General features: G+C 39.7%; 10 protein-coding genes, 1 non-coding gene and 1 pseudogene across 16 annotated transcripts in view; 4 read left to right on the top strand and 8 right to left on the bottom strand.

Moving 5' to 3' along the window:
- Window positions 1–5788: 5788 nt before the first annotated feature.
- On the bottom strand, window positions 5789–7665 carry LOC146487378 (ribonucleoside-diphosphate reductase subunit M2 pseudogene; annotated as a pseudogene).
- Window positions 7666–7746: 81 nt separating this feature from the next.
- Window positions 7747–41595, top strand: LOC146487377 (peroxisomal ATPase PEX6-like). Of its 2 annotated transcripts, none has more exons than XM_085087449.1 (11): window positions 7747–9341; window positions 10494–10660; window positions 10984–11168; window positions 11295–11990; window positions 14076–14160; window positions 15245–15415; window positions 16113–16307; window positions 17007–17146; window positions 18751–18922; window positions 29125–29152; window positions 41484–41595. In XM_085087449.1, exons 1-9 carry the CDS (start codon window positions 7752–7754, stop codon window positions 18915–18917), a joined length of 3396 nt encoding a protein of 1131 aa, XP_084943575.1. In that variant the 5' UTR covers window positions 7747–7751; the 3' UTR covers window positions 18918–18922; window positions 29125–29152; window positions 41484–41595. The 2 variants fall into 2 exon arrangements, with proteins under 2 accessions (XP_084943575.1, XP_084943582.1); XM_085087456.1 differs by lacking the exon at window positions 41484–41595 and adding an exon at window positions 37125–37206.
- Window positions 41596–46302: 4707 nt separating this feature from the next.
- On the top strand, window positions 46303–77496 carry LOC146487375 (uncharacterized). Of its 3 annotated transcripts, XM_085087429.1 has the most exons (21): window positions 46303–46676; window positions 48803–48892; window positions 49431–49507; window positions 55593–55722; window positions 56796–56912; window positions 57985–58202; window positions 58935–58960; window positions 60350–61102; window positions 63005–63168; window positions 64082–64145; window positions 68075–68203; window positions 70093–70175; window positions 70691–71411; window positions 71863–72350; window positions 72473–72558; window positions 72960–73071; window positions 73678–73729; window positions 74204–74259; window positions 75585–75630; window positions 76031–76850; window positions 76911–77496. In XM_085087429.1, exons 1-20 carry the CDS (start codon window positions 46557–46559, stop codon window positions 76153–76155), a joined length of 3657 nt encoding a protein of 1218 aa, XP_084943555.1. In that variant the 5' UTR covers window positions 46303–46556; the 3' UTR covers window positions 76156–76850; window positions 76911–77496. The 3 variants fall into 3 exon arrangements, with proteins under 3 accessions (XP_084943555.1, XP_084943566.1, XP_084943559.1); XM_085087440.1 differs by lacking the exons at window positions 46303–46676; window positions 48803–48892; window positions 49431–49507; window positions 55593–55722; window positions 76911–77496 and adding an exon at window positions 49527–50854 and having other exon boundaries at window positions 76031–76590; XM_085087433.1 differs by lacking the exons at window positions 46303–46676; window positions 48803–48892; window positions 49431–49507; window positions 55593–55722; window positions 76911–77496 and adding an exon at window positions 51663–53223 and having other exon boundaries at window positions 76031–76590.
- Window positions 54166–54238, top strand: Trnas-gga (transfer RNA serine (anticodon GGA)). The gene has a single exon. It is a non-coding gene; the product is annotated as a tRNA-Ser (tRNA).
- Window positions 77497–78625: 1129 nt separating the features above from the next.
- Window positions 78626–101077, bottom strand: LOC146487374 (kelch-like protein 7). 2 transcript variants are annotated; one of them, XM_085087468.1, is made up of 3 exons: window positions 100908–101077; window positions 87862–87984; window positions 78626–82555 (listed from the first exon to the last, which is right to left on the bottom strand). In XM_085087468.1, exon 3 carries the CDS (start codon window positions 82519–82521, stop codon window positions 80821–80823), a length of 1701 nt encoding a protein of 566 aa, XP_084943594.1. In that variant the 5' UTR covers window positions 82522–82555; window positions 87862–87984; window positions 100908–101077; the 3' UTR covers window positions 78626–80820. The 2 variants fall into 2 exon arrangements, with proteins under 2 accessions (XP_084943594.1, XP_084943601.1); XM_085087475.1 differs by having other exon boundaries at window positions 87862–87903.
- A 1400-nt stretch (window positions 101078–102477) lies between these two features.
- Window positions 102478–104723, bottom strand: LOC146487373 (uncharacterized). Its single transcript, XM_085085818.1, has 3 exons — window positions 104569–104723; window positions 104281–104346; window positions 102478–103311 (listed from the first exon to the last, which is right to left on the bottom strand). The coding sequence occupies exons 1-3, from the start codon at window positions 104599–104601 to the stop codon at window positions 102628–102630; spliced, it is 783 nt and encodes a 260-aa protein (XP_084941944.1). The 5' UTR covers window positions 104602–104723; the 3' UTR covers window positions 102478–102627.
- Window positions 104724–108582: 3859 nt separating this feature from the next.
- Window positions 108583–109445, bottom strand: LOC146487372 (uncharacterized). Its single transcript, XM_085085810.1, has one exon. It carries the CDS (start codon window positions 109428–109430, stop codon window positions 108726–108728), a length of 705 nt encoding a protein of 234 aa, XP_084941936.1. The 5' UTR covers window positions 109431–109445; the 3' UTR covers window positions 108583–108725.
- Window positions 109446–118784: 9339 nt separating this feature from the next.
- LOC146487370 (uncharacterized) lies at window positions 118785–126893 on the bottom strand. 2 transcript variants are annotated; one of them, XM_085085807.1, is made up of 3 exons: window positions 126834–126893; window positions 120450–120515; window positions 118785–119525 (listed from the first exon to the last, which is right to left on the bottom strand). In XM_085085807.1, exons 1-3 carry the CDS (start codon window positions 126876–126878, stop codon window positions 118836–118838), a joined length of 801 nt encoding a protein of 266 aa, XP_084941933.1. In that variant the 5' UTR covers window positions 126879–126893; the 3' UTR covers window positions 118785–118835. The 2 variants fall into 2 exon arrangements, with proteins under 2 accessions (XP_084941933.1, XP_084941926.1); XM_085085800.1 differs by lacking the exon at window positions 126834–126893 and adding an exon at window positions 120739–120919.
- On the bottom strand, window positions 124692–125577 carry LOC146487371 (uncharacterized). Its single transcript, XM_085085793.1, has one exon. It carries the CDS (start codon window positions 125539–125541, stop codon window positions 124837–124839), a length of 705 nt encoding a protein of 234 aa, XP_084941919.1. The 5' UTR covers window positions 125542–125577; the 3' UTR covers window positions 124692–124836.
- Window positions 126894–131108: 4215 nt separating the features above from the next.
- On the bottom strand, window positions 131109–133742 carry LOC146487369 (uncharacterized). Its single transcript, XM_085087383.1, has 3 exons — window positions 132934–133742; window positions 132403–132468; window positions 131109–131940 (listed from the first exon to the last, which is right to left on the bottom strand). Exons 1-3 carry the CDS (start codon window positions 132976–132978, stop codon window positions 131254–131256), a joined length of 798 nt encoding a protein of 265 aa, XP_084943509.1. The 5' UTR covers window positions 132979–133742; the 3' UTR covers window positions 131109–131253.
- Window positions 133743–134722: 980 nt separating this feature from the next.
- On the bottom strand, window positions 134723–136484 carry LOC146487368 (uncharacterized). The gene is made up of 2 exons (XM_085087404.1): window positions 136289–136484; window positions 134723–135261 (listed from the first exon to the last, which is right to left on the bottom strand). The coding sequence occupies exons 1-2, from the start codon at window positions 136451–136453 to the stop codon at window positions 135163–135165; spliced, it is 264 nt and encodes an 87-aa protein (XP_084943530.1). The 5' UTR covers window positions 136454–136484; the 3' UTR covers window positions 134723–135162.
- Window positions 136485–136534: 50 nt separating this feature from the next.
- The window catches only part of LOC146487367 (abscission/NoCut checkpoint regulator-like), a 12551-nt gene continuing 7266 nt past the window's right edge, over window positions 136535–141819 (top strand). Inside the window, exons 1-3 of the mRNA XM_085087418.1 lie at window positions 136535–136612; window positions 139078–139199; window positions 141037–141136. Coding sequence (XP_084943544.1) covers window positions 136556–136612; window positions 139078–139199; window positions 141037–141136 — 279 coding nt within the window. The 5' untranslated portion in view covers window positions 136535–136555. The remainder of the gene's footprint in view (window positions 136613–139077; window positions 139200–141036; window positions 141137–141819) is intronic.

Raw genomic sequence — 141819 nt, 5'->3', positions numbered from 1 at the left:
AAGCCTGGCGTGTTGGCGTGAATGCACGAAAAATCAAAGAATTTTCTCACATATTATATATTCAAATTACCCAGTATTCGGGTTTGAAAAGTTATTCATTCCCACTGACGGTTGAGTTCAGACCTTGGTTTGATAGAGAACCGGACTGCTGTTCGATTCGCAACGAAGCTAAAAGGTATATCAGTGAATCCATCGCGTTCCGTATCACCCTTCATGTGGCTCGATATACCAGAGTACGATAAGTATTTTTTATTTTCCAGTTTTGAAGGTTCAACCAGTGAGTACTTTACTATCTACATTGCAGACTAATGGTCTTCGTTTTCCCGCTTGGACTTCGCCGTGGCGACATTTACAAGCGTCTTTATTCTAGACCAGGCAGTCGGACAACGGTAGACGTAAATGACACTTTTCATCGATCTAAACAGCGTACCACTTACAACTGAGGTGTTAACAAAACAACTCTAAACCGACGAGCGGAGAAGCTGTGGCATTTGCTGACCGTCAATCAAGACAGAACATGACCGGTGGCTTCTCTTGGACTTCAGAGAAAAGAAGGACGGTTTTCTTAATAAAATACGGTGGAAGCGTCAGGTCTCTTTATTTGTCTACAGGAATCGCCGGCAGATCTCATGTGACAGACTGGAGCGTAACTGCACACCAGCAAGTTTTGCTCTAAGATTTTCTTTTAGAAAAGTGTTTATTCTTGCGTCCAAAGATGAACGAGGTCTCGTCGAAGGTTTTAATTTGACTTTTTCTGATCGTGTCAACAGTTGCTAAGATTTCCTTGGGCATATAAAACAATAGCAGAAACATTACAAAATTAAACATCAGAGCCGAATCCATCACTTAACTTGCAAAGTGATTTAATTCGCGCGAAAATGTTTATTTAAATGAGCTTTCCGCGCACAAGAATACCGCTTGTTGATATTAATTTTATTCACTTTGAACTCTATTGCTGATCTTCACAACTTCAATTGACTTTATTCTGTATAAGTAATGTTAGCTAAACATGCGGGTGTGCATTAGTTGAAAAGAACCAATATAGTAGATAGAATGGCAAGTTTCTATCAACGGAGAAATCAGCGCGAACAACTTAACTTAACAAGTAAAAGAATTGAGAATGAAGCCTGCGAAAGGCTCTTCTAGACGGGAGTACTCGAAAACTATTTATTAGTGACGGAGAAACGCGAAGACCTTTTGGGATTTCAAATTAGCGATTGGAGCCTTTTCGTAATAATGCTTTCTAGGATTTTATGCGGAGAAGTCTAAACATTTTGTGGTTAGGCAACCTACATCGGCTAATATTGGCCCATAGTGTTATGGGACATTGTGAACCAATATTGGTCCATGGTCACCTATATTTGCCAATATTGGTCCATGATCACCTATATTGGCCAATGCTGGTCCATGGTCACCTATATTGGCTAATGCTGGTCCTTGGTCACCAATATTGGCCAATATTGTTCCTTGGTCACCCATATTGACCAATATTGGTCCATGGTCACACATATTGGCCAATATTGGTCCTTCGTCACCCTTATTGGCCTATATTGATCAATGGTGACCCGTATTGGCCAATATTGGTCCATGGTGACCCATGTTGGCAAATATTGGTCTATGGTCACCCATATTGGCCAATGTTGGTCCATGGTCACCTATATTGGCCAATATTGGTCCATGGTCACCCATATTGGCCAATACTGGTCCATGGTCGCCCATATTGGCCAATATTGGTCCATGGTCACCCATATTGGCCAAGGTTGGTGTATGGTCACCTATATTGGCCAATATTGGTCCATGATCACCCATATTGGCCAATACTGGTCCATGGTCGCCCATATTGGCCAATAATAGTCCATGGTCACCCACATTGGCCAAGGTTGGTGTATGGTCACCTATATTGGCCAATAATGGTCCATGGTCATCCATATTGGCCAATATTGGTCTATGGTCACCAATATTGGCCAGTATTGGTCCGTGGTGACTCATTTTGACTCATTTTGTGACTAATATTGGTTCATTGGACTCCTGTTGGCCAATATTGGTCCATAACGTCCCTTAACATAGATAGATCCCCGTAAAGTCCTTAATTGCTAATTTTAAACCCCAAAAGGTCTTCGCGCTAATATTTTTCGAGTAGTCTTTCGAGGAGCCTCTTCACAGTCTGCATTCTCAACTCTTTTTCTTGTTAAGTTTTTCGCGCTGATTTCTCTGTGCATACAAATTAAAAAAAACTTGACATTCTATCTACTATGCTCTGTTTTTTCTTTTTTTTTTTTTTTCAACTTAATGCACACCAGCATGTTTAGCTGTTTTATGTAATAGCTAACATTATTATTAAGAAATAAAGTCGATTGAAGTTGTGAAGGTCAGCAATAGAGTTCAAAATGAATAAAATTACTATCAACAAGCGGCATTCATGTGCGCGGAAAGCTCAGACCCTTTCGCCCGAATTGAATCACTTTGCACGTTAAGTGACTGATTCGGTTCTGATTTTTAATTTATGTGATGTTGCCACTAGGAAATCTTAGAAACTGTCGACACGAGCTAAAAACGTCAAATTCAAAACCTTGGACGGGAACTCGTTCATCTTTGGATGCAAGAACAAACGTTAACATTAATTTTCTAAAAGAAAATCTTAAAGCAAAACTTGCTGGTGTGCATTATGCTCCAGTCCGGTCTCATGAGATCTGCCGGCGATTCCTGTAGACAAATAGAGAGAACTGACGTTTCCACCATGTTTTATTAAGAAAACCGTCCTTCTTTTCTCCGAAGTCCAAGGGAAGCCACCGGTCATGTTCTGTCTTGATTAACGGTCAGCAAATGCCACAGCTTCTCCGCTCCAGGGTTTACAGTTGTTTTGTTAACACTTTAGTTGTCAGTGGTGCGCTGTTTAGATCGATGAAAAGTGTTATTTACGTCTACCTTTGTCCGACTGCCTGGTCTAGAATAAAGGCGCTTGTAAATACGTTGTAAATGTCGCCACAGCGAAGTCCAAGCGGGAAAACGAAGACCGTTAGTCTGCAATGTAGATAGTAACGTACTCACGGATTGAACCTTTCAAACTGGCAAATAATGAATACTTAAGACTTATCACACTCTGGTATATCGAGCCACATGAAGGATGATACGGAACGCGATGGATTTACTGGTACCTTTTAGCTTCGTTGCGAATCGAACAGCAGTCACTCTCTAGCAAACCAAGGTCTGAACTTTTCCAACCTGAATACTGGGTAATTTGAATATATAATATGCTATAAACTTCATTTTTCGTGCATTCCAACCTTGTCCGGCTTTAATTTATGTAACTGCCACAAAGCACGATTCATCAGTGATGTGAACAAACTGATTATTCAACTGACTCAGATTTAAAATTCGCCGGGAACCTTTGTGCAAAGAAGCTTGTGGAATGGCATGTCATGATTCAGCGGTGAATGGAAAGAATAAAGACAAAAGGCGACAGGTGAGGACTGAAGGAACAATTCACTTGTATACAAAAAGTATGGATTAAGCGGTTTATGATCATGCTAATGCGTTGCTTTTCTCGTTGAAACATTTTTTTTTTCTGGTGCTCTACAAGATCATAACCCGGAACCTTTTTTAGGAGAATTCGGACGACAGCGCAGAAATATGCAAACTAATAGGCCATTTTACAGTTGTGTGCTAAGTGACCTGGCATTGGATTGGAAGCGAGGCTGGGGGTGACCTTGTTTTGATACAAACCTCATTGCTTTTCATATGTAGATCATGCTGTTCTTATGCTAACTAGTTGCATTTACATATGAAAAGCAGTGAGGTCTGTATCAAAACAAGGTCAACCCCAGCCTCGCATCCAATCCAAGGCCAAGTCACTAAGCACACAATTATAAAATGGCCTATTCTACAGATTTTGAGGGATAAGATAAGGAGGACTATACTGATTTGCCCACTTTTCTCATATCTGTAAACTCTTCATGCAGCTAATACCATCCTTGTTGCCGAATGGGCTACCCTGCAGGCCCGCCTGCAGGGTTCGTACTCTTTTGAGCTTTTGAAATTCCATGACTTTCCATGACCTTTTCCATGACTTCTCCAAGTTTTCAATGACCTAAATTTGACCATTTTCTTGGAAATCATCTTTCATTTTGGCTACGTTTTCACTATTTTCTTCGCAAACAAACCCAATTTATTTTGCATTTTTTTTATAAACATCATTTTCCATGACTTTCCATGACCCACACCTAAATTTTATGACTTTCCAGGCCTGGATAATGAATATCTAAAATTCCATGACTTTCCAGGTTTTCCATGACCCGTGCGAACCCTGCCCTGCTCAAATGACCTAAATGCCTAAATAATAAAAAAAGAAAAAGAAAAAAAGACAAACCAAGTCCACTTTCAAATAAAGATCCCTTAAAAGACAGCTGGGAAAGAAATCCCTCCGTTTATTGAAAAGTAGATCATTTTTAACAGGTTTTGTGCACTGTTCATCTGCATACACTTTTTTGCCTGTACAAAAGAGATACCCACGCTCGACTGATTTATTTTGTACAGAGCGTTTTCATTTACATGACTGCCGGCCATATTGGTTTACTGAAACAAAAGAAAGTATTTGCATAAAAATAGAGTTCAATTCCCAGAGGTTTAGTTTGGGACACCAACATGGCCGCCATTTCTTTGTTTTGGGACACCAACATGGCCGCCGTGACGTCATGTGAAAACACTCTATACCGTTAAATCCCAGTTATAAGCCCCCTTGGTTATAAGCACATCTGTTTGTAAACAAATATTTTATTCCGGTATAAAGCCCTCCCCCCAACCCCACCTCCCTCTCCTCATAGGCTCACCTATTCCCAATTACAAGATGCTGTCAGCTGAGCAAGCCCCCTTTGAAGAAGATGTGGAGTTTCATCTTGAGACGGATAACTTAGACGATGAAAAAGACGAGTTTGAAGTGAAAAGCCTTAATTAACCTTGTGGAGTAGAACTGAGATCAACGGATCTTGTTTTGTTACTTTCCGGTAACAGTCAAAGTTCCGATATTGGTCTTGTAGTGAAATAAAGTATGCTTTTTAAAAACTGATTTGTAACCAGGTGGTTGCATAATAAATATAAAAATGTTACACTGGTTGAAAGGTATTAAAAAGATCTTAATGTCCCAACGTTTCGGCTACTTGCATAAGCCTTCTTCAGGGGTAATAAAATACAAGCGAAGTGACAAATTTATTTTAGATCGCGTAGTTGCTAGTAAAAACGGAATATATTAGAGAGTTAGTTTTTGTCCAATACAGTCAAAGCCCTGTACTCTTGGGGCAGGTACATGCCGTCATCGCGTTTTATTCCGTTTTTACTAGCAACTATGCGATCTTAAATAAACTTGTCACTTTGCTTGTATTGTGTTACCCCTGAAGAAAGGCTTATGCAAGTGGGAAACGTTGGGACATTAAGATCTTTTTCATACCTTTCAACCAGTGTAACATTTTTATATTTATTAAAGTATGCTTTGTTATCAGCTTAACTCGTTTCAAAACACTTTTTTTCTTCCGCTTATAAGCTCCCCCCCCCCCCCCCCCCATCCACCCAAAGGGGTTGGAAATATTGAGAATAGGGAAACAAAGATATCAAGTGCTAGATTTTGGATACAATGATGTACAATATCATTAACAGGATACAGAATGTTTAGGGCAAATATCAATGGGGCATGGACTATGCAGAATCTCCCTAGTGAGGTCTCATTTTTTTCCCTCACAGTATTTAGATACTGGCCAAGTTAGCCCTATATACCTGTTTAGTTATATTTATATGCAGCTAAAGATAGCCCATTTTTTATTAATTATAAATTATAAAAATATTAAATTATAATATTTATATTATAAATATATTTTATTATAAAATACTTCTTCAAGGTGGTGCCAGTATTAACTCAAGGATATTTTGGGGATATGGTTTTGACTACGGGAACATTTTAAATTAAGGTGGGAAATTATGATTCCATAAATTTTGCAGCTTCTTGTAGCTTAACCTGTCTATAGTATAGTGGCGACGTTATCTTGCAAGCAGACCCCCTGGTTGTGAGATTTCTCCAGTAACATAATCGACAGATGTAGACATTAATGGCAGCTCAAACAGTGTATGCTTAATCAACTGTCAAGAGACTTTCGCAAGAGCCAAACCAAGTGGGTCTGCTCACAGACCACAGTTAGGAAATCAGGCCAGGACATCACTGAATACAGCCTTGCCTGCTGTTATCATTGACACACAATTCAACATGATGTCACACATTGCATTCATCAGGAAGAGAAGTGTTCAGTTCCAAGCTTCAAACGCAAACCTCAGGTTGCTGAGAATTAAGATTTGGAGGACATGACTGGTTCCTCGGAAAGGTTCACATACATTGGACAACTAATGAAGACAATGCACAAGCCTTAGCTGAAAATATACACCCTGTATTAATTAAAATTCAGCATCGAGTCTAAACACAAAATTTTCCCAGCTCTCATTCATCACACCATTTCTTTGATATTCTGAAACTCTCCGCTCATAGAAGTTAGCTTTGCTTTCCAAAGAAATATTCTCCATGAATGGAAAGGGATTTTCAGCTTGGTAATGCTTTTCAAACCCCAAAGCAACCAAAAGGCGGTCGGCAACAAACTCAATGTACTTTCCCATAACATTGCAGTTAATGCCTAGCAAATGACATGGTAAAGCACTTATCCAGAATTCTTTCTCTATGACAACTGCATCACACACGATCTCACAAACACGTTCCCTACTTGGCTTTTGCATTAAATGTGAAAAAACTAAGCATGCAAAGTCACAATGTAAACCTTCATCTCTGGAGATAAGCTCATTAGAAAATGTGAGACCTGGCATCAAACCTCTTTTCTTAATCCAAAAAATGGATGCAAAAGCACCAGAGAAGAAAATCCCCTCAACTGCTGCAAAAGCAACAATTCTTTCCCCAAAAGAAGCAGTCCCGTGCTTATCCATCCATTTAAAAGCCCACTGCGCTTTTTTCTTGACGCAGGGGAATGTTTCAATAGCATTGAAAAGTTTCTGTTTTTCTTCTGTATCTCGAATGTAAGTGTCAATCAATAGACAGTACATTTCAGAGTGAATGTTTTCCATTGCAATCTGAAAACCGTAAAAACACCTGGCTTCTGGGATCTGTATTTCTTGGTAAAATCTCTCCACCAAGTTCTCTCCTACGATCCCATCACTGGCGGCAAAGAACGCCAAAACATGTGAAATAAACTGTTTTTCCTCAGGTTTAAGTTTCTCCCAGTCCACTAGGTCATTCCCCAAGTCCACCTCCTCTACAGTCCAAAACGAAGCAACTGACTTCTTGTAAAACTTCCAGATGTCGGGAAATTTCAAGGGAAACAGAACGAATCTGTTGGGATTGTTCTGCAGCAGGGGCTCTGTGATTTCTTCAACTTCTTCTTCTTGCAAATGTTTTTCTGACATCTCAAACACGTGTATAATTCGGCGATTATGTAATTAAGTTAAAAATTGTACACCAGCTTTATCAGTTCTTGGGACAACACTGAGTGAAAAAAACATTCCAGTACTATCTTCAAACCATTATACCATCAGTACATTGTAGATATACCCACGTTTGATTCCAAAACGTGTACCGTAAAAAGCGATGTTTTCCTGCAGAAATTTTCATCACCCACTATAGATGTAACCTGGCCTTCCAAAAAGTACGTAGCCAAGCCTGGCCTTTACGCAAAGTAGAGGCCAGGCTACATAGTACAGGGAAAAGCAAGATGGCGGATTGTGCGTACCGTAAGTGTGTCATTTGCAACACTTCAATGCATGGTTTAACAACGTTGCACGCATCTGATCTTCCTTTCACTGAGGGTATCATTGCTGCATCTGACAATGACTTTATATCAGTTGAAGAAACAGGAAAAAGGTTTACATTAGCGCTGAGAACTGCTCTGAAATATTTGAATCCAAGTAGAGACTTGTTACTGAACGTTCGCTCCTGCAAAGAATCAGATGGTAAAATTCAACAATCTGGTGCAAACTTGAAGATCTTTCTCTCAGAAAAACTTCTTAATAAGCATGAATTACGTGTTGGTGAAGTTGTCTGGGTCAAGAGAGCGAATCCTTTTCCTCTGGAAAAAGTTGTCGTCGGGTTTTCGTCAGAGGAAAAATACCTATGGGGTCAGAAATCCTTGGCGACATTTCTCCTTAACAGCCTCGCATCAGGAACCTTAATTGTCCGAGAAAATGAAGCTTTCTACCTCCCAGATGATCATCAAAAGAGTTTGCTGTGCGACAAGGAAGAGGAACTTTCTGAGGTGTTGATACTGCAATGTGAACCAGTGTTACAGGGATGTATCACATCACAGACGTCTTTAGTTATCACTAAGCTCACCGTGCCAGAGGTTTTGTCATTCTCTGAAGTCAGTGACACAAACTCTTTAGTTTTGCCTCCTGATTCATGCGAAAAATTTTTTGTCTCTGATTTTGCACGTGACCTTCTTGGAAGTCAGCCTCATGATCTTCACAGTAATGACTGCATGAATAGGAGGACCCATCAGTTACGAGTGAATGTTCTTGACAACAAAATGAAGAGTGATGAGGATTTGACTTGTGATGTAAATAGCAGGGTTTTTGTGTCACTGGCAACTCTGATTGATCTGCAATTGTTTAATGGAAGTTGGGTCAAAATTAGTGCACAAAGTCCACCTGCTTTTTCTGATAGCAAACTAGTTAACGATTCTGTAGAAGCAGGCTCTTCTAGCCAAGGAAATGGTCTTTATGGGAGGAATTGTGCCATAAGTGAGTGCCATATTGTTCAACTTCTAGCAGCCGCTTCCAAGAATGAACATGACAACAATTTCATAGGTGAGGACATTACCTGCGTCTATCCAACAGCAAACAGAGATGAACTAGAAGATGGAATTGCATATGTTTCACCTTTGCTCTACTTTAATTTGCTCAATAAAACCAATGACCATGATCCAGTTCCTGTTATTTTCATTTCTCCAATCTGTGATACAACACCAGCTCAGGACAAACCAAGCACTGCAAGCAAGATTTTTAAACCTTCATTTGCCACAGAAGCGCACATTGCCCTGGTACACTCACCACAGTATAAAGCTGGAGATTCTTTTGATGGGGCACTTGCATCATATTTCAAAGTACCAAGGATGCTGACAGTCGGTGACGTATTCTGTGTGCATTACGATTGGCATCAAGGAAGCAACATGGAGAAGGTAACCAGTTTAGGTGACAAACAAGGATGGAGAAATCTTGTAGTTTACTTTCAAGTGACAAGACTTGTTTGTGAGGAACGTGATGCCAAGTCTTGTTTAGTTGACATGGAACATTCTTCTTTGTATCAAGTAAGTATTTGCTGAATGGGTTTCACTGTTACCATAAACATGCCACTACATCATGCAGTAACCATGGTGATAGGCACAGCTTAAAAACTAGAAAACTAAAATGATTTTTCTCTGGATCCCATGGTACGGGCAGGACATGAGTCTTATATTTGTCTGGATCTGGAGAATCATGATCCCCCCCCCCCCCCCACCCCACCTTAAAGAAAAAAAAGGGATCCTTTCAATAAGTGCCCCTTTCAACCATTTACACATAAGTCCCAGTGTCAAGACATCTATTCTCATCACTATTCACCACCTATTTCTTCTGGTGCTAGTCTGGAGAAGTTTTTGATATCAAGATGTTTTACCATTGGCAATCATTTCCTTTACTCTCATAACCTACATGTATACTGGTTTGAACTGTAACTAGAGTTCCTGTGAGGAGAAATTAGACACTGCTCGCTATTGGGGTTTGACATTAGAGGTTTGTTTTAATTAATTTAAGGAGGGTGCCTACTGTTGTCACTGCACAGACGTTCTGCGCATCTCATGATACTCGGGTTTCCTATGCATGGTGCCTTCTAATACAGGGATATTTTTGCGTGGTTTGAAACTATTCAGAACTAAGCAGAACTTTGCAAGTGCTTTTGGTATCCAAAAAGAAAATTGGGGGTAACCATGCATTTTTCAGAGATAATCAAGCGACAATTATTTTAAAAAGCAGTAAAATACAAAGCAATGTATTGCATTTTTTATTTTACTGCTTTTTAGAATAATTGTGGCTTAATTATCTCTAAAAAATGCGTGGTTACCCCAATTTTCTTTTTGGATTTCCATAGCCCTTGCTAAGATCTTCTTTCTCCGCATAGTCATAAACCGCACAACAATGCTTCTGTATTTAGTATTCCTACCAACAAAATTAAAGTAATTAATTTATAATATTTAATATTATAAATGGCTAGATAAATAAAATAAAGGCCGATAAACACATCTCAGACATTAAAACTAAGAAACTTGTGGTCCTTTTTTACATGTAATCTTTAACCATCATCTTTGATCAAGCTTTAAAATAATATTATTTATAAATTCTCCATTTATCAGCAGCTACATGCTAAGCCAGCAGATGTTGTGGTGGACTTTTAATAGGATATGATTTGATTTGATTTTTTACAGAGAGGTTCAGTCCACAGTTATGTTCCAGCTGCCTTGGAGCACTTGATCTGTCACGGGATGGAGAGCCATGATTCAAGACCAAGTTACTGGGGGAAGACAAGTCCAGCAGGATTAACCTCTTATGTTGACATCCTAGAGAACATTGTGAAACCATACTTGAATTCCAGGTGGATTTCTTGCCTTAATGTTGTTATTATAAGTATTTTATTATAGTGGTAAGGTAAAGCAACACAAGAACAAAATGTTAAAAATAAATGTTGACTGAACCTCATTTTTCAACCTACTTCTTGGTGTTTGGAAATCGGATAAAACATGAGTTCTTCCTCATGATGACTTAAGTGTTCTGTGCACACCCAGACAAACTGACTCATGGTGTGGTGTGTGTATATACATGTATTACTTGAACAATAATGTTAATGCAACCCCATTGCCAGGAGAAAGAAGAGACACACCACCTTGATGTTAATATTGTATGTTTATTTTGCTTTAGGGGAGACCAATCTCTTCCTTCTTGTGGGATCCTTCTGTCTGGTCCCCCTGGATCTGGTAAGAGAACAGTTGCTGTGGCAACAAGCAAATGCTTAAACCTGCACATTTTTGAGGTGAATTGTTATGATCTGATTGGAGAGTCCATAGCAGCCACAGAAGCAAGACTGAAGAATGTGTTTCAGAAAGGTCTGTTTATTGATTTGTGCTTTTGTGGAGAACAAATTTATAATGTTGCTTGGTGAGTGGTTTGTGATTTAATCTGAAAGACATCATTAATTTGAATTCATTTCTATTCTTCTTCTTCTTTTCCAGCCATCTTCTGCTCCCCATGTATACTGCTATTACAGAGCATTCACACCCTCGGCAAAGACCGGGAAGGTAATGAAGATGAACCACGGATAGCAGCGACAATGTTAGACTGTATCAGCAGTCTCAAGGAAGCCTCTGATTGGCCAGTGGTAGTCATAGCATCATCATCTTCACCCAATGAAATCACTTCTGACATGTTTTCATGCTTTCTTCATGAAGTGAAACTTGAGGCACCCAGTGAGAGTGAACGGTATGATATGCTCTGTGGCTTGGCTGTAATGGCATCTGTTGGAAATGATGTGACGTTTCAACAGCTGGCCAAAAGAACAGCCGGATTGGTGCTGGCAGATTTTGTGGCTCTGTTTTCTTATGCTACGAGTACTGCTGCAAGGCATTTGTTGGGTGATAGGGAGATTGCAAAATCGGCACTTGCAGCAGAAACAAGCAGCCAATCATGGTTCCCATGGCAACTTGAACAAGAGCTCAGTGCAATGGGCGTCAAACTTTGCATGCAGGACTTTGAGGATGGCTTGGAAATTCTCCAGTCTTCACTGTCAGATGCGATTGGAGCTCCTAAGATTCCAAGTGTAAGATGGGAGGATGTTGGAGGTTTGGCTGAGGTCAAGGCTGAAATTTTAGACACAGTTCAGTTGCCCCTTCAACATCCTGAGCTGTTCGCTGCTGGGCTTAGGAGATCAGGTAAGTCAAAATAATGATGATGATGATGATGATGATGATAAAAAGATTAAAAGGTACAACAAAGAAAAAATTCTGAGTCCTCCATGGGCGAGAAACATGTACAATGTAAATTAAAATTAATGTTCCCCATGTCACAAATGTGAGACAAAGAAAAAATCTTGAGTTCCCAGTGGAAATCTAACCCATGATCTTCTGTACCCCAGGCAGTATTTGTTGCTTTAAACACTGAGCTACTAGAGGACATGTGGCAAGCGCTAGAGGCAGTTCACTAGGGTCGTACATGTGTTGTAGGTTAAAATGAATCCAGGTTAGGTTGATTTGTTGTTAAGGTTGGGTAATTTACATCTGAAACAAAAGAAAATACAAGTCAACCTAGGTTGACTTTTAACCTGGGATTCATTTTAACCTACAACACATGTACATGTGCATGACATGTCTCCTGCATACTGCTGAGATCAGCAATTGTCAAAAGGTTCCAGTGTGGTGATAAAGTTGTCTCACCCGCAACAAGGCTGTCAAACCTGGTCTTTTACATCCTCGGAGACCCAGGGGCAGTTAGTCGGGTAGAAGGGATTTTCGTGGGCGAAAGTTTATTGTAAGAACAAGAGAGCCAAAAATAAAAAAAGAACGGGAGAGCCCCTGGGCAATTACTCTTACCAAACCAGTTCCAGAAGCATTTGGATTCCCCACTTTTGATTGGCCAGAAAAGATTTTGCCCACGAAAATCTCTCCTACCCAACTAACTGCCCTTGAGTCTTGACACCTTTTGGGAACAAAATTTCCCTTGTGTATAACAAAGTGAAAACTGTCACGTATGTGTTCAGGTAGATGCACGTACTGTTAACTTGCATGTAAACTGAAGAAGGCCCCAATTAATGTAGAGGAATTTGAGTTGGCAATATAAAAATGCATTCAAGTTCAAGTTTCAAGTTTCTTTATTTCCACTCACTAATTTACAGCATTAATGCAAGGAACAGGGATTAGAAAATGTGGAGGTGTGTAAACAAAAACCCATGGGGTTAAAAAGAGTTTTCGCACCTGATCTCATACACTGTACTTAACAAAAGATATCGTACATTTAAATTAATCTTAGCTAGCAAACATACATAGAAATAAGGAAACAAAGGTTATATTAGTAAAGGTAAATGAATAAACAAATAAATAAATAAATAAATAAATAAGTAAGTTGTCAGTTTCCATTGTGGAAGGAATGCTGAAAACTTTATATTAATATTATTGAGTGACAGTTTAAGTACAGTCTACCCTGCGATAAGAGGCCCTTCGATCTTCCTAGATAACCTGACTTATCTAGGAAGATCAAAGGGCCTCTGTTCGCAGGGTAAGCACAGTCTTGATACAGTCACCTTCACCTTCACCTATCCACTTCGTGCCATGTGGCACATAAGGCCTCAACACAACTCGGCCAATCAGCTCTGTCAGCCTCTGCGATTTGTACCTCACTCCAATTCTTCCATCCAGCCTTTTCCCTTTCCCTCTCCACCGTCCTCCTCCTTATTTCCATAATTTGGATCTTCATCTGATTCATCACTCTCGCAATTTGTGCAGATTTTCCTGTAATATACATCGTTCTCACATTCCAGTTCCCTATTCTTATCTGAGCCCTTGGTGTCATTAGTGGTTTGTTCAGCTCCTGAGCTTCCTCTCAGCTTTGGCTCAAGGGCATCATGTTTTGCTTACTTAAGCAAGGTACCACATTGGCCCCAAGAGAAGATTGCCTTCGAGTGTTTAAGGTTTCTGTAATCTGCTTTGTTTAAGGGGTAGGTGATTGGCCCACCGCCCAACCCCCAACCTGGAGGACCTTGATACAGTCAGAAACTAAATATTTTAAAGTCACGTAGGATGAAAGTCAAACTGCATGAAGAGCAGGCCAATATTTTGATGCAGTGTTTAAATATGTTCGAAGCTCAGAAATGGAAGTGCTTTAATACTATTTTGTCGCATTTTTTGTTTGAAAGTTTTGTAACATCCACTGGTACAAGACATTTACAATACAGTCATGTAAATGTTCATAATGTTGAATGTTGATAATGTAGATAATGTTGATGATATTTTGTCTTAATACAGGTGTGTTGTTGTATGGCCCTCCAGGCACTGGTAAAACTTTACTGGCCAAAGCAGTGGCTACGGAATGTTCTTTGAACTTTCTCAGGTATCGTACGTTAAAGGGGAAGTATCACGAGAATTATATGTCATTTGAAAACCCAAAACGTTTGTCAACAGAAACAAGTAAATAATTGTCTAGTTTTGTTATAAATTATCACCCCAGTGAAACAAAACTGTCGATAAGTGCCTCTAGTCAGAGACAGAGGAGGTCGGAATGGATTGAAACTTGAAAAATATTAGGCTGATTTTTTTCAAGTTCTTTTATTTTATATTTCCAAAATGCACTAGAACAGATCAAGAGATGTTCCTTTCAAGAATTGAGCTGCTTTCTTCCCTCTTGTTGTTCTAGAATTATTTTGTAGTAAAGTTAAGGTCTTATTTCACCATTTTTAGGAAAAGAGGTCGAAACACCATGACACTTCCCCTTTAAGGTTTCGTTCGATTGACTGTATTCCGGAATAAGAATAAGTGGAATAGCTGTTAGATTTCTCTTTTAAAATTTGGGAAGACCTTTCTGCAAATGTTCGCTGACTCATGATAATTTAAGAGCCATTTTGTATTCCAGCAATTCCCTCTCGTGAGTATTTCTAGTAATCATTGTATATATTCCTATTCCACAATAGGGTCAATCAAACGCACCTTAAAGTAAAAGTTCAAAACCTTGCAAAAAGGGTGCAAAGTGGCCCCCTCTGGGGTTGAGGCCTTCCAAAACCTGTCATACACCATGATTAGACTGAGGTAGAAAAATTTCAGCAACAACATAGAGGCTTTCATTTTTATTGAATGCAAAGGCACCTAGGTCGTTTTGACATGGTGGAGAGAATTCTTGCAGAAAACATTACTGAGTTTAATGAATTCTGGTACTTTCGTTTCCTTTTCTTTTTTGTGAGATTGTAACAAAATTTACTTGCAAGAATCGCAAAATTAAACCAGCAGACAATTCAAGCCAAAAGGCCTCCTGAAATAGGAGTAGTGTACAGTACTTTCCTTTCCTTCCCGTTTGGGGAGATTGTAGCAAAATTTATTTGCAAAAATCGCAAAAAATAAACCAGCAAAAAATTCAAGCCATAAGGCATCCTGAACTAGGAGTAGTGTACATGCTGTTCTGAGTGTTTCTCATTACACTGCAGTGTCAAGGGACCAGAGCTCATTAACATGTACGTGGGTCAAAGTGAACAGAATGTTCGAGAAGTGTTTACTCGCGCCCAGAGTGCTCGGCCGTGTGTGATCTTTTTTGATGAACTGGACTCACTGGCACCCAACAGGGGGAGGAGTGGAGACTCTGGCGGTGTCATGGATAGGTAGGTGTCGCTAGTTTTCTAGTTTTTGAGGGTCTGCATGGGGTGCTGGATTCCCACCTATCGGGTAAAATTTAAGTCATTTTTCAGCTATCAGCCATTAAAATTTTGGCCATTTGTCAGCTATCAGTTAAATATGCCGAATCTCAGTTAACTTTTAACTGCTCACGTGTTTTTGCGGTTTTGTATCGTATCATGAATGGTATCCCTCTCATTAGCCGAACAGTGTCGAGTATCATCCGAACATTTCAAAAGAACTTTCGAGTGATACGAATCTCTTTGGAAGTTTTAACAAACGGACACCTGGGATAGGTTGCATTAAACGTGTGTCCGTCAGCATAACCACCAAGACTTTTGGTGATTGGACGAAATCCCAGCGTGTTGTCTATGGCCCAGAACGTTTACATGGTGCTTTTCGTTAATCGATATTTTTCGAGATCCATTTTGGATTTTTCTATCCAACTTTCTTACCTAGTTTTGGGGCTCTCTGTCTTTCATCTCGGTTAATTCACTTTGGGTCACGTTGTCCGAGCGAAAAAGCGACCGTTCGTTCGTCTTGGATATGTCACCGAAACGAATTGACCGTGAGAGCCTGGGAGAAAACCGTACAGGAACTAGGCAATCCACTTTCGACGTTGGTTGTCTTTTTAAATTTGTGTTTCATTTTATTGACCTGATACTCTTCCTTTCTGTTCGCCAGGGTTGTGTCTCAGTTGTTAGCCGAGCTGGATGGGCTTCACAAAGCTTGCGACGTTTTCGTCATCGGGGCCACAAACCGTCCCGACCTCCTAGACCCTGCGCTTTTGAGACCTGGTCGATTTGATAAACTGCTTTATCTTGGAGTGAGCGAAGACCGTGAATCACAGCTCAACATTCTCAGGGCCCTGACTAGGAAGTAAGTGCGTTGTTATTGGTTCAAGCGTAATGATATTTACTACATGGAGCGGTTTTCAATCGCGTGTCGAAAGCAATTTACGTTTGCTTAGCTTTGGTTTTGCTTTTCTGTAGAGTGCCTTTCAGTCGTCGTAAAACCAAAACCAAAGTAATTTCTCTGGCCACTCACAACAGACGCAAACAGCACAATGAGCCAATCAGAACTTGAAGCAAACTACATGTAACCATTCATGTAACCGGCGCCAAGCGTGGGAAAACGCGTGCGAGCAACGCACGATTGCTTTTGGTTTGCTTCTCATTGGCCGAGAAAGTGGCGCAAGTTTTGTCAGCCAATCAAAGAGCGCAGCAAAGCAAAACCCAAGCAAATGCGTAACTACGTTCGACACTCAAATGAAAACCACTCTACTTGCTGTTTGGTAACAAAAAAAAAAAACATACGCCAGTGAGATCGGTTTTAAATTGAATGTCCAAATTGATATCCTGTTTGCATTGGTTTTGCTTTACTTTTTGCTTTACGCTGCATGCCCGGCGAAAAATAACCTTTGTCAACCAATCAACAAAAGTTGAAGCAAAACCAATAGTGTTTCGCTCACGCAGTTTTCGCGCGCATGGAGCCGTTTTCATGTACTTAGGTTGCGAATACTGATTGAACTCTAGTTTTACTGGGGATTGATATTCGTTTTCACTTTTCTCCTCCCAGGTTTAGTTTACATCCTGATCTACGGTTAGAAAACATCGCAGCGCTTTGTCCCGCTAACCTGACTGGTGCCGACTTTTACGCGCTCTGTTCAGACGCCATGTTGCAGTCTGTCAAGAGGAAGATTGAGCTTCTCGAGAAAGGTTTGTACATAATCTTTTAAGCCGTTTAAAATTTTAGGTGATGCAAATTAAGCTTAGTTGAGTAGGTAAGTTGATGAAATTGTAGTTTTACTCTAGCTTTTATTCTTTTTTATTCTATTTGTTTGCTCCCTTTCATAGCGTTTTTACTGTATTTTTTTAACGCTCTGAATAAACATAAGTATGTAATTGTGGCCAGTTCATAGTGTAAACTTGGTCCCGTTCGTGCCAAAAATTGAGTGGGAGTTCACTGTAATTTTGATGTGACTGATGACTACTTATCAGTGGACGTACGCGTCAGGAAGAGTGAGGGAAGAGGTCGCCTTCCTTCCTTCGAATGGACGCATTTGGTGGCCTGTCCGGGTCGTATCGTGTTACATCAGTGGGGTGGCAAAATGACCTTGTTTGAGCAGCGTGGCAACTAACTGCCTGCGTGTTCGACATAGTTCGATCTTTGCTAAAATTTGCTTAAATTTCTACCAGTCGTTCACGATTTTAAAATAGCTACAGGTACGACTGGCAGCAAGAGACAATCCGAGCACGTATATGAATGTGTCACTCAATTCCTACCCCCCCCCCCCCCTCCCCCTTTCCCCGGACGCACCCGCGGTATTTGCTTTTTGTCGTTAGTGTGTTTTTCGGGACAGATAGAAAGAGACAATTCGCCACTCTCGGGACTCTACAAGTGGACCAAAAAATGCTTCATTTCCCGGCAAGAAGATTAAAAATATTAATTTCTGTATTTTAGGGCTGGTCTTCAATATGATCGTACGAAAAATTCTTCGGACGTCTTGAAAATACCCTCTTTCTTTTACACAAAAGAATTCGCAAATTGGATCTGCGATTGCGAATCGACATTTTTTGTTGTCTCCTTCGATTTTGCCGTTCGCGTGGGCCTCGTTTTAAAAACCCATATTTTCCCAATAAACGAAACAATCTAGTTCAATAAAGGTTCTATTATCATAGTTCTTTTTCAAGTCTGGTGAGAGCATACCTTTCCTGGTAGCAGAGTCGCTTCGATCTTTCCTAGCTGAGTCTGAAAAGAGGAAGGCGACTTACGCAAGTCTGCTAGCAGGCTAGAGTAGGGCAGAGTATACCTCATCTGTGAAATCAAACCCGTTTGCCCCTCTGAAAAAAACTAGGGCATCTCAGGGAAGGATTCAGAACTCTCTTCGTCATCATGGAGTAGTTTAGTCGGCGTATAGAGCGATTCCTAATTGAGGGTCGTAAAACCAATTTAACCAAAGCAATTACTCTGGCCAGTCGCAACAAACGTAAACAACACAACGAGCCAATCAGAATTCGAAGAAAATACATGTAACTGGCGCCAAGCGCGGGAAAACGCGTGCGGCCAAAACACAATTGGTTCATGGTTTGGATTCCCATTGGTTGAGAAAGTGGCGCGAATTTGTTAACCAATCACACAGGGTAGTAATGCAAAACCAAAGCAAACGCAAAATTACTTTCGACACTCAATTGAAAACTGCTCAATGAAAGAATGCAATCAATATAGACACGAATCGTTTACAGATCGCAAAATTCTTCTCCCGCCCTCCGGATACAATAAATCATTTTCTCTTTATAAAGGTTCTTTCTTGTAATTGCAGGCCAAACAGATCCCAGCACTGACTGTAATGACATTCAAGTGACAGAAGAAGATTTTCAGAAGGCACTAGAGGCTCTCGTTCCTTCTGTTTCACTTCAGGAGCTCAAGAAATACAAAGATCTACAGTATCAGTTTACACAGGCCAACAACTCGAATTCCCAGAAATAACACAAGTGAGTTTGCTTATCATGGATCAGAGAATAACTCTGCATGAGTGTATGCCAAAGTGCTCAAGTGAAGTTTTCCACTGAGCGTTAGCCCTCGATAGGAAATGGGAGATCGCACGGGGCAAAGAGAATAATCTCGGCGGGAATCGGACCCACGACCTCCGAATTTGATCATCCGTTGCTCTACCGACTGAGGTAGAGGTTAGACGGGATCAAGTCTAGTCGTGGGTGACAATGGTGGTAATTGAGTGAATGAGAAGGGTACAAATGAATGTTGTGTCGTTAGCACTAAGAACACAAAGGCAAGTCAATGGAAAAGAAATCGGACAGCGTATTCTAAACCAATCACCGCTAACTTTGTGAAGGCCGTGCATAGCTAAAACTAACTAAAATTACTCAAAAGTACAAGTCAACTCCCCTTATTGCGGACACCCTCGGGACTGCGAGCAAGTGTCCTTAATAGCGAGAGTCCGTAATAGCGGGAATTTATTTCAGTCAAACGTCTGCAATTTATTTTTGACGGGAATTTAGCTGCTGTCCGTATTATCGGGGTGTCCGTAATAGCGAGGTGTCCGCAAGACGAGAGTTGACTTTACTTATAATAACTTAAAGTTAAAGTACTTAATATACTAAATTATAGAGCTGCAGACTTTGAAACACCTCTGCTAAGCAATAGAAGCTGCAGGTGTATACAAAGTTACTCCCAATCTCCATGGTAATTTGGAGACAAATTGTGTCTGGAAAAAACGTCACAGGCCGGTTCTTATCAAAAAGAAGGGGCTTAGGGAAGAACGTTTTCTCGGCGACTTGGACTTCAGTATTTGATAGTGAGTGTCACTGATATTTTTGCCATTACGCTGTTGTGGATGAATCACCTAGCGCCTCTCTTTACCCACTTCAACCATTCCTGCCTGTCATTAAAGCATTTCTTTTTGTCATTAAGTTAGTTTATGTACATGGATGGAACCACTTCAACTGCGTTTGCTTTATATTAGTTCGCCGGTGCTTGGTGAAGTGTCGCTTACACTGCATGTAGCCGATCACTCAGCCACTGAAGCAAAACGTTTCTAGAATGTGTAAGTCCTAATTTTCAATCGGAGAGAGCATTGAGTGAGTCGGAGCGAACGTAAGCAAATTGTTCTTAGCTGTATTTTTTGCCTGTTTTAACTTTTCGCTGGTGAACTATGAAGTAAAAGAGTGACTACTGCAGTCGAAAACAAGAAAACAGGGCTTAATTTAAGGTGCAGCGTTGCGGGAGTCTCACAAGTATATTGGCGCATAACATTCACACAAGCGGGTCAAAAATAGCTGCCCCAGAATTTTTTCCTTTGCAGAGAGGTCCGAAATTTCAGCAATTTCTTGGAAAGGAGTATTTGCCGACCGTTTTTTGTTGATTTACGGCAAACTAAAAGTAATTCCACTGCAAATAATCAACCTCTGGAGTAATTTTCCGTTCAATCTAAAGTTATGGATGTGAATTACAAACATGTCAAATATCTTGTGCAGGGAGTGGGGGTGGTCATTAACACCTGCAGGGGGGCCAGCTGGGCCATCGTTAGCCAGTTTCTAGAATAAACCCCGCAGAGAAAAACCTATGTGGATTTTTAGAATTGATGAGCCAGAACGTTTATTCCGCCAAACAGTTCTTTAAGCATGTGCTCGATATCAGATGTTCTGTCCGGTTGGACCAGCTGACAGGAGTTCGTGAACGTCGCCTCGGGCGACCCAGAGTTCAAAATATCGCCCTGGTTTGATGTCACTCTCCTGTACTCTACTGAGTCGACCTAAGTACCCTCTCAAATGTTTTTAATCTGTTTGAATTTTTTTTTTCAAATGAATGCGAGATCACTTAAATTGTCGCTCTCGAACTACCTGACACGACGTACAAGGAAAGACTAAAAGGGTACTTTCACGGCGATTTTGATGTATTTTGGTCGAAACTGCTCAAATATTTGACAAAGAACGTTTTTGTGATCATGAAATTGCTCTTACAACATTGGGAAGAAAATATTAAGGTTTAACTCATAGGAAGAGCAGACCATAATCAATTTTTAGCGACTTCTCTAAAATAAACTGGAAGAACTTGAAAAAAATTGGCCAAGTTTTCAAGTTGTAATCCATTTCCATCCTCGCCATCCGCAGTCAAACATAATTAATAGTAGTTTCTGTGCACTAGTGAGGTTATTGTTAGCAAAACTCAACCATTGTTTTAACGATTCTATTGAAACAGATACGTTTTTTGGCCATTCATTGTGATACTAAAAATAGGTGACACTGCCCCTTTAAAGATGGCAGATAATGAATCGTGGTAATCCATATTCTAATTTCACGAATCACAAAAACATGACATAGCACTCAGGAGGTCTTGAGCAGTAAATACTCGTATTATTTATTTGTTGGAAGTTGTTTATTCTTGTGCTCAACAGATTTAATGAATGAGTGTCCTTAACTTTGCCTACTCAACTGCAAAGAGTTTACCTTCAACTTGCTTAGTAGATTGCTTTTCACATAAAAGTGCTGGTTTCCTTATCAGTGCATGGTCATGCATAATAATTCAGTTTTATGTATCAAGGCAGGCATGCACGTCATTCACAGCTTCTTACTTCTACGATCACAAATTACAGAAAATTAAGATGCTTGGTCACGTTTGGCGCAGCCCCCCATTTGCGTTTTCCTCGACTTTCTCTGTTCTTAGAGCTTCAAGTGTAATCGAAGTTTTACTAGAATCCGCCAGACTTCAAATTCTCCCTGTCGTTTGATCCTTATATCTCCCAGGCTGTCCCAAGGTGTATTCCACGTGAGGCATTGCAGCATAACCGCAAATATATTGGTATATTGGCGCGTAATTTCGCTAAGGAAGCCGGTCATGGTTCTAGTACAAGAGGTTTGATATTTGAGTAGCTTTTGCAAACTTTGTCATAGCTGATTGAAATCGCTCTGCAATTACTCACCTGAAAACACAATACTTCAAATTTAACCTGGCATCAAAGCAACAACGTCTAGTTCCATATCTCAAAATATCAATTTGAAAACATCAGTTTATCGTTCCTTATTAAATTCTGTATGAGAAGTTGAAATATCCTGGATCCCCGGCATTCGTCGAAAAGTGCCGTTTAAAATCTCAGAAGGTGGCTTACTGGGCCCCCGAACGCTAATTTCTAGAAAACGCTCTGCTATTCCCGACTGTCGGCGTACGTTGACAAACAATTTAATTTCCTGTCTTGTCTTGTTCAGTTTTCGTTCTCTTTTCAACCAATATAGACGAACTGCATACGGTCTGAAAAAACAGCCTCTCGATCCGTACGGTTTCACAGAGCGTAAAGACAATTTTCGGTCCGTGTACTGTCGGAAAATTACATCTTATTATGTGTGCTTGGAATATTTTCATGTCTTGTTTGAGCGAGGGGATGAGGCGTTGTGCAATCTATATTGAACGAGCCTCATGAAGCTGAGTGGTTAAAATCTTGAAGTATTAAAAGCTTCGAAATGTTCAAAAACAGGTCCTTTATCCAGTGGAAAGTTTTTGTATTTCACGCTTGGCAGGTGTACGCATACTGCCTAAAGTTATTGTGACTTCTCACGAGTTAAAAATATCGCCGATGAGAAAACTAGCACGCCCCCTGTCGACAACCTGTTTAACATCGTCTGCTTACAGTAAATTTCCGCTCTCTGGAAAACTCCTTCAAACTTACTGTTCAATATGCATGGTTTATTCTAAGAGTGCTTACCGCAAATATAAATCACATTGGCGCATGTATAAGTTTATTTTCCTATTAGAAAGCGGTTTGCAAAAGAATTGAATGCGTTCTTGCGCACACGTTAAAATGTTTATACGAAATTATTCTGCACTATGTACCTAAAAAATGGTCTGCAGCAAATGTAATCTATCATCAAAGAATTCAATATAAGGTACCACATCTCAAAATATTGGTTTAACGCTACCAGTTTATCGTTAGTTCCTTTCGTTTATATGAGAAGTTGACATATCATGGGCCCTCTTTCGTGACAAAAAGGCCCCCTTTTGTTATAAAAAGGTCCTGTTTTGTGATATAAAGGTCCTCTTTTGTGATAAAAAGGCGCTCTTTGTGATAAAAAGGTCCTCTTTAGTTTGTGATAAAAAGATAAACCCTGAATATGTAGAGCGACTCTTCTTTGTATTTTTGACTTCTGTTATGTGTAAGCAATACTGGTGTCTAGCTATTTTTGAAGCGAGCCTTTTGTAGAAATAACAAATGTTTGGTGGTATCAACGAAGTTCATAACGTAATTTGATCCGCGCCGTAAAGTCATTCGTTAGCCCTTCTTCTGACCAAGAAACGTTTTGTGTCGATACGGCTTCATTTTGTGCTTCTCTGTCAAGCAATTTATCTTTAATTGCTGCCCAGTTATGCTTCATATATTCTATATACTAGTAACAATCAAAGATTAGGGAGTGCGTTCGATGATCTTGATTCCAGGTTCTCTCTCCTTTGCCAAGTAAGCTTAAATTTATTTGTGGGCAATCAAGCCTGACTAGTTTGGTCGATGTTATTATACTGTGATTAGACTAGAACAGTAAGACCCCAAAATGTGACATTCTTTCTTTGTTTTGTTTTGTTTATTTATTTATTTTATTTTTTTCGTCCAAAAAAAGTTGGGCGATAGATTCCACCGTCCGATTTTGTACCATGTGACGTGTTTCGTCCAATGAAAGCGCGCAAAAATAAATCGGAAATTGATCGGTTATACTTCTTGCTAGGTCTGGTGGGGACAGAAATTACATAGACCAAGCAGAACTTAGAAAAACGTTATTGCGTTCGACGTTGAAAGAGGACACTCCTAATGGCGTTTGGAGTCGAGATTGCATGGGACAATCAATAAACGAATGAATGGATCTTGGAACGTGTATTTGGCATCCCCCGCAGATTTTGCAGGGGCGGATGACAACATCACCATGAAAATCACTGGCTTTCCTCCGGAAAAAGGCGCATGCATTTCAGAAATAAAATTTAATGCGGATTAGAGACGGCATAATTTTGCAACCGTGTTCTGCAACACAATTCAACATGTGCCCAAGGTAACTCCAGCTGATCTTATTCCTCACTAAGTCAAGGGATTATACATTGATTTGAAACAAACTTTACTGGCAGTCTGTTCGAGACACTTACAAAGAACAGTCCTCATTACTTCAAATCCTAAGGAGGCCAAGCCGCTTGAATAGAAAGAAGCTTTTTGTGGTCTTTCAGCCGGATGAAGTGTTGAATTGGTTTTGCATCGAGTTTTCTTCTGGAAACATCCTCGAGCTTGGGACAAAATACAGCTGAACTGGTGCGATTTGCAAATTTTACTCACTCTCCAGTTGAATTTGTACCTAAAAGATGACATAAATTTAAATGCACGTGAGATAATTGCTGCTAGCTTTATTTTATCTTTAGTTTAACTTATCGCTGGTGAGCAAAGAGCCGGTAAAAGAGCGACTTTTGCAGTCTGAAACAAGAAAACAGGGTTATTTTATAGTTCGACAGTTCGGGACTCTCACAAATATATTGGGATTTGGAAGCCAAAATCCTAATGATCTTATTTCTCGCAAAATCAACAGTTTAAACAGTGCTTTAAATTAATACTGGCTAGGGTTAACGTTGTTACTGGCAGTCTATTCGAGACGGCTTCAAAGTCAACAAATTTCCGACACTTGAACCGTGACATTCTCGCATCCCAAAACACGATGAACTTTGCTATGCCAGGTGGGTCTAATTTCTGAATCTGTGAGCTGTGACCACGCAATTGAAAACTGTTGAACAGTTTAGTAACTTTTCTAGAAAGATGTTCGGTCCTCATTTTTTAATTAATTACTTAAAATAAATTTTAACCCGGTCACCTCAACTAACGAAATTTTGGGCGTATTCACAAGGGTGGATAATACAGACAGGGTTGCGCGATTTGCGTATTATGTTGCCAAAATATCACTGACCTATTCTAAAAAATATTTTTTCAATTGCGGGACTGAACCTAAACGTAAAAAATAATAAAACAGACACCTTAGCGAAATTCCGCTCAAAAACTTTCGTTTGTATGTTTATGCGACTTCTTCGGCTCAGAAAAATTTGAACCACAAAGGTTTCACGAAAGACGAGGTGTAGAAGGGTTCCGGGTCACGTTTTACAAGATTTTAAAACAGTCATTTTGCGAAAAAATAAATTCCAGCTCATCGTCTTTTGAGATGTTTTGCTTAATAGTTGCAAATTCACATTTCACGACAAACTAAAATCTCAATTTCGTTTTTTGGGTAATGGGAAATCATGACTCACTGCTTCTTGGTAAAAAGTTTGAAGAGCAACGAAACAGTAATTTGACGTTCCACGCCTAGAACAATATGGTAAATAACGGCTTACCGAAATACCCTGTACGACTCACTCTCATAAAGCAACCCGTATATTACATGTACTTGTAATCCTGAGGAGGCAAAGCCGGTTTACTAGAAAGAAGCTCTTTGTGGTCTTTCAGCCGGATGAAATTTCACAACAGGTTTTTCACCGAGTCTTTTCTGGAAATTGTCTTGAACATGACATAAAACTTAAATGCACGCAAGAGAATTGCTGTAGCTGTGTTTTGTCGCCTGTGTAACTTCTCGCTGATGAGCTAAAAGATAAAAGAGCGGCTTTTGCAGCCTAAAATAAGAAAATAGGGTTTATTTTAGTTCGACTTTGCGGGACTCCCGCAATTGAAAGTATATTGGCACAAGTGGAAAATAGGATTAGTAGCCAAAATCCAAATGATATTATTTCTCAATAACTGAATCAACAGCTTAAACAGTACTTTCTCGCATCCCAATACACGACGAAATTTGCTATGCAAGGTGGTTCTAATTTCTGAATCTGTGAGCTGTGACCACGCAATTAAAAACTCTTGAACAGTTTAGTAACTTTTCTAGAATGATGTTTGGTTCTATTTTTTTTAATACTTAAAATAAATTTTTGTCCGGTCATCTCAACTTACGAACTCTTGGGAGTATTCACTGAGTGGTGGATAATAAACAGGGTTACGCGATTTGCAGATTAAATGATCGTTTTGTGATTTGCCAGAATATTAATTGGACAAATTTTTGTTCAATTGCGGGACTGAACAGAAAATTAAAAAAAAAACAAAACTAGGGCACCTGAGGCAAATACCGCTCAAAAGCTTTCTCGGTTATCCACATGATTATTCCTTACGATTTCGTCTCTGAAAGGTGTAAAGGCTGGTTTCCATATGATCGCAGATCGCAATAAGGTCTGCAATCGTCTGCGATCGTCTGCGATCATATGGAAACTACTTCTGCGATCGTCTGCGATCCTGCGATCGCGATCGCAGACGATCGCAGAAGATAGAACCATGTTCTATCTAAAAAGGCTGGTTTCCATATGATCGCAGACGATCGCAGACATTATTGCGATCTGCGATCCGCGATCATATGGAAACCAGCCTTAAGCCACACGGCTACACAGGTCAACTGTCTTTTATTTGTTTTTTCGTTATCAACGAAATCATGCTTTTGCTTCGAGAACGCTCTTTTATTCAGAATGTAGACAAACTTGCTAAGTTTTTTGTGTGTGTCATTGTTTTGGTGCTAATTCATCTGCGGAGAGCCGGTAAAATCAGTCTACAAATCGCACCTGTCTATTGTTCCACGTTCAAGGATGTTTCCAGAACAAAACCAATTGTAAAATTTCATCCGGCTAAATGACCGCAGAGAGCTTCTTCAAAACAGGCTTTGCCACCTAAAGATTTCATGTTACAGGCTGTTTTCCGTGAGCCGTAATCTGCCACATATTTTTCTACGCATGAAACGTGAAATTACTCTTTTCTTTCTCGTTAAACGGTTTGCTGGGTAGCAGCGAGTCATGATTTCTAATTACCTGTAAACCGAGAATTGAGACTTTACTTCGTCTTGAAATGTCAATTTGCAACCACCAAGCAAAATGTCGCCAACAAAGATAAACCGTGATTTACACGAAATGGCGTATTTAAATTTTGCGAAGCGTGACCTGCATGCACCCTTCAGTGTACATACCCTTGTCGTTGAACGTGGAACAGTGAACAGCTGAACTCAGTGGTGCGATTTACAGATTTTACCGGCTCTCACAGATAAATCAGCTCCAAAACAATGACCTAAACTCAGCAAGTTTGTCTACATTGTAAATAAAAAAGAGCGTTCTCGAAGCCAAGCATGAGTGATAATAAATAAGCAAATAATGGACCAGGGGCCTCTTAATTTGTAATGTTTCTTTCCGTGTAGAAGGCCAAGTTTACCGAAAGGTTGAAGTGGGGGAGGGGGGAGCGGGGGTGCTCCGTGGAATTTGAGACCAAAATACGACATCTTCCAAACCAGCTTTCAGACTTGAAATTTCCGTATCAAATTCGTACTTTTACTTTTAAAGTTAAAGAGATAACTTTAATTTATGAGCTCTCGTAGTTATTAACAAATCAAAGCCTAATTTCATACCGGAAGCATTAAACCTGTACCTAACCCACTCCTCCCTCCTCCCCCTTTCCCGTCAAGATCGTTCTAGCAAATGCAAATGAAACTCAATGCTCTTGAAATAATATTAAACCTTTTTTTGTGTGTGAATGATAATTAGTCCACAATCAACGGGCCACATGTGGTTTCCAGAACGTTCTTCATTTTAGTGGTATTTGTATTTCTTTTGGCTTGCGATAAATTCATTTATATCCACTTGAAAGACCTTAAAAGCGACTCGTCCTTTGTGGTCTTGTCATGTCGCGCTGAGTTCTGATCGTGCAAAGACGTGTATCCGTTTACTTCCTCAAGACACATTGCTAGCATGGCTGAAAGTGAAGCAGACAAGCCTAAATCAGGAGTACCTAGAAAACTGTCAGGTCGGCGCAAGATAATTTTGTTGTTCTTTTTTGTGAATTTTTAAGTCAAACTTTGCAATATTAACCTCTTTGTTCCTCGCTAAAGCTTTAACAGCATAATTGTTAGTGATAATTTAGGAAGTTTCTTTTGTACGCCTACTCTGCCACTGACATATTTGTGGCCACCTATGTAGTTTAATCCTTGTCCTTCCGCGCGATAATTCTGGCATGTGGGAATATTTCTTTTTTCAAGTGAATTTTACTATAGTGAGTTTTAGTAGAGTAGAGGATTACACCGTTAGTGAAGTCTTCGAGAACAAAGCAAACCAATCGTCAAAATGCTGTATGAACGAAGGTGGCCCGGTTCTTACATATGAATTTGTTTTGCTTAGTCTATTAACCACGAACAAAAATTGTTTTGTAAATAAGCTGCAGATTCGGATGAGCAGTCACCGCATGTCGGCTCGATGTAGTTCAGATGAGCTGCTAGTTTAATAATATAAAGGATTTTTTTTTCGCGATCTTTCCTCAGCTGTCTCGTGCGCATCACAAAGTGAAATCAGTGACAATCGTGTTAAGGAAAGAATACCTTTTTCACCATTCGCACCAAATTTCTTGATGCTACTTGCAAAATTTTGGTAAAGAAACAACGCCAACGTGAAGCATTGCTCAGCAGTCCACAAATAATCGGTCGCTTAAGATTTTATTCACAGACTCAAAAATTAATATCACGCTGTACAGCATATTATTATTAGCAGTATCTATAACAGCACACTTGAATGAGTTAAAAGGTTCAATGAGTAATTAGCAAGGACTCGAGCAAAACCCACCCCCCCTCAGGCGACCTACTATCCAGTCGTATTAAGAACTCAATCATTTCTGCGCTTACAAGTTTACAATGAACTTATTCAGGCGAAACCGCTACGGGGCAAAGAAGTCTTCTAGCCGGCGTTCGTTATTTGCGTCCACCACTGCCCTTCTTAGAGTTACTTACTAAACAATTTCTCGTCTTTGCTGATAAACTTGTCACTGGAACGAAGCCCGAATTGTTTGAGCTCTGATTCTCGGCAAGAGGTCGTCAAATGCCCCGAGGAACACTAATGCCAAACCTCCGGAATGAGGGACAATGTAGAAAAATATCTCGCTAGTATTCTTGAGGAATGGGCACTGCTAGAATTGGTGCAATGCAATACAATTTATCCAAATGGTAACGTTCTGTGGAATGGCTCTCCTTTCATTTCAGTAAAATGCGAATAAAACCCATAGTTTTGCTAAAATTCAGTGCAATTTCTCTAAACTTAAATTTTAGTTCTAAAAATGTTATTTATTTATTTATTTATTTATTTATTTATTTATTTATTTATTTGTTTATAGATTTCATGAAGAGTGGTAATCAAGTAAGGTAAGCTATTAACATTCCATTTTAGGTATAGCGGGCTTTGTTTCACTAACATATGCTCTCCTTTTCTGTCAAAGAGAACTTTCTAAGCCCCCAAACACGTGATAAGGCGTCACAGACTGCGCGTCCTGGGTGCAAAATAGTTACTCCAGTCTATATATTAATGGGCTCTCTTCAGCAGTGAGGCACAACAAACAGAGAGAGAGAGAGAGACAATGCAAATACGATAACTTCGCCTCCTATGCAAGCGCTTATGTAAATGAGTCATTTCGCGCCTTTTATCCCAGCTTTTATAGAAGCGCCTTATTTTCTGTCATAAATGGCGTTAATGTATTAACGCTTGAATAGTATTGTGAGTTTTTGTAATTGCACCGGTAAAATGGGCCGATAAAACCTCCATCATGTCTCATTTTATGCTAAACAAACAAAGGATTGCGACGTTGCTTCGATTTTTGAATGTTATTGTTAATCTTTGGCTAGTCCATTAAACTGAATTTTACCTTGGCGCTAATGTTTCATCTATTCAAATTCATAAATGAATGTAAATATATGAAACATATATTTTGAACTGAAAGGCTAAAAAAAAATTTCAGGCTTTCTTTTTGCAACTGCTTAAGTTGCGTACTAACTGCGAGGATCTTTCTTTTATTTGATCAAATTCATAAGACGGTAATTTAGTCAGGACATCGCTGAACGGAATTTGATCACAGCCGCGTTTGCTCTCATTTCAAAACGCTTGAGTGGTTTCTCTAATGAAATTCATTTATTTATTTATTTACTTATTTCTTTTTATTGATAAGCAAAAAAGAAAAAAAAAACGCGAACGTTAAAAGAGTATTTTTTTTTTCTTTGTCTGATATGACAATTTTTCCAATCTATTTAATATTGGCTCGAAAGTATTGTCCGGTAAGTGTTCCAGAATCTTCCCTTGGTCCTAACTGGTTGTCTAAAAAAGAAATCATTAGTTTGTGGCGGTATATATTGTTCCTACGGGGCACATAAAAGATAAACGCAAACTTAGTAATTTTTTTTTATGGAAATTTATCAAATAACCCTGTTAGATTATTTGTTATGTATTTTTTTATAATAATTCATTTTATAAATCTCTCCGAGGTTGGGTATTGCAACGCACTGTTCGATAGTTTCTTGTGAGTGTTGTGAACGATGAAGGGTCTGTTATTTTCTGCGGTATATTTTCGACAGAATCTTCTGCTCGGTATTTTGAAGAAGTATATTGCTAGAAGCTTCTAACTTGAATAAAAAAAAATGTAGGATTAATATCTATAGATGTTAATTCGAATGGATCATAGTTCCCTTGAAAGTATTTCATAAAATTCACAAGTGATTTCAAAACGCCTCACATGTGGATTAATTCTACAAAAAAGCAAAAAATATATATTTTGCTTCAAGCACTTTTCTCTTGTTTATTGTTGGTGGTATTGAGAAGGAAACATTTTTCAAATGGTAGAACATTCTCGAATAAGTTTATTTTAAATTAAGGGCTTTTAGCGTGTCATCTGCTCCATCATAAAGATAAGCATTATATTGGTGGTCTTCACTCGCGATCTCTTAAGCCAGCGTTAAGCGGTTTGTGTTAGTGAAAGGTGGACATTTTTGCGGCGAATTAGGGAGGAAATTACACTTAAGATTCGCTTGACCCCGATCTGATCTAATGATTTTCAAATACCTCCAACTTTCAAATATACAATTAGAGACTCGAGTTTAGTTTTTCAGAGTTTTTTTACGACACTAGGGAAACATTATCACGACCCACAGGTGGAAACATCTTAAACTTGCGATGAGGTCCGTTTATGAAATTTTTTTATTTAATTACTAATTTCCGAAACTATACCACTGATCCCTATTATTGATGTGAATTTGCTCAAAATCCTTGTAAGTAAAGGTTTAGATATACATACGAAACGTTGTTCGGTGTTATCGAATATTTTCACTTACCTATGAATTTGCTCAAGCCACCAAAAAAAAAGTTTTTCCTGTTATTCCAGAAAGATCTATTTATCGATACCGGCCGCAAATTGACCGCAAGATTTAAGTGCTTTCTTTTGTCTCGTATTTATGGTTATAAATTAGTATTCCGGCTGTGCCGACCATTGTACTTCCTATTTCAGCTGAGCTTAAAACACGTTTGTTTATTTTGAAGTCCTTGACGGTAAGCTTTCAACGCTTTTTAAGATTAATCTCGAATTATTTCCCTCGAAGCACTTCGTCGTCATGTGTGAAAGTCGGTTTTGGATGGATAAATTTCGACGCAGGTTTGTCAATATATTCTTTTTTTCGTTCCTTTTCTCTGGGATTTTTCAGATTTTTTTTTCAGTTTTGTCTGTTTGTGTCTATATATTGCAGTTTTGTGTAGAAAACATTTTTTCTCCCTTGATATCATGTTGCCGGTATCATCCAAAAGGCGTAGAATGATAGATGAATACAATTTTTCATCAAGATTAAGCCAAACACTTTTACTTAACATTTTGCCCGACAAACACATGATTATTATAACTCGTTTAGCCGACGTTTCTTACCAACAAATCCTGGCATAGTCCGGCGACTAAATTGATCGATTCGGTTTTTACCCAGGTTAGCCGGTTCGGCGCACTTTATTTTGGTTTAAAGTGTTCTGGATCGCTTAGCAGGGTCACTAAACACAATTTTGCGTAATTATTTGATCTAATAGCTGGTTTGCCTCCATTGCTTCTTTGTTAGCCAGATCTATGGGAAAACACTGGACTCTTTCTCCGCTCGAAATGTGGGTCACATTATTCTTTACCCCGGGTCAGGCTACTTTTTATCATACTGCTGGAATTATGAAATAACTGAAAAATATACTCTCTTCAAAGATCTAGAAACAAAACCCAAAATTCTGTTCCTCTTTAATCGTATCGACCCCGTTATTTGTAGATCAATTGCTGCTTATATTTACGGATGCATGGTCTATAGACAAAATATGTTGTTCCAAAAATGATGTTGTAAGCTTTAATAATTTTAGATAGGTCGCTAATGCCATGTATAGATATAGGAATACCTTAATAAATTGCTCTTGTTGTTTTTGTAATTCCTTTAGCCTAAGAAAAAAATCGCAGGTGAATCAGCCCAAAAACCACACAGAAAACACGTATTGTGCTTAACTTGGAGAACTAAATGACATAAAATTCGTACCTAGCTAGGGGCACCCGATGGTTCGTTTCGGAGGAATCACTCAATTTCTTTAGGCATTACACGCGTCAAAAAATTTGAATTATTGGTATTGTGAAGAAACCAGTGTCACCGCAAACTTTTTTAACACTTAAAAACTTATTCCTTCTGATTTCGGAAGGTCACATGTGTCGTTTAAAGTGTAAAAATGTATAAATAAATAAAATATATAAACCGACAGCCAGCTAGCATTTTCGGAAAGCCACCAACAGCTCGTAAATTTATTCGGGAATTAAAGATTCCATTCCCTACAATTTTCTCCAATTTTTGAAATTGTCAGCTGATAAGTGAATGCGAATAGATCAAACTGTCAGCTTACACTGGTGTGCCTTCAAAAGGCCATAACATTATCTGAAAAGACACAACATCTTAAGTGTTTTGCTTATTAGATGTCCCCTATGGATTTCCCTCACATAGCGCACATTCGATTCTTCTCTAAATTGAATTTTATTCCGTGTCACGCGACAAAACACACAACTTATGAATTGACCATCGGATCGAAACCTTGCAAATGGCCAGCAAAATGTTGAAGTGAAATATATGGAATTCATATATTTGAACTGCGAATGAAAGATTGAATAAATGAGAGACCATCGCAGTTGAAAAGAAAGCCTGAATCTTACAGAACTTATTACTCTATCGCAAGGAAGCGCAAATAAACGCAATCGAACTTCCCTGACTACTAATACCAAAGCTAACTTAAGTATTATTTCTAGACCGCATTAAACTTCTTCTCAGAAGCTGTGGTTTTTTTGCCCTGACCGCCGACTCATTCACTCCAGCATTCTTACGAAAACCTAAATATATCGTCACCTTTCTAAAACGGCCACAAAATTCTTTTTCTGATAGAGGTTGAATTGTGTTAATGCTATTAAGTTTTGAACTGCGATATCGTAACTGAATTACCTAGACTACATGAGAAACCAGTTAGATAGCCCCATTTTTGAAACAGGCCTGCTGAAATTGAAGGAAAATGCGTTTGATCTCCCATTTCCGTACTATAGGGCGAACGCTCAGTGGGAAATTCATGGCTTCACTTTAGCACTTTTAACATTCACCGCTAAGTTAATTCTCTAATCCATTATCGGTTGTCCTTAGCGCTAGCAGCACAACATTCATTTGTATACCTATGGGCTATTAGAAAAGCACACACTTTAACCGCCATGAAGCTAACTTACATCACTGACGATTGAATTATCAAGGTCAAGATTCGCTGATACCCCTCACTCCTAGAGAAAAATATTAGGGAGTTTTAAGCGGATACGACGACGGCAACGAGAGCGTCATCAAAAAATAGGATTTATAATGAGCAAAACAAAGGCACTGCACGTGTGTTATAAATTTTGGTACATTTGTTCGTCGTCCTCGGCAAAACAACAACGTGAAATGACTAAATTTAAGGTTTTGTGGAGAACGTGAGCGTATGACGGCAAATTTTTCGTTCTCTGTCAGCTCAACTTGAACGCCGTTCCTACCAGTTCTGTTCCAGGATAGTTCGACCACATTGTACAAGTTGAACGAAGTGGAATAATCGTAAAGTAGTGCAAGCAACGCGAACTTATATTTTCAAGTGAGGTTTTCGTTGCTGTTGCAGTCGTGGTTGCTTAAAGTTGGTTCAAGAAAGCGGAAGGTCGAGATTGCCAGCAGTAACAACACTATCCAAGGAAAACGAGCTTAGCAAGAGTCTAATTCTACATCATAGATGGAGGGTTTTCACCAACCATGTTGGAGTTACAGAGCAATGGAAAATGTTTTACGTAGAAAAATTATTTTATTTTTCAAAGGAAAATCATTTTATTGTCTTGTACCTGCAATATCGCCGCCGTGAAAACCCTCTGTAGGTTTGGATAACTTCTTCCGGCAAAATTTCGAGCGTAATTCATCTCTAGAGCTATTGAGCATTATGTCGGCAGAATGCTGCATATTTGAGCGAAACAGTTTGAGCAGAATACGATATCGTCTGTAACACAAAAGACATACAGCAGTTTAAAAGAATTAAGAAAGGAAAAATATATCCAAAACAAATGTAAATTACCTATAGCATTATTAAAAAGCGCATCCATTTAGCCACCCAAAGCCGCGCGGTATTACAAAAAGATAATTCCATGCATGAAGGCGATCTTTATTAAAAAGTACACCTTAGGTGAGTACGCAATTATTCACGAACATTGTCGGCAGGGAGAAAACGCTTATTTCCTAGTTATATGAACAGAATTGATTCAAGCCTTCTTCGGCAGGCGCTGCCTCGCACCAAACGCGTTCAAGAGGTTTTTTAATGGAAGAAAGGCTTGGGTACAAATATGCGAAGCGCACAAAAAGCTGGTCAGTAAGAGCCTTCTCTGTTCACCTTCTGATAGCCCTCTGCGTTAACCTAAAACCTTCCCAAATTTCCTTGTGTGTGCTACTTGTATTTCTTTTCTTATTTCTTCTGCGGATTTTTCAGCTGCGTGGGTGCCGTGGGAAGGCGGGCTGTTATGACCGCGTGCAACACTACCCTTTACGGTGTTTTTGTGTTTGTGTTATGGGAAGACATTTATACTCACAGCGTCACACTGTTTGAAAAAAATCAACTTCAACCTCTTCATCTCTGGAAAAGTTTTGTCAGTTTTGCCATTATCGCGAAAGACTGACTTTCTCGGAAACAAAAATTCGTTAAAGGTAGCGGGGATTCGAGATAGGCAGTAGTAATTACTGTAAACAGCGTCCAAAAGAAATGATGAGTGTAGCGGGCGTCTACTCCTTCCCTCTTCCAGAATCGCACAAGTATTAAACTGTTTCGAAAGTGTGCTTTGTAAATTAGCCGTCTCAGGTACGTCAGACCAAATTGTTTCGGAAGTCACCCATGTAATTGGGAGGAGACATTTGGCAGAAAACGACTCGTGGGTCACGAAGGTTAAGTTTGTTATGTTTACTAATTTCATTTTTACCCCCGAGGCATTAATATGTGATACACTGTTTTGTTTTTCTTTCTTTTTTAAAACCCCGCGTTTTTAAAATTAGTTGCTTTTTTTTTTTCGCAGCAAAACTGCACGTCTTTTGCGCCGTTCGTGAAACTTCACGATACGATAATGGTTTGTTGATGGGCTTGTTTTCCCACTTACCTCGCCAAAACTTATTTTTGTCTCATAAGCAGTGATTTAGAATCATTTAGTTCGGATAATACTTTGCTAGTTTTGAGAATATTCATCCAAAAATAGGTCCAATGAGTAACAATGTTTTACTCATCATTTCCAATTTCAATTGTGTTTACTCATACGGCTAAAACCGGCTCAACCTTCACATCATCTTTGGCGTCTCACACGGCCATGTTTCGATTACTATCTGATTGCAGCACATGTCGGCAGAGCGACCTTGTTTAGCGTTTCTACCACAAGCTCAAACTTATAGCTTTCACACAAACTCTTCACGGTAGCAGTTAGAATATTTTTGGTAATTGCCGAATTGAGTAACATTTAATTCTCAGAGCACTTGAGGAGCTATATCTATGGGATTTATTTAAGCTATTATTTGCATAATTATTCTTGTGCTTGAAAAGTAATTGGTGTGATGAAGTACTGAAAAAATAATCCGGTGATTTACAGGGAACAAGACACGGTATCTCGGATTATAAAAGATTTATAAGATACTGGTACAGATATACAGTTGCTTTGAAACAAATACTGACCGCAGAATTCGCGGAAGAGCTAAGGCAGTTAACGAGAGCAAACGTTTCGATCGACAATGTTTTCATTTTCCGAAGAAGCGTGGGTGTTATAATTAAAATAAAGTATTCATTATCACTCATTATTCTTGTATCTCGCCTTTCTCTTATATGCTTAAACAGGGTATTGAAAAGCACCCATGCTAATCTGACACCATGCTTGGGGCAGTATTGGCATTCAAGACCGCCTACTCGATATAGTGCGATATGAGCCAATTGTGACATTTCAAGAAAGTTGGATCTTTTTTTTTTTTTTTTTCTATGCTGTTTAGCTCAGCGAGGTTGAAAAAAGAAACAAAAATTTTCCGTGAAATTAAACACCATTGTAAGAAATTGTGAAGAACAAAGTTCGCATCTGTTTATGTTTTTGCGTTTGACATGATGATTAATGTTCCAAATCGCCGGTACCGTACGATGAACAGGTTTCTTTCGCGGCGCGCTTCAGTTTTTTGCCCTTTGCTTGCTTCGAGAACACGCGCTCTCGAATTGTGACATGTTTGCTGAAATACAAAACGCGTTTTATTTCTAATGCAAACAACCTTCAAGCGACATGTCGAAAACGAGATAACATATTCAATGAACTCTAATTTCGTGGCCCTTTGTTTTGGCTGGCGAACTTTCTAGAAGGACGGCTTAAGCATGCCAAAGCGAAACCTTGTAAACATCGTGGATTTCGTTTCACCCTGACGAATTTAGCGACAGTTTCCGTTCAAAGAAAGCCCAACCTTTCCTACGGAGGAGAGAAAGCTCGCTTCGTTGGTAAGTGCATACTCAATCGGCGAATTTCATTGTTCATGTTGTTACGGGATGGGAAAAAACCTTTAACCCCCCAGAGTCGCTTTTCGGGTAAATCAAATTATTGATCGTATATTGCGGTTGCATTTTGAAAGAAAAAGCAGTTATTTTCTTCTATCTGTGAACACTATAGAGCAAAAAAACTAGCGCAGCACAGCACTAATAGCCGTTTTCTCCATCCCAGAACGATTTTCAACTCTTTATGTATGCATGAATGAAGTATAGCGGTGAAAATGTTTGAGTCCTTTTGTTAACACGACCGTGTAATGCCAGGTCCCGGCTAAACAGTCAATATCATGTGGCTTGCCAGCGGATAATTCGGAGCAGTTTGCTGCAGAAAACGGACGAATATGGAGCAAAAAATGACGAATCACTTCGAGGACCTAAAGAACAGGTTTGCATTCATTTTTTAGCTCTAATGTCGTAACGTGCAAATAGCGTTTATCGCCTTTCTTTGCATCATGAAAGTGATTCATTAAGGGGGGCTTAGTTCTTAATCCCTGTATCTTTGTCCGAAAAGCTAACAAGAACAGATTACTCGAGCTCAATTTGTGGTTACATTTGAAACATTTCGTTACGTAATGCACCTAATCCGTAGGTAAACATACGATTTTTGCGAAAATATCAAGTGCACTTCGGCACTTGATGGTGGTATACAGGCGTACGCGGGAGTGACGAAACTAATACAATCGTTAAATGTCTTCTCCTACTTTGTAAGGAATCAACGAAACTTTAATCGCTGACCGATTGAACTCCGCCGATATTTTAAAAACAAAAAAGAATATACCGGCCGGAAACATAATTTCCAAGTACAAAGGTCTGAACTTGACGAAAAAACATATTCATGTACAAAAAAAAAATCACCACCCACTTGAAGAAGAAAACCGTTTACAAGTCTACCCCGTCGAGGATAAACGGAAACCAGGAAAGTTATTTTATTTTATTTTATTATTTTTTCAAGTTTTTTTTTGGAACACAATGGTAATTAAAACAGCGATGAAAAGGATGTTTATTTGTAGCCCAAACGCAACAGTATGTATTGTTTCTTTGTAAAGAAGAAATATGTTAATAGATTTCAACCAAACGTGCCGCATAATTTATCTGCTAAAACTGGTATTAACCGCTAAAACTTTGTATGTATGACCTGCTCGACCTCTCTCGTTATATTGGATCGGATTTTTCTAGCAAAGCAACTATTCAGTGACTAAATTGTTGGAATTTCTCAAGATTTGATAAGGCTTGCATGCCTGACGCGGACGATTGAAAACTCGCTATAACTGCGTCGCGTTTGCTTAAAGTTTGTAGGCTTTTTACACTGGCTTCTATGGGTAGCTCAGGGTAGATTATCTTGTTGTTTCGTCATAGGAACTAGGAGCTAGACGCTCTAGATCGAAGTGCCTACGTGAATCGACCTAATCCAACACATATGTTTGCTGACCCAACTTTCCGTATCTCATTTCTTGAAGTTTCGATTATCTGTTTTTGCCAAAGCTAGTTCACGCCGGCTACGGCAAAAGCAAATATGGTTTACAACGGTGACACAACGGCGCGGCGCCAACGAGCTCAACCACAAGAACTTCCTTGTGCTTACGTTGTAACACTGCTTGCACTTTTGCGTGTGTCGTAGAGGTGCCTGTTTCGCACTCAAGCGTGTATTGTATGTATTAGGCCCACCAGAATTAAGTGAAGCTCTGAACAGAGTCATTTATTTTGACAGCTATGATCAATTCATCTACCATCAACACATGTTCTCATGTGACCGACATCATCTAGGCTCTCCGGCATCGTCAGCTACGCTACTTCCTCGTGTCACTAAAATGAGCCTAAAATATTACAAATTGTAGAGTTCGAGAAATTTCTGTAAAATTTGAATTCTGAAAAATTGCAAATTCTACTGCTGCATCTGTACCAGAAAGCGTCCATTCGCGTGTCTTTTTCCCTGTAAATTTTTACTAGAGCTACACGTTCGCCTACTCTACCGCTGCATGATCTATTTGCTTTTGAGAGTTTTGGTTATCGTTTTGGTTATCAAACCTCAGTTGTCTTGTGTTTTAAATATACTGTATCACGCAAACGCAAGAATAGAAACAATAGATGCAAGGAGGTTGAGGATGAATTTTGTACACCACAGTCTCCACACAATTTTTAAAAATATATATATATATGGCAGAAAGATATTTATAAGCTTGCCTCCCGTTTTTTACAATTACCTCCTTTTCCAAGCCCGACAGACTTGCGCCAATGCGGAGCAAAGTTTGACTCGTTAATTTTATGGTAATGAGCGATGATATCTAAGTAAAATTTAAGTTCACGTGCAATTTAGAACAACATAAGCTTCTAGATGTTTCCATTTTCTCTGAATATTGATCGTAGTCACGTCCACTTTCGAAACTACTACTTGCCGGGTCACTTAGCTCATTGTTATGGTCTCGAATTTTTGCAATCCTTCATGTGTTTTGTGGTATTTTGCGGCCTAAATGCAAAACAGTTGCCTTTTTCTATCAAACTCGCGACTTCCCTTGCGCAAAGAGATCCAAGGGCTGAAGCGTGATTCTCGCGCACGAGCCTCGCACGCGCAAATATTCTGGTTCTAAGATCGCGCGTTTTCGTGCGAAGGATCGAAACACTAAAATACAGCCCGTTTTGCAGCCTGTCTCTTTCATGGGGTCATTGTTCTAAGGCAAAATGCACTGGCTTTGAAGTGAGAGGCTTGCAACTGATCAACTGGCTGAAAGTTTTTCCAGCTGCAAGACACGTGTTTGGCTTGTCAGTTAACTTCGAAGACAAGATGCGTTTTGGCAGTAAGCACTCTGACCCGGTCAAAAAGAAGTTTGACTATCCAATGTATGCATTTGTTATTATCGACATATTTCGGTATTTTAGGAAGACTATCGACTTAACTCCAAGCACTGAGTCCCTTTCTCACCGTGATGGTCGAGAACAAAGAAGCGGACGTTTGTTTGGGGCTACTAAAACAAGCGTGGAAAAGAGACTCGTTCGCTTCAATTCGTTTTAGTCCCTGTTTCAATTTGCCTATGCGCAAAACAGTCGCTTTATTCCTCTTAAACTCGCGCCCTCGCTCGCGGAGACAGGTGCAACACAAGCAAGGCACGAAGGGTTGAAACGTGCATTCTCGCGCGTGGACCTCGCACGCACAAACATTTTGCTCTAAGACACTTTGCTCGAAGTTGATTGACATTAAAAAACATTGAATTGCAGCTGCAAAAACTTTCACGCAGTCTCATTAGTTGTAAGCCTCTCAGTTCACTCTAATAAAAGAATGGTTCCAGGACAGAGCCAGACTGCAAAACAGTCTGTATTTTAGAGTCAGTCAGTCCATTCAATTCCCTTGCCCGCTGGAACATTTAGAAAAGGGCTGCTGGCAGGCAAACTATCAACCATTACGTTAAATCTATTGTTTCGTATGTCAGTTCTCATTTTCAAAATAAATGACAACCTCGTTTCCAGGAGAAAAGCCATGGGATCGAGGTTGAAACCATTGAACGCACGCGAATGGTTGGACCTCGTTTTCTTGGGTCTTTCTTATGTAGAGGTTACAATCTTGATAGCTCAAAATTAATCGTCTGTCTCACGATTGTGTAGAATAGGTGTTGATCACGACGTTTCGACCGCTTGACAGCGGTTATAATCTTGCTAAAAAATACCTATATATATTCCAAACTTTGGATGCAGGGGACCACACGACGCTAAATAAACTGTTACTGTTACTGTTGTTGTTCTGTTAAACTGTTACTGTTGGACCGTTATATAGGCTATATTTATATAAATATGTACTCTAGTCTACCGTTCACCATTTTTGTTTACGTTCAATTTTTTTATAGCCGTTATTTTTTAACCTATATGTATCTTATGAACTGTTATATACGCTACGTGATGTACACTAGTTAACTATCAACCGTTTATCTTTGCGTTCATATTTAAGCTTTTAAGAGCCGTTAGTTTTTCTCATTGTAACTCTGACCCTGAAGAAGACTAGTTTTACTAGTTGAAATATACACTGAAATAAATAAGCCCCTTGCCGTAGCGTCAGCCCTACAATCAGTTTGGTTTATATATACCAACGCATCCCCCCTCCCCCCCCTCCTCCACAATGTCTCTGTGAAAACTAAATTGGGTTACGAAAAAGAAACATTTTACAAGTAAAATTTTGCAAACGAGAACTGTATGTGTGTGACTGTTTTCAGTATTGTTTTGAGTTCCCTCAAACTTCTACGAATATTTTTGTGAATCCTATATAGAAACCGGACAAAACGCGATCTCCGTGAAAAAAATTACCATTTACCGTGTTTCTGTAGATCAATAGAAACATGGCTTCAAACCTATTAGAACGCGAATAGTCTTATTGCAGAGAGATGTTCGCTCCGTGGCTGGTTAGCAAAACTCGTTCTACTTTCTTAACCAATGAGAAGCAAAACCAAAACCAATCGTGGCTTACTTGCACGGGTTTTCCCGCGCTTGGCGCCGGTCACATGTATTTGCTACGAATTCTGATTGGTTCATTGCGCCGCTGCCTGCGAGTCTCATGAATGGCCAGAGCAATTACTTTGGCTTGGGTTTTACTACACTCAATTGACAACCGCTCATTGTTTTGGTTTATTCTTTATGTTGCAGTCTCTCCTCTGATGGTGAGCGAATTTTAACCGATCTCCTCAGTTCGCCTGGATTTTCCACGGATTTCTTTGAGGTGGGAGGGGAAAAGACAAGCGTCACGGAGGAAAAGGTTGGGGAGACTGTTCGTATTGCTTGCCTAGACATCGGTTCTTATCGACCTGAAGACATGAAATGGTGCGTTGAAGGGGAACATGTTTTACTCCAAGGAAAGCGAACGTCCAAACTTGACAAGGGCCTGGAAGGAGCGAAATTCTCAAGAGCTATCCCCATTCCGAAAGGCGTAGACCCCAAACAAATAACTACAAGATTCAGTTCACTAGATGGACAATATATCATTGAAGGAGTGAAGATTAAAACTGAAAGGCCTGGACGAAGGGCAAGTACCGCGTTCTATGACGAGACGAAAATGACGTTAACAGTCGATCTAGGAAGTGCTAGGGCGCAGGAACTCGTCTTTCAGAATGAAGGCTCGGCTGCCAACTGTTTGTCCAGGAACGGTGGCGTTTTTGTCGGTAAAGCGGATAAAATTGAAATTTAGAGTGGAACTGATATAATTTGCCTTCCTGGGCGAGGAAATTGAAAAGTTTGAGCTGACGTAGCGCTACGACACGCGTTTTAACGTCTCATGTGATGACTCGTGAGCGAAAAGAAAATTGATTCTGACACTGAAGATGTGATGTAGACTGGAGATTTTTAGATGGCTCTCCTACGTGGCTAAGAGAATGAAATATTTTGAGCTTAAAAGGGCGATACTCGAGAACAAATTTGTCGCCGGTTGATTTAGTTGTCAGTTTGAGAGGTCTTCAGCTGAATGTTTGTAGTTAAACGCTCAAAGTGCGTTTACCTTTGATTTGGGCTTATTTAGCTGTTGTTTTTTTAAAGACGAAAAACTCGTGCAGCATAGCAAACATGTCTAGATCCTTCCTTTACAACTTGAATTCAGGAACAAAACACCAGGAGGGAACTCGGTTAAGCAACGACGACGCCATCGCCAACTAAAACGTCACTAGAAAATATAACCTTGTTTTATTTGTGCTACTTCGAGATGATTTCAACTCGTTCAACCCGTACAAAAACGGCGAACTCCCCAGGAACCAAATTCGTAAGAGTGGCGCTCAAGTAAAGAAAGAACATGTAAAAGTCGCCGTCGTGTGTTTACGTTCCCCACAAAACCTTGAATTTGGTCATTTCACGTTGTTGTTTTGCAGAAGACGGAAAAGAAGTGTAACAAATTCTAAAACGCACGTGCAGAGCGATTGTTTTCGCTCATTAAACCTATTGTTTTGCGGCGTTGTCGTTGCCGTCGCCGTCGTCGTTGCTTAAGTTCCCTGATATATAGATAGGGCTGTCCACATTTTGCTTTACGTTTCACGCTATTATACTTATGTTTTATGCTCAATGAATACCCTGACTGTCACGCTCAAATAGATCACTGTTATGCTCCATTATGATTTAAATAAAAACAAGTGACAAAACGACAATAGCAGACATGCTTAACACTGAAGAAGAAATATACGCCTTTCCGTAAGCTCGCAGACAGAACTGAAAGCCATGTTTTTGTAACCAAGCCTTGTCATCAAATGTGGTGACCTGTGGTTCAGTTTGCAAAGTCCTTTTCTCTTACAACCTTCCATTTTGAATTCGTTTACCAAGAACACACCAAGACACTTCGCACTATTGTTCCCGTATAATGCGCAATTCTTTTGCTTCACCCAAACCCATACCAGCATAATGTGGACAACCTTATATACAGAATCACTGGGACGGCGCAGTGCGCGTGGTGAAAGCACTTGCCTCCCACAAATTTGTCCCAGGCTTGAATCTCGGAGTTGATGTTGAGTTTATTGTTTGTTCTCATGCTTGCGTTCAGTCTCTGGCCAGTCCGGTTTTTCGTCCTTCACGAAACTTAACCTGAACATTTCCAATTTTCAGTTTGATGTGGTAACAGTTATAGAAAAAAAGGTAATGTTTTCGCGCGCTTTTCCGCTTTGGCAGGTATTGCTTTGAATTTTGATTGGTTCGTTGTGTAATTTACGTTTTTTGATTGGTCGGCATTATTTCTTAGGTCCCAAGGGAGCCGCTCTATGACGCAGTATTTTTCTTTTTTTCTTTGACGGTACAAGGGAAATTCAGTTACCCAAGACACGTAACTTTATAGAAATTAATGGCCTTGTGTGGAAATGAGATCAATAAAAAAAAACTTTGAACTTGATTTTCCATCCTGTTGTTTTAAATATAGTAGAACGTTCCTCTGTGATCACCTGTGATTAAGCCAGTACTTTTCCAAAGTTTTCCCAGTCATTGGCCGTTTTTATACTAGAAAAGCATTATCTGTCAGGACGAACCTTGGCAAACATTTGTTGTTCGTCTGGCTATGCGTATCTAGTGTAAAGACGGGCACATGATGTATTGTGCGTCTGGACGAACTATTTTCAGTTGACGCGCCGCACATACACGCGTTCGTTTTTGATCGTTTTTATTCGAAAACGGGGATCTTTTTCCTCTCTTTAGGCCTTCCGTACACACGAATACTGGAGACAACGCTCCGAAAACAGGGGTTCTCGAAAACACTGCCTAAAGTGAACCGATATATTTGAAAACGGAGATTTGTCGTTTTCGGAAACACGTAACAACATCGACCGAAGTTTACAGAAAGAACAACAACAACGGCGAAAATCTTTATTTATCAAATAGAAGAAAGATTCTCGCTGTTAATACGCAACTTAAGCAGATGCGCTGAAAAGAAAACCTGAAAAAAATTCAGGCTTAAGCGGGACTCGAACCCATGGCCTCTGCGATGCCAGTGCAGTGCAGTGCTCAACTGAGCTATCGAATCCCTTTCAAGCCGGAAGTTTTTTTCAGGCTTTCTTTTCGCAACTTCTTAAGTTGCGTACTAACTGCGAGAATCTTTCTTCTATTTGATCTTTCATCCGCAATTCAAAGTATATGTTCATATATTTACATTCATTTAATCTTTATTTACTCTTGCAATACACAACCAAATGCGATCCACAGTCGAATCGTTTACTAACTAGAGGGCGAGAGGAACGAAAACGATAAGGGACTGGGGAGGGCGTCCCTCGTTTTTGTTGCTCGCGGCCGCTCCGCTTTCAGGCGGTTCATGTGTGCCTAATTAAAGCAAATACTTGTGGGCAAAATGCCTGCGTTTTAAAAATACCCTTCGTTTTTAAATCAAACGGTCGAAAACCCCACGCTTGGACGGTACTTTATTCAATCAATGGCTGTTTAGAGCGTTTTCACGCGGAAGGCTCAAAACCCTTCTGACTTCTGACAAATTATTCTTCCCAGTGTGAGATAGGAGCTTCAAATAACACGGATAATCCGTCTCTCACAGATTGAATCCCACAAATGATTTTGATTTTCATTTCCAACCGAATGAAAGCCGGACCAATAGAGTCTGAGGAAAACCAAAAAGCTCTTTATGAGTTCTAATCCTACTTGGCTTAACCTAAAACATCTCTGGTTAAAAATTTCGTGTTAAACTGTTTCAAACACCAAAACAAAACTATTTTACTTAAGCTTGTTAGAGGTCCAGTCCTATCATTAAAATTTGAAATCTCGTGCAATATTTAGACTTCAAAGAAAAAAATAAACTGGAAATTTTCAGAAACTTGAACAATAACCGAATTCTTTGCACCTACCTACCTACCTACCTACAAAAGCTGCGTCAAAAAAATAGCTTCCTTTAACAAGCCTCCTCCAAAAGGCTAATTATGTTGTCTTCCTTGTTTAAAATACATTTTCAGCTAGTGGTAACAAAAACGTGAGTTTTCAGTTCTGATATCAAAGAGACCAGCCTTGGAGTACTAGCACTTCTTTAGTGCCTGAAATGTGGAGAGTGAAACCGAGCATTCCTATCAGAAGAGCAGGCGCCAAAGGGTATGTCTTTTGAGACTTCAGATTTGGTCTGAAATAAGGTATAGATTTTAATCATTTTGGTCTGAAAGTCTGAAAACGTTTCTACTTCTTTTTTTTTTTTAGAAATCGGCCTGGATATAGTACAGCTCTCAAGCTTTACCAAATCCAGAATTTTCTGGTGATTGCAACACCATGTACGGTCAACTCTCGCCTTGCGGACACCTCGCTTTTAAGAACGCCCCGCTAATATACCCTTCTCCAAAATGGCGGCAACAGATTTGAATGAGGTAAAATTGAACTGAATGAAAAACTGATACCAGCACTGGAAATAGCACCTTTACTTTAGTAACCTTGCAAAGTTTCAGTATATTAGGTGTTATATCAGCTTAGGAAATGTAAGATGAAATTTGACAAATTTACAGACGTTTGTATGACTGTGGGGTAAACGTCATACCCCCAGTCATACAAAAGTCTGTAAATTTTTCATTTTTCAACTTACATTTTCTCCGCTGATATTACACCTGATATACTGAAACTTTGCAGGGTTACTAAAGCAAAAGTGCTCTTTCTAGCGCTGCTATACGTTTTTAATTTTAACTTATTTGAATTTTTGGCCGCCGTTTTGGAGAAGGGCCTACAAGAACAGCCCACCAGGAGCCATAATCAGGGATTATTAGCTCCTGTAGCAGCTAAATTCCCAGCCAAAAATAAATTAATTCCTGCTATTATGGACTCTCGCCATAAAGGACACTAACTCGTTGTTTGCAATAAAGGGAGTTGGCTGTAAGTGGTTTCCATGAACATTTGCGCACAGGGCAGGAAGAGTTGAGGTGCGACCGCGACCCCGCGAGGAAGGCGAGAGTCGCGCCGATCGGAAAATTGGCGGAAAGGAATGTATTACTTGAGCCGACAGTACATCACTTAGAGCAGCGGCCTTGGTTTTATTGCAAAAACAAATGTCCACCAAGATTTTCGACGACGATTTCTTCTTCAAGTTCGGAGAAAATGAACTTGTCTGGCGTCTGTTTTTACTCCGGTTACACGATAAATCACTGTTATCTCTTAATGAAGTGAAAGGTTGCACATAAAGTACAAAATGCTGCGACATTCGAGCTGTTTGTTTACTCCAAGAAGAATTTCTTTGACAAGAAAGCGTGGGTTTGCGGCCAGGAGGAGCTTCGCTTGTTGCTAGCGATGAAGACATGTACAGGTGGTGAATCCTGGGCTCTTTTGAGTCCAGAAGGCACTTATTACAAGCTTTCGGAGCCAAATTTTTTTGTAGGAAGAGAAGATGACATGGATTTAACGCTTAAGGTAGGATTAATTAATTTCGGTTTAGCAAGAATTCTCGTCAGTTCTCGCAGCGAGAATCGCCCCGAGGAAAAAATCTTGAATCTTTGCACGCTTTCGTATTTCTTGACCTCTCCCGCGGCGAGAATTTATGTTTATGCTTTGTGTGTGAATATTATTTTCGACGTACTAATGTGGAAATGTCGCTCAATTTTTATTTTGTGATTCAAATACTTAAATTTTTGCACACCTTCGATCGGAGAGGTGTCATGTTCATAATATTGTCATGCAAGTTGCTAATTTGGTAATTAAAGAAAGGATTTATCCGATACATACATGTAAAGAATCAGTACTGTAGACAGCTGTCTTATTCAACAGAGCTTATAAGTGGAAAATACAGTTCTTGATCAAATTTTTGACAGCCAGAAATAATTACTCCCAGTAAATGTAATACTCAAGCTGCACACTTTTCACTTACAATACAGAGAAATTTTAATAACAAACTACTGCGATTGATAGAATAAACGTGCATGTGCCGGCATTCACGAATTTGAGTTAAAATTTGGTACAGGGATTTTCTCTGAGAAGGGAGTCATTACTCCCTCTGAGGGTCTCTGATCTTCCTCCATGAACAAGAGCTAACAATAATAATTAATATATCCAAATTCCAGTCCAAACCAGCTGCAGCTGAAATGACATTTCTTTTAACTTTTCATTCTAACATATAATTATTTTCTACAGAGTTTTAAGTCTGGTTGGCTCCTAATAATATTAAGCAACCATTTATTTTTATAGGGGAGGGGTGGGTTGCCTCTTGGATTTTAATCCATCTAAAGGGCGATTTTACATGGTACGAGTTTGTTGCATGCGACAAGCTCCAGACAGGCCTATGATACAAATTGTTTTGTGTAAGTCAAACCTACAACTCGCTTGCGAATGTTGTGTACGTCACAAAAAATGTTGTATATGTAGGATTAGGTAATTAGGCAATGTTGAGTGACGATAGTTGTGTGTGATGTTTGCATGACGCGAGTAGCGTGCGCTCCAGAAATCACATGCGACAGTCATAAGCAAAAGTTGTACTGTCTAAATCAACCTTAAGAATTTTTTTTTCTACCTGACTTTCCCTGGAATTCTTTTCTTTTTGACTGATTTCCCCCTGCTAAAGGAAATAAAAAGAAAAGAAATGAAAACTGGATTTACAGTTCATATCACTACTGGCGAATAATAACTGTCTCAGTGATCAGGTCATCAGAATCCTGCATGGTTTTGTGGATGACCCCCTTTGAAGCCGTTTGTTTTTTTGTTTTTTTGTTTTTTCTAGTCAATGCTCCCTCCCCCTCCACCTAGCCCTCCATATCTTGTAAAAATGACCAGTCCCTAAGTAATATTTCCCAGTGGAGAAAACTAGATAGAATCTTTTGAGCGTATAAATATTATATGTGTCAGTGAATTTATTTAGTATCTGTTGAGTGGCTGGAGGCACTATGATGCAGGTTGGACTCTCATTTGGAAGGTAAATGGTTTGAGGTTGCAGGACTTTGCGTCTTCACGAAAACCTTGACGGTGATAGTAGCATATTAATACACTAGGCAATGTTCTATCGTGTAACTCATGCAGTGACTGAAAATACATGTAGTGCATTGTGGTGTTACAAGGCAATTTGCATGAAGCTTGTTAGACCATGCAGTTGCTTGAAAGATAAGTCTGTATGTTGTGCACAGCTTACTGTGCCTGCCAATCATTAGGTAAGGCAGAACTGACTTCTACATTATTTTGCAACAATTACAGCAATGCAATGTTCATCTGTACTTTCTGTTGCTTGTCTCTTAATAAGGCAGTAGCCTAGACCTTTAGCCTCTCTAGGCAATACACACAATTGAACCATGCCTTATGTAACATTAAGCTTCCGTCGCAGGCTAGATGCTCTTTTGGCTCCTCATGCAATCTTTCCTCTCCAACATTTCTATCTGTAACACCACCCATATGCAACTTTAACTTTAGTTTGTTTTGAGTACACTGTAAAGGTTTTACTTCCAGTGCTGTCCATATTGATTGCATGAAAATGTTAATAGTTTTAATGTATTAATTTTAAATGAAATGAAAGCTTTAGTCCTTCTGTATGTTATCATCACATTTTGTCATTTTAGTCAAGAAGTGTGGATAAGCAGCATGCTGTGATCTCAGTAAATACAGAGGACAGAGATTACAAATTACACGATCTTGGAACTTTGAATGGTGTAAGTGTTTAATACTTAGTTACTATGAACTACATGTACCGGTACATGAAATAGAAGCATGCTGATTATCAATTATTTGAGGTTATTCAATTAGCTGTCAGGCAAAAAAAACATTAAGGCTAATTTCTTTTATTGTATGAGGTGGGTTGCCATGGAGAAAAGAAACCCTATACATACATGTCTTTTTTTTCCACATTTTTCTTTGGGGGGAAAAAGGAAGCTTGTTGCATAAAAAATACTGACAGTGAGAGTCCAGCCACCCACCCATGAGAAATTAATGGTCCCTTACCCTAGCTCCGCATAAATTATTATTTTCCACCCCTTCAAGAGAAGGGGCAGCAACAAGAATTGAAAGAAACGTACCATTAATACAGAAAAATTTGAAACTCCCTATAGCTTTTACATCCCCCTAGGTACATTAGCTTGACAGTATATACAGTTCATGTATTGAACATTATTTTTTTTGTATATTTAATTCATAAAATTTTAAGTTTAGAATGTTTAAGTTGTTCATTAACAAATGATTTTGACATTTCAGACCTTTGTGAATGACATGAGAATTAAGCAGCAGCCAGTGAACCTAAAATTGAGGGACAACGTTCGATTTGGATATGATATCCTTTTAACTAATTTTAAAGCTTCTATTGTTAAATCCTGGCTTGAACAACATATTGCATTGTTTCAGGTACTGAATAATGAATAATATTTAACTATTCTATTACAACTAGTTTCAGCGTGTTGTTCTAATCACTTTAATTACTGTATCTGAACAGCATTTTTTATTTTATGAAGCCTAATGAAAACACAGTAACAACTTTTTGTAAAATTACACTTCTACTGTAAGTTAGAGTTTTTTTAATATTTGGGTCATAGGCTTAAGTTGGCTCATACATGTATTTTAGTGTCCATGACAACCATCTTTATAAAAAAGAATCTAAATGGCCAATAGCCATGCTGCAGTCATAATTACTTCAATCATTATAAGAAATTTATACAGTATGTCCTTATTAGGCTAGTAGATTTTTTCTGTGCTGGACTCTGGGCTTACCCTCTTTTGTCTTTATTTTGTTTGTACAAAATTAAAAAATACTTTATTTACTGATGAGTGTACATTGTAGTGTGCTTAATCTATATAGCTATATGCAGGACTTAAATTCTATAAAGCAAACAAATTGAGAATTTCAATGTAACTACGTAAATTAATATTTTTACATGAGCCCATTGCCCTATAGCAGCTGACTAGAGTGTTTTAAAAATTAAATATGTCATGTGATATCTTGTCCTGAGCATGACTTTCTAGGTTTAAAATTTTTAATTATTGGTTACCTGAAATATAATTAGAATATGATGGACACCTTAGAAGAGTTCTTCATTTAGTGCTTTAATTTGTGAAAAGCTTTTTACATGTTATGTATTTTTAGTATACTGTATTTGCATGGTTAAAATCTAGTTTTTTAAACCAACACATTTTATATATAGACATCCCTGGAAATTTGTGTTTCCAAGAAAGCTCAGGCCCAAAAAATATATTCCAACAGCTGTCAATTTTAGTTCGCATATGTTTGAATAATTTAATAATAGGCATGTACTTTGATTGGTTCTCACGGTGTCTGGCACTCTACCGAAATTAAAACCCAGCATAAAGATATGCAAATGATCTGTTATTTTCAGATCTGGCTGGAACCAGTTGTTTGGTTTGTGTATAGTGTGAGTTTCATCAGTTTATAGATGGAATCCTTCATCAGTTTTCCAGGATTAACAGCATCTACATGGTACAAAGTTTGGTGTTGGTGAATTATGCAGAAGAAATTTGAAGAGGAGAGAATATACATGGTGTGTTTTTCAGACACCATTTCCAGGGCCACTTTTGATAATGGCGATCAAAACACATACATCTGCTCTCATCCGTATCTACCTGTATTGTGTCCTTGTTGCCAGCCAATAGTCCATGTGCAAAACCAGGTATAAAATGCTTCTGTTTTGTCATTAGAAAATTTAGCTTTACTGTAATTTTTGTGTCAAATGTCTAGGTTTGCATTATTACTGTGCTAAACACATTTCATATTTTTCATGTAAAACTTTTTATTTTTATTTTTATTTTTGTTGAAATTATTGTCAGTAATCAAAATTTTGTGTTATATACATGTACACCGGTTTGAACATACATTTTTGTATTTTATTATTTGCTTTTTTTTGTCAGACCTTTTGGTAGATAAACAATGGTATTCTTATTGCTTTCGTTTTTTAAACTTATGCTTTATGCTAATTTGAACAGTTGTCAAATTGCATTTCATTCTGTCAGGTATAATGGCAACATTAAAGTGGTACTTCATGGTTACTGATGGGCTAAACTTCTGCATGTAAATAGTGCTTAAATTGTAAGGCACACTTTCAGTAAGAGAAAAATCAATTTCTTTGGAAAAGGTTGAGTCTAAATTCATTTGAATGTAAAAACTCACCAAAGCCTGCTGTAGATTGATGTTTGATATGACTGTACAACATATTTAGTAAAAAATGTACATTTATTAACATATATAATGCCTTGTATGTTCAGAGATATAATTATCACGCTGGTGCTGAATAGACTACAATGCATTTATTTGCTTTTCATGAGTATAATTCTTCATTCTGCCAGTGGAAATCCTTTGTTTAGCACTAAGGTTGCATTTTTTTGTTGTCAAGTCGGTGTACTGAGATGAGAAATTAATGTTTGCATTAAAATTTTATAATGTTTGGTATTCAAATAATGTAAATGAAAATTATAGCACCATGAAAGAAAATATACTCACTAAGTCGAGTAGGTAAATGTTTGGTCAAAAGTGGAAGCTATTGCACCATAAATCTTGAATACATACATGTATGCATCTAGCTAAAATATAATTGCAATTATTTTTTTAGGCAGTATTTTTTGTTACAGTAAATTTCAGTGCAAACTGTCACACCATATAACAGAGTGTATCACTCACACAGTAATAAGCATACATGTACAGTGTATTTTACTGAAATTTTCCATTCAAATTGTTACTGGGTGTATACATCAGTATGTTGAGCATACTGCTTTTCCACTGAAATTGTTGCACTATATTTAACTTACATACTTCATAAGTTAAAGACACCTGCAGTGCATTGTGGGATTTGCTTCACGAGGCATGGCCCCCCAGACAGGTGGTGTTTTGACAACATGGCAGGTGCCACAGGTCTAGAAACAGCATGAATTACTGGTTCCCACAACTTCAAATTCAACCAAAGCTATGTTTGAATTAGGGCATATTTTGTATGAGAAATCCTGGCTCTCTTAGTATTATCTAAGGCTAGGCATCTTGTTTTTAGCCAAAATAATCAAGCTTTTACTTTTATTTACATTTGTAGAAGTGTTTTAACCCTGGTCGGGCCAATGGTGAAAGCTTATGACAAAAAAATGAATAATTAGCATATGAAAGGATTAAATATCTTTGTTTGCTTTTGAAGCAGAAAATATTATAATCTGTTCATGTGGTTTTGTGACAGTTTAGGGAAGGGTGGATTTGAGAAATTTTTAGGGTGTTCTGTTTTAGAGATACTGTGAGATTTGGTGATGAGAATTTTTTGCTTCAAATTGGCTTTTTATTCTGTTTAAGATTTTTGTGAACAAAGCAATCGTTATAATATACATTTCCTTACAAATTCAGCTCAGACAATATTGAATTTATTCTAAGAGATCAGCTGATATGTAAATTCCATGTGGTTGGCAGTTGTGAAGTTTTTGTCTTGAAATCATAGAATAGTGTCAAAAATTTTATTTCTTTTCAACCTGAATCTTTTTTACAAAAAAATATTTATCAAGTGTGGTCAGTGACTTTCTTATTTATTTTGATTCCATTTGACTTAAAGCTTTTTACTGTCTGATCACAGTTTCCTAAATAATTTGTATTAAATTATAATGAGTCAACTACCAGAATCCACTTGTCATGTAGGATTTTACTGAACAGATCCTTTAAAACTGAAATCAAAAATGTTTCCTTGGTGTACTTGGACACCAAAAGAATTAAGGAGCACATGAGTAAAGAGTCTTGAATGTAATGTTGCTTTTCTGTGTAAGAGTATCATGTGAAGAGAAGATCCTCTATGGCCCTAAATGGATTTCAATTGAGAAGACAGGCACACTCTGTGATGTTCTTCGCTCTGCTACAGGGGATAAATACTTAACAAGAAAGCTTAAAGTTGTTGTGGCCAGTGAGAAGTCACTCAGGGATCTGTCCTTTGTGAAGCTCGGTCTTCCAGTGGTGATTTTGGATAAAAATGACAAGAAGGTTGTAAGCTTCCTGTTGAAGCCTGAAGAAACCGTTGTCACAGTAAGGAACCTTTATTTTGTGACTCTTGTGTAGCGACTAAGAGCTCATCAATGGCATTTATTTAATCAGTAGACATTACTAACAGTTAATTTTTTCACTGTTAGAATTTTGCTCAATGCATGTGCTGTGTTCAGTTACTTTTTGACGGTATCACTTCTAATTCTCCAACGCCTTCTAGATTTGCTGTTTATATTTAAATAATGTTGAGGTTCACTTGTTTTGATGTAAATTCAAGAAATGGAAGATTGGATGTTCAATTTACATTTTATAGCCATCTTGACATTTTGTGTTTACGTGCTATGATATGCCTCAACACAATTTAAGCGTCAAATTCTGATTCACAGACAGTACTTTATTTTAATATCTTGTATTCACAGACTGAAACACATCAAGCTAATTTATAGCGAGAAAGTAAGCCACTCTTTCTTCAAACTGTAGTTTATTCATTTGCATCACTTCCCAAGAATTATATTTTTCTTGTATTTTGGATAGACAGCACCTTGTTGATTTGATGGCAGCTCATTCAGCTGTGTTAAATCATCAAGCTGTGTAATCTGAAATGGTGTGGCTCTTAGCTTTTCTAGGTTAATTATTTGTCTGTTAAAATATATGCCAAGAATACATCATTCTGTTAGTTTGTAAGTATCATATAAAATTTATTCATAATTTTTTTTTTGCTTGACACCATTTTATTGAAAAAATCTTAAGTTTGCAAAACATTTTGGGTTAAATTTTTTATCTTCATGATTTTTGTCTAAAATACATCTTTAACTGATCAGCATTGAAAATACATGTAGGTTTCATATTTTGCAGTAATTTAAGATTCATAATACAATGCTATAATTTCCAATCTTTAAGCTTTGTACATGTAACCTCAGTGTAAGTGAAATTTATAGGAATATGTATTTAAAACATATATTCACAAATGACCAGCTCCCAGTTGGCTTGTTAGCTCAGTTGGAAGAGCACTGCACCGGAATTGCAGACGTCATGGGTTCGATTCCCGTTCAAGCCTGAATTTTTTTCAGGCTTTCTTTTCCCAACTGCTTAATTAAGTTGCATACTAACTGTGAGGATCTTTCTTCGATTTAACCTCAGTCTATGACTTCATTCTGTTAGTTTGTAAGTATCATATAAAATTTATTCATGATTTTTTGCTAGACACAATTTTCTTAAAACAATCTAAAGTTTGCAAAAAAAAAATTGGGGTGAAACTTTTTATCTTGATTTTTGTGTAAAATATAATCTTAACTGCTCAGCATTGAAAAAGATTTTCAAATCTACTCTTGGTCGTGAAATTAAGCGAAGTTCTCGAGCAAACAGTTGACAGCTTCGCTTCAAAAGCGGTCATGGAGAAAGAAACAAGAGAATAATTATACAATGTAATAATATCGAGTATGTTTTTGGTAAGAGTCTTGTTTGTTTAGTTATTTTGCAGAGAAATTTTTAAGTAGAACGTAGCTGTCGGTAGCCTGTCAGTAATCTGTTGACCGACTGTCGGTTAACTGTCGGCCAACAGTTGACCGACAGTTAGCCGACAGTCGGTAGTGGGGAGCTGTTCTTCACAATTACCGAAAAAGAAGTGTCGGGTTTCATATTTTGCAGTAATTTAATCTCAATACAATTCTACTTTTATAAAGCTTTATTTAGTTATAATGTAACATCAGTCTATGAGTTAAAATTTGATTATTCCAGTAAATACTAGCTATATATTTTATAACACTTTGAAAAGCCTTAAACGTCACATCACTGTCATGTCACTATGTTAACTAGTGCATTGCGACTGTTACGCTGCATGGCCAATGATGGCCAAGATTGGAATTTAAATATAAGAAAGCCTTCAGTTGAAAACAGTTTTCCAATCTTGTTAAGTTCTAGCTGTCAAACAAGTTAAGGTGTTTGGTGTATCTAAAGTACCACTCTGGTTCTCTCCAAATCTTCTCTAAGTCTCCATTCAGTTTGTCAGGTCAAGAAGCCAGCTTTCTTGGGTTTTGACCTGAGACCCCTCCCTTATCTGGAACTCTACCCTTGGAAATCTAAATAGACTTGCGACAAGTCACCTTCTTTAAGTGATGAAGTCAGGAAAGTGAGCGACCAAGTCGTGACAGCTACAGCAAATGTCGCGAGAAGTCTTTATAACAAGGGAACCCAAACCAACATACCGGAAACATGAGTGAAGGGGGAAAATAATATTGGAAAGGGCTAAGTTTAGAAAGTCTACAATCTAAATTGAGCAGTTTAAATAACATGGGCCAAGTTTCTTCTTGGAGAATTATTTTTCACACTCAGATTAAACTTTTGACTGAATGGGATAATTTAGTTAATTCTAAAGAATGATATAAACTAATTTTGTCTTGACTGTCCAAACACTCAAATACATTTCGTGTGGAGCTGTGCCCACAGGGAAAAAAGGAAACGAGTTTTGAGGATGAAAGACATCACTACAATGGAAACAATACTCATTCTATGGAAACAGTTTGGGAGTCTAACAGAAGCCAGGTTTATATAAACTGTTGCTTTAAGCTCAATTCTAATAGTGATACATGTAATACATACCTTTATCAAGCCCGTAGCTCTAGGCTGCTGTTATGCAGTATGTGCTACACATGGCACTTACTCCAGTACAAGACTCCAACATATTAGTATAATTGCAAATATTACATCACCCTATCATAAAATTGGGTGTTTAGGAGATCAGAGGTTTTAGATATGCCTCCAGGGTGCATCTGGATTGTTTTTAGATGTTAATATGTGTCTCTCTGTTCGCTAGGCAATGGTTTACGCATCAGCTGTTTAAATTTATTTTATTCTGTGACTGGTCCCGCTCCCAAAGTTCATTCTGAAGGGGGCCTTCATGTAAAGGGTGCAGGTGTACATGTACATATAACTTAGATTTGGCCAAGAAGTCATAAAAACACTCCAAATTTGCCAAGATTTTCATGTATTGTACATATGTACCAGTCAATGTTTTGCTCCAAACTTTGATCTCTTACTTTAGTTTTGTCTTTATTTATTTGTTTGTTGTTTTATTAAATTTTATTCATCCTAGTCTAAATTCCTAAAAGTTTTAAATTAACAGCCATGTTTGGAACATTTAGCTGATTAATGAGCTAATCCCTGATTAAACGTTATTCAAGGTTTTCATTCCGCTCATTAAAAGTGTTGTTGTATTGTTTTTGTTTTTGTTTTGTTTTTTAAAAAAAAGCTTATTTTAAGCTAATGGTAAGGAAAAGTCTATACAGAGCTCTGTAAGTCAGAACTAAGGGACAAAAATCTTTTGGAAGATCCTTTAAATTGATTAGTAATAATTATTAAACTTGAATCATTAACCCTAACCCAACATTAGCTTAATCAGGATTTTCAACAACTGGTTTGGTCACCATCCAGACTGGTTGGCCTTTAACAAGGGAGAGGGGGAGGGGTTTACAAGTGTGGTAGAGGGGCTTTTCATCAGATAACATCCCATCCAGTATTAACACTGTTCTATGGTGACTTCAAGTGAAGGAACCTGTTTTTTTTCCATAGCATAGTAGTCCTGCACATGATGACATTGTTTCTCTGTTTTTATTCAGTCTCAGCCTGTACCTGAAAGGAAACTTTCGATCCAGTCTTCTGCTCACCAAACCAATTCAGATGAAGATGACCGTCGCTCTAGAACACCCGATCAGGACTTCCTCAACATGTACCATGTGAGTAAGACAAGTGTGAATTTTTTTGTCACTGGAAGTGACAGGGGGAGGGAGGGGGTGTAACAGGGATGAACTTGGGGTAAAGGATTAATATTGAGAATGATGTATTATTCTAGAAAGTCACTGATAAGAGCACTCAGATTTCTTTTATCCAAGTATGCCTGTGTCACTTTCTAGAATAATACATGTACATCATTCTCATTCATTCACCAGGCTTGAAATATACCATCACATTTATTTCATATACAACATGTTCGACGTTCAAATCCTAGCAGTATGCAGGATATTTGTGGTAGAGCATCTGAACTAGTAATCGGAAGCTCTTAGCTTCGACTCCTGATAGTGAGCACTCAGATTTCTTTTTTCCGAGAATGCCTGTGTCACTTTCTAGAATAATACATCATTCTCATTCATACACCAGGCTTGAAATATACCATCACATTTATTTCATAGGATTAATATTATTGTAATTTATATAATGCACATATCCAGAGTTCAAGGCACTTTACATTCAAATAACAAAAGTATAAAACTTACACCAATATCTATTAATTATAATAGTAAATTTGAGAAATGATATAAAATTATACATCATTTAAATGTACATGTAAATTTATTAATGCTTATAAATAAGAGGCAAAAAAAGAAAAATGTGTTAAATTAATTAAAATCAATAACAACCACTTGTTAGAAACTGTTCAAATAAATAAGTTTTCAATCCCTTTTTAAATGTGTCAATGGAATTACTTGTCCTTAGTGCCAGTGGCAAGTTATTCCATAATTTGTGACTGGTGACCCTAAAAGCTCTATCACCAAAGTTCATTAGGCGCAATCTTTGTTCTGGCAAGTATTTCATGGATGTAGATCTGAGAGAACATGACGTAGTCAAGATTTTCTTAACTCAGTAGCATCAGGCAGAAATGACATGTTGGCGCCATGTTGCGAAGGCATTTGTAGACTAAAAGAAGAACTGTAAATTTAATTTTACAATGCACAGGAATCCATTGAAGCATGATTGCAAAATAGGGGCGACATGTTTAGATCAACAGTAACTGTTTTCTCTCTTCTTTAGGGTGTGCACTCAGCCCATTCACCAGGCCACTCTCAGTTCCATCCCTATCCCCATTATCCCTACATGACACCAATGTACCACCACCCTCCCCCTGTGATGTGTCACTGTCCATCATGCACTGGACAAAGGTCTCCTGTCCACTCCCCCCAAGGGGTTCATCATCAGTTGGGTCCTCACTCTGGCTGGAGTCATGCACCTCCAACAGCATTTCAAGTCAGGTTGGTTGGCTTTGAGTTTTGAGTCAGTGTTGGAAATTCTGCATTGCTTTGTCACAGTCTCGCCAATTTTTAGTATTTAATAGCCAAGCATTCAAGGCCAGAGCCAATGGCCAGGGTTGTACTATGCTTACGATAGACTTTGCATCATAGAAAACAAGATATGAATGCATGCACCATTCACTGGTTTAGCCATACAGAAAAAGTGAACTAACTTGCCTCCAGATGATGTCGCAACATAATATTATTATTACAATGTGACTATTGACAAAAATGACAATGATACAGTGTTAAGTCTAAAGTACAGTACGTAGAGATGCCTGGGGCTATAAAGGGCGTCACATTCCATTAACTGCGTTTTACAACAATTTATTGTTTTGTAAAACTTTCAATAAAAATTTTTGACATTTTAAACTTTTTTGGTAATGGTCCATAGTTGTTAAAAATCACTACACTAGTGCAATGTAACTACTGTATGAAAAAGTTGGTTCTTAGAAAAAAAAATCAGTTTAAACTGATAGTAGAGTGTTCTAGCTGTATGAAAAAGTTGGTTCTTAGAAAAAAAATCAGTTTAAACTGATAGTAGAGTGTTCTAGCTGTGCTTGCAATTTGATCATTTTTTTTAACAAAATTTGTCTCAGTCACAACTGTTTTAATTAACTACATCTGCATCTACATGGCTGTATGTATTCATTAGATCATAGATAACAGGCGGTATAATTCTTTTCCTTGCAGACCAAGACTGCAAAGGCCTATGTCAGGTAAGGCTGTCAATAATGTAAATTTTTTTCAGGCTTAAAATATTACATCACATTTTCTTTCATTGCGCATGTGCCACTCATTGACATTCCAATCCTAGCAGTATGCAGGACGTTTGTCCATGAACCTAGTTTAATGGCCTTAGCTCCCACGAGTCTCCTGTAGCTCAGTGGTAGAACATCCGAACTAGTAATCGTAAGGTCTTAGGTTCGACTCCTGGTAGGAGCACTCGGAATTTCTTTTTCCGAGTTTGCCTGTGTCATTACTGAATAATACATACGTTCTCAATGTCAGTTTTGTTCAAATTTTCAAGGTTGTCGTCACTGTCAATTTATAGTCATTGCACACCACTAAATATTTTTGGAGTGAGAGAAGTTTTAATTTTACGGTATTAACCAGGAATTTCATAGGTACACTGAACATGTTTGTTTTGGTGGTTTAACCGAAAAGTTGCTTTGGCATTGATTTATCGTACATAAATACCCAATACATCGCCTTTTGTGTTCGCGTGGGCTTTATATTTACTATTTTTGAGTATGGTAAAGGGTATGTTAATATAAATCCTACAAAAATTAATCCACTCTTTTTCAGTTTTTGTAAGAGGTTGCTCGAAAAATGCGAAAACTTTACCCACGGAAATTGTACTTCCCAGTCGTGAATGAATTTCGTTATTAATTTGTTAAACACCAAGAAAATTGTCAAAGTTATTAGGGTAATCAATTTATTTTCTATGCTACAGTAAAAACCCACTAGTAAGAACCTGTATTTTTCCAAGTTATAGCTTCAACAGGTTCAGATTATGTAAATAATGCTTAACAGAAATGTAGGCTATATAGGTTCATAAACAGGTTCTTATTTTCTTGATAACAAAATACAGTGTACTCTCCGGTACAGTGTGAAACAACAAGGCACTTTGAACAGTCCAGCCTCAACTGGCACAGTATGGTTATACAGTAGTGTTTAATTGTGTCACCTAAATAAGTCAAGTAAATTGTATAGAATATGAACCTGATTTAGATTTAACGCTTTTAACAGGTTCTTATTTAAAGGGTGTCTAAAATAGAAATTTAATGGTGCGTTCCTTTGGGATGATCCAGATCAGGATCAATGATCCAAGATCACTCGGATCATGGTGCATCAAAGGAACCGACCAATCCACTCTGGGCAAAGATTCCTTGATTCCTTGGTCATGGTGCATCAAAGAAACCAAGGAATCCTTGCCCAGAGTGGATTCGTCGGTTTCTTTAATTTAGTGCACCATGATCCGAGTGATCTTGGATCATTGATCCTGATCTGGAGCATCACAAACGAACACACCTTATGCCCTTTAGTCTAACAGGTTCTTAAAATTCAGGTTCTTACTGGCGGATTTTTACTGTATTTTTGTCCAGTGCCTGGTGAGAAGTTTGATATGATAGTAAAGGGAAGCCCCCTGTACGGCCAACCGCCATGGTGGGGGTGGGGCTCGTCTGACGACGAAATTTACAACTACCCAAACACTGCAAGCATCGTGGAGGGTACAAGTCAGGGAGGAGGACAGCAAGCTCTAAGTTCACTTAAAAAGAAAAAACTTACAAAGAAAGACGCGCTCGAAATGGCACAGAGAAGACACAGCATTGGAACAGTGTCTGTGCTGTCAGAATCCAAAGCGAGGATTGTTACCACGAGAACTTCTAAAACTACTTACGACGCTGAACAAGACAAGGCAATGAAACAACGGGAAGAGTTTGTAGTGTTTCAGAAGAAATCTGCGCTGCCCGGTCCGGGCTACAGCGATCAGTTATCGCCTGTGTTTGAGAATTCGACGAGTCGAGACTGGGAAATGCCTAATTCTCATAGCGAAAATGCTGAGCGGGATTCTAGTCTCGCAGAATGCGATTCATCTCTGGAAAATTCACCGGATGATTTAAGTGAGGGACATTCGCGACCTTCCTACGAGATTCCCTTTATTCCTGACTATGGTGAAATTCCCGAACGACCTGTGAGTCAGAAAAGTGACAAAGGCAAACAGGCGACTCAGGATGATGTACGGAAAAGCACCTTGGATAAGCAAGAGAGAATAACACGGAAGAAACCGACCAGTAAGATCAAGAAGAAGGTACCTGCTTTAGACGGCCTGGCAAAGAATGGGAAAATATCGTCAGGTAAATAGGAATTTTTGTTACGGAGAATTCTTCCATTTTATGCGAGTATTCTAGACTGCTAGAAGTTCTTTTCTGGATAGTTGAGCGGTAGAGCTGAAAGAGCGACATGACCTGGACGAAACTGGAGCGAGCAGAAAAACGAGAAGAGACTGAAAAGGCGCCTCTCCTGCCCCAGCTTGCTCTCGGCTCGTTCGCTCCAATTTGGTGGTTTGCCTCGCCCGCTCGACTGTTTAGACAAAGACTACAAGCGTTCTATGGACCTTCATTCGATTAAAAAAAAACCTTACTTTAGAGACGTTGAGGTCGGCCTCAGTGTGAGTCGCGTTTCAGTTGTGTTGAGTATGATTCAAGCCTAAAAAAACTGCGGGCGAAAATCTCAGCATCTCAGTCCAATAATCACACGAGCAAGTGATATAAACGAACGTTTGGTTTATCAACCGCAGAGTTGATAAGGTAATTTGGCTACCGTAAAGAGATTGGAGTGCTGATGTTTCAAGGACTAGCGCTTTGTCAGAACGAATCCGCTCTGACGAAGCGCTTGCCCTTGAAATCACTCGAATCTCTTTACGGTAGCCAAATTACCTTATCAACTCTGCGGTTGATAAACCAAACGTTCGCGAATCCGCTCTGACGAGACGGTAAGCTGTGTTCAACTTTTCCTCCAGACGCCTTTATCGTTTGCCGTGCTATCAAGGTGCAAGCCGTGTGGTTTTAAAAATGTTTCTCTTATTTTATTCGCGGTCTCCTGTAGACTGTTACAGTGTAAAGGTAACGTGATGATGGAGTTCCGCTCTTATTATTCATGCCGTTTCAATTGTCTGGAGTGTGGTATTGCGGATTACCCCTCATTAAAGATACATTGGCGCATAAAATATGCACTAGTTAATGCATCAAACTGTGTTGCAGAAAATTTTGCTAGGGAGCGTTGTTCTTGTGATATAAAGAAGTTTGTAAGACATTTGGATAGCTTGTATCAGGACAAGGTTATTGAGGCAAGTTAATTGCACGTCAGCATGTTTTCCTTGAGTTGATAAGTTGTTGTTTTTTTACGAAGTTTTCTTATTATGAGTTCCTTGGCAAGTTGTATTTGCTTGAATGTGTAAACGACTTTCAACTGAGCTTCCTTGCATAATTATTTTACTTGGTGGTCGTTACTCATTGTCAGTCCGAAGTGCACGAGCAAGGTTTTTACTATGACAAGATTTTTTCGCAATTTTTGCGTGGTTGTGTGTGTGTAAACTGCGAACGAGTTATCGTTGGTGAGTCATCCTTGACAAGTTACATTTTCTCGTCCAAACGGCTGACGAGCTTCCTCGTTGTTAAGTACGTGTTCTTGGTGACTGCAACACGGCCTTTTGTAGTCGAGATGCTTCACATTGACGATGAAGGCAGCCGGTGAGACAGAACTTTATTTGTGTCAAAAATGAAAACCCGCTAAATTTGGACACTGTGTAAAGCTTACGAATTAAGTTATTACATTATGCTATAAATATATAGGTTCATTTATTAAAAGACAGTTTAGACGGTGTTTAACAAAACCACGTTCTGTTGCCAACAGTCATATTTAAACATTGTCTGCTGCTGATGGTAACAAGAAGGCTTGCATCCTAGACTAGAAAACTATTTCTCTACTTAAAATAAACCACTTATAAACAGATTTGGAGGTTCACTGATTGTCTTAAGCCGCGGCCTAAGTTAGACTCTGTTTAAATAACTGGCCCATAAAGTTTTTGCTTGACATGTTTTCTTGTTCAAAACCTGTCGTACAGGTTCTCAGCCAGGAAACTATTTAATGAAACCCTTGGGAAAACTTGCTCGTGTGCGACCATCCTTAGAAAATGAGTTCTGGAAGAAACATATAATTAACTGCAACAATTACTTGAAATGCAGATCTTGTTTCAGTTTCTAGAAAACATTCCAGTGATACCAGTGAGTCTGAATGTGAAGTGTCCTCTCATTCCTCACGGCGATTGGGTGTGGTCACCAGGGGTACGCCTTCCTCCAGTAGGGTGTTTGGTTTGACCGAAGTGAGCCTACAGCGAGGAAGCGATGGAGGCAGTAGAGAGGTAAGTAACTGAAATTATTATCAGATAAAAGAAAGATCCACGCAGTTAGTGTGCAACTTAAGCAGTTGCGGAAAGAAAGCCAGAAAAAAAATTCAGGGATTCGAACCCATGAACTCTGCGATGCCGGTACAGTGCTCTACCAACTGAGCTCTATCAAGCCAACTGGGAGCTGATCATATTGTGAGTTTGTAATATACCCGTGAAGGATGAATAAAGGAATTTAAATATGTGAAACGTATATTTTGAATTGAGGGTGAACGATCAAATAGAAGAAAGATCCTCGCAGTTAGTATTACTAACTAACAACTGCGAGGATGTTTCTTCTATTTGATCTTTCATCCGCAGTTCAAAATATATGTTTCATATATTTACACTCATTTAAAATTATTATCCTGACTTTAATGGGAGAGAGGAAGCGGAGTTAGTTTCGTCGCTTAGGTACTTCTTTCTCGAAATTCCGTTTGTCTTTATAAATATGGCTGAGTTGAGTCGACATTGGACAGGAGAGCAGAATGGTCAACTTCGCAACCTGCTCTCCCGATGTGGCTGCTTAGCGAAAACACGTTTTCTCAAAATACAAAACATATAAAAGTGTTTTTTTTGTTTGAGGTGCGGTCCACCAGACAGAACTAAATCCTTATTGTTAGAAAACCACCTGTCGAACTAATCTTAAACAGTTTACAATTCTTTCTCCAAGTCCAAATACTTGGAATTCTCTGGTTTCTTGAGGTCTCCTCGCCATATTTTATTGCTGCTTATGTATTAGATTATTGTGCTTTATGGCAAAGAAGAAGAAAGCGTTTTTTGAAGTATAATTCTTTGCTTTGCATTTGTTCAATGTAGAGCTGTTTCATCCTAAAATAGTTTTAAGTTCCAGTGTCATTTGTTTTGTTTTTTTTTTTTTCTGTTTCAGAATCTTTCTCCAGCTCCTCTTCCAAACTGGGTCCAGCAATGGGCCAGCTCCACAGATAATCGAGGTAAGACTGTGACTTTGGGTCACACGTAAACCAAGCCTTTCCCTCGTACACGTACACGCGCGTAATTACTGCTTTTCACTTTGGTATCCTGGGTCTGTTTAGCTTCCTGCGCAGAGGTTCTTTTGCTCGTCACGTCACGCACTCCTCCCCAGCGGTGCGTGACGTGACGAAGCGAAGAACGTCTGCCTGGGAAACTAGGGTTTATTAGCCACGTAGAAAACACAGGAATACCCAACGAGAGACTCTTCAGTTATTGACCAAGGCAATTGTACATCTTAAATTCACCTCGCTGGAGAAAAGATGATAGTTTTTTTTTTTTTTTTTTTTTTTTTGGAAAACAAAGCTCAATAAAACAAATTGCAATTTCAGGGGTGCCTGGAAAAAAGCCTTAAGTGACTTCTTATAAATTGCTAGATTGTCCTTCCAAATTACCTTGTATCCGCTTGTGAATCAAAAGGAGAATTTGACCTTACATCGAAAGTCACTTAAAGCCTTATTCCGAACACCCTTCAATCGTTGTGTCTCTCGCTGAAGTAAGACCAGTAAGGCGATCGTCAACCAAGGTAACAAAAACAAAATAATTGTTCTAAAACAAATAAAATGATTTTGTCACTCAGTGAAGCAAAAACCGAATGAAAGCAAGGCTCTCGTAAGTTGGCGGTTAGCCTGCGAGCAGAGGCCCTTCGATCTTCCTAGATAAGTCGGGAAGAGGAAGGAAAAAAACAAAAGAAATGAATTATTCATCTCTGAACCTCAATGTCATTTCTCAAATAGAAGAAAGATCCTCGCAGTTACTACGCAACTTAAGCAGTTGCGAAAAGAAAGCCTGAAAAAAATTCAGGCTTGAACAGGATGTAATTTCTGTTGTTTTATTCCCCGGAGCCTCGTAGTCAAGCTAGAATTTAATATATCGAAATTGGTCTATTTGAGCGACTGTTTTCATTATGTTCTCACCGAAATCGCCTCACTAACATTTTATAAACTCTCACACAATTTCAAAGCGTTGTGAACTACGCATTTTGAAGAAATCGATATCTAACTGACGCCGCTGTCTGTTGGGCTGGTTGGGCGTGATCACGAGTTGAACGTTTTAACCTGTGATCACGCCGTAATTACGGAATAAACTGTGATTAGTGTTAACACGCCTGAATGGGTGACCTTGGACATTCACTTAAAATTACGAGGTGAAACTTATTTAAACTTAAGAGGAAAAGAATGAGGGAAAAAACAATAATGTAAGCTTCTAATCCGAGTCGCTTGCCTCGTTTCTTCTATCCATAACCACTACACCAACGAGGGCTAGCTGCCGAGTATTGTAATTTTCAACGTATTTAGAGTTACCCATCACAACAAACGAAAGCTAACCGTTTGTGCATCAGTGCGTAACCCTAAATACTATAGTTCGGTGCTGAACGCCAAAATGATGTTCTTTGCATAGCTGGAGCTCTATTCGCTCAGTTCTCGGCCTGATAATCCTGTGTACTTCAGTACTGTGACGATAAGGAACATCATATCGTGTAAACCTATGATAAGGTGTCCAATGTCAGTTTGAGATTTGGAAACAAGTGTTAACCGAATGGGTGATGACAGTGATCATAGCCTAGATCACGGTGGTGTGATCACGCCCAGAATTGTGATGACAACGCGTCGATCAAGGGCACAACCAAAATATCATTAAATGTTTAAATAGTCATTACATGACGCCAAATTATCAAACTCTTTAAATTCAGTGAAGCATACTAAAACAGTAGAAATGAACTTTCCTCGCACGGGTAGTCGTGACGAGACGAAAGTTTAAAAAGACAAGCGAGAAGAAGTCTTGAGATTATTTGTTTTAATAACGGACCAGGTCCAGAACCCATTGAAATCTGTTTTCTGATTGGATAAAAATTTTCTGGCATCGTATTTTTCTGCCCAATCGGCTATAAGTATATATCGTGTTTATTTCGTGTCTTCTAATAACAAGCGGTTAGTGGTTCATCTCTTGTCGCGTCGGCATTTGGTCGCCGTACTTTTCTCGCTCGTTTAACAGAGTATCCTTCGAGGAAAGTTTTAGAAAGAGTAGCCCACGAAACCGAGAAGCGACAAATTTAACTTGTGCCCAAGCCAAAAATCACAAATAAGGACCTAGGAAAATCAAGATGAAGACCTTAAAGGTATTGTAAACTTTCTGACCAAATCAATTTGAGCACCGTCCCCCCCCCCCCCCCCCACCCCACCCTGACAGGGGAGCGGGGAATTTGAACCAGATTTATCTCCTGGTCTGATGGAATTCACCCGTGGATTCTCGGTTTATTCTCGGTTTGGTCTCTATCATGTCGCTGTCGTGTTAAGTTTTCTACGCAGTCCAGCCTTGCATAAATTTGATTCATTTATATTTTTGGCTGATTAGATCTTTTACAGATCCTGCGTATACCTGCAGCATTTTCGTTGTGCGGTTCCTTTCTTATAGTTTGCTTTTGCGTGGATTTTTAACGGTTTTTTGGGAGTTGGGAAGTGGAGGAGTTTTTAAGGAGAGGATTTCACCGCTGTGAGCGAGTGGCTCACTTAACAAGGGCAAATTTTTGAAACTTTCATTTATATAGCTCTGTCTGCAAAGCGTGACTGACAACTTTCAAACAAATACCTGGCGTTTGAAGCCTCGGTTTGATCGACGCATTACGCCGCCCAGATGCACGCTCTCGAGAGTTTGAATTACTTTTCATGTACGAAAAAGCTATAGTTACTACCCAACAGATAGCAGGACTGTGCCGAGGCAGATCATCCTTGTGAATTCACGGTTCAAAGTGCTGCACACGCACCTGGCACACGCATGTCCAGCTAGCAAAGAAAATTGTTCGACCTGTTTTGTCTCTTATAGTTGACAGCATGACAAACGCTAACAATAAAGCGAAGAAATATATTTAACTATTTTTTTAAATAAGAACCTTTCACGTAAAGTGATATCTTATCCTGACATTTTCCAGTAGACTGGGAGAAGTCCCTAATTTTTTTAGGGATGGTAAAACGAGTGGAAAACGCGAGCACGCGCAAAACTGCTTCCCGCGCGTCGCGTCTCCGCGCGGGAGACAATTGTCGCGCGTGCTCACGTGTTTCACTCGCTTTGCCATCTTCAGGAAAAATTAAGGACTACTCACAGTTTTACTTCACAACTGAAAGAATTTTTTCACGTCAACTGGAAGTTTTGATTTTTGTCCAGCCAGAAGTATACAACAAAAATACCAGCGAGATTTTTATACCAGATTAAAGCTTGCCAGCCACTCAGCGGTTCCGTTGGGTTCTCCAGAAAACATGTAGACTGCGTGAAGTTCCTTATTTCTCTCAGGAATAGTAAATCAAAAGAGCCACGCAAGAACACGCGAGAATTAACTCCTGAGAGGAGGAGCAACACGCGGAGGGAAGAGAAAATTTTATTTTTCCACCGCACTTCGCGTCTTCCGCGCAGGAGGCAATTTTTTCGTGTGCGCTCACGTGTTGCGTTCATTTTACTGTCCCTAAGAAATAGTCTAGAAAACAAGACAGTTGTTGGCAATGCATAAATTCAAGGGTTATGCCGACCATTCACTCACCCACTCCACCCACCTTGTTTTCGAGTTCAGACATTAGCTTAGGACCCTGGCAAAACGTTTCTTCTGTTATTTACGGTTAAAATGAACCTGTATTCAACTGACACCCTCTATTAAGCGGACACTAGAAGGTGTCCGCTTAATACAGGTTTCACTGTAGCTCCCAGGAGAATTTGGCTTTACCTAACAAAGCCTATTATCATTTTGTTTTGAAATCAATATTGAAAAACAGCTATAATTCTGCGCGCTCGCAATTAAAATGAAATCTAATACATGCCTGTTTAGTTAATGATCTGCTAGTGGGTTCAGCCTTGCTATTAAACATGACACATGTCACAAAGGGATTCATTGTTTTCGCTGCAGACAACTCTTTAGCTCGTCAACCCATCGAGGTGCTTGGTTCTTCCAGTGCGACCGACGATTCTACGATTGGCACCAGCGGCATGTCTTCGTCGAGCCATATTCCCGTTCCGGTACATCTCGATGACTCGGGTAGGTGAATGTACTCTGTGTAAATACACAACTTGTTGCTTGTTCAAGGAATTTGCGCTTAGATGTTCGGAACTTTTCCAGGAATAAGCCCCGGCGCTGCGTTGCTCCAAAACAAATTAATGGATGACAAATTTGAAGGCGATTGTTGATTTTCTTTCAGGCTTAATCCTTTTACTCTGTAACTGAAAACCAGTTACGAGTGTGATTATAATAACAGGGTTTTTGATAAAAGGTGTTAGTGGAATCCATTAGCACTTTCTGTACTGGACACAAAACCTTTGAAATATAAACTAATGCGGTTCTCGTTTTCGAGTCTGAGCGAAAGACGTTAAATAAAGTATGCAATTGAAAGAGATTGGCAGGTGTTCCAGTGAACAAGAACCATACAGCATTGTGTGATAAATTTGTGCTTTGGCCATTCAAAATCAGTGATAAAATCAGTGATCTGCAAAACGTAGAACAAATCCCTTTTGTTTATGCACCCTATTGGCCTCATAATATTGATCTTTGCTGTAAAACGTTGAGTTTCGCGGTCGTCTTCCACCGTTTGCTTTACCCAAATCACTTCTTTAATCATGCTGCGTCTTCTTCAAAATTGCTTTATTTTGTCGGGTGATAGTTTATTTTAGTGAGATGTAAATAATTACCAATAATTAATTACTGTACCATTACTCTCGCTCAGCATTTAATACTCGTTTTCCTGTCCAAGCTGCACTACAGCTGTCACGCAACGTAAACGCTGCACAATGGCCCACGCTATAGAGCCAGAAAAGAAAGAGAGGTTATAGCTAAAAAGAAACGTAAACATTCACAGTTTATCGTTAAGTACAAAACGGGAATTGAAAAATTCCTTTTTCGTTAAGTGTTCACACGTCGCATTGTAGTCGCGTCCAACAGCTGTGACCACCATCCAATTTCTCCTAACAATATTACAACTGAATGAAACATACTGGTCATGAGAATAAGGGAATTGATCACAAATGATATTTTAACACGTTCTCTTAGCGACTATCATAAGAAATGCATAAATAACAAGAACCGATTCTGCACTGACTCTGCTTGGCCTTTCTACATTCACCTCTCGAGTAAAACGGTTTGTAGGTGGACAACTTCTTGTCTGAACGATAATTGGACTGGGGCGCTTAAGACGGGGCGCGTTTATTTCATGGGATGGGGAGGGGAGCGGAGCATCTTAAGTTTTTCCAAAATCGTGGCCAGGGGCCTATTTCATAAAACTTTGGCCGTGACATTTGCAGTTAAAAAACTGTGCCGTTGTAATTACACGCGTCTGCAGAAAGTGACCTCAACAAACATGGGTAGAAGTCTTTATTGAAGGATTATTAAATTCGTTTATTGTATTTTTTCTTGTGTTCGTACGTAAAAGCAAGGGCCCAGCTTGTAAATTACAGTTGTAAAAGTTTTATTTAATTGACCCTGGTGTAGCTCCCCATCACAGGGGCCCCTTTCGCGAAAGTCTCGATAACTGGGCCCGAAAAAAGGTTTTGAAATCCATTTTTTAATCGATGAGTGGTAAGTAATCGAATATTCTAGTGAAAGCTTGCCAAATGTTCACTCCAAATGGGTTCCATAAAATTGTGAAGATTTTACTGGGCCCGACAAAAGATTTTGAAATCTATTTTTTTAATCGATGAGTGGTAAGTATTTGAATCTCCTAGTGAAAAGCAGAGCTTGCCAAATGTGCACTCCAAATGTGTTCCATAAAATTATGAAGATTTTAAAATTAAGCTTCAAATCTAATTAAAAAAAACATTGTGCACAGAAAGTAGTTGCCGGCCTGCAAAGCAGGGGGTGGGGGGAGGGGGAGCGAGAAAAAGTGACATTGCGACTTTCAGATACATTTCCCCAGTAAATTCTATTTCATTTTTCAGAAAACAAGTCCAAACCCGCCAAGGCTGATACATCGCCGGGTTACGTCTCCAGACCGAGGTCGGCAACAGCAAGAACAAACTCGGTAAGGGAACTGCTCTATGAACAGTCTCAACCACTGCTTAGGGATAGTTGAGCGTGAAGAACACGCGAGTTTGCTCGTAAAACTTGCCCCTCGCTTGAAATAGGATGCACGCGTAATCGGTCTCACGCGGTAAGGGACTTTCCCGCTAACCTTGCAGACATTACTCGACGCGAGTCCCAGGCTCAAAATAAGCTATGGTATAGGGATAGTTGAGCGTGAAGAACACGCGAGTTTGCTCGCGAAACTCTCCTTTCGCGTGATACGGGTTGGACACCCTAATTTGGGAAGCTCCGTTCTGCAAAGATCTTAAGATAAATCGTTGAACCTAGCCCGAGTAGCAGGGCGAGGGATGGCCGAGGCTATCGGGAGCGCGCTTTTGCCACGCACTTCGCGCACGCGTCCAATTTCCCTCTTCCGTTCCCCGTTTGCGTAGGCTAACTAGCAGCCGTCTTCCATACCAACATCCTCCAGATTTACATGTCAGAACAAACTAACCTTGGTTATCGTTTTTGCAGCCTAGTGTTATGCGGAGCCAGAGCCTTTCGTCTGCCTCGTTATCATCTTCCCCGAAGACCACCTCCTCCCCGAGAGTAACGCGGAGTAAAACCATGTCTGCGGCCGCGAATCGGCGCTCGGGCGCAGGGAACGAGTCAGACAGGAAAGCCACTGAGAGCGCTCGTAGGGCAGGCCTGGTAAGCAGTACATCTGATGACAGTGATGTGGAGTCCAGCGATACCTCACTAACGAGACAAACCAAGGACTCGCGAAGAAAAAGTGATGAATCAGATAGGAAAGGAGGGGTTCAGTTGATCCCTGAGAAGGAAGGAAAGCGGCCGCTTTCCGCCCCACGGCCCAATAAAACAGCCATGTTGAGGGCGCATAATAGCAGGGAAGCCGTTAAGAATAGCAGCGTTAAAAACAAAACTCCGAGTGCAGTGAAGTCCAGGATGGCGAAGAACTCTCCACCGAACAACACCGGAAACGGAAGTGGCGTAGCTGCCAATCACACGAGCGATTCATCGCCATCAACTAGGGTATGGACACCCAGTACGAGAAGCTCGACCAAGTCCTCCACGGGCGATGATAACCTCGGCGAAACTGGTGTCTCTAGTGTTGGTAATGATGACGTTTTTCAGGAGGAAATAGAAGAGGTGTTCTCTTCTGGTCCAGTCCACCCTCTGCCGGAATCACTTCAGATGAAGCGAGATGACACAGTCAACAAGACGTTTGTCCTGGGTAAGGCTCAATTCTTTCTGTTTGATGGTCTGTTCGCTTGTTCTACCGTTTGACATTTCAATGCGATCGTATGGTTTTCCTTTCACTCGCAAACCCACTCATTTGTCTGTTGTCTTTCATTCACTTGTTAGCTCGTCTATTCATCCATACAATCATTCATTCGTTTCTTCATCCGTTTGTTCACTGGTCCTTTTTTTGTTTCTTTTATTTGTTTAATCGTTTGCTCGTTTATTCGTTCTTTTTTAACGGTTCGTTCGTCGCATTGCTCGTTTCTTTAAAAGCCCAATTTGCAAGGTATTGTACCTTTATTTGAAAGAGGCAAGTGCATTGTAACCAACCACATAATTTGTAAATAAAGTTCGTTTTCATGACATATCCTATCCTGGGTTCGACTCCCGCCATCGTCACTGTCGACCGTACGTTTCATGTCCTTGGTTCTCTTTTCTTTCAGATGAAGGTAAAGGAGACACTTCAATCTCTTCTCCTGAGGAATCATCCTCGCAAGCTTGGGTCGACAAATCTCCCAGCAGCGAAAACCTCCTTGAATGCAAAGAAACACAAAACAAAAACACAACACCAACTTCACCCTCGAGCAAAGACCCTGCAGAGATAAAACTGGAATCCACGAGCACTCTAGGAATAAGCTTACGTAGCAAACTCATTCCTTTTGCTCCTTTCGTCGACTCCCCACCGTACACACCCCCCGTCCCGGACCATCCGTTTGAACCACCTAGTGATTCTGCCGATGATATGTCCGGGGGGTCGCGCTCTTCAACAGGGGAGGGGAGGTCGATGTCGCCTGATTCAGTCGTGTCTGCGGCACCGGCTACCTCCCCTTCGCCACCTTTGACTCCGGGTTCTGCAGCGAAGAAAATGTTTGATTTCAAGGGGGGACTTTCGTCTTCACAGAGCCGAAGACAGTGGGGCGTTACAGACAAGGTATGTACAATCGAAGAACAGTTTGATTATCTTGCTCTTTATGACTACACCTGAGTGAGCGCCTTCGAATTTAAGGTTGTTTTTCTGATTTGGTTAACAAGCGTTAACGTTTTGTTTTTCAGCCCGTGGAAGATCTTATGCTGTCGTCCATCCATGCTTTCTCCGTGGAGTTACGACTAGCCTCGGAATCAGTGCTATCAAAAGTCAAGTGAGTCATATCTTAGATTTTAAAATATGAGCTATCCCTCCTTCAACCCATGGCAAGGGCAGGGAGGACTTTGGGTAGCGCGCGTGAACACACGCGATCGCGAGTAGGAAAATAGTCGCGAAAGCACGCGCGCTTGCCCGTAGGAAAATCAGGGATTTCTTTCGCTTTGCCCACAAGTCAATGTGCGCATACTGGTCATCTTGCCCACGCCATCATCGTATGGAATGTCAAGTGTGGGCGAGTTGTCTTTGTGTAGGCGAATCCTCAGTCTTGACGATACCAGAAGCAACTCCGGCAAAGCGTGGCAGGAGAGGAAAGAACGGCGAATTTAGCTCGTTTCTAAGGTAATGTGACGTTCTTGTATATTTGGACTGAGCAGTACACTTTTGGTTTTATTTAAGGACTTTATATGACGGAAGCGAGGAACTGAATGGTGACACAAGATCGAGGACTGACTCTGACAGCAAGCAGGAATCTCAGAGTGCCATTCCGGATTGGAAAAGCTCGCACACGGTATGTGAGATGCAAAGTAACGTGGAACACGAGCCTATTTGATTAACCGAAGAATTCGAAGAGCTTGCAACTAAGGCATCATATACTACAAATTATCCACCCGCCATTAGGAGATTTTCGAGACTTTAAGTAAAGATCCCGCCATTTTCCAAAAAGGCTTCTCATACAAGCAATTAAGTTTAGCTCTGAATCGGTGGTATAATAGAATTAATATTTTGCGTAACGAAATTTTTGATGTCTTGCCTCCTTTAAATTGCTTCTGTTTTATAGTGAAACAATGGAAAACCAGTGACAAAGGATGGTATTGGAATAAGTTTACTGCTTAGTACTCAAATGTTAAACTTCAGTAACTGAAACATTGTTGTCGTTCGCGATTTGCTTTGGACACTTTTAACGCACTAGTCCAAATTTTATGTATCGAAAGCCGTTAAAATTGCGATGATCCCATAATGTCGTACTCGATCCATTCAAATACCCCACCCCGGCTGTTTTTGTTCTTGTCTTTCGCCGAATGCGGTATGAATATTATTAAGGACTGTTATTGTCTGACTCCAACCAGAAATAGCACGTGTAATCCCACTTATTTCCTGACGTATTCCATTGCAGGAGATTGCGGGAATATTCCGAAATTTGCGTAAAGTCGAACTTCGTCTTCGTAGTGAGTATTCAAGTTGTCACTTTGTCAAATGTTAATTTATCTTTGAAATTTACGGTTCAACTTCGCGCCACTCTTTCGCGTTATTTGGCGTGGAATACCTGTAAGAGGATGGAAGGGAACTCTGATCTCGAGGTAGGCGTGGAAGGCTCCCAGGCGCAGTGTAACCTACAGGTTAGAAAGCAAATGGTACTACAAGTGGTTTCTTTACTTCTGTCAGGGATAGTAGAGCGAGTGATTCGTGCGAGCGCGCGCGACGATCACCTCGCGTGGAGACACGCGACGCGCGTGGGAGGAGAAAAATTGTATCATTTTCTCCGGCTCTTCTTTTCTCTTTCGCATGTCGAGTCTGTCGATTTTTTGCGCGTGCTTCTTTTGTATCATTCCTGAGAGAAATAAGAGGCAAGTCGTAGTCTAGAAAGCTAACTATGGTAAAGCTAAATATTGAGGTAACGTGTATCTGATGATTTGTTTCAGCGATGGAGCAAGCGTTGTCTATCATGTGTGTTGCTGCACAAAGAGAACCTAAGCAGGTGAGGCTTTCACGCGATCCGCATATTTCCGGATTTTTTCTTTCACCTCTGCATACAGCAGATAAATACAAGTTATTTTTAGTCATCCAAGAGAGTAATCGTGGCTGTTATTGTCAAATCATAAATAGCAGGAGAATCTGATCTCATTGTTTGAACAAAAGTACCCGAACAGTTTCCGACACTAGTTGTCCAACCAGAAATAACAGGACCACTCCGAACACTGTCACGAAAGTACCCGAACTATTTCCGATTCCCTTTGCCCAACCAGAAATAACAGGACCACACCGAACATTGTCACGAAAGTACCCGAACTATTTCCGATTCCCTTTGCCCGACCAGAAATAACAGGACCGCTCCGAACGTTGTCACGAACGTACCCTATTACCCTAATACACCTTTTGCCCTTCATTGTCAGGAAATAAATTTTCATTAGCGCGAAAATATTGGTCAATAAAATTAATGTATATTCAGTTTATCTAGGAAATGAAACATTTCAAATTGTGGCAGAGTCATTAACGAGTTTTGCATTGGAAAGAAGATTCATTAAGGCCAATAGTAAAATAGCGTTTTATCGAAAATAACAATCTTTAGTGCGAATGAAGATTCATTAACCTGGGTTTAACGTTCCATTACGCAAAGAAAATTTCAGTTACAAAAGAGTTTTAGTTACGTGGTTTCCGACTAATTTCCCACTGGATTTACATGGAAGCTTAAATTTGAAAACGATGCTGCACATGCGCACACTGGTTTCGCAGTAATATAGCAAAGAGTTCGTCGAAACCGTATCCCAAATGAGCATCGTGAAAGGATAGTTAGGGCGATTGAAGGTCCCCGCGAGAAGAGGAGAAGCGTGAACACGATAACTGCCAGAAAATTTGCAGCGTGGTTTAGGTTTATGCAGACTTACATACCACGATGTTTGAACGGGGAGTTGATTGAAGGATAGAGCTAAGACTTGCTTGATTGTTACACTGACTGTATTTCTTTTGTAATGATTTATTTTCCTCGTTAAAGAACATTAAGAAGCGTCTAATGTTTGTTCATTCTCTTAAAAGGTTTGTTACTTCTGTTAAATTGAACTTATATTCCCATAATTGAATGTTCTTCTCTATGTAAAATGCCTTATTGGTGACGCCGAAAATTAAAACGTTTGTCTATTTTCATACAATGATTACACATTCGCTTTAATGGTTTAATTTTTAACACTAATGAAAATTTATTTCCTGATAATGAAGGACAAAAGGTGTAGTTTCTTATTTTTATTGTAACAAAATCGTTTTGAACAATGACTTAGTGGATTTTTTTTGTTTATTTTTTTTATTAAGTCTTTCCAGGAGAGGAAACTATCTATGGTTGAGACGTCAAGCCTTGGTAAGGATTCCAACTGTTCTTAATCGATTATGTCCTTTGTTTTAGAGCGGGTTTCCATTCACGTGTCGTGAAACCAAAACCAAAGTAATTACTCTGGCCAATCACAACAGACGTAAACAACACAACAAGCCAATCAGAATTCGAAGCAAATACATGTAACTGGTTCCAAGCGCGGGAAAACGCGTGCGGCTAAAACACGATTGGTTTTGGTTTGGATTCCCATTGGTTGAGAAAATGGCGCGGTTTTGTTAACCAATCACAGAGCGTAGTAATGCAAAACGAGAGCAAATGCGAAATTTCTTTCGACACAATTGAAAACGCTCTATTTTGCAAAGTTTTGTAATTACTTTAAAAAAAACGTTAATGACACAGCTTTACCTGAACCAAATGTCTCTTGTAGTTTCAGGGCAAAAATGGAGAGAATTTAAAATCAGAGCTCGGCGGAATTCTTGGGCAGTAGAGCACAGAAACCAGTTCCCAGTCCCTCCTGCTGAATCCGACGAGGAAGACGAGGACACTCCCTGATTGAGTTATACAGAGTATCAGGCGACTTAAAAAATTTTGAGACGTAATGCATGATGGCAGGTCCATAAATTTGAAGAAAACAAAATGTAATACAGCGCCAAGAGAAAGTTTGGAATTGTTAATACTTCCAAAAATTTACGCCAGCCGCTTGGAGATTTCTTGCCTCGGAATTTGATTGCGATTTTGCTTTAGGTCTTCTGTGGATTATTGGTAAAGTCTCTGTAAAAGAGTGTTTACGGGGTAAATTCGAAGTTGACTGATTCGTTAATTTTGATGTTTCCTGACAAAGTTGCAGGAGAATCTCAGCCCAAGACTTTGCCTGATATGCGACAATGTAAACGCGCTGTTACCGATATTTTGAACGAGAGGCTCAATGTACGGATGAGGTATCATAAAGAATGCGAAGTAGCTGATTTAGACTTTGATAAACGAACAGCACCATAAGGAAGCACTGCTCAATAGCTTTCATTTAAATGGTGACATTTTCGAATTTCATCCACAGACTCAAAGATAGAATCACCTTGTACAACATAGCACCACAGGAAAGTACTGCTCAGTAGCTTTCATTTGAATGGTAACTTTAGGATTTTTTCCAGTTGGGATCTCCTTGCACGGGTGTAATCAATAAGAATTTTAGTCATAGATTTTAAGCACATGGCTTCTATTTCTCACATTTCTCTTTTAGGAGATAGGACGTACGAAAAGTCGTTGCATGGGGCGTGGTCTTGGGACAGGGAGGGGAGGGGTTGGCTGAGGGGTTGACTTTGCGCACCGATATTTTCGCGCGCCCTATCAGTCTCTTTACAGGGTATGTCCTGCAGTGATAAGCACTTTGGAATGTGCTTTCTCTGCCTGTCACCTTTCTGCAGACAAAATGAAATTGTCATAACATTGCTTGAATGAATTGAATCGTAGTAACAGTTGAAATTGAATTACTTTGTGCCTCTAACTCTGGGCAGAAAGTTTATTTTTTTCTGACAAGAAAATTGTTTACTTTAAGAGGTTCGAAATGCTTTATCCTTTCTGCAGACAAAATGCAATTGTCATTACATTGCTGGAATGAATTGAATCAAAGTAACAGTTGAAATTGAATTACTTTGTGCCTCCAACTCTGGGCAGAAAGTTTATTTTTTTCTGACAAGAAACTTGTTTACTTTAAGATGTTGGAAATCTTTTTATTTAAAACTTTTTTGTGTTAAAAAATGGTAGCTTGCTTTTCTCTGAAAGCAACGCAGGAACCAAGGTGACTGAAAGAAATTAAGCGAAGGATAATCATTAGAAAAAGGCTGTAAAATTTTAAATGCTATTTAATGTAAATAAATCATTGATGTACATATTGGATGCCGTCAGTGAAATTAAAAAGTAAACAACCCCATAGTTTACTTTGATTGTCGGTGCGTTAGTAACTCGCGCTACTGAGTACAGAAATGTTTTATTCCCGTGTAACGTTATCGACAAGGAACGGTACGAACAAAGCAGGACTTCCCCCTGTTGATGCATACAGCTATTTCAATTTCAATTTCAAAGTTGTCGGATCAAAGTATAAAGCTATAACACAAGACCTCAAGATTCTGTTAATTTTTTTTATGAATGAGTTCATCAAAATCAGCTATGCCTTGTCTGTCCAGGGAAGATATACGATGGCGAGCCATTTAGATGAAAGAAATGTTAGGATATCAAATGGATGAGGTGGCAGCCTCTTTGAAGATGTCTTTAAGCTTTAAGCTTTCATCCGACAACTTTGATTGAAATAGCTGTATACATCACATATGAACCTTGAAAAGGGCCTACGTCTCCACGAGTCCAGCCTCCCTCGCAGACGCTCTTTTGGCTCGTCACGCAATCTTTCCTCCCCCGATCTCGTTGAAGAGGAAAGGTTGCATGACGAGCTAAACGAGCGTCTGTGATCGTGAGGGATGCTACCACAAGTCTCCCCATTGTACAGTGATTAGGGAGCTTTAGCAACGACGACGGCAACGCCACCGTAAACGTCACTGAAAAAATAAGTTCGCGTTAAGTGTATTACTTTTAAAAGAGTATTACTTCGCGATTATTCCAATTCATAGAATGTGGGCGAAGTATCCGGGAAATAAAATGATAGGAACGACTTTCAAGTAACGAAGGATAATGAAAAATTCACCGTCTTGTGCTCCGTTCTCCGAAAAACCTTGAATTTGGTCATTTCACGTTGTTGTTTTGCTGGTGGCGGCAAATAAATGTACCAAAACAAAAAACGCAAGTGCAGGGCCTTTGTTTTGCTGTTGTCGTTGACAGAAAATTTTCTAGTGAACACAACATGCAGAACACTATTCACAAAGGCTCCCCCTAACACACAAATGTTAATCTTCGCTTTCGTATGCTTCAATACTCATAATCCCAACCAACCTCGATTACAGGTTGCCCAGTTTCTTAGCATGCGAACGCAGACGTATTTCCGGCTGTCGCTTCTCTTCAGCGGAGAGAAGCGACAGCCGGAAATACGTCTGCGTTCGCAGGCTACCAGTTCCAAAGCCTCTCGCTCCCTTTTGCCTCGGTCAACCCGTTTCCGGTCGAGCGAAAACCGTTCGTCTCGGATACATCACCGAAACAAATTGGCCGTGAAGGCCTAGGAGAAAGCCGTACAGGAACTAAGCAAGGTCGCAAGATTCAAACATTTACTTAAAAGTTCCAGCAATAGTAAAAGACGCAATTTCGATTCAAATAGATTTATTTCAAGTTCTGCCAGTGTAAAAGACATGGCTTTTTGCCTTTGTCTATCATGTGTCCAATAATAAACCACAGATTTGTTTATGTAATTGCTAAATATAATAGGTATTACCCACACCACTTAAACCACATGTCTTTTGTTAAGCTTTTTTGTTTTTCCGTTCTGTATTCACAAAGTTATAGCAATACAGTCGACTCCCGATAACTCGAACCTTCAAGGGAAATTGAAAAAGGTTCGAGTTATCGGCAGTTCAAGTTATCGAGGGTAAAATTATATAGAAAATGACCTGAAAGGAAAGGAAAATTGGTTCGAGTTAGCGCGAGGTTCGAGTTAGCAAAGGGTTCGAGTTATCTGGAGGCGACTGTAACAATACAATAAAGTTATTTGTTGTTAAATATCATCTTTTAAAATTACCTAGACTTCTTACAAACCATCTTCTTCTGAGGAAAAATAGTGAAAACGTAGCGCGACGTTTCGATGGCATCATAGCATCATTCTCAAGCTTAAAAGATATTCAAGTTAAATATATTTCTTTCTGGAAATTAATTAATTTTTATTAGCTTATTCCCCTTCTTCTTACTGCAAATCTATTCACTCCTAAATATGTGTTCTCGTAATTATTCTTTTCATTCTCAAACTGCAATTAGCTTTACTTTACTCAGCTTTTTCACGGTGTTTGCTCAGCTTTTCGACGTCTCACAAAAATCATTTACCGTGATTTAACAAATTTATCCACTGTTAACATGGATATATTCTTTAATTACGCAGACTTCTTGAAATTCATTTCTTTCAAGAAAATTACTATTTAATTTTGATTAGCCTCGCGACCCGTACTTAGCATATCTTCCAAACTACAGTATTTAACAAGAAAGCCCTTTCAAAAATGTGGTTTTCGAAGGGGTCCTTAGCAAGAAAAAAATATAAATAACAGAAAACTATAAGACGACTACAAATAAGAGGGTCTTCATCGGGGTGCTGGTTTCGTAGCTATCAGTTAAAATTTAAGTTATTTCTCAGCTATTTCTCGCGTAGTTTTGCGGTTTTGCATGTATCGTATCAAGAGTGTCCCTCCCATTCACGAACAGTGTCGAGTATCATCCGAAGATTTCCGTAGAACTTCCGAGTGATTCCCATATCTTTCAAGGCTTTACGGATACTGCTTATCATCTTCTGACGACCCAGCCTGCGAGAGTAGACCCGTTATCGGGCTGTTGTTTCACCCGGGGCGAGTGAAACAAAAGTCGGAAAAGCTATAAGGCATCAGCTCTCGCAGGCTAAATACTGACGACCTCACGACTTCTAGCTAGAAACAACTTGTGAGGAACTCCGAGCCATCTTCGTCAGCAACTGAGTCATTCTCCAGGCATTGACTACACAGTTCCTGGCAAGTTATTTGCAAAGAAAATTCGCACTATACACAGGCAAAGTTTAGCCTTCTAAGCTAACATTTTTGTTAACGATTCTCACCTATCCGGTCAAAAAAAGACCTGTCATGTCTCAGCTGACAGTTAAAATTTTGGCCAATTCTCAGCTCTCAGCTAACCCCATGCAGACCCTCAGATAAAGCCAACAAGTCCTATTCCTTATTATCCTTTTTACGTTTTAAACTATATATTTTTTTCGCGGCGTTTGCTTTGCTTTACAGCGTCTCAAAAATAATTGCTTCCCGTGATACGACAAGTTTATTCACTAAGTTCTAGTCTTGCAAATACATCATGAGATCCTGATCCCTTTTTTGTATTTCCCAGTTTGTTTAAAGCAAATGGAAACTGCAAGAAACGTTGGGACAATAGCGAAACAAAATTTGTACTGCGGCCAGTTTATGCTATCTCCTACCCGTTCCCTTAATTACTTTAATTTCTTATTGCCTTTCTTTTTACCATTCTAACCTCTAATTATTTTCTTTTGTTCATCTTTTCTTTTGTTTTTCTCCGTATTGTCATTCACAACACTCATGATCAGTTTATAAGCGTTTTTGGTATTTTAATAACTCCACAATGAAACCACGCACATCCAAAACGCATTGCAGTCTCCTCCACGATCCATTTTCTACTTTCCTCATCATACCGCTCCACGGAATGGACGGCTTCTCTGTTGTGCCTGCCACCCAAAATATATAACCTCCCCTCAACTTGGGCCACTCCCCCTGCAGCACGCGGAAGGTTGATATCGGCCAGAATGCTCCACTGATCTTCTCGGGGGCAGTATACCTCACAACTCCCCAGAGCGAATGTTGACGTGTTTTGAAATCCACCAATCACAAGAATCTTATCTCCTAACACAGCTGCACATGCGTATTTTCTTTCTTGTGCCATGGGGCTCGTTTCGCTCCACTCAAGGGTCGCCATGTTGAGTTTTTCAACCGTGCTCAGTGAATAGTTGTCATTTACGCATCCACCGATGGCATATACGTCACCGTTAAACGCGACCGCGCATAATGCCTTGCGGGCGTGTCTCATAGCTGGCCCCGGACTCCACGTGTTGTCGCTTGGCTGGTAGCACTGTACTGTGCTGAGGGCATCAAAGCCATCCTTCCCGCCAATAAGGTAAATGCGGCCATTGAACGCGGCAGCCGCTGGTGCGAATGTCCGCTGAATCAGATCTGCCACTTGGGACCACGTGTTGGTTAGTGGGTCAAAGCGTTCCACAGTGGACCCCCGAGGGTAACCACCGATGCAGTAAAGAAATCCTTCACAGACAACAACAGCATGTTCGTTGCGGTCTGAAGTCATGTCAGCCAGCTGATGCCAAGTGTCTTGCTCGGGAAAATACACCATTGTACTCTTCAGAGATTTCCCACTACACAGGCCTCCAGTCAAAAGTATTGCTCTCACTTCTTTTTCGAGGCATTTTCTGGGCCTCAAATCAACGCTGTCACTTTCTTGAACGTTGAAAGTTTTCAGACCCTCGACAAGAAACTCCATGCATTCCGCATTTCGGTTGACCAGGGGTTCCGTTTTGATGTGATCTAAAATGTATTCCTTTGGCATGGAGAATAGGTGCACTTCTCTAAACAGCTTCTCAAAGTAAACTTGTCGGGTTTCCTGGTCGTATTTGACCCACCGCAGTACCGCTTCATAAACCTCCTCTTCTCGTGCGACCACAATTTTCTCATCTGACACCAGATCCATGAGAAGTTCAAACTCCAGATCAAGAAACTCATCTGTGCTGGACACCAGGGCAAAATGGTCGCGAATGACTTTCCTCGCGGCGAGTTTCAATTCAGCGCAGTTACACTGTTCAGCAAAGACATACATCAGAACACAATTGGACTTTGATATCAGAGAGTGTAAATACTCCACAGCCTTATGTTTCAAATCTGCAATCAGCAGATAATCAGCCGTCATGATCAGTTCCTTGACATTGGATGCGTTCAAAGAAACCATCCCAGTGTACATGTAGTCAAGAAGATCTTGAATGATGTCTGGACACAGATCAAGCTGGACAGAAGAACAATTCTTTTCGATCATTGTTGTCGTGAACAGAGCCAGGAAATATTCGCTGGAAGCCGCTAAAACACTTTTGTGAGCTGGAAATTCTCGATCCTTGATGACCAGAACCACGTCGCACAGAACGCCTTGTCGTTGTTGATGGGCGAGTTTGAAGAGCAGTTCATTTCGATGCTGCTCGTCATTTACTGCTTTTTGCAACATTGCCATCCCTCGTCAGTTAACTTCTCCACGCTCTGTAACACTGGAATAACAACAACACGTATCAGTTTCTTTGTCCCTTTCAGTTTTGTGACAGGTTATCACCGCATGTGGCAACCGCAGGTTTTAACACGTTTCCCATGGGGAGGGGGGGGGGGAGGTCTTGTGTTTTGGCTATTGCCGCGCCGACGGTGACGCGCGGATTGTTAGTTCGACGTTTGTTCCCCTATCATTTTCCAGGCATTTTGGGTCAAAGACGAGAGACTTCCCTTCCAGGTTAATAGAAAACTAAACAAACCTCAGTTTTGAAAATAATAATTTATTAGTTTTATTTTAAAATGATTTCATTTTCTTTTCGTAGTGATGCTTAGCTTTTCCCGACAGGTGTGTATACATGTTTACTTGTCTCGCTCCAAGGACTTTACATCCGAAATTCAACCAATAAATTGCACTAATGACACAAAGGAGGCATAAAAATGTGTAGAATGATTCTAATCATAACGCGAACAACGAAAAAGCGTTTTTGTTGCACAGTCGAACCTCCCTTAACGACCACTTATCATAAGTAATCTTCTCTATCTAGCAACCACTTGTTTTCGCTAACAAATTTATTTTTGTCACCAGCGGATCACCGTCTTAGGGATGTTTACTAAGCCACAATCTCTTTGAGAAGACCGCCTCTCACTGGTCTGTTGCAAATAACCGAAGCTGATTGGTTCAATCATCACTGTCTATTTAATCGGCACTTCAGGCAAGGTGGCTGGTATCAGTGGCTGTTTTGTCTTTTCCACAATAAAGCGCGTGCGTTTTCAGATATTAATCGGGGCTTATAAAATAAGTAAGTTAACCCTTTTCTGGCTTGCTGCTGAATCGGATGACTATGCCCTTTGCTGAAAAAAGGTCCTCACAATTTCACAGTAGCCCCTCTCTAAACTTCGCTTCTCGGCCATGTGTTTATTTTTCGGACCGAATGTTTCAGCCTCCGGCCCAACAGTCCGATATGGTCACTACGTGATTGATTGCCAGTAAGCAAACGCAAACTGTCTAGTTTGTTCTATTTTATTTTTTATTTCATTTTACTTCATGATTATTTGTATTTATTTTTGAACAAGGAAAGGCGGTCTTAAATATGTGACTTTCTATTTCTTTATTTATTTATTTATTTATTTATTTATTTATTTATTTATTTATTTATTTAATTTTTTGTCCCTTCGAAAACAAATCGGACGACGCCGGGTTAGTTAATTTATGCGCCTCGTTAGCTAACTATCATCTCATATCCAACACGTGCGAGTGGAATAATTGTCTTATTTAAAACAATCAAGAAATATTGCTGCATCTTGATGATTTCGCTTCGCACGAGAAACCAGAAAGCAATTTAATGGTTGCCTATTTCCCGGGGATGGTATAATGGATACCATGGCCGCTAAGCTAATATAAACCCTGGAAATGCATTATACGATGATCGAGTTTTTAATGATGACTATTACACCGTGGACGAGATGTCTTTCAAAATGAACTCGGCAAGGTGAATATTTATCGGCTGTTTTTAATAAAATAGTAATTCGGCTATTAGCGTTTGCTAGATATGAGATGACCAGTATGACCTCAAGGGTACCATCTAGATGATCTCCAATCCAACGCACGCTCACGGAATGATTGTCAACTCAAACGATTAGATTATTCCCGTTCTCTACGCGCGTTAAAACATACTGCCAAGACTACGCCTTGTCGATCATTTCCTCGCCACTAACGTATGAACATTTGTAGGACACTCGCTTGGCTTAGCAGAGAGGCACCAGGAATCTCTCTAGCTCTTCTTTATTCTTTTGGACTGGTTCTTCACGACATCAAATCTACAACAATTCTGCTCAATTCTACGTCTGCTCTACATTTTTTCTAAGAGTAACACTCAAATCACGCCTCGCTTTATAGTGTGCTGTAAACATGTATACGACTGGAGTGTAATTCAACCAACTTTGCTGGCCAGACGGTTCCAACCAGAGATAAGAATTGGTTTTCATTTGCCAAAATACACTAACACGAAAGAACAACACAACTGTTCTAGGAGAATAGATAGAAAGGGAAACCAATCAGGCTGATAAAATCCTCAAGTTTGGAGGAGGCCGAAGCCAAGGTTAAAGGGAGTAGGCAAACCTGTCCACAGCACAGCTGTTAACTCTAATCTTTGAACAACAGGAAAATGTCAAATAATCTGGAAAATATCCATCAAAACTACCGAAAAGAAATAACTGTATTCCAAATTCAAGTTGAAAACACACCCTCACATTAGCTTCACAATACATTTCATGATTTCTGTCTTATAATTTGAATACACCAGGCTGCCCAAAAATGAAAACTGGACAGAAAAAATGAATTTTTTTTCGTAAATTAGTGTAAGCTTAACAGCAATACTGGGAAAGAAATGGCTTGGTAGCATTCATTTGAATGTTCACACTTTAGGAACTAACTGAGTAGACCACCTTGTAAAACGTCATATAAAGCATTACAACAGGGGCACCCAACAGATCGTTTCGGTAAATTATCTCTTCGGAAGGCCATTAATCCCCTACAATTTTCTGAAGGGAATTTTCACCACGAAGTTTCGTTATATGGGAAATTTAAGGCCTAGTGTTTTCGGATTGATAAAAATGTTGTTTCGGGTACCGAAAAAAGGTCAGCTAAGATTTTCGGAAAGGAAATAAGACCTTAGGTTTTCGGGAAATGGACAAAAATGCCCTAGTAATTTCGAAAAGGCTCAAGTTCCCCTAGAACTGGACTGAACAGATAAAAATATTATAGCGCTGCCTAAAATGAACCTATAGAACTTTAAAGCCACTCCAGATCGCCTAAAATAACGTTTCAAAGGATCTGAGAGAAAATTGTCGTTGGGTGCCCCTGATTACAAGACTGAGAACTGCCAATATAATTCGTTTGAATGGTCACACGTTAAGGGTTTGTCCACAGAATCAAAAGTTATAACAACTTTGTACAAATAAACAGTACAACAGGAATACTTCTCAGTAACTTTCATTTAAGCGGTCACACTTTGGGATTTCATTCACAGAACGGTCAAACTGGAACAAATAAAAGGCTTCAGGAAGATCACGATAATTCAAAAACAGCGGAGCACATTTTACAGATGATACTGTGTTCATCTGACGTCGTCATTACTGCCGTTTCGAAGTGGTGATTAACTTTTGTTTCACTGTTTTTAACGCACTAACGAACGAACTGGAACGAAAAGGCCGACGGAACGGACAAACGGATGGAGGAACCAACGAAGCAACGGACGCACTAGCCTGCGCGAGAGGGAACGGGGCGCGTGAGCAAGGAAGACGTCTTTTACCTCCTTTTCGTTTTCCTTCCCTCTCTTGCGCCCCCCGCTCTTGCTCGTGCCCTCTATTTTTGTTTGCCTGCTACGAAGGCTAAGGACTCACGAACGAACGAACAAAATAAAACGAAAGGAGGATAACTGGGACTCAACAAATTATCACTAAATAAACTTTCAATAAACAATTGGGTTGGATTATGTTCGGAAATCGAACGAAATCGAAAAGAAATTTGTCAATCAGGTGCTAAAATAATACATTCGCTATGCGAGCTATTATTACCAATTCTAAACGCCTTTCTGACACCTCCTTGTGTTTGAACAACTTACCCTCCTTCCTGGCCTATTTTCTTAGCCAACGACACAAACGAAGTTAACCGAGGGATCCAAGCTAAAGAGCACGAGGTTAGGTTTATTTTAGACGGGAAGTTTTGTTGGAAGTAGCAATAGCAAAACAAAGCCCGTGAAAGAAAGCAATGAGAAAGTATTTGAATGGAGCTTGTGTCCATGAAACGGATGGGTGTCAAAATTGCCTGGTAACCCTAGGACAACTTGATAGGCATTCGTTTTTGTAACATTCATGCATGATCCGACAAAGCATTCAGTGCAAAGAAGCCTAATTTAGTGGTAGCGGTGAAGGTAATTACTGAATTTCTAGATGAAAACTAGAGCCAGGTGATGCTTTTTAAGTAACTGCGCTACCTGTGTTGTAAAATACCTTCTGTGTCTTCGTGCCGACGAAGAGCTAGTTTCAAATAACTGTAACTCGGACGTTTTTCACTTCTTGTTTTCTGTAATAATGTTCCGCAAAAATATTTCTATTCAAACATTTGCTCTTTCAGGATCAATGATAAATCCACGCCAAATAAATACCGAATATTTACGTAATGGAATAAATGTGATAGTGTATTTTAACCCTAGTAAAATTTTCGAGTTTGCTTCTGTCACTGACTGAAAACTGAGTAACGTGAATACCAATTCTGAAATCAGTCTCTTTCTGCCGTCGGAGAAGGAGAAAATTTTCTAATGATTTTAGTTCTACTAAAACTTTGTAACGGTTATAGATGGTCATATTGTGCACCTCTACAGTAACCTTGTAGTCCTTGATAATCAGAGAGGGATAGATAGATATGCCCTTACTTGAACACGATCATATTTGGAGCTCTGATGGGGTCACAGTGTTCCTCGTGCTGGTCACAAACTCCTTCGTTAGTGTTGCTAAGGAAATCAGCCATTTCAGAAGAATTAAAATGAGAGAAACTATAGAAAAGGCCGGAACAGATTGCATTACAATATTAACCGCGCGCGTGGTCAAGGTTCTAGAAATAATTAGCTTAACCGTCCGTGCCAGTAATAGCTAAAGATTACCGTGTTAATTTTTGATGGGACCTAATACTCGTTATTTTGGATATCGCTCGGTACATTCCAATTTTTTTTACCACGGAGTTAGTTTGCATTTGATTTGGTTCGGAAATCCGACAACCGCTTGCAAAAAATTATATATAACCCTGTTCGATGCCCGAACAAATTTGAATTCGATCGCCCGAATTAGTCCGATTTTCTTCCACAAACGTTTCGTTCTATTTTGTCCGAGTCGATACTCCGTAGGCCGCGATAGATCTTTGCTGATTTCGCTTTGCAAGAACAACCAGAAGACAATTTAATGGCCGCTATTTTTCAGGTATGGTAATGCATCATATACCATGGCCGCTAATCCAATCAAATCCCTGGAATTGCATTATACAATGATCCAGTTTTTAATAAAATGTCACTTGTTTTACAGGCTATCATCCTCGGCCGGAGACCAAGGGGCAGCTAGTCGGGTGGAAGGGATTTTCGCGGTAAACTTTCGCCCATGAAAATTCCTTCCTGAGCTGCCCAAGGGTCTCCGAGAATGGCAGGCTATAAATTTCGCGTCATCGAAAATTAGTGAGATTCTAATTTTAATTCAAGTACATTAAAAGCCGTATCGCTACAAACTTTTACCTGAAGATAATTCTGCAATAAAGGAGACTTACCTGTAAGTTGATGTTTGATTTGGATTCTATCGTGTCATCAGTCTGCAACAAAGGAGTATTACGTGAGAAGCACGCGCTCTTGTTTTTGCCACTAGGAACGAAAGAGTAAAGAGTTGAAATACCCTGGAAAGATGAGATTTCATCGAGCTTGAAATTTAAAAAAATATGACTGCTGACACAAGAACTCTAATTGTAAAGACAGGCACACCACAACATGATATAGAATGTGTAATTAAGTCAAAAATAGTAGTGATAGGTGCACCGAATTATACCCGGTAAATGAGCAGCCATGAACATAAAGTGAGCAGCCAGAATAAATTTAAAAAATGCGCGGGAAATTTTATAAGCAATAATTATGAAGTCACAAAAGAATGTGTGGGTGTGTTGACAGGTTAGGGGGCACTTTTGATTGATGGGTCCTTGACAAGTAAGCAGCCCAACGCTGATTGGTCGTTGCCAGACCATTATGTTTGCAAAATAAAAGGCCGCTTTTATCAAAAGCGCTATTCCACTTTTAGAAAACAAGGTTGTCTTACGTTTGTTGGAGAAAACAGAAATGTTTCGAGTGGAATCTAGCGCTACACCTCTGTTGACAGAAAATAAAGAGAGTTCCTTACCCGGTCAGTTCTGCCCGTTTCATCCCTGCTCAACGTTGGAATTGGTAGAAAAAGCGCAAGGATTTAGCTATGTTTACTGTCCCGAGAAAATGTGCTTTATGTTTGCCCCTGCTTCAGAATGGAAAGAGGACATAGAGCGTATCGCGCATCAAACACACTCTAATGTGAAAAAATATGCAGCTCAGTTGGTCTGTGATTGCTCTAACAAACTAGCATTGAGAAAAAGTAAACAACCCTGGAGCCAGGATCGCATGTTTCTGACGTGCCACAAAAAAGAGTGTAACTTTTTCATGTGGATCGACCAGCCAATATCGCATCCTATCAAGGAGCGGCTCTCATATTCACCTAAGCCACGGTTCACAAGATTCCATCCTTATAGAGAGATAAAGGAGATGTTTGAAAATCATCGCCAAGAGGTTAAACAGAAAGGACTTATTCAGCGCCAGCGCCATGCACGCAAATATGACGAAGGATTTTTAATGTGTGACAATGGATTCAACAGTCTAGGAAGTCCTAAAATATTTCACGGTCTTAGATACAGAAAATGGATGGACGAAGTATGGGAATCTTACAAGTTTTATGTCCAAAAAATGAAAGAAGACTCTCGAGACGACCCAGATCCTACACTTTGTTTAGAGAAAGACGATTTGCTGCGTCAGGCGTATTTCAAGTACGCAAGTGATGACGGCCATCATCCCGAAAGTTTCCGAGTGTTGAAGGTTTTATATGAAAGACATATTGAAGGCAAACACGTACCTTTTGAAGGTTATGTCATCAGCCCCGAAGAACATGAAGAGATCGAAAGAGATAAACAGTTATCTTCTTATTCTAGAGCTTTTGCACGAGATTTACGCAGATCAAAATGTATTGCTATGCTTAACAATATAAGGAACCAAGATCTTCCTGTTTGTTCGAATTAAAAATATTGCATTACCGTCTGTGTAGAAATAGAGCTATCTTGAGATCCTTTGAAAGATTTTTAAAGTTTTTGAGTGAAATAAAGTTTTATTCATCTTTACACCGCGTTAGTCACTAATTATGCTTAACAAATCTTTGACTCGAGCTCTAAAATTTGCATGTGAACTATCTCGTGTGTCTTTTGTTTGAGAAACAATAAGTCATATCCAACACCTACTCTGATTGGGTAGTCCCAGAGTCAGTGTCTATAACAATACCTGAACCGGCTGCACGCAAGTTATTTGATGCGAAATCTTCGTCCACTTCGATTCTCAGACCGTCAGTTCCTTAACAACATGGCTAGCAAGTTTACTGTTGGAACCCCAAACACCCTCGAAAAAGTGTAGAATAGTGATATTGAAATAGAATATCGGAAACTATTAGCGACCTGTTTCAAAACCCTGAACGGAACAAGGGAATTATCACAGAGAGCTTGTAAGACAATTAAAAATTAGCGACGCGCGACACCCACGCTTGTGTCTGAGAAAAATAAAGACACATGACTAGAAATGGCCCGTTTGTCTCCTTTTGTCCCTTTTGGCGTGGTTTTGGCCTTTCAGGCCTGGTTATGGCCTTTCAGGCCTGTGTTTGGCCTGGTTATGGCCTTTCTGGTCTTCTTTTATTTATGAAGGAGAACGCTTAGTAACCCCGCCTTCATCAATTTTCTATAAAACAGACGCGTTACTTTCTGAAGTTTAGTTTCCTGTCAGAACGCGTGCGGTTCAAACCAAAGATGACGAGCACAAACTATACCTTATACTTGCAACAAGGTGCTGGAAATTATGAAGACAGCGAAGAAAGCGATTTCTCCCAAGAAAGCGAAGTCTCTAGTCAAGGAACGGAGTCTTCCCAAGAAGAAGAAACAGAAAACTTAGAGCCGTGGTCACGCATTTTTGATGAAGCCGAGAAACGCCACAAGATCCAACTGGACGCTTTGATCAATCAGTACCAAGAAAACGGAGATTCAGAAAACGTGGCTCGTAGTAAAGCCGTGAACGCTCTCGTTCCTGTTTACAGAAAAGAGCTGAGAAAAGTGCTCTTAGAGAATCTACAATGGATGCGTGCAATGAAAAAAGATCCCACCTTCAAAAAAGTGATGGAAACTCAAAAAGAGCTTAAAGACACAGAAGGATTTGATTGGTTGGAATCGACGGAACTTGCTATCGATAAGCGGAAATTCTTACTCAATCGATTGTACGAAAAGCAGCCCATTCCACAAGATCAAGACTAAACCTACTATGAATGTTATGGAATTTTTTTTTATTTCCTGGACCTTTGTATTGTTGCATTTCAATAAAACTGTAAACAACCAAACTTTAAGTGTGTTGATTGATGACTTGAAAATAATAACAATAATAGTAAACTTGTAGAAAAAATAAAAAAATCTAAAATTTGAAATGCAAATTACTAAAGCAAGATCAAAACTTTTTAATTAGACACTGTTATTTGTGATGACACTTTTAAATAAAGATGATGATTCCAAAGTTGAGAGCTGTTGCGTGACTAGCGACGCGTGTCTGCGAAAAATAATAAAAAAAACCATATAACTACAAATGGCGCGTTTGTCTCCTTTTGTCCCTTTTGGCGTGGTTTTGGCCTTTCAGGCCTGGTTATGGCCTTTCTGGACTGTGTTTGGCCCTTCTGACACTCTATATAAACTGACTAGTTGCGAAAAAAATGTCATTTGTGTTCAGTCATCAAACTGTCAACATGGTTTACCAAAGAGTTTGCAGAAACTGTCCGATTCCATCGTGCGGGGCGAAGTACCTTGTCAGATTAGCTAACCATCTCGCGGATGTTCATCAGTTAGACCACATACAGCGAAGACAGTATTTACAAGAGGCGAAACTGCAACCTAAAGTTAAAGTCGTCGTTTACGAAAGTGAAGCGGATAATTCCGGAAAAAATCACTATCTCAATCCAGTACAGAAACATGAAACGGTGTACGAACTGTCAAGATATCGGAGAAATGAAGCCTCTTTTAAAGCAAAAACTGAAAGACCGACTACAAAGAACAAGACAAACCGCAAGAAACAAAGAAAGTCGAACTCTTGGCTTAGAGGCCATAGGAAAATTGTGTAGACACGGAAGGAATAATTATTATTCCTCGAAATAAAACGAAAAAAAAAAAAACGGATTTGTAATAGTCAGTCAAATGATTCATTTTCATTCCTTTCAAATCGCTGTGTGTTTGACTCTTTTTGTCATTGCTTTTTAATAAAGTTTTTAAAACGGTATCTCTCGTCTGGTTCTATTGCTAACAATTATAAGTCGCGTGTTTTAATTGATCCTTTATATACTAATACGTCAAGATACTCCCTTGGGGTTTTTTCCAGCAGAGCTGAACTAATTTTTATGCAACCTTAGGCTTGCGAACTCGCATAATTAACTGACTAACGGTGCGTGACTTTAATAGCTTTTTCATTTCCTCGGGATAGATAGGAGAAAGAAAGACACACAAAGATAGTTTACGCATCAACGGTTTATTAGGACTCAGAAAATGAGCTTAACACTGATATAAAATCAAATTGTTTTTCAAGAAAACTGTCAGCATGAGTATCACAAATCAAGTAAAACGCATCCTCATCACTGCTCTATAACCCCATTTTGTCTTTGCAGTTTTGGTCGTGAACTTGTCTTGGGAATCTCGATGGTTAGTTTCGGAGGGTTTCTTCGTTCGGCAAAGAATTCGCTGAGAGCGTCTTTGAAAGGGGTTCGCATTTTGGAGCAATGGCGACTTGTTGTGGTTCTTCTTGTTTTCTGACAATGGTTTCAGGGCATTGTGCTTTAACTTGGCCGTTCATTTCCATACCACTGCAATCTTTCCATTTCAATCCACTGGGAGCGTAGTAAATGGCATACAGAATGCGATCTTCCAGCTGGTTCGGTTGAACGATTTCACTGAATCCTTCGAGTTCCAACGAAGTAAGATAGATGCTGGTCCAAGGGAACTTGGGCAGCTCGGTCACGTGTCTTTCCCACGACTTTCCCAGTTTAAAACCAAGCCACTGCATACACTCTCGGCGGTTTTTAGGACGAGATTCAGATCAATGTTTTCGACCACATCATCTCGGAAATAAAACCAAGCATCTTCGCTATCCATCATCAGGCAGGAGTGCTGTCTTTGACTTGGGTGGTGAATAGCGCAACCGTTACAGCGATTTATTTTTTCTTCTTGAATCATTGCGTCTAGCATGGCGGCATACGTTAGCTGGAACACATGACCAACAAGACTTGCTATCTTCTACCTTTGGATTTTTTCCACTTCGTCTACTGACAGGAGAGGCTGAGGGGTCGGTTCGACTTGAACGTTTGGAACCATCCTTGCGGAATATAGCAGCGATAAAATAATCTTTACTCTAGTTGAATGATAACGCTTTCAAATTTTGCGCTGTTTTTATTAACTCTAACAATAGAGTCTTGACTATCCAATCAGGGTGGGTATAGAGCGGGCAAGCCTGGGCATGCAACACACCCACACATTCTTTTGTGACTTCATAATTATTGCTTATAAAATTTCCCGCGCATTTTTTAAATTTATTCTGGCTGCTCACTTTATGTTCATGGCTGCTCATTTACCGGGTATAATTCGGTGCACCTATCACTACTAAAAATGCATGTGATGTACAATTTAACTGTTTCAAAAAATAGAATGATATGCACAAATGCAATTTGGCCATACGGCTAACACGAGACCTTCCGCTTTCAAAGAGTCGGATAAAGTTGCGTTTTGGTGGACGTCAATCAACGAAAAGCCGTTGAAATTATTTTGAATTCTGACAAAATTTCAAGGAAACAGAACGAACAATTTTCTCACTAAGAGGAAGTAAAGCTTCATTAAAATTGATTTCCGAGCCAGTTCAAGCTAAAAGAAAAGATATTTTAAAACTTAAAAATTTACAACATTTTACTGCACGTGATAATTTGCTGATTCGCACGCCTTTTACCAATTATCATGTGCAGTGATTTAAAATTCAAAAATACAGTATCCTTTAAACGATTCTCTGGCTTTTCCCTTTTAAACTGGAAGATACACAAGACAAAAGCCCTGAATACGAGGTTGCTTGCCGACGTCAATCAAATCAGCTGACACTTTGACCGACAAACTTGGTGTCGACTGACAACGCCAAGTTAAGTGTAACACTGGTGTCAACACCAGCTTTAGTTGGTATAAACAGAGGAATGTATGTTTAGTGGGACATCAAACAATATTATACTAAAGGCTGTCATGTTAATTCACTGACACCTCCCTTGTCTACGGGAATTTTTTAACCGTAAAACGGTTAAATTATGATTCGAACCCACGTAAGTTCATATATGTTATACTTGGTAATTTTAGTTAGAACTTTTTTCGCTATTTTGTTACGGCGTCACTCGACAAGTTTCAACTGAAAAACGTTTAGTATAGAGGGGGGCATTGGGATTTTCGGTTTTGGCCATTTTTTTATAGGTCGCTTTTTCGGTTTTTGCGGGAGTAGGGAATCATCGAGTCGGTTTGGATTCGAGTTCGAGTTGGACCTCGAGTTAGACTTCATGAAAATCAATAATATCGATTTGACACACCAAATCAATTCAACGATTTTCACCGATTTCCGTTATCAATCGGTAAAAAATCAGGCCGTCAATAAAACCGGGAACATGGAACATTCCGGAACATCCCGGAACACGAAAAAAAAATTAAGATAGAAAATAAAAATTTAACAAAAACTGATAAAGGAAAAAATGAAAAAAAAGTGTGTGTATATTTATATATTTATATACTAGTAGTAATCAAAGATTATAGTGCGTCGCCTTAGGCCCTTAGGCACTTAGCAAGGTTGCATAAATCATGTTAAGATTACGGGAACCTGTAAGTATAGTTGCAAAACAATAGGTTGTTGATTAAGAACAACCGTTAACCAGTCCCAGTAACGAAGGGAAACCGATAAGGAGATTTTCAAGTACTCCTGAAATCTGCTTTATACTAATGTTGCAATTTTAAACTACAACCACGATGGATAACCCATCTTTCTAGCGCGGCATTATGTGGAGTTGTCTTGACTGATCAATTACCTTTTAATTCTGGTGGTCAAACCGAAAATCGTGTTGTCTTCAAAAGTTCCCCAGGCGTACTGAGTTCATGACGAAACAGTTACCAGGTGCATTGAACGCGTAGCAGGGATATCAGTGGTAAAATCAAACACACGAGTTTTTATGAATTCACATGAAACTAATATGCATCATGAATAAACGGCTGCGTGGAAACCAGGCGCCATAGTATCAATTAATTTTCAGCGTTCATCTTTTTCCTCTTTCATTATTCCCTGGCAGATTTTCGAAACGACATTACCACGAAAATGGGCCTTCATGAGCCATAAGGTATAAGCTGTCCCTGTTTCAAGTGATGCTCGCAGTTGATGCTTATGCATTGGACAGCAAAGGTCTTTCAATGAAATGACTTTACCGTACTCGGTGCAATGTCGAAGTTGAAGCGAAATAAAAATAGACTGAAGGTATGACAACGTCATCATTCAGGACGAACTCGAAAAGGAAAGAGATGTTGGTAGATATGGCTTTCCAAGAAATAGTACGTGACCTGCATGTAACACTGAGGGAAACATTTTTATCACAGGCTCGCTCACACACCACGACCACGTGAATCGATTTGTAGACTAATATATTCAACATGATTCGCCTCAGGTTGTGTTTACTTTACGTGAACTTTACGCATGCTTGACCATGTGTCGACCCCTTTTTTAATAGCGAGACTTTCTTGGACTTCTTGACCCTATATCTGCATCCCCGGCTTGATAAGAATAATTATTTTACCCAATAAGCTTTCAATAATCATGGTTTCAAGACCAAAGAGTCCGATGTTTCTCTTTCTGTTTCTGTGTAAGGACCCACGCCCTAAAGCGAGTGTTATTTTTGCGAGTTTCCAAGAATCGTGATTGCGTGACGTCGGTCCAATTGGATGTCGATTTGAAGACTTTGTGTGGCTAAAAATATATTCGACATGATTCGCCTCAGGTTGTGTTTACTTTACGTGTACTTAACGCATGCTTGACCATTATTTTACACAGTGAGCTTCAATAATTTGGGGTCAAGAACTTTTCAAGGCAGCAATTGTTAGAGTCCGATGTTTATTTTGGTGAGACGGTGTTCACAAGCCAATCCAAGATTGATCTGTTTCCTATAAACCTGATCGACTGCTGTCGCCCTTTTCAGTCTTTCACTACGACTTCAGACGATTCATTTTAGCTGCACTTGGAAATTACTCTGTAGTCAGTCTATTGCATGCACGAGGGAGTTGACTACACTCCACGTAAAAATCGCTGGAAAAGTAAAATTTTACAAAAAGACATGTATTTCACAAGACATGGTTTCCAAAAAATGTCTCGCCGTTTGCTGATTATTGCAAGGTGGCTTATCTTCTCCATTTGCTTCGTTTTGCTGCTTATCACGAGGAGAAGAAGACGAAACTAGGAACCTGCTGACGAAAACTATAACTAAAAAATCTAAAACTAAAACGAAAACTACGAAGAAGGTAAGAAAAGCCCAAGGTATCTTAATAAATGCCTTGACAGTAAACGAGAATCACTTTAAATAATTGTAAAATCCGGGGATTGTGCCAACGTCTAATACAACACAAGTTATTAAAACTAGCATTAACTACACATTATAACACGAAGGACAAATTTTATCGCGAATTCAAAATACGCCACCAGGTCCATGATGTAGTTTCGTTCAGGTCCCGGATGTAGTTTTTCGAGTGATAAAAACAATATTTTATGCACTCCAAAATAAAATATTGTTTTTATCACTCGAAAATAAAATTCATATCTTCTCGCCCCCGTGAAATATCCACTACGTCTTTAAGAAGGAGAAGCTTTGCATCTGACACTCCCGACTGGCTATTGCGTCGGCTGCCCATTCTTTTCATCGTCTTTATTTTGCCTCCAGTGGGAACTTTATTCTATTTTTTTTTTCCAGTGAGCATACCAGTCCAGTGTACAGACTATCAGCTACCTGTTTAAGCAAATGAATGAAGACTACGGCAACGCGCAAAAACTGTGTTTACTCTGAATACCAAATGTACAGTCAACTTTTTCTCACATATAACAAGAGCCTCTCTAAACCAGAAACCTGAAGTTTTCGTCTTCGCCCGCAAGTTTACAATTAACTGAACTCGCGCGTCCACAAGACAGAAGTAACCTGGAGAAGCACAACTCGTGAACAGTATACGCATGATGTTTAATGTGGCCTCATTTTTGATTCCCATTGTGTGCTCCGCAGATTTATAAAACTATCTTAGCTAATGGAATCAGAGCTTGAGTCACAAAGATAGGGTTATGTTGCTTCCCGTGTGTTACGTCTCTTTTCGTTGTACCGGAAATTCCATTACTGCCTGATATTTTATCGTTGTGTTACTAGAAATCATACCGGAAATGACTTTCTCATAACGTCATGCTTATCAGTGACCTTTTCTTCGCGCATTGTGGTTCTAAAACTGTCAAACAAAGCACGATTCCTTCGCCAGGAATTCTCCAATTTCCACCGTTTTAAAAGTCGAGTGCTTCTTAGAAGTTATTTTTTCGATCTACCGCTTCAAAATGGTTAATTTCCCGTTTGAAAACGGCACACTTGAGTCCACAACATGTTAACAATATGGCCGCCGCAAATTTAATCCGGGTTTAATGAATAAATCAAATAATGCTTTGACGTCACACAGGTAGGGGTGAGTGGGTCCCCTCCCTTGCGATATACGCGACAAGAATGGATTTTGATTGGCCTGCTTTTGTTGAAGACAATCAGAACAATACATCCCTACTAGGAGATGCGCAGATTTGTGACTACGACGAAGAAAAACAGAACAAGATGCCCCTAATGCCATTTACACGGAATGCTTAATTGTAGCCCCATTTATTCCCCATTGTATGCTTCGCAGATTTTTAAAAACTATCCTCCCTTCGCAATTGAAATAATTGAATGGTTTTATTCAGAGAGACTGCGTGACATTTTATCGTTGTGTTACTGGGATTCCCGAACCGACTGAGATCAGGGTACGAGATTAGGAAAATAACATTTCATGGCTTTCAAGGAATAAGCACTGTAGATTATATCATAGTTAGTGACGAGTTATTAGACAAATTCCAAAACTTTGTGGTACGCCCACCTTCTTTTTCAGATCATTCCCAATTAGTAGGTATGATTAGGATTCCAAATCTACCAGCAAGCTCTTCTTTAACAAGTCAGCAAGAGCTTTTCAGTCTCCCAAGACAATTCCATTAGACACAAGAATCCAGAGATAAACAGCTATACAATCTCCAGAATCACAACAAATGATTTCAGATTTTAAAAATCTCGATCTTGATTCATTTAACGATGTTAATATGGCAGTAGCTAAGTTTGTAAATATTTTAGAATCAGCAGCGAAGAATTCCTAAAGGCTAGGCAATATGACAAATAAAAGGGCCCAGAATATCGCAACCCTGGTATGATACAGACTGTCATATTCTCAAAAAGAAACTTACTTATATCTCAAACCAAGAACATAAGTACCCCTTTGATCTACAAGTCAGGCTTTCTTACAATTTTCTGAATAAGGAATACAAAGGTTTATTACGGCGAAAAAAGCAATAAAACTTGAATAAAACTTGTCAGTCAACCTGTATTTGACTGAGCTTCTATATGTATAGCCCAGGGACCAGTTGCTCGAAGCATGGTTACCGCTAACCCGGGTTAAACACCATTGCAACCTATAGGTTTTAATACCTCTTAACCAATGGTAAGTCGCTAACCATGCTTCGAGCAACTCAGCCCAGCTCACAAAATGACAAAATGAATGTGAGTCACTCGCACGTGTTAAGTTTCGAACTGGTGGGAGCTATTGAAAGTGTATTGATGAGAAAACAAACCCGCCGTTACTAGCCAAGCAGAAAATTCAAAATTATACATTACCGTAATATATAATTTTGGATTTTCTGCACCGAAAGACACTGAACTAACCGCCAGGCTACAGGTATCTTTAGGGTACAGTAATTAAAAATCTGACAAAGTTTAATACTAAGCCACTCGGCCGTCTAAGCATATAAAGCTACGGACAGATAAATCCAATCAAAAAACGTTATTTGTTTATTCAGTATCTCCCAAAATACTGTTTAGATCGACGATGAAAAGAAGCATAGTATGAGACAACACTTAGTTGTATCACCACGTCAGGGGCACCCAACAGATCGTTTCGGTAAATTATCTGTTCGGAAGGCCCTTAATCCCCTACAATTTTCTTAAGGGAATTTCACCTCGAACTTTCATGACATGGGAAATTTAAGGCCTGGTGTTTTCGGATTGATAAAAATGTCGTTTCGGGTGCCGAAAAAAGGTCAGCTAAGATTTTCGGAAAGGAAATAAGACCTAAGGTTTTCGGGAAATGGACAAAAATGCCCTAGTAATTTCGAAAAGACTCAAGTTCCCCTAGAATAACCAAACAGATAAAAATATTATAGCGCAGCCTAAAATGAACCTACAGAGCTTTAAAGGCACTCCAGATAGCCTAAAATAACGTCTCAAAGGATCTGAGAGAAAACTGTCGTTGGGTGCTCCTGCCACGTGCACCATCTTTCTCCGGCCCGGATGAAGATATCTCTATAATTGTTTACTCGCCGGAAACAGAAGCTTGTCTCAGCGCTTCTTTCCATTTCAAAATTAACGTTTCAGTTGCAAGTCTTATTGAAGTAAATTAAACCTAACTTCACATGGCTAATAGGACCTCAGATCAAAACATCCTTACCGCATCGCTAGGAAATTTGTGAACTGGTAATGTGACCCGATAAATGTGTCACAAGATAGTAACCGGACGACGGCATCGTCACGCCACTTGCACTTTCGCATCGCCACCTTCTGAACAGATCAAACATGTTTTCTTTTGTTGTACATCATTTATTATTATTATTATTATTATTATTATTATTATTATTATTATTATTATTATTATTATTATCATCATCATCATAATCATCATCATCATCATTATCATCACCATCATCATCATCATCATCATCATCATCATCATTATTATTATTATTATTATTATTATTATTATTATTATTATTATTATTATTATTATTATTACTATTATTATTATCATAGACCATGTTTAGTATCTACAATTTGCAAAAAAATAATCGTATACATGCCATCTTTCGTTGGGGAAGAAGGGGGGAGGGGGGAGTCCGATTTCACATGGGACTCAGTCCTTTGACAGCGCGATCTCAAAAGTAACGAAGCCGGTATTTTGCTTTTTGTGTTTTTAAAATAGTCCAAAAATAACGAAATATTTTGCTTTTAGTATTTTAAAGAAGTCCAACTCCGATACCAACTCGAAATCTAACTCAAAGTCCAACTTGAACTTCAACTCGAAGTCTACCTTGAAGTCCAACTCGACCAAACTCGATGGTTCGGGATTCCCGGTTTTTGTTGCACCTCAAAACTTCGGTTTTTCGGCTTTGGTGTCTGTTGCGGTTTGCGGTTTTTCCTTTCTTAAGCATTTGGTTTTCGGTTTTCGGCCAAAATACAAGCGTTTCCGATTTCTCTTCGGCAATTATGCACCTCAACAGCGTGCGCCATAAGATATCGCTAGATTTTCCCCAAAGTCCTCTATTGCGACTCAAAGAAGGATTTTTGTCAATTTTCCTCATTTAAACAGAGATTAGAAGAATTGCCGGATTCACGTGCATAGCGTCCACAAATACCGTGATGAAATTAATATAGTTTAGTCCGGCTCCACGTGCCATCAATGTTTCAGATCGATGAGGGGTTTGGAAACTGAGGTGTGTAAATTTTCGGTTTTGATGTTTTTGTTATTCGGTTTTCGGTTTTGATCGAAGTATATTTCGGTTTTTCGGTCTTGGGTGATTTTTTGTGCGTTTTTTCGGTTTCCAATAGACCCCAATGCCCCCTCAGAATAATGCTCGCACAGCACTTGCGGACAATCACTAACTGTCCGTTAGAGTTGGCAGAGAACACGCGCTAAAATGAACATGTTTCGGAGGTTTCTTTTCTTTTTTCCTTTTTTTTTTTCTTTTTTTGTTTGTTTGTTTTAATCAGCGTTGCACTAAATTGAGCCGACTTCTATTCCTCGCAACGATTTGCGCGCAGTAACAAAAAACATTGCGAGATATGTTCACTCCAGGACGTGATATACTACTCAACGCTGATTGCGACAGTTGCAACAAAGTTTCCAATTTTAAAAGGAAAATTGTCTGGTGTAATAGCGCATATACTGGCGGTGAGGTTAAGTCGCAATCGTATGCCATTGCTTTACCATGCATAATAATCTATTTTAGAATTTCTTTTCACCATGAAGAGTCCATATAACCTATCGTTATTCTATAAAATCCATCTTTAGATCTATCATCATTCTATAAAATCCATCTTTGGATTCTCTAAAAAAATATAGCGCACCCCATGCAACCATTCTCAGTTCATACTCACCGATTTCCTATATTAGCCCAAGGGTGAAAGATTTTTGTCTCCCAAAGCGCAAAACTGGCAAGTAAAGAAGGCGAAAAAACTCTTTACCATCTCCCTCTTCTTGAGCGTGCCAAGTGAGGTCATAAAAGGTTATGATGCTGAATACTGCACGCGCAGCGAGAACAATAAAGTAGAAACTGAATTTGTGAAATTATCGGATTAAATAACGTATTTTTAAAGAATATAAAGGAAAACGCCAACGAAATCAAATATTAGTACCTTAACAAAATTCTTGGTTTGGTTTTCTTGGCCCGGACGCGTTTTCCCGCGCTTAACGCCAGCTACGTGTATATGCTTTGAATTGTGATTGGCTCATTGTGCTTTCTACGTCAGTTGTGATTGGTCAGAGTGACAACTTTGGTTTTGGTTTTACAATACTCAACAGAAAACCGCTCTATACGCCATACTTAATAAAAGGAGAAGTTCTAATTATAATTACAATTGTGTTTGTAATTTTAAGTGCTTTTTAACAGCTCAGGAAAACCTTTCAAAGCCACGTCTCTGAAAGAGCCTCCCATGGAACACGACGAAAATGAACTGCTATTAATACTACATGGCTTTCGCCCTCGTTCGGAAAGATTTGGAGTGATATCGTTTCATTTCCTTTCCGTGGACTTATTTTCAATCGCGCTCTCTTAACAATGCGAATTTCAAACTCTCCAGAGGAAACAAAAAAGGTGTTAGCATGACTTTCTTGTATAATTAGAGCTGAATCGTACCCAGTTGGTTCAGTTACTATATTTGGGGACGAAAGGGATTGGATACGAGTGAAGGCACCATAGCCGTCATGGGAAACCTTCCCATAACGCCCCTCGCGCTTGGCCTTACTCGTATCCATTCTCCTTTCACTCCAAAAATATAATACCAAAATTAAAGAAGTCTAAATAGTGACTTGGTACCGGACAGTCATTAGGGAGTAAGATTTGTTTCTGTGAATAATGAAGGATCACGCCGGCATAGGATCCGCTTTTCAAGAAGTGGGTTAATAAAACGAGTCGCAGCCGATTTTTGTAAAACCCAATTCGAGTGTTTGATATAGCTACCCAAGGCATTAATAATTCTTGGAGAAATTCAAAGCAAAAGTTCACCAAATTTTATGATAGTTAAGATCACATTTTCAAACCTCCTTCTCGCCGGTGATTTCACGGTTTTGATTCGTCTTCACGAATTATTAATAAGTTTGAAAATAAGAAAGTGAATCAGTGAGAAATTCGTCAATTGGTGCTTCATGTTTTTTGTTTCATGTGCTTAGCTATAGCCACACAAAAGAAGTCTTGCCGTTAACGTGCACAACTGCATGGCTAACTAGGTTTATGCCGCAATGAAAGATCTGTTTGATTTGCTGCAATAAAACTTAACAGTTACTATTATTGGAACTAAATCAATGCCTTTCAAAATTAAGTCACTTCTTTGTTTTGCTATAAAAAACAACTTTCCAAAAACTTCATATCTTATTTAATTCTGCCAGCTTTTCACCCATGCTATTAGTTAGTTGATGCCCTAATTTATAAAGTAATGAATGAGGCACTCAGAAGCTTCCCACAAATATGTTTTATTTAGCAGCTTTTGTCGTTGAGCTTCTCTGCTCTTTGTCTACATCAGCTATTAATGTCTAAGTTCTCTTGTTTACAGAGCTGCTTTAAGCTTGGTGACCACCATGTGGTCACGGTTAAACCGCTCCTTACAGGTGTCCTCCAAACCACCACTGTGTGGTGGAGTGATTCTTCTCTGTACAGCGGAACTTGGGGCTGATTACCCGATAGTGGCCGAAGTTGTCTTCACCTGACACCGAACCAGAAGTTGGATTAAACTGACAGCCAGTGTGAGAGCTGTCAATATGCAGTAAATCAACTTGCTGCCAGAAACGTGCGGTGAGATGCATGCCAATGTGTCCTCGGATATTGATGTATTCCACTTTTTTGCAATGACCGGCCTCACCGTAACCCATTATGTTGAAATCCATGAAGTTTCCACGAACGTAATCTTTGAAATCAACGCCGTGTGTCGGGTAACTGCATGTTGCTCGCCAGTGACTGGAGTGACTCTGTAGGGACTTCATTCGTGCCAAGCTCAGGCGGTACAGATTCCAGTTCTGGGCGTTCTCGTTCACTGGAGCGTTGAACTTGAATTGAGTCAGGAAGAAAGGGGTAAGCTTTCGATTGGAGTTGCTCCAAGACATCACCAAGGTCCAAGCAGATCCGGGCTCTGACTGTAGATCGCAATAAGCCGGATAGCTGTTACCACTGGAGTCAAAGAGTTTGTAGATACCACACTTGGAGGCACCTTGTTTCAGGTAATCCAGACAGGAGTAGGGGTGGAAGGTGTGATACTGCGCAGAGCCTTTCGGTTGAGGACAGGAATGTACCTGAAAAGGAATCATTTATATGATTACAATGCTGTAAAGATATGAAAACAGTCTGCCTGAAACACTACAAGGGAGCTGACGTTACTAAACCATTTGAAGCCTATTTTGAACGACAGCTTATGCACCAGCTCCTAGACTTTCTAAAAGTCCTTTAATTTTTTTTCCTGCTTCGTCGCTCGCTGGGTCGCTGCGCAACCTCGTTGAAGCTCGCTTCGCTAGCTACGAAGAACTTTTTTACATGACTTACGAGAGAAGAATTTTTTTATATCACTTATGAGGTCGACTTGTAAGCAAGTCTGCTGTTCCAGCAAATTAGACTGAATCATAGTTTTTACAATCTTTGATCATAATAATGTTGAACCCCTGTTAATTAGCGGCCACCCTACGGGAAATGGCGAGCTGTCGGTTAATTGAGAGGGTGGCAGTCAAACTGAAGTTCGTCAAAAATTAGCCGCTTAATGCACCGAATAAACGTCACTCCTTTGTTTAATACAAACTTGACTGAAAGCTTGTTGAACACTGATGCACAACTTAAATTTTCTATGTATTGTACTTATTCAGAGAATTTGTTCAACATTTTTTCTAATGAATTATATAAAGAAGATTCTTATTCGCGATATCAAATTTATGCGGTGATCGCACACAAACCAAAAATTTACATAGCGACAACTTCCTGCAAAGACTGAAGGCACAGCACAGCAAAGGTAAGCAACGAAAACAATTTTCAATTATAGTTTAAGCAATAGTTTGCATAGTTTAAGCATTTTTAATGTCAAGGAGATTTTACTGTATTTTGTTTAATTAAAAAATATGCTCACTTGGCATAATTAAAAAATATGCTCACAAAGCCTTGGCCGCGGTACCTTCTAGCTCTTTTTATCGCAGTGTACACGCGATTTAAATATTTGCACCTATTTATTCGCAAATATCAACGAAGGTTGTGGAAAGTTGGTATAAAAAAACTCTTACCTTGCATCCAACAGAGCCGTCCATCTGACTTTGATTCCCGCACTTGTTTGCCGCGACGGACAAACCCTGACAAACGAACGACATCTTCGGTTTAATGTTAAATCACAATCAAAAGGAAAAGAGTACAATTAGGAGGAAATATATATTTACTCGTTTTTTTAAAAAAAATTTGGTTATCTGGCGATTATCTAGAAAATTGAAAACGGACCGCTAAAATGAGAAGCTATGTGATTATGGTGATTAGTAATGTGAAAATATTGCGGCACTTGTTTTGACGATTTTACTTACCAGGAAGACAAGACCCACAAATAGTATAACCATCTTCAACGCCGTTGAGAATAGACTGAGAATAAGCTCGTTCGCGCAAATTTCAACTCGACTCGCTATAAACTGACGGAGGTATCAACAACGCGCTTTCTTCTTCCTTGTACTCACTCTACGCTCTATGGCTCAACGGAATGTAAACAATCAAATCGAACACGAAATTTTTTTCACAAAACTTGTTCGCCGGAAGATATCGTGACGTATTGGATTAACAATGCAAAACTGACGGCTTGTCACAGACACTGTCCGAAGAAATCCTGTAAATATATTAGCCACTTAATGGCAGCTTATTTTGAAACGAATCTGAAGTCTATCGCCAGTGTTTTAATTGTACTAATTCAGACTATAAAATTCTTAAACTCTCAACGTACAGTTTTAGCAGCGGAACGATAGAGCTCATATTTCATACACATGTACACAACGCAGTACTGGCTCAATATAATCTCCATTCAGTATTGAGGTCAATGGCATTCTGTCTAGAAATTTTCTTTAACTTTAGTTTGTTGACTGAGACATAATTTAATCATAGCTTTACCCATTTTCCCGACGACAATGTCCCACTTACACCGTGGGCAAACTGAATAATTCTCATGTCTCGGAAATCTGCTTGGATCAGTCCCGGCAAAAGACTTTTCTGCACGCCTAAAGAAACAAAAACTTGCGATTTGTTTACGTTTTAGTCGTAATAAAATAGGAAACTTAAGAAACGACAACGGCGACGGCAACGAACACATCACTTGAAAATATAGTTTCATTTTACCGGTGCTACTTCGCGATTATTTCAACTCATCCAACTTGACACGAACAGCGAACTTCCTAGGAACCAAATTGGTAGGTGTGGCGTTCGAGTTCAAGAAGAAAGAGAATGAAAAATTCACCGTCGTGTCAGGGATCACGTTCCACAAAACCTTGAATTTGGTCATTTCACTTTGTTGTTTTGCAGAGGACGGCAAAGAAATGTACTAAAATTTAAAAGGAACTTGTAGGGCGATTGTTTTTCCTCATTAAACCTGTTGTTTAGCGGCGTTGTCGTTGCCGTCTTCGTCGTCGTTGCTTTAGTTCCCTAATAAAAGCGATGCAAATGTCAGTAATTCATCTCGCTTGTCACCGCACTGTAAGCATAAATCAGAGTAAAGAGAAGACCGGATCTTCTAAGTACTAATACCGGTTTCTGACTTATCCTTCACTGAGTTAAAAACGTTGATTGTCAGCTGAACTAACATCTTAAGACATAGACAGAATTATTGCGTACAATCAGTGAAACGACCTGAAAACTGAGCAACAAAGTTGTGTTTATTCCAAATGCGGGGACAAAATTTTGTCCCCGCAACATGTTGCATGAACTTCAGCTGGTTTGAATTCATGCGATAAAAACCAGGGACAAAATGACCCCAATTTTCAATGCTGCATCGTGTGCACTGCCCTGCAAAGTGCCCCCGCTGATAGAAATGAACCAATAACAGCCCGCCATTGGCTATCCCATAACCCTTCAGTAGCAGTCGATCAAGATGGCAGCCTCGATGGATGAACCACAACAAATGCTGATTGAATTCTACAAAGATAACCGTCTGCTATGGGATAAGGATCACAAGGATTATGAAAACAAAATTACCCAAAAGAAGGCCCTGGCGTCTCTTCTGGCAAAGTGAGAAAAGGGCAAAGCACCGCACTCTTCATGACGTTTTAAAAAAAATGGCATAGTGTTCGAATTTCAACACTCTGATACATAAAGAAGAGCTCTGTACATGTGGAGAGCAAAGTCAAGCATTCTTTGATTTTTAGGCCTCAATGCGCTTCGTGTGCACGAGCTTACTTACTGTCCCTGCAACAAGTGCCCCAAGGTTACACACCAAGTGGCTTCAGTCCCTCAAACATGTCCCTAAAATGTGTGCCGGCCTAATCCCGTTATTTTGCGCAGTTTTCGTTTGTGCTAGCTTGAATTAATTCACGCATAAGCGGGGGACTTCTGACCAAGGTCACTTTTCTTTTCTCGTCGGAAACCTGTTGCTATTGTCAAGGCAACCACGAAAATTATTTTGGTCGCCATGTCTGCACATTCCTGTGGTTCTTTCAGCAAGCTTTCGTGTCGTTTCGTTGATGCTCGGCAAATACTCGATATTTCCAAGGGAGAAACATCGGTGTAACAGCGGGTTAAGTCACCGGTGATAGTTTGGAAATGAGGGTCCGGTACGTACCGGTCATTAAATGCGGGAGGCAGGGGAGGGGGCAGGGGAAAGAATTCTAATTATTTGGAAAAAATTTCCTGACCCCTCTTTTTAGCGAAGATTACTTTTCAAGGCCCCCCTCGGAGAGCACTGCAAACAGTTCTTCGTCATCATCATTATCATTATCATCATCATCATCATCATCGTCATAATCATTATCATCATCATCATCACCATCATCATCATCATTATCATCATCATCATCATCATTATCATCAGAACTGTCAGTACTGTCTCATTCCTCTTTGTATGAGTCGATTGTCTTTAGATTTTTTTTCCGATTTCTGGCTTTCCATCAGTACTGTGTGCATGTGTAGGTATTTATAAGGTTTTAGTCATCCATCCGTAACAAGTCGTAGCCAATCGTATTGGTCATTATCTTTTTCCTTTTCAGCTTTTCTTTCCTCTGTTTTTGAACGCATTCTTATTTTAGCCAAGTTATCAAGTTCTTGTTAAAGTTCTAGGTACAGTCGACTCCCGATAACTCGAGCATTCAAGGGAAATTGTAAAAGGTTTGAGTTATCGGGAGTTCGAGTTATTGGCCGAGAGCAAATGACTGGAAATCATGAAAAAACGGTGTTTAGTTCAAGTATTTCTATTCATAAAAAGTCGCATTTGAATCAAATTTAATTATAGAGAAGGCGAGTGAAAATGGAACAATATTTCCAAATTGTAACAGATCAGAACGTAGCATAACGTGAAACAAAACAAAACAAAGCAACAGGAGAAGACCACGTAGGTACTGGGAACTTGAACTGGTCTGACACGTTTTGTTAATGTAAAAAAAAAGGCAAAGAATACAAAGGCGGCTTTGAAATAAATTCAATGGTTTGGACTGCAGTACTGTTTGTTTGACCTGTCACGGCTTGAGAAACATGGTTTGAGTTATCGAGGGTAAAATTATATAGAAAAATGACCACAAAGGAAAATAACTTCGAGCTAGCGGGAGGTTGGAGTTCCCGATAGACTGCAAGCAGTCCCTTTCTGGTTAGTCGAGAGGGTGCGCTCACAGCGCAGCAAGACTGGAGCGGGGAGAATTAAACGAGAAGAGACTGGGCAGAAGTCCTTTTTCCCGCCTCTCCCCAAGCCCCCCTCCGCTCGTTCGCTCCAGTTTTTTCGCGCTCTTTCGCACGACCTCCCGACTATCCAGAAAGGGACTGTTTGCAGTCTAAGTTATCAAGGGTTCGAGTTACTGATGGTAAAATTACAGTAAATGTATGGCGAAAATACAGGGGAATTGATTTTGGTTCGAGTTAGCGAGGGTCCGAGTTATCGGGAGGCGACTGAAGCTTTCAATAACATGCGATTCTCCTTGGAAGGTGACTCTCCTTGACTGGAACTGATAGAAGAAATGATGAATAGTAAAGAATTCTGTCCCACCATCCATCCCGAACAGATAAAAATAGTTCCTTCAAAAGGTATTGACCATTTCCCCTAAAATTCCGAATAGAATTTCGCGATCCATTTAAATTTAACTAGAATACCCCCTGGCCTTTCGAAGACAGGAAAGGTTAGTGAGAGGAAGTGGTCATTTCATTTTGCAATAGTTTTGTGTAAACATCTTTTCCAGATCAGGTTCAATTGCAACGTCACCCCACTGTATGTACACCGGACTAAAACCTTTCACAAAAGTCATAGCATTTTATAAGTTAAAAACGTTAAGGAACCTGTTTGCGCTTCATGCCCAGTTTTCAACCGATCAGTCAATGACTAAGTCATTTAGAAAACACTATTAAATGTCACACAAAAGCTCCCTTAAAAAGGTTTTATTCAGCAGCTTTATGATTGACCGTCTCGGTCTTTTGTCTACGCCATCTATTAATGACTAAGTTCTACCGTTTTCTTATCTGGTTTAAGCTTGGTGGCCAGTGAATGTGGTCACGGTTAAACTGCTCCTTACAGGTGTCCTCCAAACCACCACTGTGTGGTGGAGTGATTCTTCTCTGTACAGCGGAACTTGGGGTTGATTACCCGATGGTGGCCGAAGTTGTCTTCACCTGACACCGAACCAGAAGTTGGATTAAACTGACAACCAGTTGCAGAACTGTCGATATGCAGGAGACAATCATTAGTAGTCTGCCAGAAGCGTGCGGTGAGATGCATGCCAATGTGTCCTCGGATGTTGATGTATTCCACTTTCTTACACTGCGCTCTTCCAAGGTAATCAACTATGTTGAAGTCCTTGAAGTTTCCACGAACGTAATCTTTGAAATCAACGCCGTGTGTTGGATAACTGCATGTTGCTCGCCAGTGACTGGAGTGACTCTGCAGGGACTTCATTCGTGCCAAGTTCAGGCGGTACAGATTCCAGTTCTGGGCGTTCTCGTTCACTGGAGCGTTGTACTTGAAGGGAGTCAAGTGGAAAGGTGTAAGCTTTCGATTTGAGTTGCTCCAAGACATCACCAAGGTCCAAGCAGATCCGGGCTCTGACTGTAGATCGCAATAAGCCGGATAGCTGTTACCACTGGAGTCAAAGAGTTTGTAGATACCACACTTGGAGGCACCTTGTTTCAGGTAATCCAGACAGGAGTAGGGGTGGAAGGTGTGATACTGCTCAACGCCTTTCGGTTGAGGACAGGAATGTACCTGAAAAGGAATCATTTATATGATTACAATGCTGTAAAGATCTGAAAACAGTCTGCCTGAAACACTACGAGGGAGCTGACGTTACAAAAACATTTTAAGCCTATTTTGAAGGACGACTTATACACCACTGAGCTCGTGTATCCGCGAATTACGCTGAATCATAGTTTTTATAATCTTAGATCATAATAATGTTGAACTCCTGTTAATTAGCGGCCAAGGCTGGGGGAAATGGGGTGGCAGCCGTAAAGGAAGTTGCAGCCAAATTCGCAGAAATTAGCCGCTGAAGAAACGGAAGAAACGTCACTTTGTCGAATACAAACCCGCTTGAAGTCTTGTTTTTACATAATACACAAACTAAAATTTCAAGATATAGTATTTGTTTGAAAAATTTGTTCAACATTTCTTCTAATAAATTACATAAAGAAGCTTCTTTCTCGTGACATCAAATTTTTGCGGTGACTGTAAAATCTATCGCGGAAAAAACCAAAAATTGGTACAACGACAACTTCCTCAAAGGACTGCAAGGCATAGCACGGCAAAGCAAAGCAACGAAAATAATTCGTATTCTTTTTACTAAAGTATATTTTAAGGAGATTATACTGTATTTCGTTTAGCAAAAGCAGTAAAGATATATTCCTTCCAAATTGCACTATTTTTCGTTTGACTGTGATTAAAAATTAAACAAAAGATGTCGTTCGTTTGTCAGGGTTTGTCCGTCGCGGCAAGCAAGTGCGGGAATCAAAGTCAGAAGGGCGGCTCTGTTGGACACAAGGTAAGAGTTTTTTATACGAAATTTCCACAACCTTCCTTGATACTTGCGAATAGCTAGGTGCGTGCATGAACACTGCGATAAAAAGAGCTAGGCGGTACCGCCAAGGCTTATTTTCAGGAGTTTATACTGTATTTCGTATAACAAAAGCTAACTTTAAGCCTTGGCGGTACCTCCTAGCTCTTTTTATTGCAGTGTTCACCTAGCTATTAGCAAATATCAAGGAAGGTTGTGGAAATTTCGTACAAGTGAAAACTCTTATCTTGCATCCAACAGAGCCGCTCTTCTGACTTTGATTCCCGCACTTGTTTGCCGCGACGGACAAACCCTGACAAACGAACGACATCTTCGGTTTAATTTTTATTCACAATCAAACGAAAAATAGTGCAATTTGGAGGGAATATATCTTTACGATTTTTGTTCTTTTAATTAGGTTATCAAGCAATTATCTAGCTAGAAAATTAAAAACTGCCCGCCGCTAAAAAAAGAAGCTATGTGATCATGTTGATTATGATGCGAAAACATTGAGTGGCACTCGATTTGACGATTTTACTTACAAGGAAGACAAGACCCACAAATAGTATAACCATCTTCAACGCCATTGCCGAGAATACACTGAGAATAAGCTGGTGCAAGCAAATTTCAACTCGATTCGCTATAAACTGACGGAGGTATCAACAAACGCTTGAGCTTCTTCTTTGTACTCACTCTACGCTTTGTGGCTCAACGGAATGTAAACAATTAAATCGAACACGAAAACTGATTTTTTCACAAAACTTGCTCGCAAATGCAAAACAGACAGCTTGTCACAGATACTGTCAGAAGGAATCCTGTAAATATATCAGGTAAAGCCTGCCGCACACTTGAGGAAAGAGTTGAGCAAACTGCCTCACGAGGCGTTTAGCTCAGCTGTTTCATCACGTGTGCGGTTGAGGCGAAATTCTCATGAAAACTCAACAGCACACTTGAGGAAACACATCTGAGCTAATTGTCTCAGCTCGCGTGGCCTCGCGATTCCTCGTAAGGCAGCTCTTTTATCAAGTGTGCGGCAGACTTTAGTGGCAGCTTATTTTGCTTATTTTGAAATGAGTCTGAAGTTTATCTTTCACTCTTAACAGTTTTAGCAGCGGAACGATAGAGCTCATTTCAATTTACATAAATACACAACGCGATATCGGCTCAAAATAATCTCCATTGTATTGATGTCAATAGCATTCTGTCTTGAAATTTTATTTAAACTTTAGTTTTTTGAAATGGACATAATTTAGTCATAGCTTTACCCATTTTCCTGACGAAAATGTCCCACTTACACCGTGGGCAAACTGAATCATTCTCATATCTCGGAAATCTGCTTGGATCAGTCCCGGCAAAAGACTTTTCTGGACGTCTAAAGAAACAAAAACTTGCGATTTGTTTACGCTTAAGTCATAATAGAAAACACAAGCAAAGACAACGGCGACGGCAACGAAAACGTCACTTGAAATTATTACTTCATTTTATTAGTCTTTTAGTGGTTCTTCTTCGCGATTTTTTCAACTCATGTAACTTGACACAAACAGCGAACATCCCAGAAACCAAATTGGTAGGTGTGGCGCGGTTCGAGTTCAAGAAGAAAGAGAATGCGGAAAAATTTACCGTCGTGTCAGGGATCGCGTTCCACAAAACCTTGAATTTGGTCCTTCCACTTTGTTGTTTTGCAGAGGACGGCAAAGAAATGTACTAGAATTTAAAAGGAACTTGTAGGGCGATTGTTTTTCCTCATCAAACCTATTGTTTAGCGGCGTTGTCGTTCCCGTTTTCGTCGTCGTTGCTTAAGTTCGAATTCCCTAATAAAAGCGATGTAGATATCAGTAATTCATCTCGCTTGTCACCACACTATAAGCATCAATTAAAGTAAAGAGGAAACCGGATCTTCTAAGTACTAACGCCGGTTTCTGCCTTATCCTTCAGACAGAATTATTGCGTACAACAAAATGACCTGAAAACTGAGCAACAAAGTTGTGTTTATTCCAAATGCGGGAAAAAAATTTTGTCCCCGCAGCATGTTGCATGAAATTCAGCATGCTTGAATTTGTGTGTCAAAAATCGGGGACAAAATGATCCCAATTTTCAATGCTGTATCGTGTGCACTGCTCTGCAAAGTGTCCCCGCTACTTAATAGAAACGAACCAACAAAAACTCGCCATTGGCTATCCCATGACCCCTCAGTAGCAGTCAATCAAGATGGCCGCCTAACAAAAAATGCTGATTGAATTCTACAAAGATAACCGTCTGCTATGGGATAAGGATCACATGGATTATGGAAAGAAAATTACCCAAGAAAAGGGCAAAGCACCACACTCTTGATGACAGTTTTAAAAAAGATGGCATAGCGTTCGAATTTCAACACTCTGATACATATAGAAGAGCTCTGTGGAGAGCAAAGTCAAATGATCTTTGATTTTTAGGCCTCAATGCGCTTCGTGTGCACGAGCTTACTTACTGCCCCTGGAACAAGTGCCCCCAAGGGTACACACGAAGGGGCTTCAGGCCCTGAAACCATTCCCTGTATAATGTGTGCCGGCCTAATTCCGTTGTTGTGCGCAGGTTTCGCGTGTGCTAGTTTGAATAAATTCATGCATAAGCGGGGGGCTTCAGACCATGTTCACATTTTCTTTTCTCGTGAAACCTGTTGCTTTTGTCAACGCAACCGAGAGAATTATTTTGGTCGCCATGTCTGCACATTCCTGTGGTTCTTTCAGCAAGCTTTCGTGTGGTTTCGGTCATGCTCGGCAAATACTCGATATTCCCAAGAGAGAAACATCGGTGTAACAGCGGGTTAAGTCAGAATTCCAGTTTTGTTTTTTGTTTTGGTTCGGTTTTTTTTTAATTTCCTGACTCCTCTTTTTAGCGAAGCCGGATTACTTTTCAAAGCCCCCCTCGGAGAGAACTGCAAACAGTTCATTATCATCAGAACCACCAGTACTGTCTCATTCCTCTTTGCATGAGTCGATTATCTTTAGATTTTTTTTTTCGATTTCTGTCTTTCCATCAGTACTGTGTGCATGTGTAGGTATTTATAAGGTTTTAGTCATCCATCCGTAACAAGTCGTAACCAATCGTTTGGTCATAATCTTCCTCCCTTTCAGCTTTTCTTTCCTCTATTCTTGAACGCACTCTTATTTTAGTCAAGGTATCAAGTTCTTGTAAGTGTTCTAAGTAATTTTTTTTTTTTTTTACTAAAACTTTCAATAAACGTGCGATTCTCCTTGGAAGGACTCTCCTTGACTGGAACTGATAGAAGAAATAATAAATGGTAACGAATTTTGTCCCACGTTGCCTGACTCCCGAACAGGAAAAGAGAGTCGTTGCATTTCCTCACTAAAAATTAAGGAACTTGTTTGCGTTTCATGTCCACCTTTCAACCGGTTTATCAATTACTAACCCATTTTGTAAAACGATTAAAAGTCACTCAATAGCTTCGTTAAAAATGCTTTATTTAGCAGCTTTTTTCGTTGAGCTTCTCTGCTCTTTGTCTACATCAGCTATTAATGTCTAAGTTCTCTTGTCCACAGTGCTGCTTAAAGCTTGGAGGCCAATGGATGTGGTCACGGTTAAACTGCTCCTTACAGGTGTCCGCCAAACCACCACTGTGTGGTGGAGTGATTCTTCTCTGTACAGCGGAACTTGGGGTTGATTACGTAATAGTGGCCAAAGTTGTCCTCTTCATGCACCGAACCAGAAGTTGGATTAAACTGACAGCCAGTATAAGAGCTGTCAGTATGTAGGATACAATCATTAGTAGTCTGCTAGAAACGTGCGGTGAGATGCATGCCAATGTGTCCTCGGATGTTGATGTATTCCACTTTCTTACACTGCCCTCTCCCAAGGAAATCAACTATGTTGAAGTCCTTGAAGTTTCCACGAACGTAATCTTTGAAATCAACACCGTGTGTTGGATAACTGCATGTTGCTCGTCAGTGTGTGGAGTGACTCTGCACAGGGACGTCATTCAGGTGTCAAGCTCAGGCGGTACAGATTCCAGTTCTAGGCCTTCTCGTTCACTGGAGCGTTGTACTTGAAGGGAGTCAAGTGGAAAGGTCAAGCTTTCGATTGGAGTTGCTCCAAGACATCACCAAGGTCCAAGCAGATCCAGGCTCTGACTGTAGATCGCAATAAGCCGGATAGCTGTTACCACTGGAGTCAAAGAGTTTGTAGATACCACACTTGGAGGCACCTTGTTTCAGGTAATCCAGACAGGAGTAGGGGTGGAAGGTGTGATACTGCTCAACGCCTTTCGGTTGAGGACAGGAATGTACCTGAAAAGGAATCATTTATATGATTACAATGCTGTAAAGATATGAAAACAGTCTGCCTGAAACACTACGAGGGAGCTGACGTTACTAAAACATTTTAAGCCTATTTTGAAGGACGACTTATACACCAGCTCCTATACACGCGAATTAGACTGAATCATAGTTTTTATAATCTTAGATCATAATAATGTTGAACTCCTGTTAATTGGCGGCCACCCTGGGGAAAATGGGGTGGCAGCCAAATTCGCAGAAATTAGCTGCTTAAGGTACGGAAGTAACGTCACTTTGTTCTTGTTGCACATAATACTCAAACTAAAATTTCAAGATATAGTATTTTTTTGAAGAATTTGTTCAACATTTCTTCTAATAAATTACATAAAGAAGCTTCTTTCTTGTATCATCAAATTTTTGCGGTGACTATAAAATCTATCGCGAACAAACCAAAAATTGGTACAGCGACAACTTCCTCAAAGGACTGCAAGGCATAGCACGGCAAAGCAAAGCAACGAAAATAATTCGTATTCCTTTTACTAAAGTATATTTTAAGGAGATTATACTGTATTTCGTTTAACAAAAGCTAACTTTAAGCCTTGGCGGTACCTCCTAGCTCTTTTATCGCAGTGTTCATGCGCCCATCTAGCTATTCGCAAATATCGAGGAAGGTTGTGGAAATTTCGTACAAGTGAAAACTCTTACCTTGCATCCAACAGAGCCGCCCTTCTGACTTTGATTCCCGCACTTGTTTGCCGCGACGGACAAACCCTGACAAACGAACGACATCTTCGGTTTAATTGTTATTCACAATCAAACGAAAAACATGCAGTGCAATTTGGAGGGAATATACCCTCTCAACAGTTTTAGCAGCGGAACGATAGAGCCAATTCAAATTTATACCTGATACGCAACGCAATATCGGCTCAAACTAATCTCCATTGTATTGAGGTCAACGGCATTCTGTCTTGAAATTTTATTTAACCTTTAGTGTTTTTGTAATGGACATAATTTAATCATAGCTTTACCCATTTTCCCGACGAAAATGTTCCCCTTACACCGTGGGCAAACTGAATCATTTGGATATCTCGGAAATCTGCTTGGATCAGTCCTGGCAAAGGACTTTTCTGGACGCCTAAAGAAACAAAAACTTGCGATTTGTTTACACTTTAGTCATAATAGAAAACTCAAGCAAAGACAACGGCGACGGCAACGAAAACGTCACTTGAAAACATAATTTCATTTGATTGGTGCTACTTTGCAATTATTTCAACTCATCCAACTTGTTCACAAACAGCGAATTGTCAAGGGTCGGCAAGCGCGGCGTTCGAGTTAAGAAAGAGAATGAAAACTTCCCCGTCGTGTGTTCACGTTCTCAACAAAACCTTGAATTTGGTCATTTCACGTTGTTTTTTTGCAGAGGACGGCAAAGAAATGTACCAAAATGTCAAACGCACATAACTGTGTTAACGCTAAAAAGTCACGACGTTTCGACCTCTCCGAGGCCATTTTCAAGTGTGAGTAAAAAATAAAAGGCTATCACATTTTAGCGATTCTTAACTGTTTGCAATATATTTATGCTAAGTTTTTTATTTTTTACTCGCGCTTGAAAATGGCCTCGGAGAGGTCAAAACGTCGTGACTTTTTAGCATTAACTTTTACCACAAAATCTATTTCTAAGAAATTACTTGTCAAAATTCTATTGTTTTGTGGCGTTGTCGTTGCCGTCTTCGTCGTCGTTGCTTAAGTTGCCTAATAAAGCGATGTAGATATCAATGATTCATCTCGATTGTCACCACACTGTAAGCGTCAATCAAAGTAAAGGGAACACCGGATCTTCTAAGAACTATATAATACCGGTTTCTGCCTTATCCTTCACTGAATTAGAAACGTTGGTTGTCTGTTGAACTAACATCTTAAGACATAGACAGAATTATTGCGTACAACAAAATGATCTGAAAACTGAGCAACAAAGTTGTGCTTATTCCAAATGCGGTGACAAAAATTTGTCCCCGCAACATGTTGCACGAACCTCAGTATGTTTGAATTCGTGCGTCGAAAACCGGGTACAAAATGACCCCAGTTTTCAATGCTACATCGTGTGCACTGCTCTGCAGTGTCCCCGCTCGCCATTGGCTATCCCATGACCCTTCAGTAGCAGTCAATCAAGATGGCGGCGTCGATGGACGAACCACAAAAAATGCTGATTGAATTCTATAAAGATAACCGTCTGCTATGGGATAAGGATCACAAGGATTATGAAAAGAAAATTACCCAAAAGAAGGCCCTGACCTCTCTTCTGGCAAAGTTAGAAAAGGGCAAAGCACCGCACTCTTGATGACGTTTAAAAAAAGATGGCATAGCGTTCGAATTTCAACACTCTGATACATATAGAAGAGCTCTGTGGAGAGCAAAGTCAAATGGTCTTTGATTCTTAGGCCTCAATGCGCTTCGTGTGCACGAGCTTACTTACGGTTCCCCTATCAAGTGCCCCAAGAGTACATACAAAGGGGCTTCAGTCCCTTAAAAATGTCCCTATAATGTATGCCGGCCTAATCCCGTTATTTTGCGCAGTTTTTGCGTGTGCTAGTTTGAATCAATTCACACATAAGCGGTTGACTTAAGCCCATGTTCAATTTTCTTTTCTCGTGAAACATGAATTAGAAGCGTTGGTTGTCTGTTGAACCAACATCTTAAGACATAGAAAGAGTTAATGTGTACAACAAAACGACCTGTAGACTGAGCAACAAAGTTGTGTTTATTCCAAATGCGGGGACAAAATTTTGTTCCCGCAACATGTTGCATAAACTTCAGCTGGTTTGAATTCGTGAGTCAAAAATCGGAGACAAAATTACCCCAGTTTTCAATGCTGCATCGTGTGTACTGCTCTGCAAAGTGTCCCCGCTCGTCATTGGCTATCCCATGACACTTCACTAGCAGTCAATCAAGATGGCGGCCTCAATGGACGAACCACAGAAAATGCGGATTGAATTCTACAAAGATAACCGTCTGCTATCGGTCCTATCGGATAAGGATCGCAAGGAATATGGAAAGAAGATTTCCCAAAAGAAGGCCCTGACCTCTCTTCTGGCAAAGTTTGAAACGGGCAAAGCACCACACTCTTGATGACGTTTAAAAAAGATGGCATAGCGTTCGAATTTCAACACTCTGATACATAAAGAAGATCTCTGTGGGGCGCAAAGTCAAGTGGTCTTTGATTTTTAGGCCTCAATGCGCTTCGTGTGCACGAGCTTACTTATTGTCCCTGCAACAGGTGCCCCAAGGGTACACACGAAAGGGTCTTCAGTCCTTGAAACAAGTCCTTATAATGGTCGCCGGCCTTATCCCGTTATTTTGCGCAGTTTGCGCGTGTGCTAGTTTGAATGAATTCACCCATAAGCAGGGGACTTCAGACCATGTTCACATTTTCTTTTCTCGTGAAACCTGTTGCTATTGTCAACGCAACCACGAGAATTATTTTGATCGCCATGTCTGAATATTCCTGTGGTTTGTTACAGTAAGCTTTCGTGTGGTTTCGGTGATGGTCGGCAAATACTCGATATTCCCAAGAGAGAAACATCGGTGTAACAGCGGGTTAAGTCACCGGAGATGGTTTGGATATGAGGGACCGGTAGGTACCGGTCATTAAATTCGGCAGGCAGGGGAGGGGGGAGGGGGAAGAATTCCCTTTTCTTTTTTTTTTATGTACAAATTCCCGGACCCCTTTTTTTAGCGAAGATTACTTTTCAAGGACCCACTCGGAGAGCACTGAAAACAGAACTATCAGTACTGTCTCATTCCTCTTTGCATGAGTCGATTGTCTTTATATTTCTTTTCGATTTCTGTATCCATCAGTACTGTGTGCATATGTAGGTTATTTATAGGGTTTTAGTCATCCATCCGTAACAATTCGCATTCTTATTTTAGTCAAGGTATCAAGTTCTAGTTGAAAGTGTTCTAAGTATATTTTTACTAAACCTTTCAATAAACGTATGATTCTCCTTGGAAGGACTTTCCTTGACTGGAACCGATAGAAGAAATGATAAATGGTAAAGAATTCTGTCCCACGTTGTATTCCCTAACAGAAAAAGAGAGTCTTTGCATTTCGTTATTTAAAAAAATTAAGGAACTTGTTTGCGTTTCATGTCCACCTTTCAACCGATTATTCAAATTACTAACTCATTTTGTAAAACCAGTAAAAGTCACTCAACAGCTTCGTTAAAAATGTTTTATTTAGGAGCTTTCATCTTTGAGCTTCTCGGCTCTGCTTTTTGTCTACATCAGCAATAAATGTCTAAGTTTTCTTGTCTACAGAGCTGCTTGAAGCTTGGTGGCCAATGAATGAGGTCACGGTTAAACTGCTCCTTACAGGTGTCCGCCAAACCACCACTGTGTGGTGGAGTGGGTCTCCTTTGTGCAGCGGAACTTGGGGTTGATTACGTAATAGTGGCCAAAGTTGTCCTCTTCATGCACCGAACCAGAAGTTGGATTAAACTGACAGCCAGTATAAGAGCTGTCAGTATGCAGGATACAATCCTTATGAGTCTGCCAGAAACGTACGGTGAGATGCATGCCAATGTGTCCTCGGATATTGATGTATTCCACTTTCTTGCACTGCCCTCTTCCAAGGTAATCAACTATGTTGAAGTCCTTGAAGTTTCCACGAACGTAATCTTTGAAATCAACGCCGTGTGTTGGATAACTGCATGTTGCTCGCCAGTGTGTGGAGTGACTCTGCAGGGATTTCATTCGTGCCAAGCTCAGGCGGTACAGATTCCAGTTCTGGGCGTTCTCGTTCACTGGAGCGTTGTACTTGAATGGGGTCCTTTGGAACACAAAAAGTTTGCGATGGAAATTGCTTACAGACAACACTAATGTCCAAGCAGATCCGGGCTCTGACTGTAGATCGCAATAAGCGGGATAGCTGTTACCACTGGAGTCAAAGAGTTTGTAGATACCACACTTGGAGGCACCTTGTTTCAGGTAATCCAGACAGGAGTAGGGGTGGAAGGTGTGATACTGCTCAACGCCTTTCGGTTGAGGACAGGAATTTACCTGAAAAGGAATCATTTATATGATTACAATGCTGTAAAGATATGAAAACAGTCTGCCTGAAACACTACAAGGGAGCTGACGTTACTAAAACATTTTAAGTCTATTTTGAAGGACGACTTAGGCACCAGCTCCTGTACCAGTAGACTTTCTAAAAGTCCTTTAATTTTTTTTCCTGCCTCGTCGTTCGCTGGGTCGCTGCGCAACCTCTTTGAAGCTCGCTTCGCTAGCTACGAAGAACTTTGAAGAATGACTTACGAGAGAAGAATTTTTTTATATCACTTATGAGGTCGACTTGTGAGCAAGTCTGCTGTTCCAGCGAATTAGACTGAATCATAGTTTTTACAATCTTTGATCATAATAATGTTGAACCCCTGTTAATTAGCGGCCACCCTACGGGAAATGGCGAGGGTGGCAGTCAAACTGAAGTTCGTCAGAAATTAGCCGCTTTATGCACTGAAGGAACGCCACTTCTCTGTTGTTTACAAACTTGACTGAAAGCTTGTTGAACACTGATGTACAACTTAAATTTTCTATGTATTGTACTTATTTGGAGAATTTTTTCAACATTTTTTCTAATGAATTATGTAAAGAAGATTCTTACTCAAGATATCAAATGTTTGCGATGATCGCACACAAACCAAAAATTTACATAGTGACAACTTCCTGCAAAGACTGAAGGCACAACACAGGAAAGCAAAGCAACGAAAACAATTTTCAATTCTTTTTACTAAAACATATTTTAAGTATTTTTGATGTCAAGGAGATTTAACTGTATTTTGTTTTAAAAAATGTTCACTTTAAGCCTTGGCCGCGGTACCTTCTAGCTCTTTTTATCGCAGTGTACACGCGATTTAAATATTTCGCACCTAACTATTCGTAAATATCAAGGAAGGTTGTGGAAAGTTGGTATAAAAAAACTCTTACCTTGCATCCAACAGAGCCGCCCTTCTGACTTTGATTCCCGCACTTGTTTGCCGCAACAGACAAACCCTGACAAACGAACGACATTTTCGGTTTAACGTTTAATCACAATCAAAAGGAAAACAGTACAATTTAGAGGAAATATATATTTACTCGTTTTTTTTTTTTTTAATTTGGTTATATAGCGATTGTCTAGGAAATTGAAAACGGCCCGCTAAAATGAGAAGCTATGTGATTATGGTGATCAGTAATGTGAAAATATTGCGGCACTTGTTTTGACGATTTTACTTACCAGGAAGACAAGACCCACCAATAGTATAACCATCTTTAACGCCATTGCCGAGAATAGACTGAAAATAAGCTCGTTCGCGCAAATTTCAACTCGATTCGCTATAAACTGACGGAGGTATCAACAAACGCGCTTTCTTCTTCCTTGCACTCACTCTACGCTCTGTGGCTCAACGGTATGTAAACAATCAAATCGAACACGAAAATTTTTTCACAAAACTTGCTCGCCGGAAGATATCGTGACGTATTGGATTAACAATGCAAAACTGACGGCTTGTCACAGATACTGTCAGAAGAAATCCTGTAAATATATTAGCCAGTTAATGGCAGCTTATTCTGAAAAGAATCTGAAGTCTATCGCCAGTGTTTTAATTGTACTAATTCAGACTATAAAAATCTTAAACTCTCAACGTACAGTTTTAGCAGCGGAACGATAGAGCTCGTTTTTCATACACATGTACGCAACGCAGTACTGGCTCAACTGAAAATAATCTCCATTCAGTATTGAGGTCAATGGCATTCTGTCTAGAAATTTTCTTTTACTTTAGTTTGTTGACTGAAACATAATTTAATCATAGCTTTACCCATTTCACCGACGAAAATGTCCCACTTACACCGTGGGCAAACTGAATCATTCTCATATCTCGGAAATCTGCTTGAATCAGTCCCGGCAAAAGACTTTTCTGGATGTCTAAAGAAACAAAAACTTGCGATTTGTTTACGTCCTAGCCATAATAAAATACGAAACTTCAGCAACGACAACGGCGACGACAGCGAAAACGTCACTTGAAAATATAATTTCATTTTATCGGTGCTAATTTGCGATTATTTCAACTCATCTCATCCAACTTGTACACAAACAGCGAACTTCCTAGGAACCAAATTGGTAGGTGTGGCGTTCGAGTTCAAGAAGAAAGAGAATGAAAAATTGACCGTCGTGTCAGGGATCACATTCCACAAAACCTTGAATTTGGTCATTTGACTTTGTTGTTTTGCAGAGGACAGCAAAGAAATGTACCAAATTTTAAAAGGAACTTGTAGGGCGATTGTTTTTCCTCATCAAACCTATTGTTTAGCGGCGTTGTCGTTGCCGTCTTCGTCGTCGGTGCTTAAGTTCGAATTCCCTAATAAAAGCGATGTAGATATCAGTGATTCATCTCGATTGTCACCACACTATAAGCATCAATCAAAGTAAAGAGAACACCGGATCTTCTAAGTACTAATACCGGTTTCTGTCTTATCCTTCACTGAATTAGAAGCGTTGGTTGTCTGTTGAACTAACATCTGAAGACATAGACGGAATCATTGCGTACAACAAAATGACCTGAAAACTGAGCAACACAGACCAAATGCGGGGACAAAATTTTGTCCCCGCAGCATGTTGCATGAACTTCAGCTGGTTTAAATTCGTGCGTCAAAAACCGGGGGCAAAATGACGCCAGTTTTCAATGCTCCATATTTTGTGCGCTACAAAATAGAAATGAAGTAATAACAGCCCGCCATTGGCTATCCCATGACCCTTCAGTAGCAGTCAATCAAGATGGCGGCCTCAATGGACGAACCACAAAAAAATGCTGATTGAATTCTACAAAGATAACCGTCTGCTATGGGATAAGGATCACAACGATTATGGAAAGAAAATTACCTAAAAGAAGGCCCTGGCGTCTCTTCTGGCACAGTTACAAAAGGGCAAAGCACTGCACTCTTCATGACGTTTAAAAAAAGTGGCATAGTGTTCGAATTTCAACACTCTGATACATAAAGAAGAGCTTTGTACATGTGGAGAGCAAAGTCAAGCATTCTTTGATTTTTAGGCCTCAATGCGCTTCGTGTGCACGAGCTTACTGTCCCTGCAACAAGTGCCCCAAGGGTACACACCAAGTGGCTTCAGTCCCTGAAACATGTCCCTAAAATGTGTGCCGGCCTAATCCAGTTATTTTGCGCAGTTTTCGTTTGTGCTAGCTTGAATTAATTCACACATAAGCGGGGGACTTCTGACCAAGGTCACTTTTCTTTTCTCGTCGGAAACCTGTTGCTATTGTCAAGGCAACCACGAGAATTATTTTGGTCGCTATGTCTGCACATTCCTGTGGTTCTTTCAGCAAGCTTTCGTGTCGTTTCGTTGATGCTCGGCAAATACTCGATATTCCCAAGAGAGAAACATCGGTGTAACAGCGGGTTAAGTCACCGGTGATAGTTTGAAAATGAGGGTCCGGTACGTACCGGTCATTAAATGTGGGAGGCAGGGGAGGGGGCAGGGGGAAGAATTCTAATTATTTGGAAAAATTTCCTGACCCCTCTTTTTAGCAAAGATTACTTTTCAAGGCCCCCCTCGGAGGGCACTGCAAACAGTTCCTCGTCATCATCATCATCATCGTCATCATCATTATCATCATCATCATCATCATCATCATCATCATCATCAGAACTGTCAGTACTGTCCCATTCCTCTTTGCATGAGTCGATTGTCTTTAGATTTTTTTTTCCGATTTCTGGCTTTCCATCAGTACTGTGTGCATGTGTAGGTATTTATAAGGTTTTAGTCATCCATCCGTAACAAGTCGTAACCAATCGTATTGGTCATTATCTTTCTCCTTTTCAGCTTTTCTTTCCCCTGTTTTTGAACGCATTCTTATTTTAGCCAAGTTATCAAGTTCTTGTAAGTGTTCTAGGTACAGTCGACTCCCGATAACTCGAGCATTTAAGGAAAATTGAAAAAGTTTTGAGTTATCGGGAGTTCGAGTTATTGGCCGAGAGCAAATGACTGAAAATAAGGAAAAAACGGTGTTTAGTTCAAGTATTTCTATTCATAAAAAGTCGCATTTGAATCAAATTTAATTATAGAGAAGTCGAGTGAAAATGGAACAATATTTTCAAATTATAACTGATCAGAACGTAGCATAACATGAAACAAAACAAAACAAAGCAACAGGAGAAGACTATGTAGGTACTGGGAACTTGAACTGGACTGTCACGTTTTGTTAATGTAAAAAAAGGCAAATAATACAAAGGCGGCTTTAAAATAACTTCAATGGTTTGGACTGCAGTACTGTTTGTTTGACCTGTCACGGCTTGAGCAACATGGTTTGAGTTTTCGAGGGTAAAATTATATAGAAAAATGACCACAAAGGAAAATAACTTCGAGCTAGCGGGAGGTTGGAGTTCCCGATAGACTGCAAGCAGTCCCCTTCTGGTTAGTCGAGAGGGTGCGCTCACAGCGCAGCGAGACTGGAGCGGGGAGAATTAAACGAGAAGAGACTGGGTGGAAGTCCTTTTTCCCGCCTCTCCCCAAGCCCTCCTCCGCTCGTTCGCTCCAGTTTTTTCGCGCTCTTTCGCACGACCTCCCGACTATCCAGAAAGGGACTGTTTGCAGTCTAAGTTATCAAGGGTTCGAGTTACTGATGGTAAAATTACAGTAAATGTATGGCGAAAATACAGGGGAATTGATTTTGGTTCGAGTTAGCGAGGGTCCGAGTTATCGGGAGGCGACTGAAGCTTTCAATAACATGCGATTCTCGTTGGAAGGTGACTCTCCTTGACTGGAACTGATAGAAGAAATGATGAATAGTAAAGAATTCTGTCCCACCATCCATCCCGAACAGATAAAAATAGTTCCTTCGAAAGGTATTGACCATTTCCCCTAAAATTCCGAATAGAATTTCGCGATCCATTTAAATTTAACTAGAATACCCCCTGGCCTTTCGAAGACAGGAAAGGTTAGTGAGAGGAAGTGGTCATTTCATTTTGCAATAGTTATGTGTAAACATCTTTTCCAGATCAGGTTCAATTGCAACGTCACCCCACTGTATGTACACCGGACTAAAACCTTTCACAAAAGTCATAGCATTTTATAAGTTAAAAACGTTAAGGAACCTGTTTGCGCTTCATGCCCAGTTTTCAACCGATCAGTCAATGACTAACTCATTTAGAAAACACTATTAAATGTCACCCAAAAGCTTCCTTAAAAAGGTTTTATTCAGCAGCTTTATGATTGACCGTCTTGGTCTTTTGTCTACGCCATCTATTAATGACTAAGTTCTACTGTTTTCTTATCTGGTTTAAGCTTGGTGGCCAGTGAATGTGGTCACGGTTAAACTGTTCCTTAGAGGTGTCCTCCAAACCACCACTGTGTGGTGGAGTGATTCTTCTCTGTACAGCGGAACTTGGGGTTGATTACCCGATGGTGGCCGAAGTTGTCTTCACCTGACACCGAACCAGAAGTTGGATTAAACTGACAACCAGTTGTAGAACTGTCGATATGCAGGAGACAATCATTAGTAGTCTGCCAGAAGCGTGCGGTGAGATGCATGCCAATGTGTCCTCGGATGTTGATGTATTCCACTTTCTTGCACTGCGCTCTTCCAAGGAAATCAACTATGTTGAAGTCCTTGAAGTTTCCACGAACGTAATCTTTGAAATCAACGCCGTGTGTTGGATAACTGCATGTTGCTCGCCAGTGACTGGAGTGACTCTGCAGGGACTTCATTCGTGCCAAGTTCAGGCGGTACAGATTCCAGTTCTGGGCGTTCTCGTTCACTGGAGCGTTGTACTTGAAGGGAGTCAAGTGGAAAGGTGTAAGCTTTCGATTGGAGTTGCTCCAAGACATCACCAAGGCCCAAGCAGATCCGGGCTCTGACTGTAGATCGCAATAAGCCGGATAGCTGTTACCACTGGAGTCAAAGAGTTTGTAGATACCACACTTGGAGGCACCTTGTTTCAGGTAATCCAGACAGGAGTAGGGGTGGAAGGTGTGATACTGCTGAAAGCCTTTCGGTTGAGGACAGGAATGTACCTGAAAAGGAATCATTTATATGATTACAATGCTGTAAAGATATGAAAACAGTCTGCCTGAAACACTACGAGGGAGCTGACGCTACAAAAACATTTTAAGCCTATTTTGAAGGACGACTTATATACCACTGAGCTCCTGTATCCGCGAATTACGCTGAATCATGGTTTTTATAATCTTAGATCATAATAATGTTGAACTCCTGTTAATTAGCGGCCAAGGCTGGGGGAAATGGGGTGGCAGCCGTAAAGGGAGTTGCAGCCAAATTCACAGAAATTAGCCGCTGAAGAAACGGAAGAAACGTCACTTTGTTGAATACAAACCCGCTTGAAGTCTTGTTTCACATAATACACAAACTAAAATTTCAAGATATAGTATTTGTTTGAAAAATTTGTTCAACATTTCTTCTAATAAATTACATGAGGAAGCTTCTTTCTCGTGACATCAAATTTTTGCGGTGACTGTAAAATCTATCGCGAACAAACCAAAAATTGGTACAACGGCAACTTCCTCAAAGGACTGCAAGGCATAGCACGGCAAAGCAAAGCAACGAAAATAATTCGTTTTCTTTTTACTAAAGTATATTTTAAGGAGATTATACTGTATTTCGTTTAGCAAAAGCAGTAAAGATATATTCCTTCCAAATTGCACTGTTTTTCGTTTGACTGTGATTAAAAATTAAACCGAAGATGTCGTTTGTTTGTCAGGGTTTGTCGGGCGTCTTAGCAAACAAGTGCGGGAATCGAAGTCAGAAGAGCGGCTCTGTTGGATGCAAGGTAAGAGTTTTATATACGAAATTTCCACAACCTTCCTTGATATTTGCGAATAGCTAGGTGCGTGCATGAACACTGCGATAAAAAGAGCTAGGCGGTACCGCCAAGGCTTATTTTAAGGAGTTTATACTGTGTTTCGTATAACAAAAGCTAACTTTAAGCCTTGGCGGTACCTCCTAGCTCTTTTTATTGCAGTGTTCACCTAGCTATTAGCAAATATCAAGGAAGGTTGTGGAAATTTCGTACAAGTGAAAACTCTTATCTTCCATCCAACAGAGCCGCCCTTCTAACTTTGATTCCCGCACTTGTTTGCGGCGACGGACAAACCCTGGCAAACGAACGACATCTTCGGTTTAATTTTTATTCACAATCAAACGAAAAATAGTGCAATTTGGAGATAATATATCTTTACGATTTTTGTTCTTTTAATTAGGTTATCAAGCAAAAACTGCCCGCCGCTAAAAAAAGAAGCTATGTGATCATGTTGATTATAATGCGAAAACATTGAGTGGCACTCGATTTGACGATTTTACTTACAAGGAAGACAAGACCCACAAATAGTATAACCATCTTCAACGCCATTGCCGAGAATACACTGAGAATAAGCTGGTGCAAGCAAATTTCAACTCGATTCGCTATAAACTGACGGAGGTATCAACAAACGCTTGAGCTTCTTCTTTGTACTCACTCTACGCTTTGTGGCTCAACGGAATGTAAACAATTAAATCGAACACGAAAACTGATCTTTTCACAAAACTTGCTCCAAATGCAAAACAAACGGCTTGTCACATATACTGTCAGAAGGAATCCTGTAAATATATCAGGTAAAGCCTGCCGCACACTTGACGAAAGAGCTGAGCAAACTGCCTCACGAGGCGTTTAGCTCAGCTGTTTCATCACGTGTGCAGTTGAGGCGAAATTCTCATGAAAACTCAACCGCACACTTGAGGAAACAGTTGAGCTAATTGTCTCAGCTCGCGTGGCCTCGCGATTCCTCGTAAGGCAGCTCTTTTATCAAGTGTGCGGCAGGCTTTAGTGGCAGCTTATTTTGCTTATTTTGAAATGAGTCTGAAGTTTATCTTTCACTCTTAACAGTTTTAGCAGCGGAACGATAGAGCTCATTTCAATTTACACACATACACTGAACGCGATATCGGCTCAAAATAATCTCCATTGTATTGAGGTCAATAGCATTCTGTCTTGAAATTTTATTTCAACTTTAGTTTTTTGAAATGGACATAATTTAGTCATAGCTTTACCCATTTTCCTGACGACAATGTCCCACTTACACCGTGAGCAAACTGAATAATTCTCATATCTCGGAAATCTGCTTGGATCAGTCCCGGCAAAAGACTTTTCTGGATGTCTAAAGAAACAAAAACTTACGATTTGTTTACGCTTTAGTCATAATACAAAACTCAAGCAAAGACAACGGCGACGGCAACGAAAACGTCACTTGAGAATATTACTTCATTTTATTAGTCTTTTAGTGGTTCTTCTTCGCGATTTTTTCAACTCATGTTACTTGACACAAACAGCGAACTTCCCAGAAACCAAATTGGTAGGTGTGGCGCGGTTCGAGTTCAAGAAGAAAGAGAATGCGGAAAACTTCACCGTCGTGTCAGGGATCGCGTTCCACAAAACCTTGAATTTGGTCCTTCAACTTTGTTGTTTTGCAGAGGACGGCAAAGAAATGTACTAAAATTTAAAAGGAACTTGTAGGGCGATTGTTTTTCCTCATCAAACCTATTGTTTAGCGGCGTTGTCGTTGCCGTCTTCGTCGTCGTTGCTTAAGTTCGAATTCCCTACTAAAAGCGATGTAGATATCAGTGATTCATCTCGATTGTCACCACACTATAAGCATCAATCAAAGTAAAGAGAACACCGGATCTTCTAAGCACTAATACCGGTTTCTGTCTTATCCTTCACTGAATTAGAAGCGTTGGTTGTCTGTTGAACTAACATCTGAAGACATAGACGGAATCATTGCGTACAACAAAATGACCTGAAAACTGAGCAACACAGTTGTGTTTATTCCAAATGCGGGGACAAAATTTTGTCCCCGCAGCATGTTGCATGAACTTCAGCTGGTTTAAATTCGTGCGTCAAAAACCGGCGGCAAAATGACGCCAGTTTTCAATGCTGCATATCTTGTGCGCTACAAAATAGGAATGAAGCAATAACAGCCCGCCATTGGCTATCCCATGACCCTTCAGTAGCAGTCAATCAAGATGGCGGCCTCAATGGACGAACCACAAAAGAATGCTGATTGAATTCTACAAAGATAACCGTCTGCTATGGAATAAGGATCACAACGATTATGGAAAGAAAATTACCCAAAAGAAGGCCTTGACCTCCTTCTAGCAAAGTTACAAAAGGGCAAAGCACTGCACTCTTCATGACGTTTAAAAAAAGTGGCATTGTGTTCGAATTTCAGCACTCTGATACATAAAGAAGAGCTTTGTACATGTGGCGAGCAAAGTCAAGCATTCTTTGATTTTTAGGCCTCAATGCGCTTCGTGTGCACGAGCTTACCTACTGTCCCTGCAACAAGTGCCCCAAGGTTACACACCAAGTGGCTTCAGTCCCTCAAACATGTCCCTAAAATGTGTGCCGGCCTAATCCCGTTATTTTGCGCAGTTTTCGTTTGTGCTAGCTTGAATTAATTCACACATAAGCGGGGGACTTCTGACCAAGGTCACTTTTCTTTTCTCGTCGGAAACCTGTTGCTATTGTCAAGGCAACCACGAGAATTATTTTGGTCGCTATGTCTGCACATTCCTATGGTTCTTTCAGCAAGCTTTCGTGTCCTTTCGTTGATGCTCGGCAAATACTCGATATTCCCAAGAGAGAAACATCGGTGTAACAGCGGGTTAAGTCACCGGTGATAGTTTGGAAATGAGAGTCCGGTACGTACCGGTCATTAAATGCGGGAGGCAGGGGAGGGGGCAGGGGGAAGAATTCTAATTATTTGAAAAAATTTCCTGACCCCTCTTTTTAGCGAAGATTACTTTTCAAGGCCCCCCTCGGAGAGCACTGCAAACAGTTCCTCGTCATCATCATCATCATCATCGTCATAATCATCATCATCATCATCATCATCATCAGAACTGTCAGTACTGTCCCATTCCTCTTTGCATGAGTCGATTGTCTTTAGATTTTTTTTTCCGATTTCTGGCTTTCCATCAGTACTGTGTGCATGTGTAGGTATTTATAAGGTTTTAGTCATCCATCCGTAACAAGTCGTAACCAATCGTATTGGTCATTATCTTTCTCCTTTTCAGCTTTTCTTTCCCCTGTTTTTGAACGCATTCTTATTTTAGCCAAGTTATCAAGTTCTTGTAAGTGTTCTAGGTACAGTCGACTCCCGATAACACGAGCATTCAAGGGAAATTGAAAAAGGTTTGAGTTATCGGGAGTTCGAGTTATTGGCCGAGAGCAAATGACTGGAAATGAGGAAAAAACGGTGTTTAGTTCAAGTATTTCCATTCATAAAAAGTCGCATTTGAATCAAATTTAATTATAAAGAAGTCGAGTGAAAATGGAACAATATTTCCAAATTACAACTGATCAGAACGTAGCATAACGTGAAACAAAACAAAACAAAGCAACAGGAGAAGACTACGTAAGTACTGGGAACTTGAACTGGACTGTCACGTTTTGTTAATGTAAAAAAAAGGCAAAGAATACAAAGGCGGCTTTGAAATAAATTCAATGGTTTGGACTGCAGTACAGTGTTTGTTTGACCTGTCACGGCTTGAGAAACATGGTTTGAGTTATCGAGGGTAAAATTATATAGAAAAATGACCACAAAGGAAAATTACTTGGAGCTAGCGGGAGGTTGGAGTTCCCGATAGACTGCAAGCAGTCCCTTTCTGGTTAGTCGGGAGGGTGCGCTCACAGCGCAGCGAGACTGGAGCGGGGAGAATTAAACGAGAAGAGACTGGGTGAAAGTCCTTTTTCCCGCCTCTCCCCAAGCCCTCCTCCGCTAGTTCGCTCCAGTTTTTTTCGCGCTTAGTTATTTCGCACGACCTCCCGACTATCCAGAAAGGGACTGTTTGCAGTCTAAGTTATCGAGGGTTCGAGTTACGTACTGATGGTAAAATTTTAATTTTACTTTAAAAAGTAAATGTATGGCGGAAATCCAGGGGAATCGATTTTGGTTCGAGTTACCGCGAGGTTCGAGTTAGCGAGGGTTCGAGTTATCGGGAGGCGACTGAAGCTTTCAATAACATGCGATTCTCCTTGGAAGTTGACTCTCCTTGACTGGAACTAACAGAAGAAATCATAAATAGTAAAGAATTCTGTCCCACCATCCATCCCGAACAGATAAAAATAGTGCCTTCGAAAGGTATTTACCATTTCCCCTAAAATTCCGAATAGAATTTCGCGATCCATTTTAATTTAACTAGAATTTCCTTTTTTTTTTTTCGTGCAAAGGGTAATCCCCCTGGGCTTTCGAAGACAGGAAAGGTAAGTGAGAGGAGGTGGTCATTTCATTTTAGAATAGTTATGTGTAAACATCTTTTTCAGATCAGGTTCAATTGATTTACTGATTGATGCTAATTTTTATTGAGGAAACCTGTGTGAGGTTCATAGTCCGAGTTTCGTTGTTCACTTCACGCGATAATTTGCTACAATGCAACGTCACCCCACTGTATGTACACCCGACTAAAACCTTTCAAAAGTCATAGCATTTTATAAGTTAAAAACTTTAAGGAACCTGTTTGCGCTTCATGCCAACTTTTCAACCGATCAGTCAATTACTAACTCATTTTGTAAAACCATTAAAAGTCACTCACACACAAAAGCTTCCTTAAAAAGGTTTTATTCAGCAGCTTTATGATTGACCGTCTCGGCCTTTTGTCTACGCCAGCTATTAATGTCTAAGTTCTACTGTTTTCTTATCTGGTTTAAGCTTGGTGGCCAATGGATGTGGTCACGGTTAAACTGCTCCTTACAGGTGTCCGCCAAACCACCACTGTGTGGTGGAGTGGATCTCCTCTGTACAGCGGAACTTGGGGCTGATTACCCGATAGTGGCCGAAGTTGTCTTCACCTGACACCGAACCAGAAGTTGGATTAAACTGACAGCCAGTTGTAGAACTGTCAACATGCAGGAGACAATCATTAGTAGTCTGCCAGAAACGTGCGGTGAGATGAATGCCAATGTGTCCTCGGATGTTGATGTATTCCACTTTCTTGCACTGCGCTCTCCCAAGGAAATCAACTATGTTGAAGTCCCTGAAGTTTCCACGAACGTAATCTTTGAAATCAACGCCGTGTGTTGGATAACTGCATGTTGCTCGCCAGTGAGTGGAGTAACTCTGCAGGGACTTCATTCGTGCCAAGCTCAGGCGGTACAGATTCCAGTTCTGGGCGTTCTCGTTCACTGGAGCGTTGTACTTGAAGGGAGTCAGGTGGAAAGGGGTAAGCTTTCGATTGGAGTTGCTCCAAGACATCACCAAGGTCCAAGCAGATCCGGGCTCTGACTGTAAATCGCAATAAGCGGGATAGCTGTTACCACTGGAGTCAAAGAGTTTGTAGATACCACACTTGGAGGCACCTTGTTTTAGGTAATCTAGACAGGAGTAGGGGTGAAAAGTTGCTTGGTTGAAACCTTTCGGCTTAGGACAAGAGTTTCCCTGAAAAAAAAAATAATACTGATAAAATATTTTAAATGGAACAGGCTTCATTGCAGGAAAATTCCTTCCCTACTTAATTTGGCGACTTCAGAACGACGATATTTCCATACAAAAATTTGCTGGATTTTTGCCGGAGAATTTAACAATTTCTTCTTATAAATTCTTATGAAGAAGCGACTTTCCTGTTGAGGATCATTAAATTGTTGCAGCGATTTAAAAAAACACCTCGAAAACTCCGAAAATTTGACGATATAATTTTCCTTGAGGTACAACACGGCAAAGCATCATTAATAGTTTTTTTTAATAACTGGTATTACTCATCCGAAAAATTCTCAGTCAAATTACTGCATTTCTTTCCACTTTCAATTTAATCCTCGGCGATACTTTTCCCTTTTTAATTCCGCGCAGTATTTCCGACATACCTTAGGCGGGAACCGCTGCAGTGCCAAGTTGATATCTTACCTTGCATCCAACAGCGGCAACTTTTTTATTTTGTTTTGCACGCTTCTTGTTCGCCACAGACAAACCCTAGAAAAAGAACAACACCTATATCTTGAGCAACTAAATAAAATTGATTTAAGAGTCTATACAAAATTTATACCGTGTTTAGTATATGTCATCTTTATTAACATTTTTCCTTTCTACCGGATAATAAATTTAATAGCAAGGAACCTATCCAAATCGTCGGTAATCGTTTTATCTATTGATAGGAAAACGGTGATCGTTGACATTCCTTAACTCTTAGCATTTTAGATTGCTGTAGTTTTTGTAGCTCTTCCTTCACTTTTCTCCCCTAGCTTTCATCAACATATGATAAAATCAAAAGAACTGAACAGCGTAATTCGAAGGTAATAGTGATCGATTCGTTTTTCGACACAAGTTATGATGTGGTCATTGAGAGGTCAAATACGGCCGACTGAAATGAGTAGAGCTTTCGACTGTGTTTGATTGTGTTTGTGGGGAAATTGAATCGAAGCACTCAATTTTACTTACCAGGAAGACAAGACCCACAAACAGCAAAACTATCTTCAAATCCATTGTGAATCAGGAGAGCTGTTTTTCGCAAATCTTAGTTTACTCGGTTCGTTTCTGAAGTTATCAATAAACGCAGCGCGTCTACCTTGGAGGTACTCTACTGTCTTTGTTGGGTCTGTTGTGGCTGAACAAAAAGTAAACAAATATGGAACACGAAAAATTCTCGCAACTGAGATATTATGACGTAGTAATTAACCTTGCACACCGTGACTGAACAAATGGGCCTGTCAAAATAAATTCTATCAACATATCAGGCGACGGCAAATTATTAAAAACATCAAAGTTTATCAACTGTCTGTTCAGTCTTTTTCGCTTTTTTAAAGTACAAATATCTTAAACTATCTGATAAGATTTTACTTAGTAGTAAAGTAATCTAATGATAGATCTCATGACTATAAAACGCTGTTTCACTCAAAATAATCTCTAATGATGGTATTCTATTTTGAAATTTATTAAACGTTACTCAATGAGTGACTTTTGGCCGAATCTCATTTTATAACTTCATCCATTTTTATAACGATCATGTCCGTCTTGCACTTTAAGCAAACTAGATCATTCTATAAAATTCAGATTCGATCCCGACAAAGAACTTTTCTGGACACGTAAAACCAAACTGTGAGTTGATCTTAGGAATTTAGTCCTAATCAAGTCCTAATACATATTTATAATAAGACGATATAGAACTCATTAATTCATTTATCTTCTCAAATATTGAAACATGAACCGAAGAAAAAGAAGACCGAGCCGTTTTGAACTTTCCAGTTTACAATGTCAGTGCCGTTGGCTAGAAAAGCGACAAGCGTAAGAATCTACAGAGTACCTTACGATCCAGGTAGACAGAATTGTTAGGAGAAATAAAATTTGTGGGTCAAAACAGAACTTGAAAAATGGACAACAAAGTTATGTTTATTCAAAATTGATCTTGCCGACATAAAATTACCTTTGGGCGCTATTAAAATGACATAAACATGAATTTGAAAACTTTGTGTCAAGTCCCGTTCATCTTCCTTGGTACGTTAATTCATTACATGGAACTTCATAAAGCGCTGCCCAGATTTTCGCGATGTTAATTTATATAATTTCGGGTACTAAATTATTGTCAACTTTCTTCCTCTGTATGCTCCACTCTTTCACTCTTTTACTTTTTACCTTGATTATTGAACTTCCGTGTGAGAAAAAGGCGACAACCTCTTATTCGGGTTAATTTATTCTGAACTCTTTGCTTTGATCACCTTCATCAGCTGTGTTAATTTAAATTGCTTGAATTGTAAATACTTTAGAGAACACAAATTTTCCTTTCCGAAATTATGATTCAAAGTTATTCATTTAGTTGCCACCCAAAGAAATTACAAAGAAGACAATAAAATAATTTAAATTAAGTTACAAAGAAAAAGTGGCGAGGAGACCGAAGAGAAACTAGAAAGCTTATGCGTGATTCGGCCTCCCCAATTAAACTAAGTTGACCAGAAAAATTGTTATCCGTATATTAATTTTTAATTATTGAATTCTTAAGGCCTTTCTTAAAACAACAAATTGAATTAGAGTTGATGATTGGCAAATGCTTATTTGCTTCGAGGCTGAACTGCCAGTAACGCTTAGTCGGTTATGAATACAAGATTGGCCGAATTCATACCAAAAAGACGAGAAACTCGATCAGAAGGAATTCCATCGGCCAGAATACCGTCTTAATTTAATTTATTTTGTAAATTGAAGATACAAAAACTGTTAAATTAAACGAAGCCGCGAGTCTAAAAACCAGTGTGATTTAATTGTCCAATGTGAATTCAAGTCTCAGAATATTTTCTGGTATTTTTTGTAGTTAAGTTAGTCCCCCTTAAGATCCAACAAAATATACTTGGCGGTCCTGTTGTGCAAAATGAAGCACCGCAGATATCCACTTTCAGTTATGTTTGAGGTTTTTGTTTATCCCGTCTCCCATAATAAGTCAAAAAATCCTTTCACAAGACATAAGACGGTCTTGCAGAGTTGTTTGTTACATTATGAGTTCTGACAGATGCATCTCTTCCACTCAGATCTGTTCTGTACTGTAGAGACCCATGGAGATCCAAAAATCTTGCATATCGACCATCTCTCTTTGTCAGAGAAGGTCTAGAGGAGTTGTTTGAAAACAATTTTAAAGCGAATCCTCCCTCAGTTCAATGGTCTTGTTTCTCAAGATCTGTACATTTATGTCTTTTTCTGTTTGTTTTGTCCATCAATACAAGACTTGAAAGCTTTAACATGCTCCTGACATTTTCTCCAATCTTTATGTTCATCCATGCAATCCTGTAACAAAAATTACATATTAAATAGTCAACCCGGCCAATTAAGAAGAACCATTTGAACAATTCTGGCTACCCTTTTTAATTAATGACCTAATAATGAAGAATGAAATCTTATTGATTCTTAGCACACCTAATTCTGTTGCACATTGCCTCCTCTCTTGTGCCTAATGGTAACCTTCCCCACATGCAATTACCCCACCTCTCTCTCTCCCCCCAACCCACCTCCCTCAACCAACACATGATTGCACATTCACCCTTCCAGCTGTTTACAGTCTTAACCAGCAAAGCTTTTAACCATGATGTCTTGGAAACATGAACTTCCATGGATGGGCTGCAATTTCTTTTAATGAGTTCAGCAAAGTTTAAGAGGGTAGTGTATTTTTGCCCCCTTTGGCAGAGTGACTGCGACAATTTATAACTGATTTCAAGTGTGGTTAAATAAGCTTACCGACTACAACGGCGAAATATTTTCATGAAGAAGTCAATTCCAGCAGTGCCCACCCCCCGCCCTCCCCCGGACATTAATAGTCGGACATTCCGGGATGGTCTGAGCCCCGGGCATTTGATGGCCTCGTGAGTTTCACCTTCGCCAACCTTACAATACTGTCGCTTCGTTTAATACACGTACAGTACGATGATAAGTTCACCAGCAAAAACAATAAACTCTTGATCAAGTACGCCTGAGGAGGACAAAGTGTAAACGAGATGGCGGATCCACAGAACCCAGGCTATATTTGCCAGTTTATTTTCATAATATGCTAACATCAGCTAAAATACCCCTGGAATCTTGAAATTGACTGATCATGTACAGTCGGACCTCTATTAAGCGGCCACCCTGGGGACTTTGAAAACTGGCCGCTTAATAGAGGTTGGCCGTTGAACAGAGGTATCGAATACAGCACTTTACTGACAAAATAATAATTCGGGACTTTGGAAAGTGGCCGCTTAATGGAGGGTGGCCGCTTAATAGGTGGCCGCTTAATAGAGGTCCGACTGTGTTTATAAATATCGGTCGACGTAGAACTCACCAACAAGGCATAATGAAGATCAGCACATCCTGATTTCTTTATCCTGGTATCAAACGGGTCTTCTTCCTCTTCATCATCTTCTTTTGACCCCGCGTTATCTGCTTCTGGCGTTTCTTTTTCCTGTTTTTTGTGCCCGTGGAACGATCTTCCGCCATGATGCGACATGGCGTACAAGGGGACAGTTTCTGTAGTGATAAATACAGTATTATTCGAAAATTCGGAGCTCGCAAGCATGTAATCATGCGGGCTCAATGAATAGTGAAAAACATGGCGGGTTTGCAATGTTTTGGTTGCGGACAAGAATTCGGATTCTTCCGACGCGAGGTTAGTATTCATATTTTTTCCTTCGATAGAACTTAACACTGAGGTTGCCTTTTCACTCTGGTGAAAATCTTGAGAGTATATGGTATGTTGGGGGAAGTTTTAATGATTTTGACAACTAAGGGGGAGGTTAATCTTAAATTTTTATTATGCATCAGTCAGTTCCAAGAGTGACCAGGCAGTGTTTGACAAGGGGGAGGTCAATCTTAAACAGTCAGTTCCAAGAGAGTGATAAAAATCTGCGAGTCAGCGAGCCATGTGAGCCATGCGAGCCGTGCGAGCCATGCGAGCCGTGCGAGCCATGCGAGCCATGCGAGCCATGTGAGTCACGCGAGTCATGCGAGCCACAGTATAAATGTTAAGAATTTTTATTTGCTGTATTTACATTCACATAAGAACAAGAACAAGAGCATCGGAACAAGATGAATAACATCGCAATATTTAATTCTTACAGTGGGACAACGCAAACCATCGTATTTCAGTTTTTTGTTACAGTCAACCCAGGTCACCCGTGAACGATATTTTTAAAATTTGAACGGAGTTTTGAAATTTACATGTCAGTTTTGAAAATCGCCAACGAGATTTCAGAGTTCCCGTATAAATTTCCCTAGCTTATTGACGGTATAAAGCTATGAATTTTTCTTTACACTGCAAAATTGAATATTTCAAGAATAACAATTGTTTCCCAAGTATTTTGATTCTTTGTTTTTTTCAGTTAATGCGTCTTTTTCGGAACGATATCCAGAGAAATGTCCAACATTCCATTCACGCGTCGGACATTACAAAGGGAAATTCGAATGTTCATTTCATTCTTGGAAATACTGTTCACGCGTGACCTGGGTTGACTGTAATTGACACGTCAGGACTGATTGTCAGTGTCATTCCAATCTTGTAAGGTATGATAAATGAGTACTCAAAGATGAGCGAAGTCAATATTGTTGCACTAAATTCAATTTGAAAAGAAGCAGCGTAACAGAAGCATTTGTCGTCAGCTGGTGGGTCGAATGCTATCTCGAAACCAGCCTCTGCCACTCTAGTGGCGAGTTTTGAAGAAAGACTTGTCTAAGGGAAAGGACAACCACATGCAGCAGTCAGCCAACCGACAGAGTTCTGATAACTCTGATTCTCCACTAAAGACCAAACCTGTTAAAATGGCGCGATTTACTCACCATTCTTGACGCCAACACACGGAGTCAAAGTGCTGTTCTTTTCTTTTGTTTTTTTTTTTTTGTTGTTTTTTTTTTGTTTTTTTTTCTTGAATGAAGTTCCACGTGGATATCAATGAATGACCTGTGTCAATAGATACCTATTCGAATAGCGGTGCAGCCGTATGTTTTTCTCGGATTTTTTTTCCCTGAAGTCTTGACCCTTAATAAATTTTTTGCGTATTGTTTTTATTTTTTTGTGCATCTTGGGCGATTTTGAATAGGCAAAATTCTCTCCAAAATTATAACAAAAACGAAAAAAAAAGAAAACCAAAGAAAAAAATTCGTCCAAAATTTTCTCACGCGAATGTAAATAAAACAAATAAAAATTCTTAACATTTGCACTGTGGCTCGCATGGCTCGTATGGCTCACATGACTCGCGTGACTCGCATGGCTCGCACGATGGCTCGCATGGCTCGCTGGCTCGCAGATTTCGCAGACCCGTTCCAAGAGCGATCACCCAATTTTAAATCTGAAATTGGTTATTTGCAAAATGCAAAATCACAAAGACTTTTACTAACTTATTCACCTGTTAATGCTTAGCCATTGGGAGGCAGGAGAGGGGGGTGGGGAAAGCCAAGTGTTGGCGGGGATTTGATGGCAATAATATTGTCTGCCTCTCGTGGGATTTTTGACCGTTTTAGTGGACTCTCTAGCAATTTTTCAAAGACGTCCAGTTACTCTTTTGACAATGCACAAATACCCTGCAGTGAGGCATTTTAAAGAAAATTTAAGCTAGTTTCAAATGCCCTGCCTTTGCCTGGCCTCTTTCTCCACAAGGCTGCATTTTATGTAGGTTACACCAAAGATCTTCGGCATGGGTTTCCAAATCACTTGGCATACTGGCGTACAATCGTGGTCTTTGGCATAAAGCAGCCCATTAAGACGGAGGTAGTGCCTGGCATAGGTTTTCATAAAATTCTACCATTTGAATGAACGGTTGTGATCCACAAATATCCAGGTTTTCTATGCCGCTGTAGGATTTAGAGTCTACAACTAGGGTGTTTGGTGTAACACTTCCCTGGTATAGCCGCTTCGGCGATGGTTTGGGGCATAAAACTTTGAAACTCTCGGTACATCTCCGGCATGGGATATGTCGGAATGTACCCTGGTCTCTCTGGTCCTCTGCAGCTGAACTTTGATAAGTGAATTGTATTGTAACTTAAAATTCATGTTGAATTAATCTGTGGATTGATCATGATGAGTGGACTAACAGATGGTACACCTTTGGACTTCTTTCTTGTTCTTTTTTAATATTTCAGCATGGTTGCAAAAAATGTGGACGACTGTTCTGCTCTGGTTGTACATCAAATTCTTTGGTTTTACCAGACTACGGCTCAAAGAAAATGAAAGTTTGTGATAAGTGTTACAGGCATGCAACAAGGTGATTTCTATTTTTAGTCTGTAGTCTATATGATAGGGATCCTATAAATACTGTCACCAATAAGGGCATAAAAATGTGTATGAGTTTATGTGGAGGTTACCCTGGGTGCCAGATGTTTTTTGGTGTGTACATTCATCCATGTGCAATTTGATCATTCTAAAATACAAACCCACACTTAATTCCCGAGAGGAATGTATTGAATTCGCGGAACTGCTATTTCAATATTTTATGTTAGAGACTACAATCCATCAGTAGAACCTTGTATAACACTCACAGTTTATTTTGAATTCTATAACTTTCACACATATGTCACATTTTTTACACATAATTTTCACCTTTCACCCTACACTCTCTTTGCATAAATATATATAGCGCACGCGGAAATTATTTTCTCATCCCTGATGATGCCATTGATCGGCGAAAGCTTGGATTTTAGTTTTTACTTTTAAACAGCAGTTTAAGGCCTCAATTGAACAGTTTTATATATTTTTAACCATGCTGCTGAAGGACAACATGACTAGATTATTGATCATTTTTTACTATAAGATACACCTCTGCAAGTGCTGGTTATTCCTTTGATAGTACCAAGCCAATGGCGTAGTCTGGTGTTTGCATGAAACTGATATTGGAACCCCGCTATACATGATAGAAACTTCTGGCACCCAGGGTATAGGTTGATCAGATTAGCAAGAGTCTTGAGAAAAGAGAATCTCTACCGGGACTGTCATAAGTCTAGCAGTAGGAGAAACAGGGATGGAGCAGTGGTGAGGGAACTCTAAAAGCTCGCCTCCTACCAACATGGAAATAGTTGACGCCATATGGGGGTTGAGTTTAATGTTAGCTCTAATGTCCCTGCTCCAGGTTTTTCTCCAGCTTCTCTAGTTTTCCTCTCTCCACAAAAACCATGAATGCTTCCAAATAAATATTTCCAACGTGTATATTCTCACTGTATGCTGTAGTTGCCAGCCAAAATGGCAGGCTACCAGCTACTTTGTACTAATGACAGCTCTACATACTACTTAAGCTTTGCCTCAGGCTGATAAAAGGGAATGGCTGTTATAAAAAGGATTTTCCTGTCAAGACCTGATTCCATGGCAACTTATTGTGCAACCATGAAAATAACTTACAGCCTTAAGCAAAAATATGTCACAAATATGGGCCTCTGTTATAGTGCATTTAAGGTTAATTAGGTTGATTGAATTAAATGAAGGTCCAAAATCAAGTTGTTCATATGCTAACTTGTATAATTGAGAAGCAGGAAGGTTTGCATAAAACAGTTAAGCCACTTTTAATATTTGAAGGGTTTACTCAAAAACTATCATCATGATGCTAAGTGGTTTTGGCTCTCCAAGTGAGCTCAAATTTGCCAAACCCCAGACTCATAAATGATATTTAAAAACATTGTACAGTTCTTTTAAGAAATGAATAATTGTACATAAATGCCTCAATGTTTTTTCAGAGAGGCTAAAAAAAAAGTCATTTCTTGTCTTGAGGTTTGAATTCCAAGAATGATTCCATGAGTCTTTCCTATAAATCTCTGCTACACGTACTTAAATTAGCAGAAGCTATAAGGAACTTATAGGCTAATTCTTGAAAATTAAGCCGTAGCTTTCAGAGTTAAAAAAACTAAGTAAAGAACTATGGTTCTTACATGACAATGAATCTGTACACCAAATATACATGTCATGTATATTTTATTAGAACTTGTTTGGAGCAAGTTGGATTTCATGGCCAAGTTTCCACATGGCATAGTTTTTAACCTGGTTTTTCACTTATGTAGCCTTCACTGTTTTACTCAAAGGTCAAGTCACTAAATTTTAACAAATCTTGCTTCCAGAAACCCAACAAAAGAGTCTCAAAATGCAGACAGTAGCAACATGAATGACCTAAACAGAAACACTGCTTTACTTACTGGACCTGGTTCTAATGCTTGTCAGGTAATGAATAAAATAAATAAATGATTTTATTTTTTTAAGTGTCGAAATATTTAGCAATGTAGCACTGAAAGGCTCACTTTCAAAATATTAAAATTCAACTCGACGTCGAGGTCCAGAGGATACAGGCAACAGAAATGAATAAACATGATTATTCAATTTCCTTTGTTTGTGTCCTCTAAGCCTGAGTCATTGTCAAGTTGAATTTTAATATATGGAAAGGAGCCTATTGGGGATGCTATAAATCAGTAATTAAATACATTTACAAACTGAACATAACATTTTGTCAAAAATCCTAACTGGTGGGAGGCAAACAAGATGGCTATTTACGAAGCGTAATCTTGGATTTCAAAATGACACTCTAATGAAACAAATCCAAGTGGTCAGAGCAGTTCTTAAGCCCAGGGTCTCCGGATTTCAAGTCTAGTGCCCTAACCACTAGCCTGCGCTGCCTTCCTTAACTTTGAGCAAGCCAAAGACTGGTTAGTATAACAATAATTTTGTACACTGCCAACTGCAGACCCTAGTTTTAAAGACTGAATTAGGTCTGAATGATTGAAGGCCTTTTGGAAAAGAGGGGCATAAATTTATTTTTCCCTTGAAACCCAAATTGTCCCAGAGCTGGTTTGTAGCCATTTGGGTTCCAAGGCCAAAGGGGCATTTTACTCTCCTCTTGCAGCAAGCAC

This window comes from Pavona decussata, unplaced genomic scaffold, assembly GCF_977016875.1.
Source record: "Pavona decussata unplaced genomic scaffold, jaPavDecu1.1 SCAFFOLD_16, whole genome shotgun sequence".
Lineage (NCBI taxonomy): Eukaryota > Metazoa > Cnidaria > Anthozoa > Scleractinia > Agariciidae > Pavona > Pavona decussata.
Note: the sequence above shows the minus strand (reverse complement) of the source record. Positions and strands in the feature narration are given on the sequence as shown.

What these genes read in the sequence shown, in the direction of transcription:
- LOC146487371 (XM_085085793.1), bottom strand. Translation starts at nt 125,541, where the DNA reads ATGATTCCTTTTCAGGTACATTCCTGTCCTCAACCGAAAGGCTTTCAG.
- LOC146487370 (XM_085085807.1), bottom strand. Translation starts at nt 126,878, where the DNA reads ATGGCGTTGAAGATGGTTATACTATTTGTGGGTCTTGTCTTCCTT. An exon ending in TTGTGGGTCTTGTCTTCCTT is followed by an intron (nt 120,516 to 126,833) that starts GTAAGTAAAATC and finishes TTCGTTTGTCAG; the next exon opens with GGTTTGTCTGTTGCGGCAAA. An exon ending in GCGGCTCTGTTGGATGCAAG is followed by an intron (nt 119,526 to 120,449) that starts GTAAGAGTTTTT and finishes ATTCCTTTTCAG; the next exon opens with GTAAATTCCTGTCCTCAACC.
- LOC146487375 (XM_085087429.1), top strand. Translation starts at nt 46,557, where the DNA reads ATGAAGACATGTACAGGTGGTGAATCCTGGGCTCTTTTGAGTCCAGAA. An exon ending in CAACAAGACGTTTGTCCTGG is followed by an intron (nt 71,412 to 71,862) that starts GTAAGGCTCAAT and finishes CTTTTCTTTCAG; the next exon opens with ATGAAGGTAAAGGAGACACT. An exon ending in CACAAAGAGAACCTAAGCAG is followed by an intron (nt 74,260 to 75,584) that starts GTGAGGCTTTCA and finishes TTTTTTATTAAG; the next exon opens with TCTTTCCAGGAGAGGAAACT.
- LOC146487372 (XM_085085810.1), bottom strand. Translation starts at nt 109,430, where the DNA reads ATGATTCCTTTTCAGGTACATTCCTGTCCTCAACCGAAAGGCGTTGAG.
- LOC146487369 (XM_085087383.1), bottom strand. Translation starts at nt 132,978, where the DNA reads ATGGATTTGAAGATAGTTTTGCTGTTTGTGGGTCTTGTCTTCCTG. An exon ending in TTGTGGGTCTTGTCTTCCTG is followed by an intron (nt 132,469 to 132,933) that starts GTAAGTAAAATT and finishes TTCTTTTTCTAG; the next exon opens with GGTTTGTCTGTGGCGAACAA. An exon ending in TTGCCGCTGTTGGATGCAAG is followed by an intron (nt 131,941 to 132,402) that starts GTAAGATATCAA and finishes TTTTTTTTTCAG; the next exon opens with GGAAACTCTTGTCCTAAGCC.
- LOC146487377 (XM_085087449.1), top strand. Translation starts at nt 7,752, where the DNA reads ATGGCGGATTGTGCGTACCGTAAGTGTGTCATTTGCAACACTTCAATG. An exon ending in TCTGGCGGTGTCATGGATAG is followed by an intron (nt 15,416 to 16,112) that starts GTAGGTGTCGCT and finishes TCTGTTCGCCAG; the next exon opens with GGTTGTGTCTCAGTTGTTAG. An exon ending in GATTGAGCTTCTCGAGAAAG is followed by an intron (nt 17,147 to 18,750) that starts GTTTGTACATAA and finishes TTGTAATTGCAG; the next exon opens with GCCAAACAGATCCCAGCACT.
- LOC146487368 (XM_085087404.1), bottom strand. Translation starts at nt 136,453, where the DNA reads ATGTCGCATCATGGCGGAAGATCGTTCCACGGGCACAAAAAACAGGAA. An exon ending in ATCTTCATTATGCCTTGTTG is followed by an intron (nt 135,262 to 136,288) that starts GTGAGTTCTACG and finishes TTTTTGTTACAG; the next exon opens with GATTGCATGGATGAACATAA.
- LOC146487374 (XM_085087468.1), bottom strand. Translation starts at nt 82,521, where the DNA reads ATGGCAATGTTGCAAAAAGCAGTAAATGACGAGCAGCATCGAAATGAA.
- LOC146487373 (XM_085085818.1), bottom strand. Translation starts at nt 104,601, where the DNA reads ATGGTTATACTATTTGTGGGTCTTGTCTTCCTG. An exon ending in TTGTGGGTCTTGTCTTCCTG is followed by an intron (nt 104,347 to 104,568) that starts GTAAGTAAAATC and finishes TTCGTTTGTCAG; the next exon opens with GGTTTGTCCGTCGCGGCAAA. An exon ending in ACGGCTCTGTTGGATGCAAG is followed by an intron (nt 103,312 to 104,280) that starts GTAAGAGTTTTT and finishes ATTCCTTTTCAG; the next exon opens with GTACATTCCTGTCCTCAACC.